The sequence below is a fragment of the Vulpes vulpes genome, chromosome 12 (genome assembly GCF_048418805.1).
Source record: "Vulpes vulpes isolate BD-2025 chromosome 12, VulVul3, whole genome shotgun sequence".
NCBI classification, from domain to species: domain Eukaryota; kingdom Metazoa; phylum Chordata; class Mammalia; order Carnivora; family Canidae; genus Vulpes; species Vulpes vulpes.
Window position 1 is genome coordinate 61,037,943 of NC_132791.1, and position 144,179 is coordinate 61,182,121.

General features: G+C 37.4%; 1 protein-coding gene across 30 annotated transcripts; it reads right to left on the reverse strand.

The window, feature by feature from the left end:
• Nucleotides 1-6,498: 6,498 nt before the first annotated feature.
• On the reverse strand, nt 6,499-115,770 carry CSNK1G3 (casein kinase 1 gamma 3). 30 transcript variants are annotated; one of them, XM_072728678.1, is made up of 14 exons: nt 115,097-115,589; nt 80,147-80,575; nt 72,492-72,532; nt 68,124-68,193; nt 54,615-54,763; nt 52,878-53,112; nt 36,639-36,724; nt 36,436-36,520; nt 34,270-34,418; nt 32,532-32,627; nt 28,692-28,787; nt 19,160-19,266; nt 18,618-18,641; nt 6,499-8,973 (listed from the first exon to the last, which is right to left on the reverse strand). In XM_072728678.1, exons 2-14 carry the CDS (start codon nt 80,322-80,324, stop codon nt 8,919-8,921), a joined length of 1,371 nt encoding a protein of 456 aa, XP_072584779.1. In that variant the 5' UTR covers nt 80,325-80,575; nt 115,097-115,589; the 3' UTR covers nt 6,499-8,918. The 30 variants fall into 30 exon arrangements, with proteins under 30 accessions (XP_072584779.1, XP_072584784.1, XP_072584780.1 ...); XM_072728683.1 differs by having other exon boundaries at nt 34,270-34,415; nt 115,331-115,587; XM_072728679.1 differs by having other exon boundaries at nt 115,331-115,574.
• Between the last annotated feature and the right edge of the window lie 28,409 nt (nt 115,771-144,179).

The window sequence follows — 144,179 nt, forward strand, 5'->3', positions numbered from 1 at the left end:
GGAATCAGAAAAGACCCCAAATAACCAGAGGAATATTGAAAAGAATCCAATGCTGGGAGCATCACAATGCTGGATTCAAGCTGTACTACAAAGCTGTGATCATCAACACACTGTGGTACTGGCACAAAAACAGACACATAGATCAATGGAACAGAATTGAGAACCCAGAAATGGGCCCTCAACTCTGTGGTCAGCTAAAATTTGACAAAGCAGGAAAGACTATCCACTGGAAAAAGGACACTCTCTTCAATAGATGGTGCTGGGAAAATTGGACAGCCATGTGCAGAAGTATGAAACTAGACCCTTCTCTTACACCATACACAAAGATAAACTCCAAATGGATGAAAGATCTAAATGTGAGACAAGAATCCATCAAAATCCTAGAGGAGAACACAGGCAACACCCTTTTTGAACTTGGCCACAGCAACTTCTTGCAAGACACATCTATGAAGGTAAGGGAAACAAAAGCAAAAATGAACTACTGGGATTTTATCAAGATAAACAGCTTCTGCACAGCAAAAGAAACAGTCAACAAAACTAAAAGACAACCTACAGAATGGGAGAAGATATTTGCAAATGACATATCAGATGAAGGGCTAGTATCCAAGATCTATAAAGAACTTATTAAACTCAACACCCAAGAAACAAACAATCCAGTCATGAAATGACAGAAGACATGAATAGAAATTTCTCCAAAGAAGACCCAGACATGGCCAACAAGCACATGAGAAAATGCTCCACATCACCTGCCATTAGGGAAATACAAATCAAAACCACAATGAGACACCACCTCACACCAGTGAGAATGGGGAAGATTAACAAGACAGGAAACAAATGTTGGAGAGGATGTGGAGAAAGGGGAACCCTCTTGCACTGTTGGTGGGAAAGTGAACTGGTACAGCCACTCTGGAAAACTGTGTGGAGGTTCCTCAGAGTTTAAATAGAGCTACCCTATGACCCAGCAATTGCACTACTGAGTATTTACGCCAAAGATACTGAGGTAGTGAAACGCTGGGACACCTGCACCCCAATGTTCAGAGCAGCAATGTTCACAGTAGCCAAACTGTGGAAGGAGCCACGATGTCTATTGACAGATGAATGGATAAAGAAGATGTGGTCTATATATACAATGGAATATTACTCAGCCATCAGAAGACAAATAACCCCCATCTGCTTTGACATGGATGGAACTGGAGAGTATTATGCTGAGTGAAACAAGTCAATTGGAGAAGGACAATCATCATATGGTTTCACTCAACCATGGAATATAAGAAATAGTGAAAGGGATTATAAGGGAAAGGAGGGGAACTGAGTGGGGAATATTAGAAGGGTGACAAAATATGAGAAACTCCTAACTCTGGGAAACAAAGATTGCAGAAGGGGAGGTGGGTGGGGAGATGGGTTAGCTAGGTGATGGTCACTGAGGAGGGCACTTAATGGGATGAGCACTGGGTGTTATCCTAGATGGTAGCAAATCGAATTTAAATAAAATATCTTTTTAAAAGCAGCTAATGGTAGTTATGCGGTGCAGGATTATCATACATTTAGAACACTTAGAGATTGTGTTATTGGTGCAATGAATTGATAATGACCTTAGACTAGGATTACAATGATTTGACCTAGAGTCTGGCCCTGGCTATCTGCAGTTTGACATTTTTATCAATAAAGGTATAGAATTGATGGCTCTGAATTTATCAATGCCATTAAGTGAGGAAAGATAGCTAAATGTGCAATGTGACAGGATTAGCATACAAATATTTCTAAACAGATAGGAATGATGGCTTCCATCCAAGAAAAAGTTCAATAAATACTAGTCCTTACTCTTGTCTCAAAGAGCAGAAGCTGACTCTCTGCATGAGAAGTCAAGGTGTGCTCATTTTTAAACTCTAATGTATTATAAGTTAACGGTAAAAGGTACCTTGAATTAAGAGCCATATAAGTATTTTCACTAATCCTCAGAGCCATGCTGCAAATAAAGAATTATCTGCAATGTGAGGGGAGGACACTGATGCTAAGAAGTCAAATACTTGCCACTGTTCTTACAAGTGAATAAGTGAAAAGCAAATCAAATTTGTCTGATCTCAAAATAAATGTTCTTTTCAGATTCAACATCTAACTTCCTATGGGAGCCAGATATCTCATTGACCTTATTTCCAATTTCCACACACACTGTGCTGTATTTTCTTTACCATTATCATAGTTCTTGACGCTATTTCAAAAAGGCCCTTTCTTTTATAAAGGTAGGATAGGGGATCCCTGGGTGGCGCAGCGGTTTGGTGCCTGCCTTTGGCCCAGGGCGCGATCCTGGAGACCCGGGATTGAATCTCACATCGGGCTCCCAGTGCATGGAGCCTGCTTCTCCCTCTGCCTGTGTCTCTGCCTCTCTCTCTCTCTCTCAGTCTCTCTCTCTCTGTGACTATCATAAATAAAAAAATTAAAAAAAAAAAAAAGTAGGATAGGTTATCTTTTGGTAGGTAGTGGCATTCAATCAGGTACCAAAATAATGTACATCAAATATCAAAATCTGTCCAATGTAGACTAGAAACTGAGGTGGGCCAACTATGGTCTGCAAATCAAACCCAGCCCACCTCCTGCTTTTATTTGATCCAAGAGCTAATGATGGTATTTACCTTAATAAACGGCTGAAAAATGTCAAGAGTATTTCATGACACGTAAGAATTATATGAAATTCATATTCAGTGTCCATCAATAAAGTTTTATTGTAACACAGCCAAGCTCATTCATTTACATAGTGTCTATGGCTGCTCCCATGCTACAAAGGCAGAGGTGAATAATTGTGACAGAGACCATCTGTGGCATTCTCATTGCTACACACTGCCATTCAACACACTCCAAATCTCAATGATGCACTTATAAGTCAACAGCATTTCAAGTGCCACACATTCTGTCACACAGACATTTTACTATTTTATTACTAATGCATATCAATTATGTAAAAAGAATAGTGAACTTTAAGTGTAGCACTTTTAAGGCACAGTGGAGTGGAATGTGGATTATTTGTTATACAATTATATGGCAAAGCATCGTGTTTGTTATGCAATGACACTGTAGCTGTGCGAAAAGAATACAATTTATTATGACATTACCAGACTGAGCTCTCATCACAATATCCCCAGCTCACAGGAAAGCAACAGTCAGAACAGTTAGAAAACTTACAACAGAGTATCTCATCACAGTAGAATTCTTTCACACACACACAAAATGAGAACAAGGGGCAACCAATCAGTTACTTCCCAAGGGTCTCACTGTTAGCCAAGCAGAGCTATTTACTGACGGTGAGTTAAGGTTAATTGTATTTGATCGCAGCAGCCAGAAATTATGTCCAGAGAAAACAAATTTGTTGAAGACTAACTTTTTAGCAAGGACAGGTGCTTGAAGACTCAAGGACACCAATAGTCAACTAAAAAGCAAGGCAAATGATTTCAAGGTACTCTCCTTAGCTTTTGATGAGCCAACAGACATTAGCAATACTGCCTAGTTTTTTGTTTACTAGAGAAGTCAATGCAGAGCTTGAAGTGACTCAGGAATTAACCTTCAGGAAAAGCATCTGTAGAGCAACTATATTAAAGTATATTTTTAAGGAACATGAGAAAACACCAATTCAGTGTGAAATGAAGTGTAATATACTAAGATGTGTTAGATGGTGGTAAGAATGTGTGGAGCAGAAAAAGCAGAAAAAGTTACACTGGACAAATTTACAAAGCTTGTCAAAATGTAGGATGTCTAAAGTCAATGTTTATACTTTATGTGACTCCTCAGCAGGTATTTTTTGGAATATACTGAATCGGTCAGGTTATTGAGTAAGTAGTCAATGGTGCATTCCATTCACCTTGTGGTCTTAGCCATCATCACTTGCATATCAGAAATAGAAAATGAGGATCCTGGCTTGCCCAACCATACAAGTCTGATGGCAGTGGTAAAGTTTGACTGCAATTTTTTCAGCTCAGGACTGAGGCTGCAAATTTGCTGAATGAGAACCACCTCTGCCTATTATAGATGAACACTGAATTTTGCTTGTGCTGCAGATTTGATCGTGTTTCTTAATAAGTTCAACTTAAAATTATAAGCCAGAACAGCACTTATATATGAAACTTACACTGCTGCAAAGTCAATATGGTAACAACTAATATTTAAATACAAGTAATGTCAAGCTGCTTTATACAACTTCCGACACAGTCAAGTTCAAATGGAACAAGAGTTCCACTCCCATACAAATTTGCAGTGGATCTGTTTTCCAGAGTCAACTACAGTTCCAGCTGGACTTTTGGATCTCAATGCAAGTTCAAAGGATATTTCCATATTCAAAATTCATTTAACTGTACAAGCGAGGAGCATTTAATTAGTCTTCAATTGGAAGTGATTATACCTGCAAAGGAATGATATACCAAAAGGCAAATATCAAGAGTAAATCCAATAGAATTCTTTAAGTACCTTCCAAATGATAAATATGTTCAATTAAAACTATGCACGTTGAGGACTGATAACAGTATTCGGTAATACCTATCTGCGGGAGGGCATTTCCAAAGATGAAATATGTAGAGTCACATTACAAATCAGTATAATAGATGAACACTTGCCATTGATTTCAAACCCTGATTAAATGAAATATTATCCCCTCAAAATAATTCATTTGTCATTAGTAGACTTGTATCTCAAAAAAAAATTGTACTAGGTGTTAATATATATTTTGGATTTCATTAATAAAAAATTAGTGATTTGTTTTCTTTCTAGTTACCCAAGTATTTTAGAGCCTCAATTTTGTCTCTTGGCCCACAAAGTTTGCCAACCCTCAGGCTAGATTAGCGCAGGAGTATCTTTACATTTAAATACAATTCCAATACTGTGAACATTCCTGTGAACAAATGCTCTTTCTAGCGAACACATTTTTATATCCCAGCAATACTACCTGGTAATACATAGTCCTTTCCTTGGTTATGATCCCTGTATTCTTTTTAGGTAAATATCCTAAGAAAATAACATGTGGGTCTCTATAAGACTTAGGCAGAGAGGAAACTAGTTATCCTGAATGTCAGCAAAACTTTGTAATTCCACTTACTTGTACTCTTGCAGAAAAATCAGCTTTTTACTCTACTGATCCAGCTCTATCACAAATACTTTAAATGCTAGACAAAAACAAAAGCACACCAAATAAGGTATTTAGGACTTCCATTTTTACCTGAGTCAAATGTACTCACACTTACTATATAGGATTTCTAGTAACATATTCAGATTAATAAAAGTCCAATAATAATATTTTTGAACTTAAAATAATTAGGTTTGCCTTTTGGATCTTTTGTTTTTCTCATCAAGATGGTGGCTGCTTATGGATTTTGCCTCTGCAGGATCCATTCACTCTGTTTTCTGATAATAAGGTCTGTACTTCCTCTTGGTTAACGCCCTTTGCACCTCCTTTCTCAGTCCAATGTGTCCTCTGAAAGTGGGAAAAGAGCATTCCCTTGGCCACAGTAATCGGCTCAGGGATGGGCTTGTGAACCCATGAAGCAATAAATGTCAATCTTAGGATTTTGTTACGATTGCTGAGAGAAATTGCTCTTTGTTTCGGCTGAGATTACGAAGATGGTAGAAGTCTGAAGTTCCTGGGTGGCCACTTCACTATCACACAGGAGGTGTCCCTGGCAATGAAAACAGCACTGTAGAAAGCAAAACAGATATACAGAGAGAGACAGTGTAGAGTCATCTACACTAGGGTCAACCACATCTGAAGCCAGTCCTACCACTGGACTTTCCAGTTAGATGCGATAACGTGCACCCCTGTTTAAGCCACTTGGAATTCAGAGGGTGCTGGCTGATGCAGCTATGTTGTCATTTGGGCTGAATCTCCATGTTAAATCAGACTTTTCTAGATAGGGCCTTTGGACCATGATGTTTCATCTCCAGATCTTTCTACTGACTGACTGCTGGTGCTCAGTGTGTGCTGCTTTGCTTCATCTTACCTGGAGTATCTTTCAGTAGCACAGCACCATTAATACCATTTTGGAAAACTCCTTTGAAAGCACCTAGCACAAGGATAAGTTGTGAGATACTGTCACAGATATATGCCCTCCATCTGCAATAATAAAGTCATTCACTTAAAATTGGATTAATAACATTTCATTTCTGTGAACACCCCAGCATGACTTCATTTTTTTAAAGGAATAAAATGATTCTGTTTCTTTTCCTTGCTTTAACAGTGGCATGAGTTTTAATTAATTGCTCTATTAAATGCTTCAGGGAAGTGTAAGGCTTTTTCTTGAACTTCGATTAAAGAAATCTCAGATACTTCCTGGTGTGTACTCCTTACCATGGGGGCTCCAACAAAGCAAAATCCAAACAGAAACACAAAACATAAAAGCATACTCCTTGGGCTCTGCTTCTCACATAAACAAACCTAAGTGAACCAGATTTTTTAAATTCCTGCCTTACATTATTACAAGTAGCATCACTTTACCCATGATTAGAGGAAGGGGGGAAAGCAAGTTTAAAAAAACTACCTTTATTTTTTATTTCTTTTTCAGTTACATACTTTTAAACAGGGATGTGTTTCATTATTCAGACATTCAGGCAATGTTGATTTCATTAGTGTTGACAGAAAAGAAGCATAAAAATGCAAAACATTGTTGACTTAACCTGAACATACCTGCATTACCTATTATTGACCAGTTTGTGTTGCCAAAAGACTTATTCCTTGGCATTAAAATGGAGCACTTAAAAATATTGCTAAAAAGCAAATGTCTACACACTGGTCTTTGCAGCAAATAAGGGTATTTATACTTTTAAAATATTTTAAGTCCATAATTGGATTAATATACACACCTTCTTATGTATAAGGAGTTCAGATCATATAAACACTGTACAGTCCAAAAACCCTACTGAGAATAAAACTAAATAGGCTTATGATAAGAAATACAGATATCGCATGTATTTACAAATATCATAGACACACAAATTTGGTCAAATACTGTAAAGAAAGAAGTGGTTTCACATTATAATGGCCAAAACATCCATCCACCTTGCTCAAGGCAAACAAAAATAAAAACTCAGTATGTAACTCCTGTCGTTTAAGATCATGACAGTATACAAACAGAATGGGAAACTGTTGACCAAATTATACAACAAATGTCTTCTAGGCTAAGTGTGGGCCTCTAAAATCTAGAACTTGAAAAGATCATTCAGACGATTCAGAGCAACAATGATAAACAATGTCTGATCTGCAGTATTCATATGGGAGCCTAATTTATCAAAAACAACACACTGAACTTTTGGCTAATAAGAAAAATAAATTACAAAGTACAATTAAATTCCTGTAAATGCAAAAATGAAGTCAAAAATGTAATTTCCTTTAAGTACACATTTTAAATGTTACCTTGAGACAATAAAAATAAATAAGCATGCCTGAAGGCATGTACTGAAAGACAAAGAAAGGGCTGTGTGGAAAGAGTAAGTAACCTTATAAATGAAAGGTGAATATGAGATTTGAAAAACATCATTCTCTTCCTAGCCAGTCTTTTTGTTGTAACTCTTCTTGAAAATTCTGACTAGTAGTAGAATGTGACCAAAGTACACCTGTGTCTTTATGGCTTAAAACAAAGCATACTGAAAAAATGGAATGGGTTTCCTTTTTTACAGAACTGTTACTTTGTTCATATGCAGGCACTTCAAAAGACTATGGAGGCAAAGCACCTGACCCATCCTTTCCAAAATAGTTTTCGATCATCAAAATTATACTAAATAGTAGGAAATTCCAGAGAACCAGCAAAGTTGAATACAAGAGACTAATGTGCACGGGGGCAGGGAGGTGGGGGAGGTGGGAGGTGGGCATTACAGTAACCCAGTGTTTATTACTGGGGGGTGGGGGTGAGGGGGTCCTTTATTTTATCAAAAAGTAAATAATTAATAAACAGACACCACTGCATGGCACATCCAAAATTTTCTGCTTAAGGGAGAATGTAATCATTCAGCAGTAGGTTTCAGTGGGATGTCTTCAGACTTCAACCTTATACATTGCAATGAGATTCACATTTATTTCTTCTCCTTAGTGTATTAAAAAAAAAAAACTCCAACATATTTCATTTCTCAAAGTATTCATTTCTTGCTGTCTAACATACATTATCTGGAAGCATAAAGTTACATTATACAAATATTTTGTGGGTATTTTTTTGTTTGTTTGTTTTTAAAGCGCTTTTGCCACTTCAGCAACACTGTACTTCACGTGGTGGTGCAACAAAAGCAGAGCTCCTATTTACCACACTAACTTGTGATTCATTTTACCACCGCCATCTGCCAAACCCATAGAGCTTTTTCCTCAGTACCTCTGGGCAGTGACTGTACCACGATTTCACAGAGAGAATGTTAATATGACTCATGAATAGCAGTACCATCAGTAATGCTGAAGTCAATGCAGATGTCACACAAAAAATCAACTTCTCATAAAATAACTTCTTTTATATATTTGGGCAACTGCGTCTTCTCTGTTGCATTATCCACTGGGGAGAAAAATCCTGCTTGATTCTGCTCTTATAGAAGTTATAAAAAAAAAAAAAACAGATTAGGCATATCTAACTGTTTGACACTGAAGATACTGTACTGCTTTCTACAACAGGAGGAGAGCTTCTGAAAAATGTCCTTAGGACTGCATCCATCAGTACCACCTCCTTGGTCCATTCCATTCATTGATGGGCAAAGCACTCATGTTTTGACAAAACTTTAAAGCTTCCATAAAAGTTAAATTAGAAAAAAATATGAATGTAAGACAACCACAAAATGAAGTATGAAAGTATGACATTTTGTTTCTAAGAGTGAGTCCTTGAAAATATATGTGGTCACTACAGAGATGATTTTAATCACAAGACAGCAGATGAACACGTAAGTAACTCCCCATGATCTGTCTGTGTCCAGAGTCATTTGTGACGCTGTATGGTTTTCCTTTTCCTTCGTTTGAAAAAACAGCAGCACCTGCAGATGGAGGGAAACACTTCTTGTATTATAAAGGTACTAAAGGGTCACAAAGTAAAGGCTGAGTCTAGCATATTAATGTAAATGGTCATAAAAAGCAATAAGCTAATGCAAGATACACAGTGAACATGCCCATGAAGCATATATATTAGTGAACCTATGGCAGAGTTATTACTGTTTCATCAACGTGCCTTTTAGGAATAGAGCCAGACTATGCAATGTTACAAGGAGCCACTAAATTGAAAAGGCTTTGCACAAGACTGAGAAGCTATGGAATTCTGAATGCTCACTGACCCACCATATTTTATTTTGAATACTCATTAACCTCTGGCAATGAGTGGCATGCTTTTATAAAAGTCATCTTATGCATTCTCTCCCTTTATTCCTCATATCTGTATATGATTGTGAAAGCCACTGTTAGAAAAGTAATAATGATCCTAATACTGAGGATTTTATTTTCACCAAGAATCAGATTCCAAAAATCTCTTTTTAGAAAAAGCCCAGATAAACTCTTCAACAAACATTTTCTGCCACATTTACAAACTGGAAGAGAGAAAATACATTAACCAGCATAGTATTCTTTAATTCTCTAAGGGTTAACATGTCAAACTTACCCTAAGTTAATTAAGTAAAAACCATGCTTAACATTTAAAATAGCATAATCAAGGTGATTCAGTTTTGTAGTCTATGAGGGAAGAGCATATTGAGTTTCATTTCCAAGTAAAAAAATCTAGAGATGATCACTCAGAGACCTGGTTTTTTCCATAGTAAGTTTTCCTAGCCATGAGGAGACATAGCACAGGTTAACACGTGAAAAGCAATGCTAAGGCTGATACAAACTCATAGTTAGAAGAGAATCATTGAGTAAAAACTAACAAAAAAAGAAATACACGCATGCACATAAATATTCTAAAAGTCTGACATTCCCTCAAATAAAGATCTGGCTCTTTTCCCCTTCCACACTTAAAGGAAAATCCATCTATTAGAATATCAAGAAGACAGGTGACACACAGAGGTTCTCCCCCCCCCCCCCCCCACTGAAGTCTAGGGTGTGTGCATATGTAAATATCTAAATCCTGTTTTGTAATTAAATTTAAATTGAGTCACACAGTGGTTCAATCAACAAAATACTGCCAATTCAAAGCTCATATAGAATGAGACCTTATAAAGATGTTCCTCTAATTCTTACCAGCCCACCTGCATAAAAGGATAGTAAATGAATAAATTTCAAGCTAAGCAAAATGAAGACCACCTAGCTTGAAGTGTGCTATTCAGCAAAAGACTGTGGAAGATGAAGTATTTGCTAGATATCTTGTATATCTTTCTGTGAAAGAAATGTAAACAGAAACCCATACTGTTCAGCTAAATTATACAATCTCTCCACCCACATTATTGTTAGTCAAAAATAATTTCAGACCATTTACTGTGATTTATGCCCTATGAAATCACTATGGGGCATTTGGCATAAAACCAAAATACATGATTGGATTTTTTTTAACTTCATTCAAATAGCACAGGATTAGACCATGGAGTATGAATAATTTAAACCTGTATATGTCAGCTGGTACAGATTCAACTGGAAATAATGTGCAGTTATGAATCTTTATGAATTTTACTCTTACTGAGGTGACCACCAGAGAAACCAGAAAGAAATTACCCAAAGGCCTCGAAAAGAGCTACCTCGGAAAAAGAGATTTTTCCTGGATTTATAAAAATAAGTGAACTTTATTTGTAACTGTCAGCTATCTAAATATTTTCTCAACTCTGTTATATAAATTTTCTAAGATAACACAATGAAACAAAAGATTATTTAACTCAGATTCTAAGAGATGATAACCATTATTTAAAAAAAACTTTCAGTAAAAGACTTAGGAAAGTTCATATTGTAAAAAAAAAGTTCATATTGTAAAAAAAATTTTTAATTGGTATTTAGAAGAAACAGATCAAATATTTAGAATATCAAGAATATGATCACACAAATACATTTCAATGGAAATGTATTATTCAATAGCATTCTATTAATAATGTTCACTGTTCCCAAATACTGTCATTTGTCTTTTCAAACTACAAGTTTTAAAAATTCTTCTGATGAAAAGTATTTTAGTGTTTATTAAAAAAGATTTCCATAAAAGCGTTTTGGAACAGAGAATTTAATGTAATTCATGTTTTTGATCAACAAGTTCCAGATTTTCCACACTTGTATTAGCAATTCACCTTGTCTGACTTATTCTTCTAGTACCATCAATTTGCCTTCCAACTTAAGACAGCCAAGTCCTTCCTATTTCTAAGGTCCTCTTCCCTTTAACTATGTATTATTTAACACAGAAAACCAGCCCAAGCATTTACTTGAGACTAAATAAAATTTTCAAATAAATCATAACCATATAGACCTTTTAAACTGAAACTCAATCTAAAAAAAAGATCTATTTGTTAGAAATAAATTCCTCCAAATAGAGTAAGTACATACACCCTTGAAATGGATTTGCCCTGGAAGACAACATGCTATTAAACTGACTACCACCAGGGGGCAGCATTACTTTATTCACTAGGAATGTATCTAAATAAAGAGGAGATGCTCTCAAAATAGAAGATAGTTATAAAAGAAGAGAATATTTAACTTGTGGCTAGTTTCTTAAAACATACCAAAACAGCTGATTTACAGTCTTTGTGATTAAGAAATTAGGTCTCATATCAGTTGCCTTCTATCTAAAACTGCTGCTCCCACACGGCCACTCTGACATGGCCATTTTACTCCTCTCCGTCCTCAGCACTAATCTGAATTTATGTTATTTACTTACTGACTATCTGCCTCCACATAGAATGCAAGCCCACAGATACATCCCACAGTTGGTACTCATGTAATATGTACTGAATAAGTGAATGACTTGCCCTATAAATGCCAGTCATGGACTAAGAACCTAGTGAAAATTCTACGGCATGTTCTAAAACTAGAGTCCTTACCCCTGGCCCACAAGCCCTAGTGAAATCTCACAAACTGCAGATTTTAGCACCTGTGGAAGCTTTCCTGGAGAAAAGTTGTTTACACAGGATTCTTAGGAGTCTAAACCCAAGAAGCACTACTCTGCCTACACACCTAGCCAGGCCTCCCCTCCAGCTGCTCCATTTCCAAGGGGTCCTCATCCCAGAAGCTATGAGGTGAGCACTGGAGATACTGAGCGTCCACTGTGCCATCAACTTACATGAATGCAGGTAAATGTGTAAAAAGAAACAATGTAATTTTAACACTAGGGGCAAGTCAAAGGGGAAAAAAGTTATTAGTAACAGTAATTGCAAATGATAGCCAATAGTGCAGAAATTAGCACTGCCGAAGTTCCCGCAGGTGAGGTGAGCAAGTTACTTTGATCACTACATTTCACTAACTGGTCTTAGAAAATTATCCACATCTTTAAAATGTTTAAGCACATTTTTCTCCATGCTGCTCAGTGGCAACATTTTCTCCTACATTAGTCCTCACCTCATTTGAAGCCTCTTCAGATCTAGACTACTGACAGCCCTGGGGAAACAGATTAAGCTTACAGGACATTTAAATCATGTTCTTGTCAATGCTCCTCCTCCTCTTGGCTCTTTTGTGATTATGCCTCTATGGCTCCAGTACACCAATATGCTCTCACAAGGCAGATGCACACTCCTGACGTATTTCCGCAGCTAGCCTAAAAGCCTTGGAGCCACAGCTCTATTCTTATTTAAATTCTTTGGAAATAAATGCTAAATCATGTTTCTGATGAACTTGAGGAGTGGCACCATAAATACTGTTTAGGCAGTCAACAGGAAATCATAACGGATCAAAGTCCTCAAATACGTAGAAAACATACAGGAGAACGGATGAGGCTTTGCTGGTGATACTGCACCATTTCTCCTTCATTTGTCGCCTTTTCCTGCCTTGAGGATCTGACTGTCTTCCTGGATGCATGGCACAGACTTCCTTCTCACACAGCTACCTGAAACTGCCACATGAATCTCTGTCTGCATCTGAAGCTCCTGTCTATCCTTTCTGCAATGACTCACTGGCTCCACCATCAGGTGACAGACTGTTGGGTACCTGCCTGGCCAGACCTATCTATGTAGGACCCCAGAGCCTGGCCTCTCCTTATCTGCAGAGTATACAGAAAACAGCTTTTTAGATATCTGTATTTAATTCTCTGACAAAGGATTTTGCATCCTTCAAATCTATACAAGAAATGTAACTTAAGATTTCTGAATCCCTTGGTGTAAAACATGAAGAGCTGATCAGGTAAGCAAAAAAAGTTTAGATAGAAGCCCAAGAACTTATTAAACTCAAAACCAAAGAAACAAACAATCCAATCATGAAATGGGCAAAAGACATGAAGAGAAATCTCACAGAGGAAGACATGGACATGGCCAACATGCACATGAGAACATGCTCCGCATCACTTGCCATCAGGGAAATACAAATCAAAACCACAATGAGATACCACCTCACACCAGTGAGAATGGGGAACATTAACAAGGCAGGAAACCACAAATGTTGGAGAGGATGCAGAGAAAAGGGAACCCTCTTACACTGTTGGTGGGAATGTGAACTGGTGCAGCCACTCTGGAAAACTGTGTGGAGGTTCCTCAAAGAGTTAAAAATAGACCTGCCCTACGACCCAGCAATTGCACTGTTGGGGATTTACCCCAAAGATTCAGATGCAATGAAACGTCGGGACACCTGCACCCCGATGTTTCTATCAGCAATGGCCACAATAGCCAAACTGTGGAAGGAGCCTCGGTGTCCATCGAAAGATGAATGGATAAAGAAGATGTGGTTTATGTATACAATGGAATATTCCTCAGCCATTAGAAACGACAAATACCCACCATTTGCTTCAACGTGGATGGAACTGGAGGGTATTATGCTGAGTGAAGTAAGTCAATCGGAGAAGGACAAACAGTGTATGTTCTCATTCATTTGGGGAATATAAATAATAGTGAAAGGGAATATAAAGGAAGGGAGAAGAAATGTTGGGAAATATCAGGAAGGGAGACAGAACATAAAGACTCCTAACTCTGGGAAACGAACTAGGGGTGGTGGAAGGGGGGAGGAGGGCGGGTGTTGGAGGGGAATGGGTGACGGGCACTGAGGTGGACACTTGACGGGATGAGCACTGGGTGTTTTTCTGTATGTTGGTAAATTGAACACCAATAAAAATTAATTAAAAAAAAAAAAAGATAGAAGCCCAAGGCCATCGACCTAACTAACTACTCTAACTGGGAACCTGCAGATCCATCCTTATCTTTAATTTCTTCCTCTCCATCCACATGCAATTAGTCTCTCAAGTCCAAATGACTTTCAAAGTTGTCCCATCCTCTCATGCTGGCTTACTTCCGAACTTCTTGTCTCTGCCACTGCTAAGAGCCTCTTAACAGATGTCCAGGCTAAGTGTCCTCCTTCCTCTCTGCAATGTGCCATCCAAACCGGCCCTCGCACAGAGATGGCCTTGCCTTCTGCCTTTTACATTTCACCAATGGTTCTCCTTGGTCTAAGGCATTAGGTCCACACAGTTCTTACAGTTTGGTTCCAATCTATTTCCACTCTTCCCTTAGTCTCATCTTACATCAAGCTGCCTCTCGAGGGAGAGAGGGAGAAGGATGGATTGATTTTATGTAATCTAAGGAACCCCAGGAATAGACATAAGCCTCAAAAGTGCTGCCAAACTAATTTGTGTAAGGCTCAATATGATTATACCATTTCTTGGCTTAAAATCCACAGCATGCTTTCTGTGTTGAGAACGGATCATGCCCCCCCTCCCCCAACCTGGCTAGTAAGGCGCTTTGAGATTAGCCACTCAGATCATCTCAGCTCCTGCTGGGATGCATTTGTGCTTACTATACATGAATGGGTTACTCCTTGGACTTGCCCCATTCTTTCCTTGCTCCACATGCTGCTCAGCGACTTCTGACTCCTGCACTCAACCCTTTGCCAAACCTACTCATCTTCCAGAAAAAAAAGTAAATGTGCCCTTACCCATGAAGATGCCTCTGGTCTTCCAGCTGGAAGAGCACATGCCAGTCTCTTAAATCTGGTAACACTGTATCCTAGAAGCTAATCCTGTAATACCTAGTATTAGACCAGTAATTCTCAGTCGTGGTTGCTCCTTAGAATCAGCTTACAAGCTTTTTAAAAATACTGTCAACCAGGGTCTTTTGGGTGACTCACTCAGTTAAGCATCTGCCTTCAGCTCAGGTCATGATCCCAGGGCCTGGGATCGAGTCCCACATTAGGCTCCCTGCTCAGCTGGGAGTCTGCTTCTTCTCTCCCTCTGCCCTTACTCCCCACTTGTGTTCTGTCTCTCTAATAAATAAAGTCTTTACAAAAAAATACTGTCAACCAGATCCTCATCACAGAAGAATTAATTCAAAAACTCTGATAGTGTAACCTAAGCATTCACATAGTTCTGAAACTCCCCAGATGTTTGTGATTTGAAGCAAGGACTGAGGACGACTAGGTGAAAATTACTGGTGTATTTCCTACCTTTTCTAAGGGAACATAAGGGCCTTGACTTATCTTTGTAATCACCATGTTAGCAAACACACAGTAAATGTTGGAAAAGGGATAGAAATAATAAGAGAAATAATGGTGAAAAAAGATAATTACATACTCCTTAAAAACTCAGTAACTAAACCAAAGGAAGCTTTGGTTTTCCAAAATTCCTGGAAGGAATGATGAGGGTGCTATCACTTTATCACCTGTCTTGAAAAAAAAATTCTCAGCCACAGTGAAGAAGGCAACATCTCATTACTAATGAATAAGCCATTATATGCAGGGCAACAGAATATTTTCCATCATCACTTGGAAATCATATATGGAACCCTATAATGTACTGTTCTAGGAACCCTGAGCCTCTAAAATGCCCAACTTACATTATAATTAATGGGGTGGGGTGAAAGGGGCCTCCGCCAATCACAGTTAAGAAGAGAGGGAGGTGGAAATTTGAAAAGGAATTCTCAGCAGGTTCCTACCAACCTATAAAATGGTGGGAAAACAGAAGCATAAGATGCAATTTAGGAAAAAAACACATTCACAGTCTCTCACCACAGACTAAGAAGGTATGAGGAATGCAAAAACAAACTCACAAGAATGTGAGAGTCACTTGATTAAAGAGAAATCAAATGTGACAGGTTGCAAGTTTTTAACCAGTGAGGAGGCAGGGAAGTTCGGAGGATTTCTGTAATCCATCTGGACTCAAGCTTTATCGAAATTATGGGTTGCTCTCCATTTTTAAAAAATAACAGCTCTATTAAAATGTAATTCCAATTATTATCAAATTAACACTTATAAAGTATACAATTCAGGAGTTTTTAATATATTCAAAGAGTTCTGCATCTATCACCACTATCAAACTTGAAACCATTTCCACTGCCCCCAAAAGAAATGACATAATCTAACCTACTAGCAACCCCTCCCACCCTCCTTTCCCTGCCCTAGGCAATCACTGCATTTTTCTTTCTATATTGGCCTATTCTGGACATTGCACATAATCAAAATCATAGAACATGTGGCCTTTTGTGCCTGGCTTCCTTCACTTAGCATCATCATATTTTCTATTTCATTATTTTACACTGTCAACTAATACTCCACTGTACAGATACACCACATTATTTAGTCCTAATTATTTAGTAATAACTCACTGAGGCATAGTGCGTTGGGCACTGTGGATCTGAAGATAAGAGAGGCCTGGCTTTCAAGAAATTCAAGAAGTTTCACAGAGAGAGAGCTAACAAGAACAACATACCAGCAGCAGACATAAGGAACCCAGGGAATACAGTGTTCAGAAGGGAAAACGAAGCAGGGCAAGATGGGCAGGGGTCGAACTATGAGAGGTATAAAGGGCCGTGGGCCCTGCCAAGGAACGTGGACTCAAGGCTACAGGCCATGGACGACCTTTCCTTCGAGGCCTTTCCCAACACACTTGCTTTTTTCTCATCTTCCAACACGTACGGATAGAAACCCAAACCCACAACATATATACACCCACACTCATCCCAACTAAAGAAGCTTCTATGAAGCTACCTCCACAAGGCATTCCCTGACCACCCTGTCCGTAAGTAACCTTGTTCCCATAAGCTCTCACAGGTTATTTTATACCTTTTAACGGTAGTTATCAGATACAAATTATTAATATGTGCTAAAACACCACAATCTGCCTTGCTAGGTGTCATCTACTTAAGGGCAAGGACAGGTTCAGATTATTTCTAAAATCCAAATGTACAACTGATGACTGAATAAATGGGAAAAGGGAATCGATCTGGCTAAAAAGCAGGTGTCTCAGATGAAGTGGACAGTGAACAGCCAGTCTCAGTGAAGAGTGTGGGCGTACAAGTAAAAACAGGAGACATGGCTGAGGAGAACAACAATGGGAGAGGTCACTGGCAGCTGGAAGCGGAAATATAAAGAGGGTAGGGATAGCTACTGAACACTGCCATGGGCAAGACAAAAAAACAGTGCATTATCATAGTTAATATCCTCAACGATCTATGAAGCAGATAATATGTGCCTCATTTTATAGAGAAAGAAACAAGCATGAGATGAGCAGGTAATTCTAAGTGGCAGGAGCAGGATTCTACGACCCATGTTCAACTGTACAGGATATGCATCTTCCAATCTGCCACACCACTTCTGTAACTCCACTTGGAAGTATATCAGCAAACATCAACTGCTGTTTTTGTTCTTGATGTAAAAATGCATAAGTACGTAGCTGATTAATTATATCTTCAAATCCACTAAGTCACACTGGCAATAAATTCCATAGTCAAAAGTGATAAAAATAGAAACTTGATTACTGATCTTTAAAAAGAAATATCCACAACTAAAATCTCCTTATCTTGCAACCAGCAAATAAGAATTATTTGGGAATTTATGTAAAGTTCCTTTTGGATAGGAGTAGAATGTTCCAAAATTTATTAATCTAAGCAACTTTCTTTATTCACTCCCAGGCTCACTCAAGATTTGTCCTGAAACTGAGAGGAACATATTAAATGTGGCATTAAAGTATAGGCAAATATAGGAGAAGAGTTTAAATTCAACATAACTTGACTTAATAGGAATTTTTTTTCATAACATCTGCAATTAGCAAGAACTATTTAGATGAGGACTTCCATAACACTGTCTCACTATAGTTAATCATAAATTTATTAGTGTATCCCATGTGTATTCAATGGCAATACAATTAGTAAATGAAACACTCTTAGTGATACTATTGGGGTGGAAGTGAAGGATATGCTATGTGTACTTAATAATTACCAAGAGGAAAAAAGCTTGAAACTCAAAATCCTCCCTTTCCATTTAAAATAGCAAATGAAGCCTCTGTGTTACAAAACAAATGCACAAGCACAAGCAGAGTGGATGTTATTGACTGCTCAATTAAAAGTGCCCCCAAATCGATGTCACTTGAAGCAAAAAAAAAAAAAAAAAAAAAATATGTTGCAGCAGGCAAAAGAGCTCCTCAAACAATTATTTCTTGCTTTTTAGACCTAATGTAAATGACACCAAATATTTTTGAACTTTGACCAATTGTAATTTCTATGTTCAAAGATATGTTTTTTAAAAATGCGAAATGATGCTAATCTTTGAAATTACAGTCCAGGGAGCTATTTCTGCCTGCCTACACTTGAAAACTCACCACATGTTCAACACTTTCTGGCAGCTATACACACACACACACAAAAAAAAAACAAAAACAAGGAAAAAGAGAGAGAGGGAGAAAGGTCATCAGAAATAGCCCACATTGAAATTTTCACATTGTTTTTCATGCTTAATTTTTTTCCAAGCAGCATTATCATTTACATTCACAGGAAAACTACTTTAAAACTAATTTGAACACATGCAGCATACTATAAAATTTTTATTCTTATGTTTACAGCATAAGAGCATCTACCCTATAGAAATAATTTCCATGCATCAATACTCCTAAAAATAAAAAGCCAAAAATATGCTATTAATTCTAAGTAAGAAATTGACCATAGTTTTTAAATATTTTATAAAATATTTACTGGAATAGCATTATTTTAAACTCAGTGATTAAAATAAATAAAAATATCACTTGTTTTGCATGCACCTATTCCCTGAAAAAAATTTCATAGAAAAATTGTAGATGACTATAAATTTCTAACATGCACAGTTGAAGCACAGAAAAGTACTAAAAGAAGTAAAGCAAATACATACTTGGTTTCATCCATCACTTCTACTTCTGTAGGGGCTGTAATGGGTGCATTGGAACGTCCTGCAGTGGGGTCATCTGTGTTTAACTCTCCATTTGTAGAGCTTACAACCTGTCGAAAAGAAGAAGGAAATACATATATATATATATATACACATACACACATACACACAAAGTAACAAGTTATATGATAATAAAAACTAAGGCTAAAGTATTTCAATTAGAAAGTTAATAAGAAGAACATAAAACAATTAGTATGTAGTTGAGCTGTTCATAACTGAATATAGTAATAAGTCTAATATTTTATTAAAATTCAAGGCCATCCAGTATTTGCTTTTTGACATACTTCCTTTCCATCTTGAAATTTGTCTTGTCTCTTTCCCTCTGATTTGTAAGACTAACTCCTACACTTGGGTCTGAATCAACAACCCCAGATGTGCCCATGTCCACTGGCATCTTGCTAATCACAAATTACTTCCTTCATAAACTTCAGTATTGCTCCTTCTAATAGATCTTTCATTTCAGTGTGTAATGACACTTGGGTGTCTCTTGCATACTGCCAATTCATCTACCCAGGTGTTCACCCCCCAGATCCAGGAGTCACTGCGAATCCTCTCTTTGACTGAAACCTCGCATCTCATCCATCAGGGAGGCCTGTTAATTTCTCCCCCAAAACACATCCCCAATCTAATCAGTTCTCCCCACCTCTATTACTATCAGGACTTTAGTTCAAGCCACCATGATCTCTTATGTGAAGAAGAGCAACAAGCTATTAACTGGTCTCTTTTTACCTACCCCCACCCTCCATTAATGTACTGTCTATACAACAATCAGAGTGCTCATTTGAAGACAGAAATTAGATCATGTATAATTAACCTGCTTAAATCTCTTCAAGTACCAACTTCCTATTTCACTTAAAGATTCGTATTCTTTACCCTAATTTACAAAGCCTCACAACATCTGAATCCTGCCTACCTCTCTGATCTCATACTACTTTCCCCCTTATTCACTAGCCTCCATCCAGTATGTCAAACTTATTCCCACCTTAAGGCTTTGGCAATTATCTATTTTTGATGCCTTCCTGCTTATTGGCCATATTCTCATCTTTCAGATTCTTAGAGAACATCCCTAAAGCAGCCCTTTTCTATCATACAATCTAAGACTTCCATACAGACACACTATGTCATGTTATACTCTACTATTAACTCTGTATAGCGTTTATCCAGATAGATATTTTTCGGATTATGTTTCTTGACACCCATTCCCACTGCCTCCTGCTCCATGACAGCAAAAACTTTGTCCTGTTGCTCACTATATCTCCCCACTACACCTAGCACAGAACAATCAATAAATATTTGTTGAAATAAATGCATGCATGAATGAAATCCTAAAACAAAATAAAAATCATAGCAAAATTCCCACATTCTCCCAAATCCTCTTGGTCCTATAGTCACCTTTATAGGACTTATTTCTTGCTTTCCCCTCAACTTCTTCAAAACAATAGTCTTAACTTACCACTTCCATTTTTATAAAATTTTCCACTCATTTATTCCTTAACTCCTTGCAATCGATACTCTATAGCTACATCAGATTTCTAGTAAGAGTACTCTCGCAGGTTACCAATGACTCCTAGAAAAATATATTTGGTGGCCTTTGCTCAGTCCTCATTTTCCTATACATTTCTGTATCACTTAGCACTAGCTGATACTCTGGAGTAGATGGGTCCAGAAACAAAGCCTGGCTTTAACATTCACCCACTATGTGACCTGGGAAAGATAGCTCATCATGCTAAACCACAGGGTTCTCAGATATGAAATGGGAAACAACAGTATCCATTTAACAAAATTGATAGGAAGAAATGGAATCAATGCGTAATGGGCAGTGATAGGCATATTTTAAGAGCTCCATGAATGGCGACCCTTGTTCCTCAGCCAGTTTGCCAGCATTCGTGGCTTCAGCAACAACCACAAAGTAAAGGACTCAGTGAGCGCAACTGCTTGCCCACATGTTCACTTACACCACATGTGGTACCTCAAATGCAGTATTTCCAAAATGAAATTTCTCATACTCCTCTTAAATGGGTCACTCCTCCTATCTAGGGTTCCAATTTTTAGTAAACCCTACCTTCTTCTCAGACCTCCAGGTTCAAAATACCAATCACTTCTGCTGCTTCCCCTATCAGAGCTTGTTATAAGGGGGAAAACATGCTAATATATCAAAGGCCTGGACAGCAGACTGACAGCTGACTACCAGATTTAATTAACAGGGTCCATTTACAGAGGCCCATTTTACTGAAACTTAACTAATTCTCGGGTTCTTACCAAGACCACAATGTGCCAGGCACTCTTCCAGGAACTTGGAAAAACACAAGAAAAACACCCTTGCCCTCCTCAACCTGATAGTCCAGGGCATAGCAACAGGCCTCTCGCCCTCACAACTCCCAGAGAAGTCACTAGAAGTCAACCAACAAACCTAGATGAATAGAGGATTATGGAGGCTGAGTTTCCTGTATGGTATATAGACCAAGTACTTAGAAACGAACACTGCATTTGTACCCACAGCTGAAAACACACAAAAATGCCTTGATCATTGTTAGTGACAACCAACTGAAGGAAAGGAATACCCCTGTGTCTCAGTCTGCCACTCTTCTCTGGGGCACCCACTTCTTTCTTTCTGGCATTCTATTGAGCTCCATGTCAATTTTTTCTCTTTATTTCTCCCTCTTTCTGAAAACATTCAACAATCATTATTTGTTCTAATTATCAAACATAATTTGGTTCTTTATTCTTAATTTTTAAGATGTCAGAGCTCCTAGGCTGAACTGGAAAAGAAAGCAGGATTCTTATACTTTTGTATTCGCCACTATCTGTAATTAGCAGAGTGCCTTGCATGCAGAAGATAAACAGTTTACTCAACAATTTCCATTGCTCTTCCCTCAACATCATATTCACAGGTTTCTTTTCCTCCTTTGTGTTCACTGGCCTAAGACAGCTGGAGGGCATGCATCTCAAACTACAGGCAGCTCCTCGAATGTGTCCTCCCTTCCTTTAAACAGTATCATTGAAAACTGATAACTCAGGTAGTCTAAATTTCCAGCAAGAGCAACTGTATGAACATGGTAATTATATAATATGACTTACTTCAGTTCACACAAAGTCATGCCTGACTTTAAAAAGCTTTTAGAGAAATGTTTCAAATCTCATTCCACCTGGTTGAACACAACCAGACAAGAAGGAAATAACATCGTCATTTATATATTTTTTTAATGTAATGTTTTTTTCCTTTCCCCGATTCCTTAACTCTTTGAGTTAAGGCTAATATCTCAGGGTAAGAATAGAATCAATGTGGTAATAGAGTTCTATAAAAGCAGCCTACTTAACACTGGTGACATGAGAGTATATCAGGGCATTAAATTTGTTTTCATTTAAGGAAATTAGTGTCTTTTTGTAAAGGCATTTTACAAAGAAAAAAACAAAGACATAATATTATAAACAGCCTTTATATCCCTATAAACCTAAATCATCCAATATGCACAAATTATTTTTATAAACCAAATTCTGAAGGATTCCATTTAGGTAACATTTCTAAAATTATAACTTGAAGTAGAACATGGGAGTCTCTGCGATATTAGTGTCCATCAGCTGATTTTTGTAATGAAAGTATATCTAAAAGTGACAGCCGCTTTTAGGTTTGACACTTAAAAAAATAAGTCAGTTGTTTTTAGGGTTTTTTCTTCTTGTTGTTCTTAAAGAAGTTTTCTGCGATATTCCTGCTTTAATAAGAAACCTAGTACAGTTATTTTAAGTGGTTACAAAAAAATAAAACAAATAAAAAAGCATCCAGATGTGGCGTTACTACTAGAGTATCCAACTTTAAGAGAAGAGGGTGTGGAAATAGCCTGCAGGTAAGACTAGGAGACAAATGATTGTTCACTTGATGGCTACCTGCCATATCTAATTCCAAAAGAAGTCATTCTCATAGACTTTTGAGTACAAGGATAACACACAGTATCTTTGTAGTCAATGATTTTGTAAGGCAAATTAATTTACTTTCCAAATACAAGGAATTCATATAAATCAGTTGTATTACCACCTTCCTAATTTCTACTGAGTTATTGTAAGGATAATACCACGTGTGCAGTAGAGGTTCACCATCTTCATTAACCAGATCTTCTTCTAACCAATAAATATATTAGACATATTAAATGTTATATACCTTACTGATGCCCTAAGTTTTCTCCAAAAGCCATCATTAAGAAAGCACATTAATAAATGAAATATTGTTAAGAGTAATTTCCCAAGAGTCTTCTGGATCCATATGCTAAGGTTCACACATACTACATGAAACCAACTTTCTTACATATTCTAAAACCTAGAGCTAGAGTGTTAACTTGATATTCCAACAGATGACTCAAAACCACAGTGACATTCTCACGGATTTTCAGCAAAGATAAGCTAAAATGGATTTTCAATTTAACGTTCACATATAGAAGTACCAGGCTGAGCACTATGAGTATTCCAGTTTTTCAAGACGTTACTGTAAAAGAATAAGAAAATAAACCTGTAATGCTCATTTAGCCAAATGAACACCCAGATGAGGCATTTCTTAAGCTAACCTGACAGAGCTGAGCTGGAAATTATTTACCTGCTAATGGCACACAAACCCTCCTCGCACAAACTATCTTGTACATATTACAGCACCCTGGAAACAGGAGGGAAAGACACAACTGTACTCATCACTGAATTCTCCTACTGGTTAGTACCTGTGTATTTTCAAAGATGTGAGAGAGAAAAGTGAAGGCAGTGCCTGGCCGTGTTTTAGAAAAGAGCAGTGCTAATGACAAGCACAACGGAGGACTGGGTGAGGTGTAGCACCTACTACTCCTCTGACTTCTAACCAGGCATGTTTCCTTACCATTTTGAAATACATCTGTCTCATTCTGTTCTGCTATCCTCACCTGTATTTGTATGTCTCAAGTTACAGGGACTCAAACAGCAGAGGGTCCAGCATAAGAATTAATGTTAGTCCTTCATTCCCATGCACAGTATCCAGCTGCACAAGACAGTGGCAACATTTGTGGGTCTGCCCTTTCCCCCCAGATGCTCAGACTCAAGTGTTCCTTTAACTGCAACCAGAGGCTGGACAACTAGAGAAGATGTCCAAACAATCGGGACCCACACCACCTCACGGGAAGCAGTCTTCCAGGGTGCCCTTAACATCTATCTTCCTCCCTCTGCTAAAAAAACTGCCTCTCCGCGTCCCGGGGCAGGGCTTCTGGGTGGCCAAGAACGCAAGGGAACTGTGCTCCAGCGAAAGGCACAGTCCCCCATGGGATTCGAGATGAGCACTACCAGTTGTCAGCTATGCATTTAAAACCTCATTTTGGAGATCCTGGCTTGCCAGGCAGAGACACATCATAGAAGGATAAGTGACATTAACCTTCCCCTTGGTCCTGACACCAAACTAAATTCTTCCTTCTAATTATCAGGCAAATCCTCCCATTTCTCTTCATCTTGGCTACCCATCACTTTCCCTCAGCTAGACTTCTGAGAGCTGTGTTCCTGCCTCAGACTCGTTCTCCCTTTAGTCTGGTCTCCAGCAAAAGTCATCCTTAGGAAAAACACTAACAGAGTTACCTCACTTGTCTAATTCTCTTTACAGCTACCCAATATCCTCAAATCAAGTCCAAATTTAATAACAAGACCTGTTAAGTCCTAGACAATTTGCCTGCTGCCTACCTCTCAGTCTCATTTCTACACACACATACACACACACACACACACACAACAGCTTGACTGGACTGGAGTCCATTGCTCAGGAGGTCTCTCTCTCTCTCCTCTGCCACCTTATGGGTGCTGTCTTCTTGCCTGGGATAGTCCTCTCTAGAACCCTTTCGCCTACTAACTTCTACTGATTCTTCACTTTAAAAACAGGTAAAAAAACAGAATCCAAAAAAAGACACAACTATTTCCAGGAAATCTTAACCCATTAAATGCCGGTTAGGTGCTTCTCTACACATTCTCATAGCATGCTATATTTTCTCCACTGACCACATTGACTGTTTAATTAACCTTCCCCACTAGCTAAAAGTTCCTTGGGGACAGACACCCTATCCTTGTTATTCTTCTTTTATTCAAAGACACCACTACAGTGCCTAGCACTTCCTAGTAGACATGTATATATATTTGCTGAATAATGACTGGCCAAGAAACTGAAAGTGCTAGGTCTAAGTTTCTCAGCCATATTTATTACCAAGGATTCTAAAGGCAGCAGAGAAGAACACACCTGGATGCCTTGGGAGCTTTTCCAAAATACATATAAGCTATGAACAAATTCAAACTTAGGTCTTCATATATCTGAATATAATTTTCAATCTCTTGAGTGGAAAAAGTTTATCAAGCATGTAGCAAGATCCTTCCCCCATCAGTGAATTAACATAATTACACTAAAGATATAGCATAAAATTAGATAAATTCCAATTTGACAATGCTTTCTTTGGGTAGTACCACTAGACTTCACTTCCCAGAGACTAATCAAGTTTCTTAATCTGAAAAAGAATCAATTATTCGAGCATTTAGTACTTCATAAGTCCTACCTTCTATGCTCAATACTTTTTAAATTAAGTTCTCATGACAAAACCATGAGGTAGAGATATTATCAATATTTCCATTTTACTGATGAATAATCTAAGGCATAGAATCTAAATTCAATTCGACTCTAGGGTTTGTGCTCTTAAACACAAGGAAATCAACTTGGCAACCTATGTGTTCGATATGTAATACATATAGTAATTCTAAGGGGGGAAAAAGGAGTTCAAATTTAGACTCTACCAATCAGTTCCTATTAAAAGCACATCTGAAATAATAAATATTTAAGGATCCTTCTGTAAGTCAAAACAACAGGAGATTTCATCTTGCACGTCAACTGGAAGCAGACTGGAATGGCTTTGTGGTGACACAGTGAGAGCAATTCTGAGTTCCAGGAACACAGGGCAGTGACGGATGAGGGACGAATGCCATAGGCCTCAAATGGCTCATTTGAGGTAACTCCTGATTCTGCTCCCAAATACCCTAAATCTGCACCATATCTATTTATCATCAGACAGCTATCAAGTTACTATGGTAATGTCTTTCATGAGAAACTATTCGATAACAGGACCTTAGTATTTGCTGAAAGCAAGTTTTTAAATTGCCAAATACAGTCTTTGTACCTCCTGCAAAGTCAACACTAGAAACTGTAGCATAACAATCATCACAAAGAATCTCAAGACAAACTATTCTTACACTTTTGTATTCATAAAAAGGTTTTCTCTTTATCTCTTCCCTTTATCAGACAACGAGAACAACTGAATACCGTTTCCCTTCCTTTGTTCAGAATGAAATGGAGGATTCATTTATTAGAATAATCACATTAGCTTAGATTTTAGTAACTTTTTGTTTTTTAAGATTTTATTTATTTATTCATGAGAGACACAGAGAGAGGCAGAGACATAGGCAGAGGGAGAAGCAGGCTCCATGCAAGGAGTCTAATGTAGGACTTGATCCTGGGACTCCAGGATCACACCCTGGGTCAAAGGCAGACACTCAATCACTGAGCCACCCAGGCATCCCTAGTAACTTTTCTCTCCTCTTCTTATTACTAGTTTTAAACGACAATTTTATTAGTCCAATTATTAAAGTGCCATATTGTAACTTTTCGAACTTTTTAAGTGGGTAGGCTATAAAGCATAAATGAAGTCAATATTTTAGGACAGAACAAGATTGAGGCATGAGCCTACTTACATTGCCAGTCAATTTTTCACAGAGGTCAAACTTGATTAATGTCCATCGTGTCAGGTTAGTTGATGGTGTAAAATATATTCAGGAAGTCAATGAAAATAATGTAAATTTTTTTTTGCTTGTGTATTACTAGAATGCTACTACGTAAAACTGATCGTGTATTGAATATTAGAATGAAGCCAGATGTAGTCTCCGTAGGCAGAGCAGTTGTTAAAGGGATGGTGAGAAAGAAAGTAAGTGGAAACATCTCTTTGGGAACATACAAAAAAAGAGAACATACAATACTACAGTGATGAGCCAAATCATCAAAGTCATTTACCCTGTGATGGTCTGGAGATCCCATGAACCACCTTTGGGAATCCCACAGGGTAAGAGGAAGCTAAGAAAATACACATTCGTGGTATGACAGAGAAGGGGCCAGAAAGCTTTTAACAGTATCGTAACTGCTGCAGATATCAGTGACCACTGAGCAAGACACCTGCTATTATAACATACGACACTTAGAAACATGTAAACATATATAGACAAACATACCATCCAGTTTGTGTTATGAAACTAAATATAACTTGTTCCATTAGCTATTCCAAGGGTATGAATTGGGGTCATAAAAATTGTTTTAGATCTTAAAATTCAGGCACCCTTGCTTCTGAGTCCTCTTCAAATACTTGCATTACACAGGACTGAAAGGTCCACAGACGACAAAGTTCTATAAAAATATTTGGTTACATAATTTAAATTACCTCTAAAATTTAAAGGGTGAGAAAAACATGAGCACCCATAAGATTTAATCAAGAACGGATTTTTAGAATTCAAATGAAGAAAGAAGAAAATCTATGGGCAGATATCCAATAGACTAAATATATATACACATTCACTAAGAAAAATGCAAACTTGGTAAAACATAATGGAAAATTATTCAAGTGGAATTATGTAGAGGAAAAAAATCAAAACTTTTAAAGAAAGTTCTAAATTAAAATGGATGCAGATAATATTTATTATCTCAATTACTTTAAACTGGCATTTAAATTACCTGAAGTGAGCATTTTAAAAGAAGAGACTTAGTAACCTTCCCCTTTCTATAATTCACATAAAAGATGAAATCAGGGGGGCATGTGAGGGCAAGATAAGTTATTTCTAAGGGTACAGAAAAGGGGAGGGAGGAACACACTTCAAAAAAAAGGACTGCTTTAAATTTTTAGAAATATCCAGGAAATTGAGGAGAGTAACAAATCCTCATTCTTGAAATTATTTTCTCCACCTGATATTTTCTAGAAACAAAATATACCATTGTAACAATAAGGGTCATGTTTATTGGATCAATTAATCTGAAAGTATATTCTGAGTACTAAGGATAAAAAATTTCCTATTTTCAAGCTTAAAGAAGGCAAAAATCAACGAAAGGGAAAAGATATAAAAGTGTTCTATTACAGCATTAAAGAAGACTGAACTTATTATTGGAAAATCAAGCTTAACACATATTTCAATTAATACAGTTTGTTTTTCTAACCTGTTTTGAGTATGAGTTACTTAAATATTTTTGCATATACTTGCAAAAATGAACAAAGACAAAATCGTAGTATCCCTGGTGGTCTTTCTAGACCATGTTAATTTTGCTTTTTGGTTAAATACAAAGGTAGAGAATTATGGAGAGTTCAGTAACAAGTTTTTCATTAGGATATGAAGTCATGCCATGAGTTCCAAAAAAGGGTTAGTTGTATAAATTTGGGAAATAATCACTCATGCAAAAATCAGAAAATACCTGTACCGAGCCACCATGTCTGTCTGCTGCAAGGTGAGCTCTCAAATGGTGGGGATTTGCCTGCTGGGAGTCCCAAGCTGCCCTGTGGTCTGCCGACTGCCATTTATTTAATGCATGTGGCATGCATGGAAGAAGAAAAACCCAATATGTTAAACATCTCATCCTTATAATATAGAAAACAAACGTATAAAAGGAAATTTAAAATACCCTTGCTATTCTGAATCACAGATGCAGTTATCTTTGCATACTGGATGTGGAGAAGTTTTTATTACATGGCTACCATTAGGTAATGATCAACCATAAAAGTAAAACAGAATCATAGAGTTTAGAAGTATAAGGGCTTTAGATATCCTATTCCACCCTCCAATTTTATAAATGAAGTGAACAAAAAACCAGGGAGGTAAAAATCATGTGTCCAAGAAAGCATTCCAAATAAATCACAGAAGTACTAAAATTCCATCCACTATATTTTCTTACAGTAGAGGTCCCCCTTGGTTTTCTAATGAGGACTTACTTCTAACACTGTTAAAAAGATAGTCTTTATAAATAGCTGTATGTAGATCCTAGAAAACTTTTTTCTCTTGCTTAGTACTGTGTTTCTGATTGTGAGGTTAATATGAAAAAAAAAACCAGAAAAGTTCTCTGAAAAGTGGCAAGTGTTATACAGAAGAACACTATGAGGATATGATAGGCATTTTTTTTTTTTTTTATTCAGTGACAGTCCTACTTTATATGAATCCCTTTGTTTCCCTGACCTCTTTTTATCTAGTTCAAATTAAGGAACCCATTCCCATGATAGACTGATATCTAGATGCTTTTACATGACTTGGCAACACTGCACGGCAATAACCACAAACTAATAATAATATACTAACAGAATTAGGAGTAGCTGCTTAAGAGGGGTCAATATGTATGTTCCAGGAAAATGTGGTCAGCACTAATAAAAAGATGGGAAAGGAATACAATAGTTAACATTGTTTTATAATTACATGTTTGGTTCTCCATGAGCTGCTTTCCATGTGTTACCTCATTTTGAGATAGATAGTATCATTCTCATTTCAATGAGGAAGAGACTTAGACTTTAAATACTTGCCTAAGGTCAAAGAAATTGCAAGAAATACAGGAGGGATTGAAACTCAAGAGCCTACTACTCGGCCAGTAGTACTACCTAGCTCCTTAATATAATGATATATGTTTAAAGTCTTCAGTGCTCTTTTCTTTATTTCTTTTTCAAACTAAGTCAAGAAAAACTTGCCATTAAAAAAAAAAAAAAAAAACCTTGTCACAAAGTGCCAAGTATATTGAGCCCTTGGGAGCCTGAACCTATCAGTGGCCAGAGCAAGCCTAGGAGAGAAGAGATGTTAGGTCCAAGTAGGCACAATGAATAAATGTTATGGCACTAAGCTTCCCTAATTAAACTGTACAATGCAAACTTACATAAGAAGTATGAAGGGGCATGAAGTCTACCATCAAAACAATTACCACAGTTCTAGGTCTTTTCATTAAACCTTCTGTGTTCATGACCAGAATTTAGCAGGTATATACCTTAAACTAAGATAAATTAGATGAGATTAAATCTAAAAAAGACAAAAGAATGAAAATGATGCTAAAATGGAGACAAATACCTAAATACTACCTAGAACAACAGGTAACATTTAAGGGTCATGGACCTCGTAAAGAAGATAGGAACAGTTCTCCAGCCTCTCCTCACAATCAATAGTTACATGTACACCTAACACCTTCTCTGAAATGTCAGGAGATCCCGACTTCAACCATCAACTCTAAATTACAAATTGTTTATCTGGGGACATTACATTTCAGTCATTTAACTACATGTTCTTTTATGACTATCAACTTCGAATATCTCATACAACTGAAATGTTTACTGTTTCACAGATGTTTATGAAAAGTTTCTGAGATATATAACTTTTTTTATTATGATAACAGCCTGCATACCCAGGTTTCAAATTTAATACATAAGCTACCCTAAAGGGTTTCCTGGGGAAAAAAACACAAACACAAAAGAAAACAAAAATTGACTCCCTGCATCTACTGCAACAAGGACAACACAAATAAAATATGATTCTCGCCCTCAGTGAACTCACAATCTAGCTAGGAAGACAAGTCTGAAACAGGTATAAAGTTCAACCTGAAGAGATTTGAATTATAATAGAATTCAACATTAAAAGAAGAGTTTCACTTATTATAATACCTAACAGCTACAGAGAACATGAACTATTGATCTTCATCCAATTGAGAAATTATTCTGACATATAAAACACAAACTCCAAGTCTTGTCTTGGAGCCATTTCTTTCTATATGCAGAAAGAGTATTATCAGAGTATTTAAACTGTCAACGAGTAATAATTTATATCTGAAGAAATTTATGTATAAGATCCTTTATTGTCCCAATTTTTCTAAGGCAAAATTCTAAAACTATTCTGTTTTAAATGGCTGTACTTTAAAGCACAATATTGTTAAATATCCCCCAAATGGAGTATTTTATTTTGCTATGATTTTTTAGTGTGTTGTGCTCTTTCCTTTGATTTTCATCTCATTTAACTCACTTGAACTCTGGTGGGATAAATTATACAAGAGTAAAAAAGGACAGCACATTATATATCCCCAGAAAGGGTTGTAAGTGAAAATTTTAAAGACACTATTTAACTCCCAACCAGCAAAACATTTTATGTCAAAGATACATTAAATCAAGCTTATTACAAAACAAAAAAAGTGAGAACATCACTCAAAAATTTCAACAGCTTTCAATTACCCTACCCAGACTCTACTGTCAATTTAGCTGCTATGCTTTGCCTCAAACCTACTCTGCTCAAAGCAAACTGAAATGCTCACTATTCCTCAAACTCTACATTTTTAAACTTCTTCATACTGTTCTCTCTCCCCAAAATGCCCTTATTCCTTCATCTGCCTTTAAAAAATTCAATTCATCAGGCTCATTTCAAAAGCCACCTTCTCCATAAACTCTTCGTAGATCCCCCGTATTTCAATGATCTTCCGTGGCACTTTATTAATATGTTTCATGTGAGACAGCTTACACTGTTCAGTGATGTATTTATTTCTGAGTTTATCATAATGATCACAGTAACAGTAACACGAGCCATGAGACCTGAGATTTAGTGCATACTTATAGGAATTAACAAGGGATATTTCTGTTTCACAGATGAGAGAACTTAGGTTTTGAAAGATAAAGTATTTTGTCCAGGATCGAGTCATATCCAGGTATGTCTGATTTCAGAGACTGAGTGAGCTCATAGCCATTCATTACAAAATAATTTCTTACAGGTGTTTTCCTTATTTGTTGCATTTCTGCGACCTGTAGAATAGTAGCTTTCAAAAAGCAGAAACTCAGCAAAAAATGTATTGAGCTAAATTAAACTACAGTTAGAAAGACTAACTCCTATTATAATTTATTCCAATAGGATATCCAATTACTTCCATTCTAAGAAAGTATCAAATGTTGCTCAAAGTTTATGCTAATTTATACCACTAATGAGAAATTTATTAAACATGTTCTTGTGATTTTTAAACTTCGTAAAGAATGAAAATTAGGGGGAAATGGTTTATTTGTTGCAAATCTATGCATTTTCAATCCTTAATATGCATGTGCATATAATCTGTTTTATGTATTAAAAAATGTATTTTGATCCTTCAATATCTATCTACATGTGTACGTATGTGATCACATAACACACGGGCGCACATGTACACACACCTGTAAAGCTACCATCTGGGCATGGTAAAATACCAGATTTACTTTTAAACTGTCAGAAGGTAATACAGAAGCAAATAAGACATTTCACATCTGAAAGGGCAGCAAACCTGGTTTTTGGATTGTTGCATCTTATCTCTGTGTTGATGTGCTTCTCTGTTTGATGACAGAGCAGGATCTTGCTGAACTGCACCCACTGGAGTAGGCTACAATACAATAATTAGCATCAATACATTCTATTTTAGAAGTCTTATTTAAAATAATTTAGCTGCTTCATGGAATCAAGGAAATAATAAAGGACACTTAAAGTGAAGCCTACAAAAAGATATCACAAAGTATATCATTAAAAATAACAAGTTAAAACAAAAGAAATGTAGCTACTTTTTTACTGTTTTCAAAATATTTAAATATTTTATTAAGTATTCACTTTTACATCAACAAAATACTCTCTAATGTTATCTTTACTTTCAGGTTACTTTCTCATATGAAAGTGTACTTATGTATGTCTCATTTTTAAAGTTAATGTATAAACAGAATAAGTAATTTCAAACAGATAAGGAAATGATTTTTTAAATAAGCTAATAAAATGGCCTATTGGCCATATTTTATTCAGGAGAGACTTCTAAAAATTTTTACTTTTCAAATATGTTTCAAACTCAATATAAATACTTTAAGCACAGTTTATTCAGATATGCATCATAGATACCATATATAGTAAATCACTTTGGATTCAAGAAAAATATAGATCAAACACTTTAATAAGTGAATTGTTCAACAATACCTGAATCTGAGAGTTTGGCAGCTCCAAATACGGATAAAAATTCACTAACAGTGAGCCACAATTAAAGAAATCTTGTAAGACATTCTTATTTAAAAAATAGTGAGACGAAATATTTTAAAAGTTGTCTCTTCAAAGAAGAATTTCATGACGTGTCCCTTTAAGTGATGAGCTCCAATCCTATAGTTACATTCAAGACAATTTCTAAAAATTTTATAAAATTTAAGTTTTATAAAAAATAGTTTTAGAAAGCCAAAACATGCTCCAATTTTTATGTATCAGTCTATTTAAGACAAAACTTAAAACTATTAGTCTAATTAAAACCCACAGCTTTACATTACTAATGTTTTGAGAAATGGCTAAAATAAAACTAAATGATCTTTTTTTTTTTTTCCTAAGATTTTATTTATTTATTCATGAGAGAGACAGAGAGAGAGAGAGGCAGAGACATAGTCAGAGGGAGAAGCAGGCCCCTAGCAGGGAGCCTGATGTGGGACTTGATCCCGGGACTCCAGGATCATGCCCTGGGCTGAAGGCGGCGCCAAACCACTGAGACAACGGGGCTGCCCACTAAATGATCTTTTAAAGTAACAGGATAGGGAGGCCTGTGTGGCTCAGCGGTTTAGCGCCCACCTTTGGCCCAGGGCGTGATCCTGGAGTCCCGGGATGGAGTCCCACATCGGGCTACCTACAAGGAGCCTGCTTCCCCATTCTGACTGTGTCTCTGCTTCTGCCTCTCTCTCTGTTTCTCATGAATAAATAAATAAAATATTTAAAAAAAAATAAAGAGGATATTATATAAAAAAAAATTATATTTGACATTAAGGACTAAATCAGGAATGAAAAGTTCAAAATAACTCATTACTTTAAAAGCAGGAGGTCCAAATATGGGATTTTTATAAAATTCAAAGAATAATTTTAGTACTGTGCTACCTAAAATGCCCATGAAAATGAAATAAAATTAATCCTTTTAAAAAAATTATTTGTACTCACTCTTTTCACTGAAGAAGCTGTACTGCAGGGAAAAGAAAAGACTACAAATTATCTTTCATTATATAGCAAGTACTCACCAACTGTTTACCAATCCAGTCATATTCATAATCAAACAAATATCCTTTTCGATCAAACAAGTCAGTAAAAAGCTTTCTTAGGTAGTCATAGTCTGGTTTTTCAAAAAAATCTAGCCTTCTTACATAACGAAGATATGTTGCCATTTCTTCTAGAAAGGAATAAAAATTGTTCTGATTATACTTTTCTATCTACTCATTACTAATAAAATTATTTAAAGATCTAAAAATGCAATGTTATAAAAACATGAAAAAGTAACAAAATCCTGCTGCAATTTAAAATTTTAGGAATTTAGGGGCACCTGGGTGGCTCAGTCAGTTAAACATCTGCCTTTGGCTCAGGTCATGATCTCAGGGTCCTAGGATGGAGACCCGTGTCAGGCTCCCTGATCAACGGGGAGTCTGCTTCTCCCATTCCCTGGGCTGCTCTCTCATGCTCTTTCTCAAATAAATAAATAAAATCTTAAAATTTTTTAAATTTTAGGAATTTAATCTCAATGAAATTCTAAAGAAGAGAAGGGAAGAAAAAAATAGGGTCAACAGAGAAATGAGAGGTTTTATTAAATAAATACGTTGATTTCATTTCACTAGGAAAGGCTCAAATTTTTATTTACATTGTTGCTTTGAATAGAAACCTTGGATAGTACTAAATATTGAATTAGCAACTTAATAATACATAATTACTTAAACACAAGCATCATACTTAGCTCATCAACTTAAAATTTATTTAAAATACTAGTGTGAATTGATTTATATATTAAATTATATATTAAAGCATCTGCACTCACTTGATGGATGTTTTTTACCATCAGGTACATTCACTAACTGACCTATAGAAGATTCAAATTTCTAACTTGGGCTATGAACATAATTCTAACCAAGCAAAATAAAGCTAAGAGATCTCAGAAATAAAACAGCAGCAGAATTTAATTCTTTTAATTTCTGGTCATATAAAATTATCTGGTAATATACAAATTTCTCTGTGCCACTGTAATTCTCAAAGTATAAGAGATATGCATTTTTCTTATAGGTCCTACTTTCCTAAAGAAAAAGAAAGAAAAAGTCATAAAAGTCAACAAGTAAAATGGTGAGCAATTAGTAAAACAGGGTTTCACCATCAGGGCATAGAAAATCACTATACTAAGAGATGAAAGGTTACTCTCAGGTATTTTTCCGATTCAATTCATTTACAGTGGCCAGTGAAAACAGGATCCTGCACAGTCCAACAGGCAATAAGAATGGTACTCAGTGACCTTCCTCATAGAGTGACTCTCACTATTCCACGTTCTACCTAGCTACCTGGTTAATTTACTTTGACATCCCCATTTTATCCTGCAGAAATTTGTATAGGCTTCATAATAACACATAGCCAGTCTGCCTACACCTACACTAGTAGTGTCAACCAGTATTTTTTTTAATCTTCCACTTTTAGATATTACAGCAAAGAAGAAAATTATGTAATTAGGGTTTGCTGTCAAAGAATAATATAAGCAAATCTGAGGAAGGGCTACCTGAGATCACGCTGCTCGCTGATACTACAGCAATGATGCCAGCATTCTCCAGGAGGACATATGAATACTGAAGTGAGGTATGAATTTAATCTTGGACCTTCAGGTTTGGTTCATGTTTTACTTAATACATTAGCAACAAATTAATATCATCCCTTAATTGATTTAGGAATCTTACGTAAATTTTTGTTGCCAAAACTCTACATGGAAGTAAAACTATTTTCATAAAGCTCCCCAATGTAACATTCACCTAAAAGTAGTAAGGTTTGTAGATCTTAATGTACTTTGAAAACTAAATCATACAACACACACCTCCTTTGAGCTTGACAATGAAACTCAAATGACTAACACTATGCGCCAAAACTTTATAGTTGGCATTTCTCAGCAAATCTTTTAACTTATTAAAAGTATGTCACTGATACTTTAGCTGATACTGGTCAACACTATTAAAAGATGGGATTTTCATCTATTAATACCATCTTAACAAAGAAAATACACAAACTGCCCCCATGGCTTATGCATGAAATGCTGACATCTTTTAAATCATACTTTGAACTCATTTTTTTAAGCATAAAAAAAGGAATTATAAACTTGAGCAATGGAAATTAACAGCTCTGGTTTCCTGTGTAAGCACATGTACCAGTGTGGTATTATTCATTACCTGGAAAATTTTCACATAATACTTCTATAGGTGTGGCTCGTTTCGTATCTCCAATTTTCTGATACCTCTCCTTTAATGTGTCAGCCTAAAAAAGAAAGGAAAAAATCTTGAGAAAGTGGTAAATTTAAAATTAACTACTTGGAAGACAGAAACTTAACATATTAACAATTTATAACTTTCAAAGGAAACATAAAAACCATTACCTTTAAACCTTGCCAAGGAAGACTGCCCCTCAGAAAATACATGAACATATGACCTAAAGCTTCTAAGTCATCTCTTCTACTTTGTTCTGAAATATAAGAGAAACATCAATTTCACTTTCCTAGTTAAGGATACAAGAATGGAGAATTAACTCTTTGGTTACATATAAATTAATCCCCAAAGTTTAGTATATAAATGTAAAATACCTAGCACTTACAAGCAACAAATCATGTCCAGTTAAAGAATGTTTTTAACATTAAAATTACGGTGCATCTTTGGGGATCCCTGGGTGGCTCAGCGGTTTGGCGCCTGCCTTTGGCCCAGGGTGGTGAGATCCTGGAGTCCCGGGATCGAGTCCCACATCGGGCTCCCGGAATGGAGCCTGCTTATCCCTCCTCCTGTGTCTCTGCCTCTCTCTCTCTCTCTCTCTCTCTCTCTCTCTCTTTCTCTCTCTATCATAAATAAATAAATATTTTGAATAAATAAAATAAAATAAAATAAAATAAAATAAAATAAAATAAAATAAAATAAAATAAAATTATGGTGCATCTTTAATATATGCCACTATGGTTTTTCTGGTTTGTTTTTTTGTGTTTTTTTTTTTTTTTTTTAAGATTCTATTGGGTGTTCATTTCTCTCCTTAGATATCTATCCATAGAAGTATACAGCAAGGCAGAAAGGGTTCCATAGTCAAATACAAAGTCAATGTGTTACTATAGCTCCATCTTAAACACCCAGGATATAACATATTTAATATGGTTCAGAAAAACCTCAGAGATAAAAATGTTTAACTTCACTTAACTCTGCATTTCCTGAACTTAATATGAACACAAAATGTCCATTCTATATACTCTCCAATAATGACAAATACATTTAGGATTTTGTGTAATATATTCTTAAAAACACTTGTGTTTGACACATCCCAACATTAATAACCCCTCTGCAACCAACCAAAAATATGCTGCTAGAACAAACTGCCATTTTCAAATTGCTGCTGTTGTTTTAGTAACAAAATGTTATATAGCACATAACTAAGTGACAATTACAGATGAAGGCTTGGAAAGATACTCACATCTGCTGAGTTTTTCAATGTTTTTGTCACTGAAGTTAAATGCCTAAGATTTATTACAATTTTAAGATAATATAAAAACTTCGGGGTTTCGTACATAGCAGAGCAGCTCCTTCGCTGCGATCTATTGAAAGTCAGCCCTCGACACAGGATTTGTAAAAAATAAAATAAAATAAAGTAAAATAACATAAAAACTCTAACAATAAGAGGAAGAAACAATACTTTAATTATAAAAAGATGTTCATGTGTAAGACATTTTATCCAAATGAGTAATCATCATACTACCTAAGCAGTACTGAAAATTTTTGAAAAAGCAAACTTTTCAAAGCATGGCTCTGCACTAGCGCAAACGGGACAGAAAACCTTTTAATTTCTACTATGTAATCTCACTCTACAATTGCTTTCTGTACCACTAGCTACAGTTTGCATATATGTTGTGATATTATCTAGTCAAGACCTATCCTCCAACCAGACAGCAGATTATAGGACAGCAGATGTCTCTTGGCTCATTTTCCTCAGGACTGAGTATAATGGCTGCATAGGGCAGGCACTCAACATGTACTAAATATAAAAATGTACATTTGAAAATATATAATACTAGATATGTGTCCCTTTCCTAGAAGCAAACGAAGATATTCAGAAGAAAACATATCAAATTGTTAGTAATTAGGATTATGAGATTAGAGGATTAAACAAGACATTCCACCTTATTTCATATACTCAAACTGCAGTATAATGCAAATTTTTCCCTTTTGCTTGTATTTTCTATTACAACAATGTAAGCATATGTTATTAGAAACAGAAAACTTTCAAAATAAGTAAAATAGACTTAAGGTCTTTTTAGAGCCATTAATAAAAGTGGGGATGTGAATAACATGAAAAAAATGAGTAATATATTTTATATATACAATTTCACTTTATTAGATCCTGGGAACCTAAAGAATGGAGTTATGCAAAGAAAAAAAATTATTTCTGAAGTCCCACTGAGAATCACAATCATCCCTAAAACTTTTTCTTTTCAAAAGATTTTATTTACTTATTCATGAGAGACACAGAGAGAGAGAGAGGCAGAGACACAGGCAGACTCAATCCCAGGACTCCGAGATCACGCCCTGAGCGGAAGGCAGATGGCTCAACCACTGAGCCACCCAAGCGTCCTACCTCTAAAATTTTTAAAAGCCTCAAATGAGCAGATCTAATGCTGGAGACTGATTCCTTGTATATGTATGACATGAGCTAGAAGAACGTGCATTTTTTAAAACCTAGCAGATGATTCTGAAATACAGCCAGATTTGATAAGCACTAAAAAAAGAAACTATTTTTACTGAAGTATACTTTACACATAATAAAATACACGCATTATAAGGGTAGAGTTTGAAAAACTTTAACAAGGTACATCAAAGTATCACCACAATCAACAAGCATTTCCAACACTCCAAAAAGTTACCTAATGCCCATTGCCTGTTTTTTTCCCTTCCCCTGGCCTCGAAACATCCACTTATCTGCTTTCTGTCAGGCTACACTAAATTTGATTTTTTTTAAATAGTTTCACATGAAAAACATCATATGCTATGGACACTTGGGTCCAAATTCTTTCACTCAACATAATGTCTTTATGTTTGTCCATGCGTTGGTAGTTCATTACTTTTTACTGCTGAGTAGTATACCACAATATATTTATATTTATATGTTCAACAGTTGATGGACCATGAGTAACTTCCAGTTTGGGGCTACTGTGAATAAAGCCTTTATGAACATCCCAATACAAAGCCTTTATGAACATCCTATACAGATACATCCAAATACAAATCCTAATACAAAAAACATACAAATACAAATACACAAATACAGATTGTGTGAACATATGTTTCCATTTCTCTTGTGTAAATATTTAGAAGGAGGATTACTGCTTCATATGAAAAGTATAGACTTTACTTTTTAAGATACTTCTATACTGTATTCCAAAGAAATTGTGCCATTTTATATTTCCACCAGCAAAGTATAAGAATTCCAGTTGCTGTAGTGCCCATCCTACATTTAGCATAGTCACTCTTTTATATTTTAGCCATGCTAATGGCTGTGAGGTGTTAGCTCACTGTGATTTAATTTGAATTTCACCAGTGACTAATATTTTTTGAGCACTGTTTCAGTGTTACTGCTTATTCATACATCTTTTTTGCGAAGTGTCTATTTAAATATTATACTCATTTTTTTTAAATTGTACTATTTGTCTTGTTATAAAGTTGTAAGAGTTGTTTGTGTATTCCAGATACAAGTAGTTGTCAGATATAAGTTCTGCAAGTACATTCTCCCACATTGTAGTTTGCTTTGTTTTCTTAACAGTATATTTCAAAGAACAGAATTTCACATTTTGATGAAGCACAACATATATCAGGTTTTTGTTGTTGTTTGCTTATGCTTTTTTATGTCCTATCTGAAAATCTCCGGTAAGCCTAATGTTAGAAAGATTTTCTATTTTTTCTTCAAGAAATTCTACAGTTTGGGTTCTTAAACTTAAATCTAGGATTCTTTGAAGTAATTTTTCTTCTTTTTGCTCCATGTGGGTAAGGGTTTAAAGTCATTTTCTTCAATACTAAAACCTAGTTATTATCACACAGTTTCTTTACAATACTATCCTCTTCCCCCTTGAATTACTTTTGCACCCTTCTTGAAAACCAATTGAGCATCTGGGTAGGGGTCCATTTCAGGACTCTGTATTGTGACTCATTTATCTATGTCTAGGCCAACATCACCACATAGAAGAAGAAGGGAAAAAAATAATGATAAATGAGGAAACCAATGATGACAAAAAAAGACAATTTAAAAAACCCACAAAATCAAAAGCTGGCTACATGAAAAATTCAATAAAATTAATGCTCTCACTAGGCTAAAAGAATGAAAATACAAATTACTAGCATCAGGAGCAACAAAGGGGCACCAGGAGAGATCCTACATACATAAAAAGAATGGTAAAAAGAGTGGTAAAAGAATATTATGAACTTATGCCAGTAAATTCAACAACTCAGATGAAATGGACAAATGCCTTAAAAGCTACAAGTTACAAAGATAATGTGAATAGTTCTATAATAAATAAAGAGATTTAATTTATAATTTAAAAACTTCCCAAAATATAAGTGAAGGTGAGAGAGCATCACTAGTAAATTCCATTAAACAGTTAAGGAATAATACTAGCTCTACACAAACTCTTTCAGGGAGCAGAGGAGAAGGGAATCTTTCCCAACTCTTTTCATTAACGATATTACCAGTAAAAGACATTAAAAGCAAAGGAAAATACAGGAAATGTCCCTCATCAACACAGTCACAAAATCCTTCAAAGCTAATACACCATGACTAAGTAGAGTTCATCCTATGAATTTAAGATTGGTTTAACTTTCAAAAACCAATGTAATTGATCATATAAAAGATATAAATCATATGATTGCCTAAAAAGATACAGAAAAAGCACTTAATAAAACATAACACGCATTTACAATAAAAAAAAATACTCATTAAACAAGGAATAGACAAAAAACTTCATTCTGACAAAAGACTTCTATGAAAAACCTGTAACTAATATAATTCTTACATGGGAAAGGCACCCCTACAATCAGGAACAAAACAAGGATGTTCACTCTCACATTATCTACTAAGTGTCATAATGGAAACTCTTGTTTCTACAAAAAAAAAAAAAAAATTAAAGGTATTCAGATTGGAAATGAGTAAGCGAAACTAGTTTTCTCTGCAGACTATATGACTATATATGTGAAAAATCCTACGTAATCTACAAAAAAGCTCTGAGAACTAGTATATGAGTCTTTAGCAAGGTTACAGGATACAAGGTCAACTTATAAAAATCAACTGTGGGCAGCCCGGGGTGGCTCAGCGGTTTAGCACTGCCTTCAGCCAGGGCATGACCCTGGAGACCAGGGAACAAGTCCCACATCGGGCTCCCTGCAAGGAGCCTGCTTTTCCCTCTGCCTGTGTCTCGGCCTCTCTTTCTCTGTCTCTAATGAATAAATAAATAAAATCTTTTAAAAAAATAAAAATCAACTGTACTTTTTTGAAAGCAACCAACAACTGGAAAAACAAATTTAAAAGGCAATACCATTTTCAGCAGCATCAAAAAGAAATATTGTAGAGATAAATTTCAAGGACTGAACAATACATAAATACTGACCCCTCCAAGTAGCACTGTTAAAGAGTAGAACACAATATAAAAGTCAATTTTCCTCTAAATTCTATCCAAGGTGTGGGATTCAGTTACTACAGTGCCCTCAAGCCATGATCATTAGTGATCTTGCCTATATGGTTGTCTCAGAGAACAGTATTAGTCTCAAAACCTCCACAGTATTTTAAGGTTCAAGCCATAAATACAAACTAGTAAAATAAACCACTTCTGAAACTCAGTCTGAAATGTTTCTTACCCTCATAACTCTTTTCTTTGTGTTCTTTCATCAACTGACAAATCTGGAAGTAAATTTCATCATGTAGTGAGTAATAGAAGTCATGGGGAAGGCTTTATCTTTGAAACACAGTAATAACTAAAGAATACCTCCTCAGGTCTTTAACAGTTCTGGTTCATGGGGGGAAAAAAAAACTTCCAAAGGCAATCTGGTCCTTATTAAACCCTGTTCACATTTTTTTAAAGCTCTTAACTACAAAGGCCTGTTTGAAAATGGATGCTTCCCTCAAAGCCAAGAATTCTTATTATAAGGACCCTTAGCATGAGCAACTAAGAAATTAGAAAGAGATGATTTACTTTACAATAGGTATCTTTAACGAATCTTTTAAATAGGTTTTCCATTAAGTTTACAAGTTATGTAAACAGTCAATTAAACTTTGCTTTTTAAGGATATATGTATCACATAAAATACATATAACCAACACATATTAAGAGCCTAGTATGGGTCAGTGTGTCATTTTGATGATCTTTTAAAATTCTAGCTATACTCAAAGCAACAACTAATCCCAAATAAGAAAACAAAAGCTCAGAAAGGTTAAGAGACTAGCCCAAAAATATGCACCTGAAAGAGAAAGGCAGAATTCTAAACCACATGTCCACCCTTTTTTCATGTCAGAAAGCAAAAGCAAAACAGAAACCATCAATTATTCAAATGTTTATTGTACACCCTCTGCAATACTTTTCTACTTAAAAGTTCTACTCCTTACCTCAACATTATTTTCCTCTTTATAAACTGATTTTATTCCTCGTATGCCTAGAACTGTTTTCTATTTTGACTGAATTTCAATTCAATTTTCAGCAACAGAAAAATACTCCCTTTTCATTAGCTCAAATTTACTCTTGTCAAAAAAAATATATACAAACACTTAGAAGTGGAAAACTTTGTAATATACACATATATGTTGGCAAAAAAATAAGCTCATTACTGCATTTTCCTGCAAAAACGAAAAATGAGATCAAGACATGTTAGTCAAAACTAAACACAGGCAAGACAAGGGAGCTCAAAAGAAAACAATGAAGAAAACCTTGGTAATGAAGAAAGAGTAATACATTGCAAATATTTGATCTTTAAGATACATGAGTGTTTTTTATAAAAAGATATACATGGCTGTTGAAAACAAAATTTATAACAGTGGAGTTTTCAGTGTATGTTGATATGTATATGACTACAACATAAAGAGGGGAGAGTATCAAAATTCTTTCAGTGATATATTTGAGATCTGTATATTTTAATACATATACATTATGTCTCAAAGATATAAAGTTATCATATCACTAGGTTGTACAACTGAAACTAATGCAATATTGTATGTCAGCTATACTAAAAAAAATTGAAAAATAAAAGGATGAAGAAAGATATAAAAATTTTCTTTCCCTGAAGAAAATTTAAATCATTCTTTATATATAAATAAAAAACTGGGGATCCCTGGGTGGCCCAGCAGTTTAGCGCCTGCCTTCAGCCCATGGTATGATCCTAGAGTCCCAGGATCAAATGCCATATTGGGCTCCCTGTAAGGAGCCTGCTTCTCCCTCTGCCTGTGTCTCTGCCTCTCTATGTGTCTCTCATGAATAAATAAATAAAATATTTTTAAAAATAAATAAATAAACACAAATTTTAAAGCAAAAATTACTACAAGTAAATATTTCACTTTTTTCTTCCTAAAAATGTTAAAAATTACATTTCCCTAACATTGCACAAAAAAAAAACAAAACACTCTTCTTTCTCAAGATTCACTGAGCTCATTAACATCTTTCAAAATTATATAATTAAAATGGTTTTTGTTAAATGAAAACACAAACCTATTTAGGAAAAGAAAAGACACAATTATGCAAGACAATTTGCTGCAACAACTCACCAATCCAGATACCCAGTCTAGCAATAACAAGAATGCATAAAGAGAAAAACTTTTCTGAGCAATGGAACTCAGCACATGCATTCATCTGATTCCTAAAGAAGTCTCTTGAAATCCAGTTCTCTTAATTTAGATAAGACCCAATGAATTTGGCTATCAAGAAAAGCAAATCAAAAGAACAGCATACTGCCAGCAACAGTACTACACAAGATAAATAGTATGCTACAAGACATTTAATATAAAAAAACCCCATTAAAAAATACACTACCCAAAATAACTATAAATCTACAGTAATCAATTCACAGTAGTTTGTGAAAGAACAAAAAGATAATTGAATAGAATATAGAGAGCCAAAAATAGACCAGCATAACAAATATAATCATCTTTGACAAACAAACACAAGCAATACAATGCAGCAAAGTTTTTTCAACCAATGGTACTCAAACAACTGGATGTCATCCATATGTTAAAAAAAATTAATCTAGACATAGATTTTATACTCTTTACAAAAATTAACCAAAATGGGTCAAAAGACCTGTCAATTGCAAAACTATAAAATTCCTGGAATATAACATGGAGAAAATCTAGATGACCATGGGTTTAGAGATGACTTTTTAGATGTAACACCAAAGGTGTGACCATTGAAAGAAATAGTTGATGAGCTAGACTTCGTTAAAATTAAAACTTCAGTTTTCTGCTAAAGACACTGTCAAGAGAATAAAGATAAGCCACAGACTAGGAGAAAATATTTGCAAAAGATACAGCTCATAAAGAGCTATTATCCAAAATATACAAAGAACTCTTAAAATCAACAGTAATAAAACAAATAACCTGATTAAAAATGGGCCAAAGAGGGGCACCTGGGTGGCTCAGTGGTTGAGCACCTGCCTTTGGCTTAGGCTGTGATCCCACAGTACTGGGATCAAGATCCGCATCAGGTTCCCTCTCCCTCTGCCTCTGCCTATGTCTCTGCCTCCCTCTGTGTGTCTCTCATGAATAAATAAAATCCTTTAAAAAGTTTGAAAAAAAATTAAAGTACAAATGCACAAGACCTTAAAAGACACCTCACCAAAAAGATACATAGATGACAAGTAAGCATATGAAAAAATGCTACACATCCTGTGTCATCAAGAAACACAAATTAAAATGAGATAACACTACTGTGACACAGTGATTTATAGGAAATATAATCATCATTCAGATGACATTCACCAGATATATATTTCTTAAGATATATTCAGTCTTTAGCCACAGTTATTTTTTTTTATTTTTTTAAAAGATTTTATGTATTTATTCATGAGAGACACAGAGAGAGAGGCAGAGACACAGGCAGAAGGAGAAGCAGGCTCCGTGCAGAGAGCCCAACGTAAGACTTGATCCTGGGTCTCCAGGATCACACTCTGGGCCAAAGGCAGCACTAAACCGCTGAGCCACCTGGCCTGTCCTAGCCACAGTTCTTGAAAACACTTCCGGACCATAAAGGTGAAATGGGTATCCTGTTATTAATGAAGGTGAATTCTGAACCCTCTCAAGGTCAGGGGCTGGTTGCCAGGAAGACCAACCATATGATTAGAGGGTTGGAAATTTCAGTCCCATCCCCACAACCTTTGGCAGGGAAGAGAGGCTGAAGGTTGAATTAGCCAATGGCCAATGCATTAGTCAATCATGACTATGTAATGAACCCCCCATAAAAACCTAAGAGGTTTTTACCCTTTACAACTCTTTTACCCTTTTAGAAGACTTTACACTTTAGACTTTTCTGGTTCTTGGGGAACCAGAACGTTCGCTGCATGTGTCAGCAAGCCAGGTCCCACAAGCTTCACTAGGACAGAAGTGCCTTTGTTTGAGATCTCATCCTACATTCTTATCCTTTATCATGTCCTATAATAAACTGGTAAACCTAAGTAAGTTCTTTCCTGAGTCTATGAAACCACTCTAGCAAATAAATTGAACTTAAGGAAGGTGGTACTGGAGCCTCTTATCTGCAGATAATCAGAAGCACAGGTAACAACCTAGAGCTTCAAAGTGGTATCTGAAGTAGGATGTGGAGAGCAATCCTGTAGGAAGGAATTCTTAACACCTTGGGATCAGATGCTATCTCCAGGTAGACAATGTCAGAATTTAAGCTGAATTCTACTACAAGTGTCTGAGAATTGCTTGGTGTTGTGGAGGGAAAAAGCTCTTTTCCACACAGGAGTTTGTCCCAGGAACCCTAGAAGAACTACATAGCCATTAATAAAGGTGGAAATCTAAAACACTAACAATACCGAGGGCTGGCCAGAATGTGGAGCAATAGGATCATTTCTTGGCAGTGGGAATGCAAAATGTGCAGGCACTCTGAAAGATAGTTTAGGGGCTTCTTACAACATACTTCTAACATATGATCCAGCATTGTCCTTGGTATTTACCCAAAGGAGTTGAAAACGTAGGTCCCATAAAAACCTGTACATAGGGGGATCCCTGGGTGGCTCAGCGGTTTGAAGCCTGCCTTCGTTTGGCCCAGGGCGTGATCCTGGAGTCCTGGGATCAAGTCCCACATCAGGCACCCTGCATGGAACCTGCTTCTCCCTCTGCCTATCTCTGCCTCTGTGTGTGTGTGTGTGTGTGTGTGTGTGTGTGTGTCTCATGAATAAATAAATAAAATCTTAAAAAAAAACTGTACATGGATGTTTATAGCAGCTTTATTCATAATTGCCAAAATTTGGAGGCAATCAAGATGCCCTTCAGTAGAAGAATGAGTTAAAAAAAAAACTGTGGTACCTCCAGACAATGCAATATTATTCAGCACTAAAAAGAAATGAGCTATCAAGAAACCTTGGAAACCTATGGAAAACATGGAGAAATCTTAAATGCGTATTACCAAGTAAAAGAAGCCAGTTTGAAAAGGCTACATACTGTTTATTTCAAACTACATGTATTTGGAAAAGGCAAAACTATGGAGACAATAAAAAGACCAGTGGTTGCCATGGGTTTGGAGAGAGGGAGGTAAGGGAGAAGGGATGATTAGGTGGAGCATAGAGGATGCCTAGGGAAGTAAAACTCTCCTGTATGATACTATAATGGTGGATACATGTAATTATAAATGTATCTAAAACCCACAGAATGTGCAATACCAAGAGTAAACTATGGACTCTAGATGGATAATGATGTGTCAGTGTAGGTTCATCAAATGTACCAGTCTGGTGGGGAATGTGGATATTGGGGTGGTGCTGCAGGGAGTATAAGGGAAATCTCTGTACCTTCTGCCTAATTTTCTGTAAATCAAAAACTTCTTTTAAAAAACTGTTCTAAAAAATAACATGTATTAAAAAAAAAAGTACTGGTATTTAAATGCATTTTCTCTAAACTTAGATAACCTTCTCCAACTAAACTTGATTACTATATAATAGTAATCATACAAAACTTACAAAGCTGAATCATCCAGAAAATGTAAATCATGCTCATCATATTTTGTCTAAGAAAATGAGGAATTGTCCAATTCATTTTAAACTGTTAAAATGTAATTATAAAATGTAAATACATGTTTTTAAACTGCTAAAAAGCTGTTTGGGAGCCTCAGAGCTGTCCTCAGGAATTTGGGCAATTAAGTGAGAAATTATATGAATCACATCATCAGATGACAGCACAGAAAGAAGGCATTTTTGTAAAACCATTCTGTGATCCCTTTGCTCCTGTACAGAAAGCTTACCACTTAGAGGCTTGAAATGTTATTCTTCTAAGCAACACAGATTTTTATTAACACAAAGCAAATGGCAGTTTATTCCTCAAATCCTAGTCCCTTTCTTCATGAATACTCAATATTAATTTTTTAAAAATTAGACAATTCTAATGTTACTTACTAGAGAGAAATGCATAGTATTTATTCTATCTCAAATGACTTAAACAAGAGTTTTTTCATGAAAGGACAAAGTGATCCAAAAGGAAGATTATGAGGTTCAAAGCAGTTGACAAAACAAAACTCTTTAAAAAGATTAAAAATAAGACACTCAAGCAGACACAATTTAAAAAAACAATTCAACATGATAACAGTAAAGAAGGCTTCCACCAAGGCAGACCACAAAAATCCACATGTCACACATAGCTTTAGTAAGATTTCATCTTGGACAGTGACTTAAGAAGGTTTTAGAAGGTACATAAGTGAAGCACGACATCTGCATTTTGAACATTAATCATCCAGTGAAGATCAACAGATACGTAACACAGGAATAAAGAAGCTAAAATCCACAATGTGATTTTACACTATTCTTCCATCTTTTTCCTTTTCAAATCTGATACAATGCAGTGATCTTCACAAAGGAAAAATAAATCTGCACAAATGTCTATATGGTCAAATTCTCTTTTGAAGTATGTATGTACAAAGTTCTTGAATGCACAAGAATAAATAAATGAATAAGAAGGCTTTAATTCCTCTTAAAAGGAATTAATTCACCTCTTAATTCACCAAAGCCCAGGCAAAGCAGGAAAGAAATCATAGAAAAGAAATAATATATACACAAATTAAAATCACCACTAAAAGATCATATTTTCACTTTTTCTTTTTTATTTGCTCCTGACTCCTCACAAAGCCAAGTGCTCTAGAAACTCAAAACATCATTAATAAGCCCATGTTCGCAGCCATCTCACTTAAAAATGCTTTAACTCTTCAGCACTTAAACTCACATGACTTTAGCTTACTCCTAACTTCTTAAAAAACAGGAAATCATGTAATCTGGGAAACAAATTTTCTCTCTGTTAATATTGCCCACTACTTCCCAAGTACTATGTCAAAACTGAGAAGCAGGGTTTTGATAAATAGGAGAAAGTAAGGGTTAAAGCTTTAGTTCTTTGTAATACTGGCCAAAGAAATATTTTGTTTTCTTTCTGAAAAAGGAGTAAAAAGAGATTACTCTAATAGTTAAATGCCATTTCCCAAGCTCTGAAGGCTTTTCCTAACAAGGACAAACATATCAGATTCACTTTGCCATTTCTACAAATAGAATGCTGTTACATTTACCATTGTTCAGATAAAAAAAAAACACTGGGCCATAAGGAAGTTGTGACTTCATGTCTCACAATAAAATGGTGGTGAACCTTTGTTAGTTGTTATGAAATAGTCTGTTAACAACCACCATGACATGAAAATCTCTCACAGACACTGTTCATATAAGTACAGGTGTATCTGATTTTAATAGAAGACACAATTCCGAAAGTTGTGTATCTACTCAACCTTATTTTAAATCTATCACAAAAGTGTGCTATTGAAAGGCACTCCTCCCGCAAACACTACCTGAAGGCAACTAATTTTAGATATTTGAAACTTTTCTTAAAGTAAGGCAAATTTGCATTTTTCAGGCATTTCAGACAGCTGAAAAGAAAAAGAAATACCATGGCTCTACTATCAGGAGGCTGTCAGGGAAAATCCTATTAGCAAGTGCTATTAGTTCTGATCGAGAGAAGAAACAGGGACATGGCATATATAGCAGGTAAGTCTGGGAAGAAGCCTGGGTCAGATGACTGCTAAGGTCTTTAACAACAAGTGACTATATACTGTAAGGTACACTTGAGCAGTGATGATGGGTAAGTACTGACTGGTTTACATTTCTGTCTATTCTTCCTTTTGAGTGAGATGTCAGGGATGAAATCTAAAAGCAGAAAATTAAGTTTGACTTTCTCTGATATGAAAACTTATCATGGTTTAAAACTTAAAAATAAACTACTATAAATATAACCTAGAACTGATTTTTTTTAGAAAGGCAAAGAAGTAACTCCATGGGAAAGAATATGGCATCATAAAAAGAACCTGAAAGTCTAATAATTCACACCACATAAAAATTAATTCTAGATGGTAAAGGAAAACATAGAATGTCTTCATCTAATGGGGACAACGACTTATTAGGATTCAAAGAGTAATAATCATAAAACAAAAAATTAATAATTGATTTCACAAATATTTACAACTTCTGCACATCCACTGGCACCATTAAGATAATAAGTAGATAAGCCACAGACTAGGAAAATCTACTCACAGTACATATATTTGGGAAAGAATTTATATACAGGACATATAAAGAATTCCTACAAATCAATAATCAAATGACACACATGTCACAAAAGAATGTATACAAATGGTCAATAAGCACAGGAAACTGCTCAGAATCACGAGTTATGGAGAAACAAAATATCATTACATACCCACTACAACAGCTAAAATGAAAAAGAATGACAACTCCAACTGTTGTCAAGACTGTGAAACAAACATAACTCTCATTCACTGCTGGTGGAAACAAAATGGTGTGAATACTTTGGGGTACTGATGGGCAGATTCCTATAAAGTTAAACAATACCTACTATATGACCCAACGATAATTCTAATCTTAGATATTTACCCAAAAGAACTGAAAACATATGCCCACTAAAAGGTTTAAAAATCTCTATTAGTAAAAACCTTTTAATAATCAAAATGTTCATCAACATTAGAATATAAAATCTGTGTAGGATATCTGTGCAATGGAATACTGATTAGCCTTAAAAAGAAACAAATTATCAGGGTGCCTCCATGGCTCAGTCTGTTGAGTGCCCAATTCTTGATCTTGGCCCAGGTCATAATCTCACAGTCAAGAGATCAAGCCTCGAGTCAGGCTCAGTGCTGGGTGTGGAGCCTGCTTAAGAATCTCTTTCCCTCCCTCTCCTAATGCCCCTCCCTCTTCTCTAAAAAAAAAGAAAAGAAAAAAATACTGAAAAATAAACATTAGCCTCATACTAAGCAAAAGAAGCCAGATGATTCCATTTATACGAAGTAATAGAATTAGCAAAACTAATCTATGGTAAAAAGAAATCCCATCAATGGTTACTTTTAGACAAAGTATGGAGAGAACAAGAATAGAGTCTAGAGGATGATGATAATGTAAATTTTGACAGGGCTGTGGACTATCCATACTCAAATGCTGTAAATTTTACTCAATGTAAATTTTATTTCAATTTAAAAATGAACTTTTCAATAAAACAAGAATTATAAATACTGTCAAATCTAGTAAGCTTGCTTTACATACTGCTATTTGCCACCAATTCTGAAACGATATTCTGAGGATCTTAGCCTTCTAACAATGAGTAAATAGAGTAGTGGTAGCCAGATTTCTCACTGTCCACAAAAAGACATAGAGGAAAGAGAAGGGAATTACACACATGGAAAACAAGGATGCTACTTTGTGATATTAGACTAAAATTAAATGTATCAGCATCAACTCGTGATTCTTAATAGATAAGCATTAACACATGTGTAGGCATATTTGCATATGTATATATGTGTGGACGTGTGATTCACATATGCATATGCATTTCTAAGTTCTACTACAGAAAGAGTCTAGAAATAATAACACACCAATAGCAATGAATATATCCAGTGCCCAAATCTTGCTTTCTATCATTATCCAATAAAAGGGAGAAACAAGAAAAATCTAGAACAATTTGTAGCTCCAGAAAGTAAAGGTCTCAATCATGAGAACAAAAGGATAGATCAGCCAGCTTGATGGAGCAACCAATGACCAAATCTGGGACAATGTGAGTAGTATCAAAAGAAAGAATGACAGTAATAAACTATACTGCTTTCAATAAAATTCAAATTCATGAGTCCATACTGACAAAAGTCCTTAAATGGGAAAGGAAGAAAAACCTTTTGCTTACATTAGATCAATAAACACACAAAGAATAATCAATTAGGAAATCATCACTGGATGCTAAATCTAGTAAGTAAAATTTGAGGAGGAACAACATATTTGTATTTACATGAACTCAAAAATCTACTTACAAAATACTTTTGAATTGCAAAGACAAAACTTATAGATGGAGGATCTTAGAAGACACTACACTAAAGCAATGGGCCAAAACTTGAAACCAAATGCCATCACATGCCTTCTGACAACATGTCACTTGTGATTTTGTGCTACAAATGCATACTCAAATAGAATCATGAAGAAATTATGAGACAGACTCAAATTGAAGACATTCCACATAATAGCCAAAGGTACTTAACAAAAATATCCAGGTCATGAACCATAAAGAAAGGTAAAGGAGTGTTCCAAATAAAAAGAGACTAAAGAGATGTGACAAACAAATTATGTGTTCCTGGACAGGGAAAAAAACAAAAAACAAAAAACTGTAAGAAACTCTGTAAGGTTGATATTATTGTATAAGGAACCCTCTTTAAAAAGTTACATAATTTGCCCCAAGTCATATAGTTACTACATAGTAAACAAAACCACTAAGGTAGGCAGCCCCGGTGACCCAGCGGTTTAGCGGCGCCTTCAGCCCAAGACTGATCCTGGAGACCCGGGATCGGGTCCCGCGTTGGGCTCCCTGCATGGAGCCTGCTTCTCCCTCTGCCTGTGTCTCTGCCTCTCTCTCTCTCTGTATCTCTCATGAATAAATAAATAAAATCTTTAAGAAAAAAACAAAACCCTAAGATATATACTCTTAGCATTAAATGTATTGGGTAGGATGCCCTCTCCATGGCTTGCTGTATCAGAGAGCCAGTCTCAATCAAAAATCTTCACACACTAAATGCAGCTAAAATTAAGTATTTGCTCATATTCTTTAATATAAGGATAATCATATGCATCAGCCTCACTGTGTATCAAAGCTGAACATTTCAAGTTGTCACATAAAAAAAGACATGGTGAATGATATGCCATTCATTTACCCTAGAACAACTTAAAGAGTTGTAATAAATATAAATCAAAGTTAACTCTAGCGAGCTGTGATAAATAATAATTACAACAGAAGCAACTGTAATCCCACCAAAACTGAACCGTAATAACAAAAACTTGCACTGTTAGCATAGTTACTAAATTCAAATTTCTGTACTTATGAAAGGTATACGTACCTTTTCCTAAATGTGTGTTTATGCTCATATATCTAGCTGTTCCTGTAAGGCTCTTGTGTTCTCTGTATGGTATGTGTTTCTTCGTCTCTGGATCAATATATTCCTTTGCCAAACCAAAATCTATAATATGAATAACTTGCTGGGTTTTGTTTCCTGGACGTCCTATTAAGAAGTTCTCAGGCTTTACATCTCTGTATATCAAGTTCTTTGAGTGGACATATTCCATGCGAGAGATCTTGATTCACCAAAAAAAAAAAAAAAAAAAAAGGAAAGAAAGAAAAAAGAAAGTTTTATTTTAGGCTATGACTAGCATAAAAAGAGCATGATAGAGATGAGAAAATTCTCACATAGAAAACAACATAAAGAAGAAAAAAGTAAGAAACTGTTTCAACCCTTTAAAAGTAATATAATATCAGTCTATAGTTTCTCAAAAATATATTCAATTATGACTAGAAGTCTTTGGTTTCACTATTACAGTCACTTATAAATGAAAGTATTTGAACTTCATAAATTGCTTTCACGCTGGTAAGCCAGATCTGTCAGCACCTATAGATGAAGCCACCTCAGACACCCAAACAAGTCTACCAATACGAAGTCTTGAACTGAGACATACAGAGACATCTTCATAAAGTTGGAATCTGTTCTTCCTTATCAATTCAATCATGGAGTAACTGCTATATTAAAGAAACTTGGAGTCTAAATTGTTAAATAAAAACAACACAGTATCCTTCAGGAGACCTCTTTTTTCTTTTTATAACTTATGTCTTTCTTTAGGTATTAAACATTTTAAAAGATCTTGAAACCAGAAAATTCTGGAAGACCAATCTAATGATAATATAGTACATTTCCACTAATTCTTTTACACATTCTCAAACAATGTTCATTGTATAAACTGTCACAGTGTCACATGACAAACAAGAAAACAAAATTGCTTCATTTAGCGATAATAATAGTTGACAACACAATGTAAACACACAGCCACTTAGGACATTTTAGTTTGTTAACAAATTCTGGATCATAATATAAAATATTCTATGACCAACACTTTTCATTAATGATATATTTTGAGCATTTTCCAGGTTACAGGACATTTTTTAATACACAGTTTTTAAAGGCTACATATTATTTATGGCTATTAATAATTTATTCAACTAATTCTATTATCTCTACATTTGGGTTTTTTCTCACTTTATGATAAACATCCTTGCACAATATGCTTTTAAGTATATGTGAACACTTCGGCTGGATATATTTGTAGAGACAAAATTAATGAGTCAATGGAGAAAAACAATTTTAAGATTTTGCAACATTCTACTGGCAGTGATTTCAAAACTGCCTTAAATCATTCTCTAAGTTGTTTCCTCATAGGTTCCTTGAAAATTTAAATATTTTATAAGACTCTCCCATTGTTTCTTCTTTTTCTAGGCCATTAGAATTTATCCCTAACATTATAAATCCACATTTCTCTTTTCTAAGCATTCCTCTTCTAATATGAAAGCTAGACACAATTCTCAAGCTGAGCATTCTGATCTTAAGGCACTAAGGTATTAATTCTTTTACCCAAATAAAATGCACTTGGCTCGGTTATTTTGAGTTCTACACATCCTAAGAAGACGAAATGCAGAAACGTCATTAGGTCAAATGTTCTGTGAAGATAACAACACAGACCTTGAAATTTTCTATCTAAACGTGTGACACCAAAGGAACCATGGCTTCAGAACCTCCTGCTTGACTTACCAGCTGGATAGCGATCATGAGAACTGTCTTAAGAGAAAACGTCCTGTCACATAAATCAAACAAATCTTCCAAACTAGGTCCCAGAAGTTCGAGCACCATGGCATTGTATTTACCACAAGGGCCAAAATAGTAAACTTGAGGTATACCATCTGAGGGAAAAGAAAAAGGATTTTAATCATTTCCTTATCTTAAATATCATATTTTTCTTCCTTAGAAAATCAATAGGTGGCATTAATCTTTTTTTTTTTTTTTTTTTTTTCAAGAACTGCAGCAGTATCTGCACTTTTTCCAAACATACAATGAATTTTTCCGGAATCAATCTCCTCCCTGTACCTTTTCCTTCATGTTCACAGGGCAGCCTGGTTCCATCTCTCCTGCAGCTGCATTACTGAACTACATCATAAACAGTGCTTCAGTGTTGGTCTCCAACACCTTACCAGAGAGAGGAAGTGAGAGAATATGTTTCCTTGCCACACAGGAAAGATACGATTTTTTTTTTAAACAAACAAGTCACTGTTCTCTTTAGTAAGTCTGAAGTAGGCATAATGCTAGGATTACCCTCCAAGATTTCCATTCTCTGCACACACATCATACAATTCCCTTCCCACGAGTGCAGGTAAGACCCCAGATTTCATTCTTGTGATTAGGTTATGCTATATAACAAGGTGATGTAATTAAGGCCTCATCAGTGGGCCTGAACAAGTCAGGTAAGCCCTTTAAAAAGGAGGGTCCAAAGTCAAAGATATTCAAAGCAGCAGAGAAACTCTCTTGTTGATTTTTAAAAAGCAAACTGTCATGTTGTAGAAGAGGCCATGTGCCCCGGAATGTTGGGCAGGCTCTAGCAACTGAGGGCCTCGTTCCCATAGCCATGAGGTATTGAACTCTGAAAATAATCAGTGAGCTTGGAAAAAGACTCTGAGCCTCAGGTCAGACTCTAGTCCAGGCTTACACCTAGATTTCAGCCTGGCAATACTCTCCACAAAGGACCCAGTTAAGCCATGCCTGGAGTCCTGGCCCACAGAAATTGAGAGATAAAGAAGTCTCTTCCACTATGCTACTATATACTACGTAATTTATCATACAAAATAATACAAATCCCAAATATGAAGCCTAAATGCACATAAATCACCTGTATTTATTTTTAGAACTAAGAGATTTGCAATAAACATATCATCAGTGATCAATTTATCTTAACAATGCATTTATTTGTGTAAAGTAAACTCCTTCCATCTTCAACGTCTCACTTTTACTTTCAAGTGATTTTTTTTTTTTTGCTTGTTAGTTTGTTTTTAGTAATTTTAGAAGGGAAAAGAGTCTCTAGATAAAACTTTCCTATTCTTTTTTAAACTTTCCTTTTTTAAACTGTCCTGTTCTTTTTCAAATTCATTGTAGTTGCGCTTATCTGTAACATTAGCAATTTGAATAAGACCAGTTTTTCTCAAATGTGAATAGTGAGGCAGCAGAACATCTGGGGAAGAAGGCAAGACAGGTAATAAATTGGTAAGGGGAGTGGACACATTCAAACTGCATACATGACCCACCCCCGAAACAGATTCATATACACCTTCTCCATATATGTATGTCAGCACACCCTGCCACACACTCACACACACAAACACTTCCCTTCACCATGGGCATCACTGTTTTAGCATAAGCCACTCTTACCATAGCCAGTCTTGCAAGCATGTGTCAGATCTACCCCTCATATGTGTAAAAACAGGGAAAAAGTTCAGAAATAGTGAAATGAAAGCTCACTAAAGTTTATTCCAACTCTGAAATACTACTTTTATTGTGCTATACACTGCTTTTATTATACTATTAAGAGCCTGGAGCTGCAATTAAGACATTAATACTTCTGAGCTACTGAGTTTTTAAAATTATTTCCACAAGGCCATATTTTTCCCCTCTCTGCCACTGGAAGTTAATTTTCATGCTCTTCATTTAGCAATCTCTAATAACTCACTTCTACCCTAGTTTGTTGCTTCTGATCTGTAAGATGCAAGCAAAGCAGATCATCAAGTTTGTTAGAACTATATATGGAATGGAAAACTAAACAGGTTCTGAGGTTCTTCCATGAAAGGACTGTCAAAGAGCTTTTCAACTTCCTTCAGAGGCACCATCTGTATTCTTAATATTCATTTAAGTTGTTGTGAGATGACCTCTCAATAAGGTAGCAATATATCTTGGTTTATTAAATGACTGATTTATTCAAATGTTTTCAAAGCTTTCCAGAAACAGAAAATCATTTAAGTAATCTCACGGTCTTAATTCAATGAATGCTTACAGGACAGGCACTACATCTTTATGCACAGGGTGAGACATGATGGGTTAAAAGGGTGGACAAGACACCTTGATCAAAAATAATTTAACCAGGGAATGCAAATTTAGGTTAACATTCAAATATCCACCAATGCAGCTCACCAGAGTAACAGAATAAATATGAAAAAACATGACATCATCTTAAGAGATATTGAAAAAGCATGTGACATCAACTCTCAGCAAATCTGGGAAAGAGGGTAACTTCCTCAGTCTGGTAAAGGGCCTCTATGAGAAACTCACAGCTAACATCATACTTAATGGTAAAAGAATTAATGCTTTCCACTTATGACTGGAAACAAGACAAGGATGTCCACTTTCACCTCTTCTATTCAACAGTATAGAATTCTACATTGTTGAATTCTATTCAACAATGCAGGAAAAAAAAGCCATTTTAAAAAATGAACAAAGAGAGTCCGTTACTTTAAGAAAAAGTGAAATAATTTACTTGTTCCTATTTGTTACCAATAATAAAATTCAAGCTTTCACAGAAAAATTAGATTTTTGCCAGGATGACTTTTGAAAGCTTCCCAATACTAAAGACAGAAAAGCACAATACCTTTTCCGATAAAACTGTGGTAACATTTACTACAACTTAATTTTAGGTAATAAATATGGCAATAATTGAAAATCTCATTCAGTAAATCAGTTTTTTCCAAGTGACCAATGCATGTTTTTATAAAACCATGAACAGGTAAATGATCTAAAATATAATGGATTTTAATGTAAGAGAGACTAGGAAAATGCTTTTCCATGTGGCTTCTAGCTCTACACTACAACTTTAAGAAACTACCACTGGTCAAGTTTTAGTGTAGTACCAAAGAGATATTTATAATCTAAAAGCTACTTAATTAGCCCAGACTAACAAAGCTGTGAGTTAAAATCTTGTTGGTGAAATACGAATTGGAACATTTTTAGAAGAAAACTGTCCTAACCTTTTCAAAAAACCCAAAAACATGCATAAGACCATACTGAAGTTGTGGTGCTGGTAACAGTTTAAAAAAAAAAAAAAAGGAAGGAAGGAAGGAGGGAAGGAAGGAAGGAACTAAATGGGAACCACCTAAACATTCATCAACTACAGACTAATTTAACAAATTATGTTCATCAATTATGTCATACCCATATTGTAGAACACAACACAGCCTTTAACTACCTGTGGGGATACACTGTGAAGGACAACTTCTGTTATTTACTTCCTATAATTCTGAAGTGATCATTTAATTATGTTGTTTACAACAATCATACATTACTTTTAAAATAAAATGTTTTTAATGAGTTATTAAACACACATACGAAAAGACACTAGAAGGAAAAAACAGAAAGCTAACAACAGATTAGTGGAAGCACAGGTGACTTCCACTTCCATTTTTATACTTTTTAAACTTTCCCAAATTGTTATGAAAAAATGCTATTTTTACAATCAGGAATAAAATGTCTCTGTGTGTCTCTCATGAATAAATAAAAAATCTTTTTAAAAAAGGAATAAAATGCTCATTTTTTTATATTCTTCTGGAACCACAAAGAAAATCTTGATTGGAAAATGATTTAGACTACATTATTTATCCCATGTATTAACTTACTGAGCAAGTGTTTCTTAAACATCCTCCCAAATGTTGAAAATTATACAGGTGTACTTCTACTCATATTAACTATCAGCTTCATTCTGGAGCTCCTAGAAACAAAGCAAAGTATACCTTTCGGACTCTGTCACCTTATAATGTGTGTAGCCTCCCTTGCCTTCCCACCACACCTCACTAACACAAGGAACAGACCTATTCGAAGGCTCAGATTTATTTACTCTGTCTCATTTGAGCTCTTCTAAAGCTGCATTCCAGAAATTTCTACTCTAGCTCCGCCATCCAAGCAGCCAACTTCTCATTTTACTCAACCTTCAAATCTCTTATCAAACTATCTCTATTAAACGTGACACAAAACTATAATTATTCACACACAATTTCTCACAGATGAGGAAAAGCATGCATAAGGAAATCTGCTCTGCTCTACTTCATATAAGCCAACTTGTTGCTAGAGGAGAATTACTGCATCTCTAACATGTACATTCAATCAAGCTATTTACATAACATACCTTTGAGTTCCTAAGTTTCTCAAAAACTTCTTTTTAATGGTTTCAAAGTATCTCAAAATTACATATCTCTACCTTATTCATGATGGCTAAATTTCATAAAAAGCATTACATTTCATCGGGTAAATTTAACAGATATCAGGTAAATTTCATCGGGTAAATTTAACAAATGCTAGACTAAGTCTAGCATTTGAATGAGAATACTTCAGTTTCATCATGCAATATAATTTTACCTTAATATATGACTCAGCATTAAATCTTTGGGGAATGAAAAAGGATAAGCAATTCTAAATGACTATGAATCAATGTGTTTACAAACTTCTTAGGTAAGTATTAATAATGTATTTCAACACCAATTTCTTTTTTTTTTTTTAATATTTTATTTATTTATTTGAGAGAGCCGGGGCGGGGGGTGGGGGGAGAGAGAGAGAGAGAGAGAGAGAGAGAGAGAGAGAGACTATGCACATCAGCAGTGACGAGGGGCAAAGGGACAGGGAGAAGCAGACTCCTCACTGAGCAGGAATTTGATCCCAAGACTCTGAGATCATGACCTCAGCCAAAGGCAGCCACCCAACCAACTGAGCCACCCAGGTGCTCTCAACACCAATTTCATCTCACTGATGTACAAAATCAAGAGTTACAATTTTTCTTTAAAACCCTAGGATGTAAAGCAAACTGTGCAAAGGTCAAACTAGAATTTCATTTCCCAGGACAAGTCTGGACAGTTTTCTAACACTGAGCAAGTTAAATTGTTAGGAGTTAGGAAACATTGCAACTAACAAAGGAGTGCTGGGGAGTACCCCAGGCAAAAACAAAATAAAACCACAGCTAATATGAACATGGGAGGCAAAACTACCAGGAAGAGGATTTATGGAAGGAGGAGAGATGAAGGAAAAGAGGGTGAGAGAGAAGAGGAAGGCAGAAAGAAGCCTTAAAAAGAAGAGTAATGAGGTGTTAAATTACTACCCATACCTCTTGACCAAAGTACTTGGCTACTGAATTGTATGAATGCAATAACTCAGAGGCTGGATCAAGCTTTATGTTTGGTCTTGTATCTAGTGAATTTTCAACTATAAACTTATACTACACCCAATTCCAATTGTTCTAAGATTCTTTGTAAGACTACTATAAAGAGCCATCCATTGTGAATTTATGAAAATTAGTTCTGGTAATTTCCAGTATCCCTAACTTTCAAGGCAAGTATATTTTTTCTCCCAAGAATGGGCAAAAATACAAAATTCATATATTATTTGAAAATACAATCTCACCCTTTGTCTCCTAACATTAATTTTATCAAACGCTTCTTTTTATATTTCAGCATTCCATTTAAGTGACAAAACATTAATTAATTAAAGTCACAGAACAACATTAGGAGGTGTAACAAATACTCTTAAGACTGCTTACTATATTTTGTGCCAGGTATTGAAGTATTTCAGCTCCTTATAGTTGGGCAATAGTTAAATGCATCATTAAAAGAAATAATATCATGACGTTTCTTTTCATTTTCATAACTGGTAGTATTCACATGGGAAGGATTAGAACAAAAGCCTTAAAATTCTGACTAGGAAATTTGAAATCTACAGATGTGCTTAAGAAATCCTAAAATCTGATTAGAAATACTATACAGAATTATCACATTTGCTATATTCTTTTTCAAGGAAGTTTCACTTTAAGGTGTTCTTAACCTTTAACATAAAAGCTTATACTCTTAACTCAGCAGTTCTCCACATGTGGTCTGGAGACACATCAAGGGAATGGGAAGGGTGGGAACCAAGGGAAGGGAATGGGTGGTCCATGAGACCCTTTCAGGAGGTCAATGACATCAAAATTGTTTTTACAACAACACTAAGATGTCATTTACCCTTTTCACTCTCCTTCTCTCACAAGCAAACGGTCATATTTTCCAGGGGCTACACAACATGTGATATGTCAGTGGACTGAAAGAAGAAGATAAGGAAAATCCAGCTGTTTTCTGGTAAGCCAGACATTAAAGAAATGTGCAAATTCGTAAAATAAAAGCACTCTTTTCAGATTATTTTGATTTGGAAAATGTGGTTAGTTGTGATTTTAAAATGTTAGTGTTAATTCAAAATGAATTAATGTAGGAACAGTTTTATATTTGTTTTAATTTCTCATATGGTAAATATATATAACTCACAACAACAAAAGTTCTCTGGGATCTTCAAAAAGTTTGAAGGGTAAAAAAGGATCCTGAGACCCAGAAGTATGAAAATTGCTGACCTAGCTGAACAGCAAGCTCTGATGTGAACAAGCAGATGCAGTGGGTTCCAGACGTGGCCAACAGTGGTTCCATTAAATATCATAACACCCACATTTAGAAATAAAATTCTACCAATGAACCCCAAATGAAATAAGGTCACCCCACAGTAAAAAGAAAATAAAAGTCCTTTCTGTGATAATACTCTTTACACATTTTGAGATCATTCTAAATTTCAAAGAATGTTAAAAAAAATAACACCTACAAACAAGTATTGTCCATTATATTGAATATTACATGAATAAAGAATATTGCATGAATATTGAATAAAATTATATTCATATTATGTTACATTATTCATTATTCAGTTATTATTCTCTGGGCCTAATTAACGAAGGAAAAAATAAATTCTCTGTATCATTTTACCCAAGCTTCTAGTTTACGTATCTTTCTCTCACAATGTGTTACTTAATATTTAAATCAAAAATAAAAATGAAATATGAAACCATCAACAGTATTTAATGGTTTTATACTTTCAATCTTTTTAATATTACATAGGGAAACTTAAAAATTATGCTGCATTTTAGAAAATTAAATCCGTCACCATTTAGTCCTACCCTAGTCAAAGGTATTTTTTTTTTAATTTAAGATTCTTATGTGATTAATTTCTCACTAAAAATACTATAATTACCACACCACATAGAACTACTCTAATACCTGTACCATATAAACCAAACTAAAAGCACTATTAGTTAACCTTTCCTTATTATGTTGATAATGCATAGCTTTCTTTAAGTGTATACATTCTCCATCAACTATGACTAACACAAAACCTTTGTACTGCTTCTATCAAAAGTAGCAACATACACGGGTAGTCACATATAAATTCCTAAAAGTTGAGCAATGCACAACTGAAAGAAATTCCCATAAAGAGAGGCCTCTGTAAGGAATGAGAAATATTACGCATATTTACGATGTCTTCTCAAAGCAATTAAGCTATGACAGAAAAGGGAACTCTCAGAAGCTGCTACATCAACTGCTGTTGATCTGAGCTTACATTAAGTCTACACTAGTCACTGGCTCACCCAATACAGGATTCTTTATTATGTTTGTTAATACCAAACTGCAATGGGATATATCCTAATTAGTTTATTCACTTCACTTCCATGGTTTTTACAGCATTTTCTTTTAGTTCTCTCAGACATTTATACACAGAAAGAACAGAATTTCTCATTTCTTCAATATAGAAAACTTTTAATCAGGCTTCTCAATTAAAGGAACTTTAGATATTAATAAATGTAGATATCCAGCTTTAAAAGTTTTGGATTACAACCTTTCTTAAAAGTAAACGGTATGATCAGATTTCCATACATTATGGAATCACCAACACACATTTAACTAGCAAACAGCCCTAAATTATCTTGAAAAGGAAGTGAAAATGGAGGTGTCTGTAAACCAGAGCAAAACACAGAGGAAATACCTAAATCGTGATTTTTTTAACAAGGCACAAGCCAAGAAGGCAGAGGGGTCAGTACAAGGCAGGAAGAAGAGCTCTTTTAACAACTCTCAGAAGGCAATACTATGGAGAAGTATAATTTTAGAAAGAGCCACTGCTGCTATTATCAAATTATTGTTTAGAACTACATAGTTCAAGGCACATCAAAAAGCCAAGGCACTCACTTAGAAACAATGATTTACATATGCATGGTCTCAAACAGTGTGTTTAACACTACTTCTATAGTTACAGATCTAGTTACAGATCGCTGACAACAGTAATTTATAACAGAAAAAGACTATTCTACTTCCTCTCGTAAGTAATAATTTATGACAAAGAAAAGTTATTTTGCTTTCTGTCAGGAAGATTATCAGCTAATAAAGAAATTCTGGGGCAGCCCCGGTGGCTCAATCGTTTAGCACCACGCCTTCAGCCCGGGATGTGATCCTGGAGACCCAGGATGGAGTCCCACATTGGGCTCCCTACGTGGAGCCTGCTTGTCCCTCTGCCTATGTCTCTGCCTCTCCCTCTCTCTCTCTGTCTCTCTCTCTCTGTCTCTGTCTCTCTCTCTCTCTGTATCTCTCTCTCTGCCCCTCATGAATAAATAAATAAAATATAAAAAAAATAATTATATATTTCAGGAGAGAAACAAAACAATGTCAGGAAATGTACTGCAAAAGAGGTGACATTTAGCTAGGGCCCAAAGAAAGAAGGAATTCATTGAGAAAGAAAGACATTCCACATAGGAGAATACAGAGGAAAATAATATGATCTATTCAAGGAACAGTAAATTGAGTGTAACCAAAAAGTGGATTAGTAGAAAGAGAAATTTGGATTTTATGCTAAATGATATGACAGAACTTTGTGATCATCCCAATTGGCCAAAATCCGAGGCAATTACCCTTTTCATCTTGAATGGGTGTGCCACTAATAGCACAAAATAATCCAGAAGAGCAAACAGGTCTTTGGGAAGAGAGCAAAATCACTGGAAAAGTAAAAAGAAGAGAGGGAATGCAATTCTAGGTACACAGAATTTCTGATCCCACTAAGGTCATGCATGTATAACTAGATTTTAAGAATGGAGGCAAGGGATAGAGAACTGGAAGTATTTGGACAGCAATTTCATCTGTTTTCTTCCTTCCGTTTCAAGAAATTCAGGACCATATGATGAAAGCCACATACTAAAAACAGGAGCACAATTCCTTACTTGTGAGCAGCTATATGAACCCTACAATTGTCTACCTGAGAACTGCTTGTTCATTTTTTCTCACAAAACATCCCTTCCCTGTGTAAACTACTGCTATTGTGATTTTTATGACTGAAAAAGTCATTTGTACCCAGTGCAGTGGTCAGTGTGGTTTTGTCTCTGGTTCCTCTTCTTATGTCATGCTCTATACTCTCCCCTGTGGGATCTCAGTCATTCCCTTAGTTTTAGAAACCACCTATATGCTGATGATTCCCAAATCTAGATCTTCCTTTGACTCAATAAATGCTGACTGGATGTGACAAAACAAGACTATTCGATACATTACATTTTTTGCAATCTATTACAGAAAGCAGTAATGGTATGAAACAATACTCTAATCCTGGGGAAAGCTAAGTAGTGAGAGAGAGGCAGCCCCTCATGTACACACTGCAGTAATGTTATATAGAATAGTTTCAGTGTCTGTATAGAATGGATTCAGGAAACAAATACAAAAGAAAACAGAGATATTCTCAGGAAATATTCTATTTCAGAGAAACAGAGACATATGGACTTACAGGAGGTTAAAAATACAGAAATTATAGATTTTTTTTCACAGATAGCCCAATAAATAATCCTAAATAAATCCATCTTTTAATTTTTGCTTTGACTGTGGTCAGGCACACATGACATAAAATCTGTTATTTTAGCCATTTTTAAGTGTTTAGCTCAGTGGCATGAGGGAAATACACCGTTGTACAACCATCACCACTATCCATGTCCAGAACTCTTCCTTCCATCACTTCATCCTGAAACTCCATACCTATGAAATAATATTTTCCTATTTCCCTATCCCCTTACAGCCCCCTGGCAACCACCATTCTGTCTCTATGAATCTGACTACTCTAGGGACCTCAAATAAGAGATCACAGAGTATTTGTCTGTGACAGGCTTATTTTAGTTAGCATAATGTCCTCAAGGCTCATCTATATTGTAGCATATGTCCAAATTTCCCTTCTTTTTAAAGACTGAATAACATTTCATCATAGGTATAGATCACACTTTGTTTATCCATTCATCTGTTGATGGACACTTAGGTTGTTTCCATCTTTTGGCTACTGCAAATCATGCTGCTATGAATGCAGGGGTATGATATCCATTAGCATGCAATCTTTTGTACAGATAAACAAGAAATAGAATTGCTGGATCAAATGGTAATTCTATGTTTAATTTTCTTTGAGGAACAGTCATACTGTTTTCCATAACATCTGCAGCTGTACCATTTTACATTCCCACCAGCAATGCATGAAGACTTTGATTTTTCCACATTCATACTAACATTTGTTTACTGGTTATTGGTTTGATAACAGCCATTCTATGGATATGAAGTAGTATATCTTTACAGTTTTCATTTATATTTCTCTAATGATTGCGGATATTGAGCATTTTTTCAGGTGCTTATTGGCCATCTCTACATAGTTGGAGAAATGTCTACTCAAGCCTTTTGCCCACTTTTGAAACACCCTGTCTGTATTCTTGTGGTCAAGTTTTAGGAGTTCACTGAGTCTCAGTATTAATTAATTATACTTATTTTTAAAGAGAATACTAACAATCACACTGCTACTTAAATAAAACTTAAAATATTTTAAGAGAGTTATAAGTAAAATTACCTTGGATGACTCATTTATGATTAAGACCAGTCTGAAAATATAACCCCTTCAAGTATCAATTCCAAAATCAAACTTTTTGTTTATTAGGCTCCATGCCCACTGTGGGGCTTGAACTCGGGACTGTGAGATCAAGAGTCACATCCTCTACTGACTGAGACAGCCAGCACCCCCCAAATCCAACTATTTTAAAAAATCATCAGTCCCTCCCCAAACAACTAAACTCTTGTTTTCTCTACAAAGCTCACATGGGCATTAAAAAATGTTTTTAAAATTCATGATTGATATAAAAATTCTGTAGTAACCTAAATTCACGATTCACATAAAATACTCAAAAATATTCACACTTTCGTCAGCTTCATGCAATACCATTCATATTTCAATCTATGTAAATGCTATGCCATGGAGCACAGAGAAGCGTCCTAATATATACTGATTGTCCTCTATATGGTGGACTCTGTCACTGTGGAATACTGTAGCCCTATGGCATTCAAGTGGTCAAGACGTAGGCCTCATTTTTACTACCCTGACATAATTTTTAAAGTTAAAGAAGGCAAAGATATAATAATAAAAGTAAGTGTACATTTGGTACTCAATTCAATGACTCCCTAAACTCTAAATTGACTTATTCATTCTTCTCTAATTAAAGTGTTCGATCGTATTTTTCCAAATGATAGCCTTACTGTATAAGTAATGATCGATCTACTGTCTTTATTTCCCCAGCATCCAATCTTCCTCTGATTAACACCTCAGTTTCCCAATAGGCAACCATGTAGCCCCATTCTTAGTCCCAGAGTCATCAGTAGCTCCTGAGATGAGCAAAAGATCTAAACCTGGGCAATGAAATTCAGCAATTAAAACAAGGAAAGGCATGAGATCCAAAGTAAGACAGTAAGATTCGGTCCTAGAACTTTCGCTAGAATTTTTAGGGAAAAAAATGACATCGTAATTGCTAAGCTAGGCTACTGGTAACCACCTCCGCCATCTCATAAAAAGGGCCAACCAGAAAATGAAACTTACACACATACACAAAGACAGAGCACAGAAACAAATTCAAGAATGTTCCTGATGGCAGTATTTGAAGTCCTGGATACAATAATGTCTTAAAAATAGGTCCTTTCCCTGAATTTCCAGTAGATGAGCCAATAAACTCTTTTTTTTTTTTTTTTTTTTTTTTTTCACTTAGCTTCTTAGGGCTTTCTATCACTTGCTAGTACTAACTAATATGTATGGTTTCATACATAATTAGTTTTATCCCCCTATCCCTTAAATCTCAGTTGTCAATGATAATTTTGATAACTCCTAGAGGGCTGCTATCAGACTTAAAAATGCATTATGAGAAGACTTCAGTGATAAAAACATTAATACAAAATGTCAACTTATTGTCCCTATAGTGACTACTCATTTGGAAAGTATGCTGTTAGGAAAAAAAAAGAAGGAAAAAAAAGAAAAAAGAAAGAAAAGAATGTGCAAAATTAATAACGTATTAAGAAGTGCTCAGCTATATCAACTAGAATAAAAACATGTGCTTACAAAAAGACACAAGAAAATAAATCCATTTTATTAAATCCGGGGAAACAAAATATCCCTAGCTGATAAGGAACTACACATACAGAGCCATTACAGTCAGCAGAACAGAAGTGAACAGAAAATGTACAGCTGTGAGAGGCATTTACATAAAGGCAATGCAACATATATAGGAAATCTTCTTATTAGCTTTTTTTCCAATGGCAAAAAATATCCCTGCTCATTAATTTTATAGTTCATATAAAAATACCTGTACTAAAAAAAAAAATTCACCTTTATTAACTTCATACAATGTAATTACTGCATACTTGTGGCTAAAACAGCAATTTATTTTGTCACAGATCTGGAAGCCAGAAACCTGGAATCATTCTCATTAGGTTGAATCAAGGTATTGGTAGGAGCATATTCTATCTGGAGATTCTAAGGAAGAATCCTAGAAACCTCTTCCAGGTTTCTGTGACTGCCAGCATTCACTGTTATGGCTACATAAGCAATCTGCATTTTAAAACCACTTTGCCTTCTTCTTGGTGTATATAAAATATCTTTCTTTTACAAGGACATTTGTGACTGTATTGAGGTGCTATCCAATAATCCAGAATAATCTACCCATCACAAAATCCTTAATTTCATCATTCCTGCAAAGGTAAATTTACAGGTTCCAAGGATTATGATATGGGTATCTTTTATGGGCCACTTTTCAGCCTACCACTGTCCTAAGTCATTTCAGTAACTATAATATCACCAAAAAGGCTAAGACTTTAGAAGTCATATGCATCTTGTATTTTCAAGTTAAATTTTTTTCACAATGTTCCCTATTCATATTAGCACCAACCAAGTAAGCTCCAAAAAAAGTCATAATTAAAACAAAAAGAGAACATTAAGACTCTAGTAAGGAAATGTCTTGTAAGCATAGCCTTAAAGAAGTGATTCATTTTAACCAAATTTAAAATACTATTCTTTTAAACCAAAGAGTTATTATAACAATTTGTTGCAAATTTAAAAATTAATACAAGACTTTACCTCCAGATCCTAACTGCTTGTAGAATCTGTATTCCAAATGTAGCTGTGGTGCTCTGGATTTCATGGGCTCCTAATTAAAAAATAAACAAAAATAACAAAAAACATTTAAATTATTAAAACATCACTAAGCCTCAATTCCAAATGTTCTAAATCTTAATGTCAACTAATATAATTTAATATTCTACTAGGCATCTTTCTCTAAGGTTGTTAGATCCACATAAAAATCAACTTTACATTCAATTAAAATCAATTGATGCCATAAATGTACATAAGGTTAAGTGGCTATTAGATGAAGCAGTAAAGAACTCTATATGTCTGACTTTTTGACCCTGAAGAAAATTATACTCTGAACATTCATGGCTAGGGAAATGATAGCCCTTACTCTTTCTCCTCTTTCCAAGAATTCATCTCTGAACTGTGTACTTCTCATGTAAAGGTTCTAGATTAAAAGAAGGCATAGACAAGTGAGAAAGAACAAAGATGAAAGTATGAAAATTTTGACAGGAGCAACAAGAGATTTTTTAATTTTTTTAACTAGGGTATAGCTTACAATAAAACACACAGTTTGTGAGCATTAGGTCCATGAGTTTAGTTAACTACATATATTCCCACAACCACCACCTCAAAAAACCTTTAGAACATTTCCATCATCCTTCCCTCAGAAGCAGTCTGCTATCACCTTTGGATGAGTTTCATCTGTTGTTGGATTTCATATAACTGACATTATACAGTATGTTTTATATGTGTGTGTCTAGCTTTTTTTCATTCAACATGTTTGTGAGATTTATACACTCAGAGAAACAACATAAAAGCAAGAAAGACTCTAGATAGAAGAAATAAATAATAAATGTGTGAAAATATCTGCAGAAAACAGGAAACTATATAATAAAGTAACAGGAAATCTGTACAAGATCCAGTAGGAAAGTAAAACAAAATAACAATATTTAAACAAAACCAACAGAACTTCAAAAAATTTTCTATGACTTCAATAACTGAATTTGCAAACTCAGTCTGCCAGCAAAGTAACACAACAGAAGAAAGACTTTGGAAGATGCATGGGAAAATGTCTACAGAACTAGAAAATGTACAATGCCTCTACAGAAATTATATGGAATGCATTATGAAGAAAGAAAAACAGAAAATACAGGGGAAAAAATGAGAGACCTAGACAACACAATGAGAAAGTCTAACAGACATTTCATAAGAGTCTCAGGAGGACAACAGGGAGAGAAGTGACCAGGAGCAACAAGTGAAGAAGTAACTGCTATGAATCTTCAAGAACTGATGAAAGACAGCAAACCACAAACTCAGGAGGAATACAGATCCCAAACAAAAGAACTAAAAACAAATCTATGGCCAAGGCATATCCTAATGAAAACTATAACCCATGAAAAAGACTTCAGAAAAAGAATGTGTAAAATCCCAGGGGAACAATTATAGTCATAAGTATTATTTTAAGAGAAAACAATGAGCTCAGCTCTTGAGAGGCAGGAGAGTAAAACAGTTAAAAGCACAGACACTAAAACTACACTGTTGTAAGTTTGAATCCTAAATCCACTACATACTAGCTGAGCGGCTTTGGCAAATTACTTAACTTTTTTGTACTTCTCAGCGTCCTCTTCTATTAGAGGGATAACACTTTATACTTCTCATTATACATATATGCATATGATTATTTTATTTGATACATATATACATTTATACAACTTAAAACAGTTCCTTCCACATAGTGAGTGGCTATAATATCTATAAATTCTTCACTTAACTATACAGAAGTACATAACCATAAAATGTAATGAAAGAAGCCCCTTATACAACCACCAGTGAAATTAAATACATAACTTATTCACTCACTAAAACTCCCAGATAAAAACAGAAACTCAGATCTAATTTAGGTGAGTCAGTTCAGCTTGATTCCAGTACTTTACTAGCAATAAAATTTTATTACACCACCATATAACAAAAATCTAACAGGCTGACATTTTCATTATTCATGAACAGCAGGTTATTAGGTAAGTGCAAACAACAACATATGAGGGTACAAGCTAAGGTCAGATTAACAAATTACCCAGAAACAAACTATCAATCTGAACTAGGATAAGATTAAATAAATGTGAAACTCTTTCTAAGAGATAGCAGAATGGAAAGTAGTCACTGAAATATGCTCTCTGAACACGACTGTTATCAAAATGCTCCTACTTGTACCAAAATACAGAAATCAGATGGCACTGAAGGTAGAGAGACATATAGCATTTTCAACTGATAACTTTTAAGGCAGGTTCTGAACAAAATTATGTTATACATTAAAAACAAACACAATATATACAAACAATAAAATATATAAGGAAATTTTATAAATTTTATATACATAAATATTTAATAAACTAAGTACCAAAATATGTGCCAATAGTTTATATGAAATGTCTTCTATCTCACCAATATAGTTCTGGATGAATTCAAGGCAAAGGTGATTCTATAAACTTCAAAATACCAGACATAGATCAAAAGAAATTGCCATTAAAAAAAAAAAAAAAACACTATTATTTATGTAGTGTTGATCACTGTGCCTTATAAAAAAGGGGCAAATCAGAGCAGAGGGAGACTGTCCAAGAAAAAAAAAGAAAAAATAACTAAGGGGATAGTGACATGGCACAAAGATAAACTAAAAAGAGTTGTAAGTACATGTGTGTATATATATAAGACTACATGATGGGATGCCTGGGTGGCTCGGCAGTTTAGCACCTGCCTTTGGCCCAACGCATGATCCTGGAGTCCTGGGATCGAGTCCCACGTCAGGTTCCCTGCATGGAGCCTGCTTGTCCCTCTGCCTGAGTCTCTGCCTCTCTCTCTCTGTGTGTCTCTCATGAATAAATAAAATCTTTAAAAACAAAAAGACTAAAATGATGACATACTAAATGTTTACTAAGGCATCAGAGGCCAGGAGGGTAAATAAGTCCCAAATCTGAGAATAAAAAGATCTAAGGGTCACCAAATTAATTCCTGGAACACACAAAGACAGGTGAGCCTAAAGCAGTGGCTCCTGCTTTGAAACAGTGGTTGATATGTCTTAGCATATCAGTTCAACAACATTCACAAGCTTCTGTGAGTAGAGCTGCTCACTATAGGCTGCTGTGGCAGTACACAGAATTATGGGTGTTGCCACATTCCTGTCCTTGTGTGCCACTCCCACTCCCAACATCACACAATGTCTAGATCCTAGACTGCTGGCCTTGAACATGGAAAAAGGAAGAATTCCAAAGAAGTGAAAGTCAGCAATGCCCTTTCAAACACTGTCCAATGCCTACATCCTGGGCCTCCCTATTGTGATTCATACAAACCAACCCTTGTTCTGATTTCATGCTCAGAAGGGAACCTTGTCATTTTAACTAGCTTTCTATGCAGATCGGCCTATAGAGACCAAACATGTCTATACTGATTTGGGCATTCTGAACATGTCATAGTAAAATACCTCATTTTAAATTAGAAAGTTAACTCTTCTAAATATTTATATCTCTGATAGCTTGACTGATTGTATGAACTGAATGATTACTATAAATCCACCTTTAATTGTCAGGGTCAATCTTAAGAGATGACCTACTAGATTTCCTATCCTAAAGCTAAAGAGCAAATCTTAAAACTAAGGTGAACTCATCTAGATAAAAGCCAGCCCCAAACTACACGCCAGTCAGCCAGTTTCTTCTGGTGGAGTCACAACCCTCTTGGGCATCTTTACTTCTCAGTGAAAGAAACAGCATTTGTTACAGTGAAGCTTGGTCTACAATCACAAAGACACTTCAAATTAAGTAGTACAGTTTTCTATCTCATCCCAAAAGTTTTTCTATTTCTCTCCACTGCCTCTTATTTTAATAGTCTCTCCTTATATATTAATGTCACATTACCCGAATAACAGTGGTTATTTTGGCAGAAGCAAGATTGACAATGGCTAGCAGACTGGAAAAACCAAACCATGATTAACCTCAGGGAAACCTGGCTGGCAAACCAGAGAGAAAAACTGTGCCTGAAGTAAGTTCAGTCTTATAAAAATTCCCAGATCCCAATTCCTCCAGATAAGAGCTGCCTTACAGATGTCATAGTTGGCACATTTAGGACTACAGAAATGTCCCATGGGAGTTTGCTTTCCCCGTTATCCTCCACTCACATCAATAATTTCTGAATCTCTGAAGGTCAAACCATATAAAAAAATATCAATAGAAGCAGAGATTTTTTGGAAGCTACCTGGAAATATATTTTCAAAGAATGCAATCCTGAAGACTAAGGACATTTATGTCCAAATGCTTGAATCATTAAGCTAACCATCAAAGACAAAACAGGAAATCAATTAAGGAAAAATAAGAAACACGAACTTACCAGTTTAATTGCCACATATTCATTTGTATATAAATTTTTCCCTTGAAAAAGAAAGAAAATATGTCAGAGTCTACCGAGAATTAATTTTTAAAGATATATTATGTAAAACTCTACTCTGGTTGGAAAAAAGAGCACAAAATACATTTAAATAAAGCAAAAGGGGGGGCACCTGGGTGGCTCAGTCCATTAGGGGTCATCCACTCTTGAGGGTCATGTAATCTAGCCCTGCCTCGGGCTCCTCTCTCAGCAAGCAGTGTCCTTGAGATTCTCCCTGGCCCTTACCCTCTGCCCACCTTCCCACGCATGTGCTCGTGCTTTCTCGCTCTGTCTCAAATAAACAAATCTTTAAATAAAGCAAAATTGTTTGCTTCCAACTATGCAGCAAAAACTTCAATGACAAAGAAATCTCAAATCTTCAACTCAATGACGTATTTAGCATTTCACCTGGATTCAGAGTAGAAAATAATACTAATAAATATGTTAGCCCACTTACAAAAATGGAAAGATTCTTACTTTGCTGGAATATTGCACACAATACACAAAGTAAAACTACAGTCAAAGACTGATTAAAATAAATTTCAAAATCAGAACCCCTACATTAAAAACTGGAATACAATGTGAAAATAAAAAACAAAACAAAAAAAAGTGAAAATAAAAAAAATGTGAAAATTTTAAAAAAAAACTGGAATACAAATTCTTTTCCCAATCACCACCTCATTTTAAATTCTTCATTATTATGGGATGTATTCTCATTTGAGCTCATATGTAATCTAATAAGTATACTAAACACATAGAAAATATCTGGACTATATTAAAAATGAAATAAACTAAGAAACATATTATTCTATAACTGGCTCTAACTAGAGGGGGAAAATGGTTATTAGCAACTTACCTTATAACCAAATTAAATTCTGAATATTTTTAAATGTAGATATAAACCAAAAAACAAGAAAAAATATCACCCAATTTATAGACTTTTCTGAGCATTTAAAACCAGTGTAAAGGGACACCTGCGTGGCTCAGAGGTTGAGCATCTGCTTTTGGCTCAGGGCATGATCCCAGGTCTGGGGATCAAGTCCCACATCAGGCTCCCTATGAGGAACCTGCTTTTCCCTCTATGTCTCTGCCTCTCTGTGTGTGTCTCTCATGAATAAATAAATAAAATCTTAAAAAAAAAAAAAAGGTGGAAAAAGATTTTACATAGAGTAGACAGCACAAAATGTGTTAAACCTCTGTATGCTGAAAAAGTTTACCATATACAAAGAACAGGTGAATAACAAATCAAAATAAAGATTTAACAGCTTTACTATGTAAAGAAGTCAAATGAACTACAGTAATCTTTGGCATTGAAAACTGAAAATAACGTAGAAAAATCCAAAGGGGCAGCATCAGTATCCCAAATTACACAGTATAGAAAATTTTGGAAGTAATAAGTATATGAAGACAATTTGATATATAAATTAATGTATTTCTTCACAAGTACAGTAAAAAGAATAAAACACAGAATGTGATTTCTGAATTTCCAGCATTTTTTCAATAAGCATGTATAATTTTTATGAGAAAAATAGAAAAATGATAGCATATTTTTTAAATTGTGATAGTAACTGGCCCCACTCACATCGGCTGAACACAGAATAGGCAATCATCTACTTTCACACATGTAATTTTCTACCATATACCCCTAACTTCCTTTTCTAAAGCAGCTAAAGGAATGGCAGTAAACCTTTTAAGTAAAATTTCAGTCTCACATATGCACACCGTATTTGTTCATACAGATACTGTAACACTCTTCTGAATTTTGTCCTTATTTTATAAAAATGAATAGGAAAAAAACAAGCATTCATACTAATGCTAAATAGCATAGGGCTCATTACCCATGATATGAGCACAGGGATGGAAATCAATAGGAGTGCCCAATATTTCTTATTGTGAAGAAATACATTAATTTATATATCATGAACATTAATCATGAACATTAAGCTATATTCAGGTACTCACTGATCCCATAAATATATAAAAAGAAAAAATCATACCAGGAAACATATCATATTCTTAGTCAATTAGTTCAACATTTAGATGTGCCTTCATGTATACTTTTGAGAATACATTATATATGAAATTGTAGGCTTCCTCGAGCAGGCACAGAGTGAATCAACGTTACAGTGAGGAACTTCATCTTGAGGAACTAGTATCTCACAAAGGAATAATTCTGTTTTGAGTTCAAAGACAGAATTTTTATTTCCTCAGGACGCCTGGGTGGCTCAGTGGTTGAGCATCTGCCTTCGGCTCAGGGTATGATCCTGGAGTCCTGTGATCGAGTCCCACATCAGGCTCCCAGCATGGAGCCTGCTTCTACCCTCTGCCTGTGTCTCTGCCTCTCTCTCTCTCTGTGTCGCTCATGAATAAATAAGTAAAATCTTTCAAAAAAAAAAAAAAAAGACTTTGTATTTCCTCAAGACATTATTATCCTTTCACAACTACTATGCATATGATGTTTAGTCACAGGTATCCAAGGAAAAATATCCACAGGACAAGAGATGAAGTTAAATACAGAGTCCACAGAACCAAAATATACCAAATTCTTCTATAAGTACTATTTTTACTGGCATTTATAGGATCAAATGTCTACTTTTAGGTCAGAGAAGAAAGCACTAAATCCTTAAAGCATCCTCTTTTTTTTTTTGAACATTAAATATTTTGCTGAACTCAGGATTATATTTTTAAACATGAACAATGATGAAACAATATTACCAATGCATTTACGTCACCTAGCATACCTAACACACTTGGCTTTTAATCAAAGTTTGTTTTATGTATGAACAAACAAACAATGTGTAAAGCAGGTCTTTGTGCGTATAATGTGAATGAGAAGGAGGGAGTGTATGTGTAAAGTGAATCCAGTTATGACAAGGCTCCAAGTAGAATGGTTCCAATTAACCGACGTTTTAATCCAATTTCAAAGGATATTTCTGGCAGAGCTTTGTGCTACACTGAACTTGAAAAGATGGTGTTACCAATTTGGGGAATTGGGGTGGTAATTATTATAGAAAACTATGTTCTACAGAAACTATATATGTGTTTACAGCAGGAACTACTGGTTACCCACCAATAACCAAGCCCTCCATTCTACAATAAAAGAATGACTCAGTATTAAAATGGCTGTCCAACTGCAGACTACATTTCCAGCCTCTCTTTCAGCTTGGTGTGGCCATGTGATTAAGTTTCAGGTAGGAGTGGACATAAGGTTTGCCACTCCTCACTTCCAAATGAATGTGTGCTGTCCTGGCCCTTTTTCTTCTTGCTAGCTGGCTGGCTAGCTAGGAGATAACAGCCAGACCAGCAGTCACCTTACACACAAAGACTGAGGATGCAGAGGTACCTCGACAGCCCTGAGTATGCCCCCTCTGGTTTGTATTATGTGGGAAAAAAAAAAAAAAAACACAAAAATTATTTTGCTTAATACCACCATATTCTAGGATCTCTTTTTTAGAACATCACAATCCGTTCCTTATTATTACATTTTTCAGTTAAGTTCCATAACATGCTTCAGTTAGTAGCAGTAGAAAATCAATAAGCATAAAAATGATGAATGCACTCAAATCTGTATATTTGATATATATCATAAGGCCTGCAGAATTGTCAAACAATTCTTAAATAAAACCAATCAAACAAGGATTATGAACTACATAGAAGAAAAGAAACAAAAATATGAGCAGATACTGAAATTCCTGTGGTATACGTAATTATATCAAAAGTTACAATAACTTTTTTCAGGTACAGTGTCTCATAAAGCTATATATAACACCCTTGTTTTATGTTCTTTTAAGAGAGAGTCACTCAGGTGTAGCCCCAAGAGGGGACACAGAAGAAGCTCAGGAAAACAAAGTTTATTATGCTCACAGGTCCTAGACAAGGGAGTCACAGGAGAAGTATGATTGGTTCAAGTGGTGGGAGACAGAAACAAAGGAAAGGGAGCTTAGGCCAGCCTTTATTGGCATTTCTACAGAAAGCCAAGGCAAGGCAGGACAAACAGTTCAGGATTAACTAGTTGGATTAATTCTCATGGCAAATAATTCCAGGGTCTTTGGACTATATGGTCTCTCTTGTCTTGTACCTACCCATGGGATGATTAACAAAGAAGATTGTCTCTTAGAATACACAGGCCAGACAGAGGAGATAAGGCTCGGGACTGGATACTCTGCAGATCAAAGGCATGCTCCCAACTGAGTCCTTTGCTATGTCTAAGATTAGCTAGCCCCAGCAGGAGTAGTCTCTCCCCAGTCAGAAAGATTTTTTTTAAGATGTCAAAACATAATAGAAGAAAAACAAAAAATACATATATAATAAAACACTATATTTTAGCTAGCTATGTTCTCATTCAGTACCTATTAATATTTCTAGGAGTTTAGGTTAACTGTCTAAGCTAGAAAGAGATCTACAAATATGAAGAAGGCAAGCCTCACCACCAATACGTATAAAGATAAAATAAAACCGAAAATACATTAAATTGATCATTTTATAATAAAAAACAAGTAAAAATTTACTATCAATTATTTAAATGTAATTTAGATTATTTACAATGTTTATTTTCTTTTACTCTCAAGGCAATTGGACAGTTTTATGTCCAACCTTTTTTTTCTTAATAATTACCTGTAAGAGCAATTTCAACAGTGCATAATACTGTCTCCTCCTGGGGCATTTGAAAATTGCAGGGGAAAGAATTTGGGGCTGCATGCAGAGGTGTAACTTTCATTTAGTGCCCAAGAAGACAGAAGTTCTAAACATGAAGTATTTGGAACAGTCCTCTGCAAAAAAACTGTCCAGCCCAAAATGCCGATAGCATCTTTGTTGAAAGTTACTTACCTATAACATGTATAGCTTGTATTTTTTCTCACCTAATACTAATCACCAAAATTTTAGGGCCAGAAATCAAATATTCAAGAGGAGTAAAATGTTTTAAAGCAAGCACTTTTAGAATCCAAACCAGCTTTTAACATTAGTATGTTTATCCAGGTACATAAAGAATGATGCTCTGAACAACTTTTTTATATAGAGAAATTATCTGGGGCCTTTTAAAAAAGGAGTAAAATGCTACTTTCTTTAGTATCCTATCAATAAAAAGGAATAAAATGATTAAATTATCTATATAAGTATAGATGTTATTATATTATACATATAAAACACAAATACACAGAGTATAGATCATACATTTAAATAAATAAATATATACAAGTATATAATAACCATAGATGGATTAGATACAGATACACAACCAGGTAGATGACAGATAGATGGATGAATGGGCTAATAAAATCATCTTGTTCCTATTCCTGATTATTCACAGACTGGAAAAGAAAGGGACATTTTACTGCTTTTTCACTATATATAGCATATACAGTTTGAGTATATGGTACACATAGTTTCTCATATTGCCCCAGTAAAAGGGTCAGCTAGATTTGTTTTGTGTGTATACACACACACACACAGTGAGACATACATACACACACATAAGTGTGTGTATAAATATATATGTGTGTACTTATTTTGAAATAAATTATATGAAACTTTTAAATAAAATTGGCCAATGTACTGTATAGTACTGTAGTCATATCCACAAAGATAGGAAGAATACAAATACATATATATGAAATGTTATATACTTGTGAGTTCACTTACATATATAAATTTAAATAAATATACATACAACATGCCATTGTTTTCATTCTAAAATACAACAAATATCTTGATACCATCTTTTAAGGGAGGAGAACAATCATTGTCTTCCTAAAACATGCAGGTACAGTGCCGGTCCTTTTACATTATCATCTAAATTTCATCTTCACAGTAAACTACGAAGCAGAAAAAATTCCATTTTAAAGTTGAGGAATGTGAGGCCTCAAGTGGTTACATGACTTATATTTTCCATAATAGCAGGGACAAGTTTTATATTTTTCCAGTATTTTCAGTGCCTAATCAAGCCTCCCACATGGCAGATATGCAATGCATTTTGACTGGATGGTTGAAGTGTGCTCAGAGTTATACAAGTAAATAATCTTGTTTTTTCTAATTCCTATATCTGAAACAGTTTAAGAATTTCAAAATATCTAACTCAATATCCTTCAGAAAATAAACTATAAAAAACATTCACCCTTTCAAATATGTGAGTCCCTACTGAAATGCAAGAGTTGCTGGAAACATCAATCATAGCTCTTTACAAAGTATGTCATTGCCTTTTATTGGCTTGCTTCATGCAAAGATTTAATGCACGTTAACAAAACAAATAGTATTAAAATGAAGGATTAACTACAAATTAGAGTGTTTTACAAGATGAAAAGAAGTAATTGAGTAGATAAACATACAAATGGATTTTTCCTACTAAATAGTAGTAGTGCAGTTGTATCTAAGGAAAATTGTAAAGCTAGTTTTTCCTTTTTAGTTCACAAGTTTCCATTCTTGGTAGTCCATTGACCAGCCCTCAAGGAACCTCAGTACTGATGCTCATATAACCATGCTATCCTCTTCTTATCTCTTCACTCAGAAAGCCACATCTGTACAGTACTAACATTAGTTAAAAGTCTAGATGCTAGAGGCTCCTCTCAGAGTCTTGTCATTAAACTGCTGTGTGACATCTGGCAGGTAACTGTCCCTCACTGAGGTTCAATTGCCTTAAATGTAGAGTTAGACTTAATTGAATCAGTTTACCAAAACTGCCTGATTTAAAACAAACTGAATCAGTTTGTTTTAGGACACTAAAACACTTTGTGTCCTTTCTTAAGAATATAGATTTCTTGGGGCACCTGAAAGCTCAGTGAATTAAGTATCCAATTCTGATTTCAGCTTAGGTCATGATTTCATGATCATGTGACAGAAACCTGCCTAGGGCTCCATGCTGGACATGGAGCCTGCTTAAGATTCTCTCTCACGCCCTCTCCCCCCTCTGCCCCTACCCTCCACCCCTACTACCTGCTCTCTAAAAAAAGAAACAAAACAAAAAATAATAATATATATCAGCCTCACCCCAAATGTACTTGGGGGGGTGATGGTATTACAATGTAAATTTCACTGAATTTTTTTTTTTGTATTGAGAAAAAAGCGGGGAGGGGCAGTTGGAAAGGGAGAGGGAATCTTAGCTTAAGCAGAGCACTGAGTTCAATGCTGGGGCTCAATCTCACAACTCTGAGATCAGGACCTGAATAGAAACCAAGAGTTGGATGCTTAACTGACTGCACCATCCAGGTGCCCCAATTCTTCTGATTTTTATGCAGTTTCAGTATATTACCTTAACTTTAAGCCATACATACCCTCCTAAAGTGATCAGTTACTACATGTTTTCAAATTGGAAAAAAGTAGCATAAATATCATTCTTAAATAGCACCCTGAAAATGGCTCCTTAAAGGTGCTTTTTTTTTCAGCTTTTTAGAGACTTTTTATTTTACTTTCTTTTTCCTCATATTACATATGGGTGATCTCAAGTAAACAGACACTCATTTCCTTACAAATGAAAATACAAATACGAAAGAAAGTTCCAACATTTATATTCTTTAAAATTACCACAATTAAATAACTAAACAATAACAATATCATTTTCATTAGAAAGTACTTTCAGTTTAAAAAGAAATGCTTCCAACATAATGGAATAAACAAAATAGTCTTACCTAATCGTAATTCTCCAAAATTGCCACATCCAATTTTTTTTCCAACTCTAAAGTTAGGTCCAACCATTAAAACTCCAGAAGATGAAGATCCAGTTCCTCGAGTGTTATGTCCCGACCGACCACTAGGTCGTGCCATTCTATCATCTGATTTGTCCTTGTCTTTCTTTTTATTATCCATATCAAGTTTGCGGTACTCCACTTTGAATTCTTTAATCAAGACAAGCACAATGAAATAGGGTATTGTGAGAATAGGTACATCACTATGTTAACTGTACCAGGTGGGTAATTGTTAACATTCAAATTGCAGTAGGTAGTCAGTTAACTGGTGCCTGTTCATCCCATTCGTAAAATTTTTTCTCAGTTGTCTTTTCAGCAAAACATGTCTTCGAAGTTATCTTTTCAATGATGTAAGCTGATATGGATAGAGAGCTAGAACATTAAGAAAAAAAAATAGTCAATTTAAAGAATTAAAAAAACATTTTTGGGAAATTAATAACATAAATGCAAGCAACGAATTACTGCTATTTGTTAATTCCCACTGAAATCAAACCACAGTAGACTTAAGCTAACCATTACTCTCTTTCCTATACTTTAATACCAAAGAGATCACAAAAACAAAGTAAATTTATTAAAAATTAAAAATATAATAGAAATGTACTATTTTATAAGCCAAAATACATTCACTAACCCAGACCTTACAATTTAAAATCTTTTCAGTTTACCAGTAAGTCAATATATGATTTTTCACTTAAAAGCAGAAAAGAGAATACATTTTGCAAATTAATAAAATATTTGAATAAAAATGTCTTCCACATGTCTACACACGCATACATACAAATTTTCAAAGTCTTTTCAAATATACAATCTCATTTGAACTTCATTCATTCAAATATTTATTGCCAAATAATTCAAACATTATTATTTTTAACTATAGATGGGAATGGACTTCAGAAGTGGTAATACAAAGAACTTTCTTGTCACCCAACATGGGAAACAGTTAATTCTTATATAACTCTGAACTAGACCTTAAAAAAATAAAATAAAAATAACTTCACAAGATTAAGAAATAATGGTAGGCATCAACCTAATAAGGTGGAGAAGGCTGGTTTTCAAATTTTCTAATATATACATGAAAACACTAAAGCTCAAAAAAAGGCTTTTGGAGGAGTCTTCCCCATTCATGTTCTCGTAGGAATTTCACCCAACTCATATACCTCAATTCTGCAAGCTTAAGCAATCCTCCTACTTTTGTTTGAACAATTTGAATGGATTCCTATTCTTTGCAATTAAAGCAGTGACTTCAAAACATAATCACTAGTAAGGAAACCAGGATCAGTTTCAAGGACTTCTTTTCCTATTTCTGAAACTGATCATATAATGCAATCATAACAAGGGTTGAAAGAAATAGTATTTTCTGATTAATTTCCGGCAATCCCCCAAATAGGCAATTAGTTCTAACACCCAATGTGTTCACAAGGTTTCTTATTATATCTGCCATATTCATATTTTGCAGATAAAACTGTAAGCCTCTGTTTGGTATTTGTAAAACTGAATGAGTTCTACATATACTGTTTATTCTGTTTCCAAATATAATACAGTAACTGATAGTAAACTTCCCATCCTGCTATAAGTAACTATAAAAATGGATAAAGCTTATAAAGCATCTGTTTTCAGGTATTGAGTAACAGGCACTGCAGTCTGTGATCTTTGAGAAAAAGCAAACACAAAAGGTAAATCCCACTTTTACCCAAGCTCTTAAGGGAGTGATAATTTTCTGACTACAGTACAGGGAGGTGAAAAAAAAGGTAGTACACAGTGATCACAAATCAGTCACTATTGAAACAAGTGAAATTTCAGGATGTGGTACACAAGGTGAAGCAGTGGGTCAGTGCTGGGGGTAGGTGGTGGTAGGCAGAAAGCTAGACTACATGCATGGGTAGCAATATTCTGAAATATCTAGTAGACAACGGCTACTATGGGGTTAAATGAATAATAAACATTACAAACACTTCACAGTGCTGGGAGAGGTTTAAGTTCATATGTAGTCGTGGTGGAGGAACCTCATTAATATCCCAGGAATTCAGCTGAGACATCACAAAGACCAGGTCAAAAGAGTAAGGACCATAATCTGGTGTAAATACCCTACACTGGCTCAACTAAAGCCTAAAACCAAGCCTAGATAGGATTAAGAATATCATCAATTAAATTAACCCCATTCCATAACAAAACTCAACATACTTAAAAAGACAAAAGACCGAAGCACTTAACAATGTTGAATTTAGGGGATCCCTGGGTGGCGCAGTGGTTTGGCACCTGCCTTTGGCCCAGGGCACGATCCTGGAGACCCGGGATCGAATCCCACGTTGGGCTCCCGGTGCAGGGAGCCTGCTTCTCCATCTGCCTGTGTCCCTGTCTCTGTCTCTGTCTCTCTCTCTCTCTCTCTCTCTCTGTGACTATCATAAATAAATAAAAATTAAAAAAAGAACAATGTTGAATTTATAATGTCTAGCATACAATTAAAAATTATCAGACATACAAAATAAGCAGAAATGAGACCCACAGCCAGGAAACCATGCTGTCAAAGGAAACAGACTCCAAGAAAGAAACAGGACTTTAAAACTACTAAATACCTGTTAAAAATCTATTAAAATGAAAAAATAGAACAGGGCAGAAAAAAATGTTTTGAATAAATAATGGTTCAAACTATCCCAAAGTCAGTGGAAAATATTAACCTACAAATTGAGGAAATGTGAAATTTAAAAAAAAAAAAAAAGGATACTGAAAATTAGAGATGTACGGATATTAATTTCCTTAAAAGATAAATTACTGTTTAAAGCACAAATAAGGGGATCCCTGGTGGCTTAGTGGTTTAGCGCCTGCCTTCAGCCCAGGGTGTGATCCTGGAGTCCCGGGATCGAGTCCCACATCGGGCTCCCTGCATGGAGCCTGCTTCTCCCTCTACCTGTGTCTCTGCCTCTCTCTCTCTGTCTCTTTGTCTCTCTCTCTCATTGATAAATATATAAAATCTTAAAAAAAAAATTAAAGCACAAATAATTGTTTAGTGTCATTTATAATTAAAATGGAAGTAAAATATATGACAACACAAATGGGGGTTAGTATATGGAATTACAGTATTTTAAGATTGTTGTATTTGTGAGCAATGATGTGATTCAATATGAAATGGCCAATAACAAGCAAAGATATATAGATTAACACTTAAGCCAAATACAAAAAAAATTAACTGCAATAGGAATAACTAAACAGTGAAGACAAAATATAAAAATAATAAACATTTGATTTGAACAAAAGAGAAAGAAGACATGAGACAAAAAAAAAAAAAAAACACACACAGCAAGACACTATACTCCAAAATACATACAGGACTTTGAAAATGGACCATAATCTCAAAAGGGAAAAACTGTCAGACTATATTAAAAAGCAACATCCAGCTATATTAATCTGTAAAAACTATTTCAAATACAAAGACACAAAGAGACTAAAAGACACAAAGATGTACTATGCAAACTGATGTGTAAGAAAGCATGAGAAGCTATAATACTATCATACAAAGTAAACAGCAAAACAAAAGAAAGCTCCAAAGATATAGAGGTCCATTTCATAATGCCAGAAATATCAATTAAGCTGAAAGATATAAAAATCATAAATATGAACGAGCAAAATAAGAAACTGAAAAAAAAAAAAAAACAAAAATTAACAAAACTAAGAAAACCAAAGAGAAAAAAAGACCATCAAAGTTGAAAATGTTAACAATGGGTGGCTCAGTCAGTTGAGCAATCAACTCTGGATTTTGGCTCAGGTCATGATCTCAAGACATGAAAACAAGACCCACAACTGCAGGCTCCACACACAGCAGGAAGTCTGCTTGAGATTCTCTCACTCTCCCTCTTTTCCTTTTCTCCTCCCCACACTTACATACATACTCTCTCTAAAATAAATAAATAGGGAAGCCTGGGTGGCTCAGTGATTGAGCGTCTGCCTTCAGCTCAGGGCATGATCTGGTCTGAAGACTGAATCCGGCATTGGGTTCCCTGTGAAAAGCCTGCTTTTCCCTCTGTCTATATTCTCTGCCTCTCTCTGTGTCTCCATGAATAAAAAAAATAAAATATAAAATAATTCTTTAAGAAAATTAAAAAGGAGGCAAAAATATCAGGATGTATATTGATGCAGTAGATCTAAATCAGCTACTCTGCACCTAACTGACATTTATAAAATACAACATCCAAAAACTACAGAATAATAATATTTCCTTTAAATGTTCACCAAGAAAGATCATCATATGATGTATCATTATTTAAGTCTTATATAACTGAAATTTACAGAGCACATTATCTGATCACAAGCAAATTAATAAAGGATCAAAAACCATATGATATCCAGAAAATCCCCAAACATCTGAAAATTAAATAAACTTTTAAATAATTCATGAGTTGAAAATAAGTCACATGAGAAATTGGGAAAAAACTCTAACAATATAATAATGAAACATTTGTAAGATGATTCTAGGTCAACACTTAGAACAAAATCAGTTTTAAATGTCTAGATTAGAAAACGTTTTAAGGCAATAACCTAGGTTTTCTTCTTAAAAAGCTAGAAAAGAACGAATTAGACATAACTTGAAGAAGTACTTTAATAGAGCTATTGTTAATATCCCATGGACTTATATGAAAATATAGTCTTAAGGGGGATTCCTGGGTGGCTCAGCGCTTTAGCACCTGCCTCCGGCCCAGGGCGTGATCCTGGAGTCCCGGGATCGAGTCCCACATCGGGCTCCCTGCATGGAGCCTGCTTCTCCCTCTGCCTGTGTCTCTTGCCTTTCTCTCCCTGTGTCTCTCATGAATGAATAAATAAAATCTTTAAATATATATATATATATATATATATAGTCTTAATGAATGAAAACAGGAGTTCTCAGCAGATAAATGCCAAAATATCATTTTAAAAAATGAAAACTCTAGAATAAAAAGACTCATATCTGAAATGAAAAGCTTCACTAGATACACTTAAAAACAGACTAAATAAAGCAGAATACAGTGTCAATGAACCTGAAAGGAGATCCAAAGAAATATCCCGGAAGCAAAATCAATGAAGTAGAAAATTTACAATAAAGAAAGAAAATAAAGCCAAAATATTCATTCTCTGAAAGTGGTCAATAGAACAGACAACTCCTAGCAAAAATGGCCAAAAATAAAAGAAAAAATATGCAAAGAGATAATAACAATATTGAAAGGGACATCACTGAAGATCTTACAAATTTTAAAAAGATTAAGGACAATTATGAGTAACTTTATGCCAATAATTTGTGAACCCAGATGAAATGGACAAATTTCTTGGGGCACCTGGGTGGCTTGTCAGTTAAGCAACCAACTCTTGATTTCAGTTCAGGTCATGATCTTGGGGTCATGAGATCCAGTCCCCCCACTGGGTTCCACACTCAGCATGGAGTCTGCTTGTCCTTCTACCTGCCCCCACAACTTATGTTCTCTTTCTAAAATAATTAATTAAATCTGTTTTTTTTTAATGGACAAATTTCTTGAAAAATCCAACATAGGGTTATAAAATGAAACAGAAAATAGCAATTTAAAAAAAAATCTCTCAGATACTTGTATGAAAGAAGTCAAAGTACATATTACGTGGTTCTAGTTTCATGAAGTTCTACAATCAGAAATAACAAGCTGTGGCGATAGAAATCACATCAGCATTACCTAAGGTGTTGGGAAATTTGAGTGAAAAGTAGCATGAGGAAACTTTATAGGGGGAAGGAAATGTTCTACATCTTAACCAGGAAAGGATTACACAGATGCATAAATTTGTCCAAACTCATAAAATAATACTTAAAACCTGTGCATTGTATTAAAAACACCACGGACACTTCAAAAAGGGACTTTTAGAAATAACCCACATCCAAAAAAATGAATGTCCTTTCTGAAAGACCATGTTTTTTTTCCCTCCTGTAACATTATCATAAAAGTCACCTGAAAAATGCTACTTTTCTTCAAGTTAATGAGTATATCTGTACTCTACTTTAGAAGCTTTCTTTAAAGGGTCTTTCCACATTTCGATTACTTCTATTCTGGAAGTAACTTTCCTTGTGCAATTTTTCATGTTACGTTCAATATGTAGATTTTTCTTCATATTTAATGAAATGCCCAAAACACACTCTACACGTAATAAGAAATCAAATAATAAAGCAAAAACACTCCCTTGGGATACCCACACCCCTTCCTCCATCCCATCTGCTCATGCAGAAGTAATAACCATTACTTTCAGTTTGGTGTGTATGCTCTAGACCTTTTTTGTAATGTATGCACATACTTATACACAGCAATATTTATAGGTTTGCTTGCTTGCTTTACAGAAGTCCTGATAAAGCCTCTGAAAAACCAACAGCATCTCGCAAAAGAAACACCTTTTGAAAGCGTTTCATATATTAAAGGACTTCTGCCCGTTCATCTTCATACCCGTCTACCCAACGTGAACTGTAAAGGAGCAAGGGCTAGCATAAGGAAAGGGGGGAGCAAAAGTGTGAGACAACACCAAATCCCTTTCCGAAAGTTCCAGAGGCAAGAGCCCAGCCTGAAAGTGGGAGGTAGGGAGACAGTGGTTAAAAGCAGCAATGAATTAGCTTAAAACTGAACCTCAAAACAGGAATAGATATTTTTAACACGTGAAAATAAGTCCATTACTAAAAGTGAACTTATCCTAATCAATATGTGACAAGAAATCAATGGAAACTGACTAAGATATCATCTACGAGCGGGCAAGGGAGAATTAATCAAAGTAGATATCTGATAATATTGGTTAATGAGAAATGAAGCTGTTTCCTGTTCAACTCTATCCAGTTTACCACATTCAAGAAACTCTTCATAAATGTGTAGTAATAGATTTTCTTAGTCCTTAAAGGATTTTTACAAACTAGAGTTTTAATTAAAATATTTTATTAAGAATGGATAATAATGCAAATACTATCTAACAGTACTAGAATCAACCACAAGTTTGGCTATTAGCTATAGCCATAAATTCCAGTGTATAAGCTAAATCCAGCCTGTGGCTTATTTTGTACACTGCGAACTGAAAATGGTCTTTACATTTTTTAATGGATAGGGAAAAAAATTGAAAGAATAGTAACATTTTATGAAACATGAAGATTACATCAAATTTTATTCTCAATAAACAAATTTATATTTAGGAATGTTATAATTCATTTGCATGTTTTATGGCTGCTTCATGCTTCATAAGTTGAGTAGTTGTGAGACCCTATGTGGCGTGCTTGTCATTTCCCACTACTGCATAGCACGCCACAAATTGCTATGACTGTCCTGCTTTTAAATCACAGTGGAGTATAGACTACGTATTTCAAATCAGATGGTAAAGCACTGGTGTTCATTATAACAATATATTAAGAATGCAATATACCTAGACGTGTTCAAGGTGTCAGCTAGGCTGCATTCTCATATGGAGGCTTAAGTAGGAAAGAATTCTCTTGCAGGTCCTTTCAGATTATGGGCAGAATTCACATTTTTCAATATAAACAGCCACTGCTTTTATCTGTCTCTGGGAAAGAGTAGACCCTCAGGTCCTACCCGGTGCCTGTACTTCCTAGAAGCTGTCTACATATTGCCATGTGGGCTAATCCCACATAGCCAATTACTTCCTTCAGTCCCCAAAAAGAATCTCTAACTCTAATTTTCAATGAGTTTTATACAAGGTAATATAACTTTCTCCAATACCTAAGTTCCCATCTTTGTACCCTGCTGCAATACAACAGTTCTCCCAGGTCTTGGAATCCTCACTATCTGCTTCCAGACCGCTCTGATGCTACCTGTCTATGAAGAATTAGAAAAAAGAAGTCTTTGAACATCAACTAATAGTGAAGACGTGGGCAAGGTTTACTCTATCTGTGCTTCTTTTGATATTTATAAAATAAGATCAGACGACATTCCTAAGGATACCCTTACATTATCCACAGTATTAAAACCGCCTGTCGAATCTGATGACAACGACTCTTATTACATATAATTTTGTGACCTCTGAAACTAGTACACTGCTGAACATGTACGTAGTCTGATTAAATGAATTCCTTCCATCTCTAAACATTTCCAGGTTTTAGTTGTATGCTTCTGACTTATCACAAGATGGCCTAAACATCAGGCTCTTCATTCCCCTGAAATACCTCGGTGAGCATCATTCATATATGCCAACCACGGTGATACCAGTGCACCCAAGAATTTCCTGGATGACAAGGCATTCCCTTGCCTGAATTACTCTGTTAACACTGTCTGCATTTCTGCTTTCTGTAGTGATTCATCCTAGCACCAAAGAAATATCAGGTCTGAAACTGAAGATATTCTTTCAAATATACTTAACAGCAATATATCATGAGTCACAAATACAAGTGCCCAAACAAGTAAGGCAGGTAACATTCATGAGTAAATTAAGCAGAGAAGACAAGACTGGGGACTACAGCAAACTGAAAAGCAAATACTTGATTTAAAAGGGGCAGCTATTACTCAGCTGTAAACAATATCATAGCCATTCAGGAATCTACACATGCAAAATTCTCAAGAAAATCCAGAAGCCTGTATTTCTTTTTTTTTTTTTTAAGATTTTATTTATTTATTCATGATAGACATAGAGAGAGAGAGAGGCAGAGAAACAGGCAGAGGGAGAAGCAGGCTCCATGCAGGGAGCCCGATGTGGGACTAGATCCTGGGTCTCTAGGATCAGGCCCTGGGCTGAAGGTGGTGCTAAACTGCTGAGCCACCAGGGCTGCCCGAAGCCTGTATTTCTATGTGAAATTTCTATAATTGCTGTTTGCTGAGCACTTTAGATTCTCAAAACCATATGGTACTATTACAACGAATTCCTATTTTTTACCAACAAGGAAACTAAAATTGAAAGAAATTACACTGCATGACCAGCATTATGAAGTTAGGAAGTGGTACACTGAGAATATGATTAACGAAAAATAGAATTCCTCAGTTCATATTCTTACCCACTTTACCTCCCACTGTTGTTCCTGCTAACTGTCTAACCTCTCAAAATACAGACTATCCTTTCTAGCTACATCTGCAGGCTGGGACTGCTCCCTTTGGCCAGCCAATATTCTCAATATGTATAACATCTCAATGTTGTCAGACCCTAATCTGAACCAATCTGGGGTAAGGGGGGAACCCACCATTCAACAAGCTCCATTCACGTACATAGGGCTCCAAGACATTTATGAACAAAAAGACCGATCACCCTCCCCCTTCCCCCTCCACACACACACTGAACAAAAGAAACAAATCATTATCCTACAAAATTGCAGAGTGCTATCTTACTATGATACATATACCTTTCTATTGCAATATTTTATTTTTTAAGAGTTAATCATTGTAACAATGTATATCCCTATCAATAAAAACACTTGGAGACGTGAAATAGTCATAAACTTTTGGAAACTGGGAAGAAAAGCACATACTGACACATGAAACCATGAAGGAAGCAAAGTCCCAAACTAAGTGTCAGAAAAAACAACAGGTAAATCAGGAACCAGTCTGCTACACAGAAGTTCACCAAGACTTCCTAAAGGAAGCTAGGTGAAAGAGTAAAACAAGAATGAAAAACAGAAGGAAGACAGGCAAATTACAAGAATGAGAAAACTGTAACTATTTTTTTTAAACTGTAACTATTATTTCCTGTGTAAAGGAACAAAACAAAACAAAAACAAATCTCTAAGGAAACCAAAGGAGGTTCCAAAGGAGAACATAAGGGAGGGAAAATTATATTCTGGCATCACAAAATAAAAACTATCCCCATTTGGCATTCTGAAGAATTATTTGCCCAAAGACTGGTTCCCTGAGTTGGCACTCTAATGTGGAATCTAATAAGTCAATAAGCACCATAATGTATACGTGATTCCAAGAGACTGATGACAATCCAGAATCACTAGATTTGTGAAGAAAGCTAATTATACAAAAGAAAAATACAAACAAAAAAGCAAAGAAAAAACATCAAAAACCTACATCACTCACACAAAACAAGAGAAAAACAACAAAAAATAAAAACAATTAGATCCTCAGAGGGTTTTGAGAAAAACAGTAACATAGAGAAAGATAAAATAATGCTACATTAAATGGAATAAACAAAGACCAAGGATGGAAATCATCTGAAAATGTAAAACAAAAATAAGAAAACAAATATAGGAAAAGAGAATGAAGCAATCCAACACCTCCAATTTCCAAATGATTGTAATTAATGCAGAGGACAGGGAAAATTAAGAAAAAAATTTTTTTCAAAGAAAACTTTTAGCTACAACAAAAAGGGCCCATAGAATGCTAATCATGTAATATATCCCCTATTTTTTCCACCATTATTTATTTAAAACAACCAAGTATGGAAGCACCCCAAGTGTCTATTGATAGATGAATAAAGAAGATACAATATAAATAAAAATGGAATATTATTCACCCATAAAAAAGAATATAATCTTGCCATTTGCAATAACACGAATGAAGTGAGAAAATATATGGTTAGGCAAAATTAGTCTGAGAAATAGAAATACCACATGATCTCACTCATGTGGCATTAAGAAACAAACCAAATAAAGGAATAAAGGAGAGAGGAGGCAGACAAACCAAGAAACAAGATTCTTAACTACAGAGAACTGATACTTACCTGACAAGAGGTGGGGCGGGGGGGGGGGAGATGAATGAAATAGATGAAATATGTGATGGGAATGAAAGAATACACTTACCACAAAGAATACTAAGCAAGATATAGAATTGCTGAATCACTATATTGTATACCTGAAACTAATAGGTAACTGTATATAAACTATACTGAAATTAAAATAAAAAAAATAAAAAATTTTAAAAGATAATTAACCCTAGCATACTACTCGGTTCTCTTGTATGTCCTAACAGTGCAAGCATGGATAATTCATTTTCAGCTTTTAGAATCAATCTTACCCAAAAAAATGCAAGATACATGTAATAGAAGAGAATATAAATTTTTCCAACCTTGATACAACTGACAAATGCTCAGCTCTTAAGAGGCAATAGAAGAGGTCAAAGAAACAACAGAAATAAGAATATCTGCACCTTACAAGAATATAGACTAAAGATATAATGTAAAATTGTCTGAAACATAACAGACCTAACAATGGAATTAAAGTGTCAAAAGAAAGCAAGAGAGGAAGTAAACATAAAAACTACTTAACATTTAAAGACAGAAGGGTTACTGGGAATGTAATGTGTGACTGAAAATTTTATCACTCTTGGAAAATTTTAAGATAATGAATCCACGAAAAAAGACAATTTTACTTCTTCCCTTCCAAGTTAAATATCTTTTATTTATTTTTCTTGTCTGACTGCTATGGCTAGGACTTCCAATACTATGTGGAATACAGGTGGTGAGGCGGGTATTTTTGTCTTGGTTTTCATCTTGGAAAAGCTTTCAGCCTTTCACCATTAAATATGATGTCAGCTGCAGGCTTGTCACACGTGGTCTTTATTAAGTTGAGGTACCATTCTTTCTATACATAATTTCTTAACATTTTTAACATCAACGAAATTTGATTTTTGTCAACAATTTCTTCTGAACCTATTAAGGAGTTCATACTTTCATCTTTTTTCTGTTACTGTGGTGTATTACACTTATTGATTAGCAAATGTTGAAACGTCCTTCCATTCCAGATTCAAATTCCACTTGATTATGGTGTATGATCCTTTAAATATTCTGGTAAATTTAGTTTCCTACTATTTTGGGAAAGATTTTTGCATTTATACTTATGAGGGATATTGGTATGCAATATTCTTTTCTTGTAGTGCCCTTATCGCTTTGGCAGCAGGGCAATGTTGGCCTCGAGAAATTACTTTAGGAGTATTACCTCCTCTTCAATTTTTGAAAGAGTTTCAGGAGAACTAGGGTTAATTTTCCTTTATATGTTCAGTAAAATTCACGAACAAAGCCATCTGTTCCTGGTTTTTTGTTTTTGTTGTTGGGAGATTTTTTATCTCTAGTTCAATCTCCTTAGTTAGACGTCTATTCCAATTTTCTCTTTCTTCCTGAGTCTTAGTAGGTTGTTTATTTCTAGGACTTTATTTTTTCAGATAACACAATTTGTTGGCATATAATTACCTACAACAGTCTCTTATGAGACTTTGTATTTCTGCAGTATCAGTTGAAGTATCTCCTCTTTTATTTCTAATTTTGAGTCTTCTCTTTTTTTCTTAGTCTAGCTAAGCCTTTCATCAATTTTCTCCTGAAAATACAGGTCTTTCTGTGATCTTCTCTGTTATTTTTCCAGCTTCTATTTCACTTTGTTTGGCTCTGATCTCAATATTTCCTTCCTTCAGCTAACTTTAAACTGTTTGTTCTTTTTCTAGTTCTTTTTTCTCCACCTTGAGGTATAAACTTAGGTTCCTTTATTTAAGTTCTTTCTTTATTAACATAGGCACTTATCACAATAAATTTCCCTCTAACAATTGCTTTTGCTGTATCTGGTAAGTTCTGGTATAACGTGTATCTGAAAACTCTACCAAAAACTGTTTGCTATAATGAACACATTTAGTAATGTTACAGGATATAAAATCAACATACAAAAATCTGTTGAAATTCCATACACTAACAACAATGCTCTGACAGAAAAATTATGAAAGCAATTCCTTTTACAGTAGGATCAAAAAGAATTAACTATTTAGAAATAAATATAACCAAGGAGGTGAAAAGACCTATACACTGAAAACTGTAAGACAGTAATGAAAGATTCTTAAGAGGCAGAAATACATCAAAACGCAGTATATATTCTTTTTTTTTTAATATTGTATTTATTTATTCACAAGAGACACAGAGAGAGAGGGAAGCAGAAACACAGGCAGAGGGAGAAGCAGGCTCCATGCAGGGAGCCCAACGTGGGGCTTGATCCTGGGTCTCCAAGATCACACTGTGGGCCAAAGGCGGTGCTAAACCACTGAGCCACCCGGGCTGCCCCAGTATATATTCTTAAGTTGGTACAAGGACTATCGTTACAATGATTAAACAACCCAAAGTGATCTACATAGTCATACAATCCTTACCAAAAGTCCAAAGGCTTTCTTCACAGAACAGAAAGAGCAATCCTAAAATTCATAGAGAACCACAAGATTCCAAATACCAAAGCAATCCTGAGGAAGAACAAAAGCAAAGGCATCACACTTCCTGACTTTAATCTGTAGAACACAACTAAAACAGTATGATATTGGCATTAAAAAAAAAAAAAAAAAGACACATATACTAATAGAACAGAATAGAGAGACCAGAAATCAATCCACAAACATCTGGTCAACCAATCTTTGACAAGGGCACCAAAAACACACAGTGGGGAAAGGTCTCTTCAATAAATGGTGTTGGGAAAACTAGATAGCCACATGCAGAAGAATGAAACTGGACCTCTATTTTACATCATTCACAAAAATAAACTCGTAACAGACCAAACACTTAAATACAATGCCTGAAACAAGAACTCCTTAGAGAAAACAGAAAAAGCTTCTTGACACTGGTCTCGGCACTGATTCTTTTGGATATGATACCAAAAGCAAAGATAACAAAAGGAAAATGAACAGGTATAACTACATTGAACTAAATGTCTTCTGTAGCAAAAAGAAACTACCACTGAAATAAAATGAAAATCTATAGAATGGGAATCTATAGAATGGGATATTTGCAAACCATATGTCTGAAAAGGGGTTAATGTGTAAAGTACATAAGGAACATATACAACTCAATTTTAAATAATGCGATTAAAAAATAGGCAAAGGATCTGATTAGCCATTTTTCCAAAGAAGATATACAAATAGCTAAGAGGTATACTAAAAAGGTGCTCTACATCAGTAGTTATCATGCAAATGCAAATCGAAACTACAATCAGAAAGGATTTTATACCTGTTAGGACTGATGGCTATTATCAAAAAGATAAGAATTAACAAATGTGGCAAGGAGACAAAGAAAAGCAAACCCTGTGCACTGTTAATAAGAATATAAATTAGTACAGTCATTATGGAAAATAGTAGGGAGGTTCTCAAAAGAATCAAAAATAGAACTACCATATGATCCAGTAATCTCACTTCTGGGTATATATCCAAAGGAAACTAAAATAAGGATCTCAGAGAGATTTCTGCACCACCATGTTCACTGAAGCACTATTTCCCAATAGCCAAGTATGGCAACAACCTAGGTGTCTGTGTCACAGATGAATGCAAAAAGAAAACGGGCTATATTCAAGGGAACATTATTCAGCCATACAAAAGAAAGTTCTCCGACTGGCATACCACAGATGAACTTCCAGGGCATTATACTAAGTGAAATGTACCAGACAGAAAGACAAATGAATATGGAATCACTAATTTGTAGAATCTAAAAAAAAAAAAAAAAGTCAAACTCAGAAAAAGGGAGAATAGATGGTGGATGCCAGCGACTACGAGAAAAGGAGAAATACATATCAAAAGGCAAACATTCAGTTACAAGATCAGTAAGTTCTGAAGATCTAATGTACAACAGGGTGATTATATTTTCATAATACTTTATTGCATATTTAAAATTTGCTGGGCATAGTAAACTTTCCTCGCTACGCACACACAAAAGGTAACTGAGTAATGGATTTCTTAATTAAAAGCATACAGCCTGGGATCCCTGGGTGGCGCAGTGGTTTGGCGCTTGCCTTTGGCCCAGGGCGCGATCCTGGAGACCCGGGATCGAATCCCACATCAGGCTCCCGGTGCATGGAGCCTGCTTCTCCCTCTGCCTATGTCTCTGCCTCTCTCTCTCTCTCTCTGTGACTATCATAAATAAATAAAAATTAAAAAAAAAAATTAAAAAAAAAAGCATACAGCCTTTAATTTAATAAAAATGTTAATTCTACCATGAATAAATAGGTAGCAGTCATCCTAAAATAACTAAAAACACTGTCAGAACTTGATAAGAGTATCTCAAATTATTGAAAAGGAAAGTAGTATGTGCCTCTACAAATCATAGCTTCTGTTTTGGTTGAGTTTACTTTACTTTGAATAAAACTGGGCCCATTAATACTGGAAATAGTTGTGGAATTCTTTACCTGAAATCCATGGACCTTCTGGGTATTTTCTTAAGACACAAACCACAGCTCTCAGCAGATTCTTAGATTAGAATACTGTTAAAAAGTTAAGAACCACTGAATAGTGTATTATACGCTCCCTAAATCATAGATCCATTTGTAACAACCTATCCTAAAAACTAATATATGTACTTTATTTAAAAGCCAACCTTGTTATAGAAAAGTATGTAGGGCAGTTTACTATATACACACACTACAAAACAATTGAGAAAAGTTGCAAGTAAGGAAATCAGGCAAGAAGTTAGGTCATGATAGAAATGTAACTAGGTAATTCTAAATACAAAGTGGATACCATGCAGTGCAGTACTCATACATCACAAATTTGTTTTTCTGATTTCTAATTGTCAAGCAGAAACAGAAATATAAGCAGATGCAAGACTCAGAATGTTCACTAAAGTTACCCAGTTGCTAAAAGCCCACAGATAATCCTCGTATTGCATTATACCCACAGATGAAGTCAATTGTAGTAACAGAAAATTTCCCTTAGAAGTTTTAATTTCAAAAACTACAGGAAGAGAATGGAAAAACACAGCTTGAAAACTTAAAAATGGGGCATCCAGAGGGAAAAAAAACTACTGAGGAAAGAAAAGTATCATACAAATGTGCCTAGCATACATTTTCTTGTAACACAAATAATGATCTATAAGCCTTAAGGATATTTTAACTTTTATTTAGGGAGATATTACCCTCTTAACTAAAACCTTAAAACGTCTGTAACGAAAAAGAATGGACATGGTTCGGTTGATGTGCATCAAGCTACATGAATGTGCACAAGTAGTAACAACATATTTACAAATTACGTTGATTCTATCACTCCTCAGCATATTGACTTAAATACCTATATTTAAAAGACAAAATTTAGTCAAGGAATGTATTTTTATTTATTGTTTCCTAAAAGATTTTATTTTTTTTATTCATGAGAGACACAGAGAAAGAGGCAGAGAAACAGGCAGAGGGAAAAAGCAGGCTCCATGCAGGGAGCCCAATGTGGGACTCAATCTCCGGACTCCGGAATCACGCCTTGAGCCAAAGGCTGAGCTCAACCACTGAGCCACCCAAGCATCCCAAAGGGATGTATTTTTCAATTGTCCTCAAGAATTGACTAAAAAAATACAAATGATCAATTGCTTTGCTTTCATAAACAATTACAATTTTGATGTAGTAACATCCACTAATAAAGATTTCAAGAGAGCTGCTAAAATACAGAAAACAGTAGATATAATCTGATTAGATGAACAGAAATGTAGGCCACTGGCATATTTCTAATTTGATGATCACTGAGGAATCTTCAAAACATAAAATATTAAATGCCATTCTCTAATCTTCGTGGCCCAACAATTTAATACATTACAGAGCCAACTGACACTCTTTACATGGCAACTACTTAAACCAGAGTAAGTTGCCTGAGAACATATCAGTATGTTATGTTCTACCCAAAACCCACCAGAACTAGCTAAAGCTTTCAAATATTAAAGAGTAGTTCTAAATTCTTTTAAATGCTTATTAATACTCCACCTAGCTTCCAAAATGTACAGCAATACATACACAGTTGTTCCATGGATCTGTAATATTAAGTATGAACATGTCCTGTGGTCATCTTTTCATGTTCAGCATGTTAGTCAACGATTCTTGCAAAACAAAATTAAAGGTAATGGAAATCTTAAAATTGCTTTTCACATGTCCCTTGCCACAGCATGGATTTCTCGCTGCTTTGTAACTTAAATGACAAAAGCCACATTTAGTATATGAAATGACCTATTCAGTGTTTTAAATGCCTTATTCAGTCTCTAATAATTACATTATAATCCATGACTCCAGGCTTCTCTGAAATTTACATGAGTAAGGATATTTGTGATGTGATGGCTAGCCGGTACATCACATGCTTCTATTAGCTGCAAGTGTCCCAGTTACTGGTTTCTGGCATGAGCTCAACTGTGGTTGTCTAAGAAAAGACTAAACACTTATTTTTAAAAGCTCAACCATTAACTGTAATGTCAAAAATGGAGATTAATTTCTCTAATTACATACTACAGAAACTTCTTCTGTCTCAGAAACATTTAGTAACTGTCCTCAACGACACTTTACATTTTGGAAACCTGACTTCAGTGATGCCCCCTGTATACTGCTCTTCAAGAGCCATGAAATTCCATCTTTAAAAAATGCCACCACTTCTAGTAGAGCTTATTCTCCAAGGTGCAGGTCATGACCCTAAATTAGTGGGTCATTAAAACAAAGTAAGAGGTCTCCAGAAGCACTTTTTTACATGAAATAGTATTAAACGGAGAAGAAAATGGAGTACACCTATGTCATAAGGAATAGTTTTGTTCAATGCGATTTTGTTTTTATAGGTATCAATGGGTCACAATGGGTCATGATGTAAAATACCTTTTTAGAGGTTGTGATACATACATTTCTATGAGTTATAGTCAAAAAGTATTTCTAAGACTGAAAGATGTAATAAATATGTAACAGCACAGGAGTATCAAAACATACTAAATTGGGCAGCCCAGGTGGCTCAGCGGTTTAGCACCGTCTTCAACCCAGGGCCTGATCCTGGAGACCCGGGATCAAGTGCTGCATCAGGCTCCCTGCGTGGAGCCTGCTTCTCCCTCCGCCTGTGTCTCTGCCTCTCTCTCTTTCTCTCTCACGAATAAATAAAATCTTAAAATATAAAGTAAAATATTTTTAAAAACATACTAAATTATAATCAGTTACAACTGAGTCCATTTTTAAAGAGAAATTTTATTAAAGTCTACATTTTCTTAACATACATAAATATTACTGAATATCTATCTAGGTAAGTAAATTTTCTAACTATCCAGGTCCGTTTTCTAGTAACTAGGATACAACTATATCATAAGGCTTCAAAATATCTTGTATACCTCCTGTTTTCATTTTCACAGGTGAAGGAATTTTATACTCTCATTCGTAATATCACTTATCACAGTCTCAAAGGTTGGACCAGGAGGGAATGTTTAATTTGAAAATGTTCAGCCCCCTAAACATTTATGACATGCACAGCCAGAAAAATATACATCACCCTTATCTCCTGCCCCTTTGAGCATGATGGGAATGAAAAATCAAACAGAGGTCACAGAAAGTTTCTATTAATGAAAAATTCACAGTATCAATCTCTATGAGCAGGTCATCTTACTACCTAAAACCACCTAGATAGCTGCAAATCCCAATCACAGGAACGGCGTTAAATTTAAGCTCCAAGCTGTCCAGCAAAGTCACGTTCCGTTCTGGAGTGCTCACTTGCATTCAACAAATACTTACTAAATATCTGCCCTGAACCAGGCAGAGTCCAACCGTATAGGGATATTTCAATGAACTTGTCTCAGAACAGGTCTCACCATGCCTTTTCAAGACTGTGGACTTTCTGACTCCCACAACCCTGTAATGTACTTTATATATTGATTACAAAGGATATCCTTCCCTATTTGAGCAAAACTAAAAACACATGGTTCCCAGAGTTACGTTCTACAAAGTTGCAGCAAACTCTGAAACAGGGAACAATGCACAGTGGTGGCTCCTAGAGAAGATAAAGGGTTCAGCTCCTGGAAGCCTCTGGTCACAACATCGTCATCAAACGATTAATATACAACCTTGTTCACAGATGTTTCTATTTAAAAACGCCCTACTTAATACGTATTGTTGAGTCATTAACATTGAACTCAGAGCCAAAAGCACTAAAACTCATGCCTGAACTAATCCCATGTAACACACATTTTCTCAAAAAAAGTATATCACATGAGCTTTTTGAGTTAAAGTACCTAGACAGCACTTTGGTACTATTTTGGGTATTAGTACCATTATTTTATTTTTTTTAAGATTTTATTTATTTATTTGTGAGAGAACACAGAGAGAGAGAGAGAGAGAGAGAAAGGCAGAGACACAGGCAGAGGGAGAAGCAGGCTCCATGCAGGGAGCATGACCTGTGACTCGATCCCAGGTCTCCAGGATCACGCCCTGGGCCAAAGGCGGCACTAAACCCATGAGCCCCCCGGGCTGCCCAGATCATGTCTTTCTCAAGGAAAGAAGGAAAGAAAAAGGTATGGACAAGCAGGCAATTTATAGATCTAAGAGATATTACAAGTAGAATAATACCTCATGAATCAAAGGTCATTTATACTGTAGTTTCTACTCTACAAAACACAGCTATGAACAGGAAGGAAAAAATGTACTAAAAGAGGTCACACTGGGTGAGGGGCACCTGACGGGATGAGCACTGGGTGTTATGCTATATGGTGGCAAATTGAACTCCAATAAAAAAAAGTTAAAATCAATAAAAAAAAAAGTAAATCTCAAATCAAAAAAAATAAAAAAATAAAAAATAAAAATAAAAGAGGTCACAAAAGGCATATTCTGCTCATTAAACAAAAGAGCTCCTAAACTATCTTTTACTTTAATCTCAAATAATTTATTAAGCTTATTAGGAAATCAAACACAGAGGGAACAATAGAAGTGACAAGTAAAAATATGACAGAGAACAAAGAAGACAATCTTATACACGTGGATAAATTCAGATAGTCTATGCAGCACAGCACACTTTATAAATGTTGTGCTGAAGGGGAACACTGACTCAGCAAGATCTGAATATGCTTCAAAAATACTGAAGAATAAAAAGTAGAACATTTTAAAAAATAGTAAAGTAAGATATTGTAGGATAAATTCAGTCTTCAAATTTATCTAACAGATCATTGACTGATAATGCCAGATAAATGAGAAAGGACTTCAGAAAAGTCAGTAGCTGCTTCATACATAGTGCTCATAATGAACTTCTATTTTTTCTTCCTCACTATAGTGCTAACTTTCTAATTTGTAAAAATATATGTTTACAAATAACCATCTAGTGTAGGCAAAGGTCACATAATTAAAGGTTCGTTCAAGAGTATCACATTTGAGAATTTTATTTAGGAAGCTAATATTGTCCATTTTCATCACAGAAAGAACTTATTAATATTGTAAATGACATAATCATCAATAACCAAGTTGAAATCTATAAAAATCTAGCATGAAAGATGCAACAAGTGGGATCCCTGGGTGGCACAGCGGTTTGGCGCCTGCCTTTGGCCCAGGGCGCGATCCTGGAGACCCAGGATCGAATCCCACATCGGGCTCCCGGTGCATGGAGCCTGCTTCTCCCTCTGCCTGTGTCTCTGCCTCTCTCTCTCTGTGACTATCATAAGTAAATAAAAATTAAAAAAAAAAAAAGATGCGACAAGTGATAGAAAAGATTAAACTACCACTTCTCCAGACTAAGGATTTCTTCCTGCCCAGATCAAAGAGAATCCTTCTCCAATGCAAGTGCTCTAGCCTGAAGACAGAAAAACAAAACTGAAAGACACTTTACTTCCCAATAAGCACCAGGGTTAAAGCTTTTTTCTTTCTTTCTTTCTTTCTTTCTTTTTTTTTTTTTTTATTAAGACTTATTTGAGGAGGGCGCAGAGGGAGAGGGAGAGTCTTAAACAGATTCCAAACTGAGTGCTGAACCCAACCGAGATGGGGCTCGATCTCACAGCCCTGTGATCATGACCTGAGCCAAAATCAAGAGTCAGAAGCTTAAGCAACTCAACACCCAAGCACCCAGGGCCTAGTTTTTCCAACAGATCTTACTCATCTGAGCAAGAAAGAGCTCCAAAACATAACGAACACTGCATTCCCTAAAAACTGAGGCTCTCCTGAATCACACTCTGACAGGTCTCTACAACAATGAAAATATTATATTCAGAATTCATATTACTGTCATGTTTTTTGGTGTGCAACCAAATTGACGAACTAGTTATTAAAAGTAATTCAATACAGCAAATTTAAATATCAGGAATTGCTTTTCTTTTTCTTTTTTTTTTTTTTCCAGGAATTGCTTATTAGCAGAACGCTTCTACATTGCTGGTGGGAATGAAAAATGGCATACAGCTGCTTAGGAAAAGTTTGGCACTTTCTCATAAAATTAAACATTTACCGGGCAGCCCCAGTGGCTCAGCGGTTTAGTGCCGCCTTCAGCCCAGGGTGTGATCCTGGAGACCCAGAATCGAGTACCACATCCAGCTCCCTGCATGGAGCCTGCTTCTCCCTCTGCCTGTGTCTGTGACTCTCTCTCTCTCTCTCTCTGTGTGTCTCTTTCATGAATAAAGAAAGAAAATCTTTTAAAAAAAAATTACTTAAACATTTACCATATGACCCAACAATTCCAATCCTAGGAACTTAGCAACTGAAATGAAACCTTAAATTCACCAGAAAGAAAAAACAACTGCACACAAACGTTTGGGGTAGCTTTATTCCTGATTGCCAAAAACTGGAAACAAATGCTTCAAGTGGTGAATGGATAAACATGCTGAGGTACATCCAAATAATGGAACACCGCTCAGTATCAAAAAGAAACAACCAACACATCCTTCAGCAGGGATGAATCTCAAACACCCTACACAACAGGGAAGAAGCTAGATTCAAAAAGGCTACATACCACGGGGTTCAACCTATCTGCTATTCTGAAAAAGGAAAAATTACAGAAACTGAGAACAACAAATCAGGGACTGATAGGGGCTCGGAGTGGAAGAAGGGGATGAGTTCCAAGAGGCAGCAGGAGGGACATTTTTGGAGCTAATGGAATTGTTCCATGCACCGATAGTAAGGGGAGCAAATTTTAGTGTGCGAAAATTTAAAAACAGGAAAAAGAAAAAACTTGTATCGAATACAAAAAAAAAAAAAAACTTACAACAAACTCATAATTGAAATGACAAAAAAATTGAATACTTCCTATAAATTTTATGGGTAACTCATAAAAGCATTTAATTTCAACTTCTGCCATTTAAAAAAAGAAAACCTTTCTATAAAGTATCTCTCTACTTTTAACCCTGAGTAACTAAGTCAGATGCTTGTGTTTATGACATTATTTAAAGTAGGACCAATTGGGACAGCCCCAGTGGCGCCGTCGTTTGGCGCTGCCTGCAGCCTGGGGTGTGATCCTGGGGACCTGGGATCGAGTCCCACATCGGGCTCCCTGCATGAAGCCTGCTTCTCCCTCTGCCTGTCTCTGCCTCTCTCTCTCTCTCTCTCTTTCTGTGTGTGTGTCTATGAATAAATAAATAAAATTTAAAAAATAAATAAAGTAGGACCAATTTATTTGTTTGAGATATCTCATACAACTGTGATGATACACACTAAATTGGTTTGGAGTGAGCACAGCGCCTCAGGAGGCACTTAATCAAGGTTCTTCCATGTTAATTCTCCCTAATAAAAAAGATGAAATGATTAATCCATTCATCCAACACACAAGTAATCAGGAGAGGCCGATCATGTGCCAAACACAGGAAATGAAATGGCACACAAGACAATCACAATCTCTGACATCACACAGCTTAAACAATAATATAAAATACGATATATACAAGAGAATTACACTACTTTCAGAGCACACAGCAAGTGCACATACCCTAACTATGTAAGCTCTAAATCTACCATTAGTATCTACATTGTGAAATGCCTACTATCTTGGTAAATTAAAAAATACACCCAAGGGTGCCTGGTGTCTCAACCGGTTAACCGTTTGCCTTTGGCTCAGGTCATGATCCCAAGGCTCCTGGGATCGAGTCTGAGCTCCCTGCTCTGCGAGGAGCCTGCTTCTCCCTCTCCCTCTGCCCGCTGCTCCCTTGCTTGTGCTCTGTCAAATAAATAAGTAAAATCTAAAAACGCAACTGAAAAATATGCACCACAGTGCTCACCACCTCATGACCCCTCAGTGTTTAGGGAGGCAAAGGAAGCAAAGACCACGTACACAGAACACCACCAAGCAGTACAATCAATAATCACTCCTCTATAGTAAGGCCCTCTTCAGGGAAATAACAGAATATGCAGATTAATCTGTCACCTTTTCCACCAGCAGGGCATTTTTTTCTGACTCAGAATACCAAATCATGAACTTCCCTTGTTTAGAAATAGTATTTTAAAGGGTTTTCTTTTTTTGGTGGGGGGGGGCGTGTAATAAAAGGAGAGAAGAAAAGCAACCAGAAAAGATGGGCGGGGGGGAGGGGGAGTCAGTTAGGTATATAGATTCTTTGCAGTGAAGTCTTAAAAACAAATTAAGCAAGTTTAAGGAAACTAAAACAGAGACATACAACCACACCCTTGCTTCTTTCTGTTATGAAAAAGGAAGCCAAGATATGTAAAAAGAGGACTGCCTGCAGGTGCTTTGGGATGAAGTTCCCATGTGCAGAGGTAAAATTATATAACCCAAGGACTAAACAGAGTGTGTGATGAATACTCACCTACACCAGTTACCCGAAACATTTTCCATCCCAAGCATCCTAATTACACAATGCTCCTGGGACCACACTGGGGCCCACAGGACCAGGGTTAATAATGCCAAAAAAACAGAACAGCTTTCAACAACTGTTAAACAAACACACATTAAAATAAACTGCCTCTCCTGGTATGTATGTATTTACAAGAGAAAACAAGCTCAAGAAATTTACTAGCATCTTCCTGAAACTCCATTTCAGAGGCATAAGATGTGAGTAGTTTCTATGAAGACACAAGTAGAACAAATCAATGCAGTTCCACAGGCCCTTTTCCAAAGGTCTTGCAGTCAAATATGTTTTGGAATCCTGAACTGTAGAGGATTTTTGACAGGTGATACAGTGTGTACGCAACACATATCGTATGTATAAAAAGGCTGGGATGACACACAGAAGTCTAGAACCGTACATTATAATCAAACGTTTACTATTTTCTGCACTGAAACCTACAAATCCATGAAATACACAACAGTTCAGGACAAGTTTTATGAAAAACAAAAACAAAAACAAAAACAATCTGCGCCAAACATACAAGAAAATATTTTTGGTTTTCAGAGCATTCTGGATGTTAGAATTGCTGATAAGGAATTACAGTCCTATAGAATAGTACCTAGTATTCAATGACTGTGTGTGCAAAGTGTTACTGGAAGCCTCATTATCAAGGATCTTTTTCCTCCTCCTTAAAAAAAAAAAAAAATCATTATCATGTGCTGATTTTCTTGGGGCATTTTCAGTGAACACAAAATAATTCTACAAGTCTTCTCAAAGTTCACACAGAACATGTCATCTACATTCTACCCACTCTTAAATTTCTTTACCCCAAATTGTCCCGCCAGGGCAGATTATAAAAGTCTAATCCTGGAAATTTACAAAGGAAGTGCCAAACCCGATTTTGTCACCATGTAAACATTTTTTGAGTGGAATTGAACATACTGAACGCATTCTAAAACGGCTTGTTCTCCTCATATCATAGAAGGCTGTAACGGGTAATGGTGTCTGTGACCTACGAAGCTACACCAAATGTGACACAAAAAGGGCCTTGGTTTGTCATAAATGACCAGCTACAATAACCACAAAACCCTATTGTCATAGTGCATTTATATGTATACAATTACTGACTACACACGATACATACAATGTGCCATATGCACAATGGCCATAAGTGAAGTAAACTATTCACTTGGGGGAAAACATATTCCTCATCAACAAAGGTGTAAGAGAGTAAAGCAGTACAATCACACTTATACTAAACGATGAAGTTTAGTACAAGTTCTAGGAACCTTATGTTCTAGGAAAAATACAACTCAATGATATTATAAATATGATAAGTACAATACATTGAAGACTAATAAATTTTTGAATAGCAACAATTCTTGCACTCTTACAGTTTATGTAACTTGAAAGATACAACTCTTTTTATCACTTAGGCTTCTTAAGGTTTTCAGAGGCATCTGAGAGGATGCTTAATTGATTCTTGATAAATGTGCCTTTAACGAATATTCCAAACCTCAAAAATCCTCTCATTTTGGTGCTATATGTAGCAAAAACTGCTAATAAGCAATGAATATAGTGGCATTAACTAAGGATTCTGGGTACGAAACTATAAAGAGAAGTCACTTCATTAAACCGGTCTTCTTGCAAATGCTTCCTGCGCATTTCTGGTCTCACTTTTACACTCCTATCCCAATTAATAAAGAGAACTTGAAAGTTAAAAGCTAAGAGATGTGTAGAAAGAGAAGAAGCAATCATTTTCAACCCTGCCACACACTGGAATCACCAGTCGAAAACCCTAAATTATACCAATGCCCCAGCCTCATCCCCAGATTCATATATCAATTAGCAAGGGGTAGAGTCCCAGTATCCATCATGTTTGTTAAGGTCCCCAGAAAATGTTAATGTGAAGTCAGGGCTAAGAACCACTGGTACCTACTGCCTTCTCCACAAACACTTTTCTCTTATTTTTAGTCAGTGGTAGCACTTCCAGCCCTACACCAAGTACTGTGAGGATTATCTTTAAAATTATCCCTTTCTGTCCTCATTTACTCTACCACAGAAAAAAATTTACTAATTTTGAATTGGAAGATTTTAAACAAGTGCATATAGTAAAATACATTTTGACTTTTCTCACATTCTCATTCCCAATTCTCACAATTTTATTTTTCGAGCCGTCTTCAAAAGCAACTTCATCAGTGGTTGGTAACTAGAATGTGGATAAACAGCAGAACACACAACAAGCATATATAATATACACTCAGTTACCAACGTTTTTTTTCTTTTTAAGATTTTATTTTATTTATTCATGAGAGACAGAGAAAGAGAGAGGCAGAGGGACAAGCAGGCTCCTTGCAGGGAGCCCGACCTGGGACTCGATCCCGGGTCTCGATCCCAGGTCTCCAGGATCACACCCTGGGCTGAAGGCGGTGCTAAACCGCTGAGCCACCAGGGCTGCCCTCAGTTACCAACTTTTAACAGATCATCAGAAAGTACTCAAAGGGGCATCCCAGGTGGCTCGAAGGTTTAGCGCCGCCTTCAACCCAGGGTGTGATCCTGGAGACCCGGGATCGAGTCTCGCACTGGCTCCCTGCATGGACCCTCTTCTCCCTCTGCCTGTGTCTCTGCCTCTCTCTGTGTCTGTCATGAATAAATACACAGAATCTTAAATAAATTAATTAATTAAATAAATAAAGGAATATGACCTATAATATGTCTGGACATTCATATGACAGAAAAAGACTCAGTAAAACATCTACTATATTTTTAAATAAAAATTGACATTCTAGGACCACATCTTTAAGACGTACACTTTTTTTGACTCATCGTTTTGAGGTCTCTAGAACAAAAGAATATAAAATAATGTCTTATGAAAATATGCATCTACAAATACCAATTTTTTAAATGTTACCAACAACTGACATCTACTAGTTTCACCTCCAAAACAATATTGGGTTATGTCTGCAATTCAAATAAGGATTTCATTAAAAAGCCTTGTAGGGCAGCCCAGGTGGCTCAGCGGTTTAGTGCCGCCATTAGCACAGGGCATGATCCTGGAGACCTGGGATCAAGTCCCATATCGGGCTCCCTGCATGGAGCCTGCTTCTCCCTCTGTCCCTGTCTCTGCCTCTCTCTCTTTCTATCTCTCACAAATAAATAAATAAAATCTTAAAAAAAAAAAAAACAAAGCCTTGTAGCCATATATTTGCACATCATAAAACGAGAAATATCAGGAATATTCTCTCTTCCCTACCTTTCACACTACCTACTATATTTGCCCGCCATTTCAAAGTATTCATTGCTAGAATATAAAATAAATATTTCACAAAAAAAGAAAATAAACATGACACAGACTGGCTGTAAGGGAAAAAAAATTTTTGCTTCCCTTTTTACGAAAGGAAACTCTGACTACAACTTTGACTCTAATACAGCGTCCCCTAATACACTGCCAAGTATGCCACCTGAAGTCAAAACCAAATAAGTTTTAAAAACAGGTAACACAATGAGTAACTACAAAACATTCAAAAGTCTACTACTTTTATACAGAACACTTGTATCAAAAGGTACCATATGGCTAATATTAACTTAAAATTTCAAGGTAAATAATTTTAATAAGTGCAATTCTAAAAGTAAACACAATTACAAAGTAGCACTGCATTCCAGGCATAAAGGTATGTCTTAAGAAACAAAAGAATTGTATGTTCAAATCGAAATTGGCAGAAAACACCCTCGCCTAGGGTTGTTTCTTTCCTCCTGCTTTAAAAAAAAAAAAATTACTATGTTTCCTGACAGTAAAAATAATAGAGAAGCATAAAAAGTGTAAAAACAAAAATCATCCCGAATCTTACCATTTATAAAAAACTATCATTAACAAAACATCCTTGCAGAAGACAGATGAATTCATTCTGTATACGCTGAACTACAACAATTACAATTGAAAGAATTAAAACAGCTAAAATCCTGTGTGTATTATACATATATATTGAGATATGTGTGTACACGCACACACACGCATTCTTTACATATAGTACAGTCAGAGAAATCTTTAAGATAACAACTTCCTTGAACTGAAACATACATAAACTGTTCCAAGCACTTATTCTGCTTCGGCATTTTCATTTCAGCAGGCCACGTTGGAGGTTACTTGTCTGTGTGTGTGTGTGTGTGTGTGTGTGTGTTGCTGTGCTTGAGGGAAGATTAAAAAAATCTGTCCATTTGTCTGCTTAACTTAAAACAAAAAACTCTAGCTAAAATCTTCCAGAGCCTGGAAATATATATCTGTACTAATGACAGTTGGCTGACTATTTTATAGAAATTAGCTCAGGATCCTAAGCAAAACTGCAAAGCAGACAAATCTCTTCATGGCCTCCCACCTCTTTGGGTCAGAAAGAGCATCAGACTAGCAATTAGAAGAGGAGAGTCTACCCACCAGGTGTGTGACATGAGCCTTTCACTCAACCTTCCCATGATTCATTTCATTTCAATTCCAAAATTCTATGATTCTCCCCTGTCTGCCCATTCCTCCACCAATTTTTTTGCTTCTCTCAGAATAAGTAAAAACTCTCCTTTCCTCCTATCTCACTAGGATTCCATGGTTCAAAATAAACTCCCTCTGACCGACAAATTCCCATTTCCTAAACTCGCTCACTGTCCTCTAGGGTAAAGAAGAAAGAAGTCTGATGACAGCAAAGGCGTGGGTAATTTTTGGAAAGGAGGGAGGGCAGCAGCTCAGAAAAAAATTACATCAAGTTCACAGGTACAAATTTTTACTTTAAAGTTACAATACCTTTATGAGTTTCATGGGAAAAAAGATAGAATCTCACAACTTGGATAACTGATTTTATGACCCAAACTCAGTCAATATGAAAACTAACAGTGTTTCAGATCCAAAAAGATTCACACCTGAGCATTTTTAAGAGATAGCAATATAGAGACAGCTTTCTAATCTTTCATCTGCTACGTCTGTACAAACCTTTAAAGTTCAAAGTGCATTTATATGCATTATTTATTTTCATTCTCAAAACAAGTAGATGTAGTGGTCACTATTGATTGCCTTTCTCATAACATCCATTTCCCCCAAATTCTTCCATCCCACAATTTTTAACATATCCACCCTCCACAATGTGACTGGGGAAAACGTGACCCCCTCCTCAACTGCAGGGGACATATCCTGATTAACAGAAATCAACCATGATAACCCTATTCCCCTTGTCATGACTGGTTAGGAAGTACACATGACCTAATTCTGGTCAATAAAACATGAGAGGAAAAGTATGCTGGTAAGCTTGTGCAAAACATTTCCTGGCCAATGCATGTCTAGATGTGATCCTGCTACCAGTCTGAGGATGAATCCAACACAAAGAGGAGAGCACAGCCAAAAAAAAAAAAAAAAAAAAAGAAAAAAATATCGCAGAAAGGCAGAGCAAAGCTCTGAAAAACTAGTCCTACGTAAATAGTTCACTGTTCCATACCAGAAACTACTGCCATTTCAGGCATTAAAATACAGTGACACCTAGATAAATAGTACACCCTACCTAGCTTTCCTTCGCCAACCTGGACCTCCTTTCCTAGAACTAAAAGTCCTAAAAGTTTTCCTTTTTGCTCTAGCTGAGCTAGGCAAGACATTAGGGCAGCTCCTCTAAGCTGTTGGACCAGCATGCCTTGCACCAAGCCCAAATGCTCCTGGTACACATCAAGAGTATGGCATTTCCTCCTCCAAGGGACAATTTCCTCTGCCAATGCACTCCAGCAGCCCCTACTCAGGTTGAGGAGATGCTGGCAGTCTAAGAAGGTTCCCCTCTATGTAAAAACTGAAAGGTAAAATACAAAATCGTATCAGGGGCCATACAGGAAAATTTGTGAGAACCAGAGGTTACTCATCCGACAAGATAGTGGAACAATTCACCCTAAGGTAGCAATGAATACAGTCAGGAATACCAGGATTTATTTCCTTTTTATAAGAAGACACTAGTAAATCAATCCCTAAGACAGAATATAAAATAGGTGGTATTTTAGAAACAGATACTCTCTTTTAATATATAATTAACCAAGAGTTCCCAAGGCGGTTTAAAAGGGGAATCATGGGGGCACCAGGGTGGCTCAGTCAGGTAAGCCTCTGGCTCTGGGATTCAGCTCAGGTCATGATCTCAGTTGTGAGATCCAGCCCCACACCCGGCTCTGCACTCAGCATTGAGTCCACTTGAGATTCTCTTTCCCCCTCTCCCTTCACCCCTCCCCCTGCTCCCTCCTTCTCCCTCTGTTTCAAATAAATTTTAAAATTCTTAAAAGAAGAAAACTCAAAAAGAACATATGACAAATCTACATATCTTAAACATTTTATCGCAACTGAAACATAAAAAAATGTACAATCCCAAAACAATCGTTTAATGCAAGACCAAGTCCTTTTATTAACGAATGGGTCTACAGATCACAAATCTGTCCTTCTTGCAAAAACCACACCTATCGTACATCGCCTATGACTTTTCATTTCAGTTAAACAGGGAAAGACATCCGTAAACCTGAAAAGCATCTTACTGCAGAATGTTTTTTGATATTTTGGATTCAATGAGGGTTCCCCTCATTATTTCAAATTACCTCACCCACACTTATTTTAACTATAATTTACTGGATGGACTCACCTGTTTTCAAAAGAGCCCGAGGTTCTTAGACAAATAACTTTTTGCATCCATAGTGCACTGAACGTTTCGTCAAACTGTGTAATTACAACACCAAGTACAAGTGCCACCAACAACTTGTTGGGGGCAAACACAAATAACTTTTGTAAGCATACTATAACAAGAGGGAATAAAAATTCAAACACAAACTAGAGAGTGGTCTACTACAATTTAATAAAGCATGCGCATAAACCAGCAAATGAAGGAAGAGTATCAATCTTTTCAGTGGGTTGAACAGGTGAGTTAAACAGAATCACCTAAGGTACTTTGTTCTCAAGAGTCACTCTTTATTCTACCCACCGATCAACCCTCCAACAACTCATAGGTATCCTAGGAAAAAGAGTATCATAAGATTTTACTAAATTGCACTGAAAGCTATAAAATATGTGGATGTAGATTTAGGCATATGCGGATCTAACTCAACTATAGACTTGCGTCGAATTAAATTATAACTCTATGATCTATTATTAGTCAGGAAAATGTCCAAAGGGGCTGTCTTCCCTACCAAATACATAAACACTTCAAGATCAGTAAGAATCCTTTCTCATTACAAAGATGAAGGGCAGGGAGCAGCAGGACAGAGTATAATGTAACCAAGCACCTACTATAGTTTAAGAACAGATCACCATACACCTCAATAATAGTAGGAAAACCTACAATTGAGGATACACTTATGATTTCTAAACCCCAGCTTTAAGAAGGCAGCGAGAAAAGAAAAAAGTGTCTATTAGCAGCCTCTAATGTGTGTGTAGACCTTATCTGTCTTCATACCTCTCTCACTTCGTATTTTCTCAGTAATGCAATACCTCTCCAAAGTCACTTCACATTCATGGATAATACACACTTGATTTCTACACAACGTGAAACCCAAACATGGTTCTGACCTGTTGATCAACACAAAAGGATACGCTGAGGTGTCTTTAGTCACTTAGAACCATACTGTCGTTCCTATGGAATCTCTACAATTAAAGAGCTACAGATATCCACCAAATGGTCATTTCCAAAAAAGTTCCATCTTGAAGAACCAACGCCCAAACACATACTAACAATGCGAATCAATATCACAAAGTGCCAACCTCGGGAAACCGCGAAAGAGGAAGAGAATGGAAGATCAGGGGAAAAAAAAAAAAACAGATAACTTCAGAGTCTTAAACTCTGAAGTCGGGGGCAAAAAAAAAAAAAAAAAAAAGATTTAAAAATATACACCGCTACGGGACGCCTGGGTGGCTCAGTACTTGAATGTCTGCCTTTCCCTCAAGGCCTGATCCCAAGGCCTTGGGATCAAGTCCCGCACTGGGCTCCCCACACAGAGCCAGCTTCTCCTTGTGCCTATGATTCGGCCTCTCTCTCTGTTCTCTCATGAATAAATAAAACCTCTTAAAAAACAAGAAAGTAGGCACTTAATAAATTTTAACAGGTATTAGTGCTGTCATTAGAAGGTTCACCATAATACAAAATCAGTTACAGAAATCCCTTTTGAACAGCTACAGGGGAACAGTTGGCAAAATCCATCATGCAATCTTCCTTGTAATGTGAGTCCACACGGACATAACCACCGTTACCGTGAGGGCGGTATTTCTCGGAGTACTTCTTTGGTAGCGATAAAGTTCAGGATTAAATGATTTTAGGATCATTTAACATTTAAGATAACTAAAGACCTTACACGTATTATCCAGAACTGTGGACATTTCCCATTTTATGATCCCACTGTGATGGTCAATTCTCCCCTCCCTGTAGGTAGATTCCTTACATTTCACTTTATCCGTAGTGAATCTCACATTAACAATAATATAATTATCCAATGACCCGTGTTTTTTTTGTTTTGTTGTTTAGTATTTCAGCATTCCCTTTATTTAGTTTGAAGTATCTTTTGCCGGGATCCCTGGGTGGCTCAGAGGCTTAGATCCTGGAGACCAGGGATCCAGTCCCACATCGGGATCCCTGCATGGAGCCTGCTTCTCCCTCCGCCTGTGTCTCCGCCTCTCTCTCTCTCTGTGTCGCTCGTGAATAAATTTTTAAAATATATCCTTTGGGGAAACCCTCTGACACTTGAACCACCACTTGTTCCCTTCGGAGAAACTCTGAATCAATCAACTACACCAGAAAACTACCCTACTGCCGGTATGGAGGGGATTACAGAGAAATAGAGAGCTTCTCATTTCTTCTGGAGGATCATCTTTACAACCCGGATTCATTTCATATACAACCAATGACCAGATTACCGGACACACACCCATATTCAAATTCAAGTACGGAAATAGGACAAAGCCAGGTATGGATTGTTGCTGATTAGGAACTTCTCCACATTCCTCCATTAGCATAAATGATAACAGGTGGATCATTCGGTTATACTTTGTTTCCTTGAACCTACTATCCTTACTTGCCTACCTACTTCCTAGAAGCATAACATCTGGACATTTGGAACTTTATACCTCAAAATGACTCATTTTTAAATACAAGGCATTCTGGACTTCCACGGCCTGATCTCCACCTATTTTCTCAGCTTCCTCTCTCACAAAGACCTCCTGGCACAGCCTCATATCCAGCTAACACGCCCCGGTAAGACCCAACCAACATGCCTGTGCTCCAGCTGTTTTCTTTGCCTACAACGCTAACTCCCTACACACGTACATACACATACATACATACACACACACACACACACACACACACGCCAAATCCCATTAGGCACACTATAATATTTTAATGCCCAAATGGAGTGTTGCCAACTCCAAAGTAATTCAGAATTCCCCAGTCAAAAAAGATCTCTGTCTCTAGCCCTCCCCCCTCTCTCTCTCTCACACACACACACACACACACACACACACACACAGGCATACAAACACACACACCGGGCTTCCATGCACCTGTAATAAATCCCACAGGTGTCTTGTGCTGCAACTATTTCAGTGCATGTCTGCTTCTCCATTTAAGGTGACGGCTGGGTCTGATTCATCTTCATATTTTAACCACTCTTCCGTCCTCACAACAGAGTAAACATCCCTTGCACATGCTAAAGCTACTACACTACACCTAGACCAGAATTCCTGTCTTTTTAGTTGAAGGAATAAATGAATACTGTCGTGGAGAATTTGTTAACAGGCAATGCTCTGCGAACCTAACAACGAAACTATCAATAATGACATAATGTATTGATTCTTGATGAGCTGATGAGTGGCCTGGCGGGAGACATCACTGAGCACACTAAAGCAGCACTGAAGAGTATCATTTTCTAAGTCCCGCCCACAAAGTCTCAGACCTGTCAACATGAAAATGAACCTTTCCGTCCCCCATCCTAACAAGAACTACGAATACCTGATGCATATCCAGAGATGCAAGCTCCCCTGGAAGCCGCGGTGTCTGTACATTCCAGGGCAGCCATGCCAAAGCCACACAGTGTGTCTGATGGTAGGTTTCTTCCAGTGCCTATCAATACAATTCCCACCTGATGGGCCACTAGGAAGGCTAATCTAGACAAAATGTACTTTATCTGAGCTCAAAACACAGCTGAAGCCAAGTCTGGAAATAGTCACGAGATGACGCTACCCAGAACTCCCCACCCCACCCCCAAGAAAGGTAAGAACAATGTCCCGAACTACATCTGATTTTCGGTGGAAAATGTTCTCTAAAACCGGCCTTACATCTTTCCAACCCTAACGCATCCTTATAACCTGCGCTTAGTTTTCTTCCGCTTTTCCCTGCAGGGAAAGCATGTATTCCCCAGAGTATGGATGCACGGACTGGAAAACTAAAGACTTCTAATTTCAAAAAGCGTTCCAAGTTCGATGTACTTCAACATCGTTTACTGTCAGCAAATGTCATGTCACTGGGAGCTGCTCAAGGAACGAATGTCAACTTCTTTTCTCGACCTCTTCGAAATCCGTAGGTCTTTAATTTTCCAACTAGAGTCGACGTGCTAAAGCGAAAGGTTAAAAGGGGGTCACTGGCTGGCTGGCCAGCCTCCACGCTCGTTACCGCCGAGTCACAACGAATTCGCACGGTGTAGCAACAGTAGCCGTCTCCCACGCGGACTCTCGGTCTCCGTCCGCCTCCCCCGGCCCGGAGGCCTGGAATGATCCCACTACAGGCCCGACTACCCACGCCCCGGAGCACACGCGCACATCTCCATCACCGCCCCCCGGAAAAGAGAGGTAGGAGCCGCGCTCCAGGAGTACCGACGCCCCGGCGTGTCACGGCCCCTGCATGTGCCATAAACAACACGCCGGCACCTTCCGGCAGGCAGCGGAGGCTGGCGGAGCCCCTCACCCGACTCGCGCCGCGCTCAAGTTTGGCGCTAAGGCCACTGCCCTGCCCCCCACCCCACACGCAGCCCAGCGGGAAGCCGGGCCCCCGGCGCGCCGGCCCCGACCCTCCTCCGCGCCGCCCTCCGGCCCCAGCCCCCCTCCCTCCCTCCCTCCCGGGGCTAATTGTCTGGACGCGGTCGCGCCCGCCCGCCCTCAGCACCCCTCCCCGCCGCAGCCGCCGCCTCCCCCCGGCTCGCCCGCCGCCCCGCCGCCCGCTCGCGCAGCGCCGCTCCGCAACTTCGGCGCCCGCCCGGCCCGCCGCCCGCGGCCCCCTCCCCGGCCGCCCGGCCCTCCGCGCCCCCGCGCCCCGCGGCCGCTGCCCCTCCCGCCCGCCCCAACCCGGCCCGGCCCGGCCCGGCGCGCGCCCGCCCGCCCCGCCCCGCCCCTCCCCGCCGCGGCCCCCCTGCGGCGCCGCCCCCGCCGCCCCCGGCCCGCCCCGGCCCGCGACCCCGGCCCACCCAGCCCCGCCCGGGAAGGACCGAGCCGCCGCCGCGCCGACGCTGCCGCCGGGCCGGGGCCGCCGGCCGCGCGCCACCGCGGGAGGGGGGCTTTACCTCGGAGGCGCGGCCGCGAGCTGCGGGGTCGGTCCCGGGCGCGGGCGGCGCCCCTGCTCCGTCCGTCAGCGGCGGCGGCGGCGGCACATCACAGCCGCCGGCGACCGGAGGAGGAAAGCGAGCCACGCAGGGAGGGAGCGGGCGGGCGAGCGAGGCAGGGGGGAAGCAGCGAGCGAGGGAGGGGACGCAGCTCGGCGCCGACGCGCTCCCCGCACGCCTGCCGGGGCCTCCTACCGCCGCCTCTGGCCGGAGAGTCGCCGCCCGGGTCGCTGCTGCCGCCACCGATGCGGCCGGGAATGAATGCACAGCGGCGCCTCGCTTATCCGGAGGTCAAACATCCTTCTGCCTCGGGCATCCGGATCGGCGCCGGACCCGGAAGTGAACACATGGAAAAAAAATGAAAAAGGAAAGCGTCTCCCGAGCGGCCGCGGCCCCCAGGCTCCCGCAGCAGCGAAAAGAGCCGAGCGGAGCCGAAGACGACAGCGCCCAGCGCGGATTGGCCGGCTCGCCGACCGGAAGGGGCGCGGCACGCTCATTGGCTGGCGAGGCCTAGAAAAGCCAAGCCACGCCCCCTCCCCGCCTCCGCGCGAGCGCTGCGTGAGGCCGAGCGCCGAGTGGCAGTGGCCGCGGGGATGCTCCTGTGCGCCGGGCGAGGCCAGGCCGGGCGAGGGTCGGCCGGGTCTCGGGGGACGACCGGAAGCAAGCGCTCCCGTGCCGAGGGAGGGCGACTAACAACTCCGCGGCGTGGGTGAGCGAAGAGCCCCAGGGCGCCATTGTGCCAAGTCTGGGTCCGAGGCTTGGCCCGGCACAGCCCTCCAGCTGCGGAATTTTAGGGCCCCCCGGACGCACGCTCACACACTCCCGTTTTTGTGTGACCCCAGTGCTACGGCAGGGATGCAGCTGCGTGGAGCTGGGGCTTGTGGCTGCCCTGCGCATCCCATGGATTGTCGGCGGAGAACCCCGTTTGTGGGTTCAGGTAATGCCCGGAACTGTAGGACCCGATGCTTACTGTCTCGGTGTTTCCAGTGAACCTCCTGAAGTTTCCAGAGGCCAAGCATCGCTCAGCTGCTCAAGCTGTAGGACCCAGGGCAGAACCGGTGCTTCCTAACTCCACCTGCCAGTCCCGTCTGCCCACACGGCGAAGGCAGAGGAGCCCCCCCCCCCCCTCTCGGGGCAGTTGCTTCAGGGGGATGAACGTATGTCACCTTGGAAAACCGCTGTAGGAATCCGTCCACCATGAAGCTGTTTGTAGAGCACTCTGCACGTCCGGCTTCTTAACTGTTCACTATTACCCAGTGTTACTTTTGTCTAAAGTTCTTTGAAAAGTCAAACATGAAGGTGTGCATGAAGGAAAATCACAGCCTGGCCCTGATTAAGTATGCATTTATCTGTTATGATACGCTTTATCCAGAAACTTGAGTCTCTCCGTCTGTTTTTTTTCTCCCACTCTCAGGAACAACGCAAAAGTCTCCAATGAACCAAATGCCCTTGAAAGTAATGGAGGATGTATCTTTTTCTCCCTCCCTCCCTCCTGGACTGATGATAAGGTTGATGTGTAAACCTCAGAGGTGTACTTACATGCAAAGACGCTGGTTTTGTTTCTCTATTACAGTAGGGTTTTTTACATTTTTTTTTTTTCAACCTCTCTTTTCACACTCTCTCCTGAACTGGAGCTGAAGAAGTGACGGCAGATAATAAGAGTACTGTCTCACTGTCTCTGTGATTGCCGCACCACCATCATTTCTTAGAGACTCGGAAGCAACGAAGTTTTGGCGTGCTCGGACGAGAGAATAATTTGCCTAATCAAAGTACATACACGAAAGTTTGTGATCTCTCGCAGGGTCCGATACCAGACGGGAAACGAAGCTAATCGATCTCCACAAGTGAAAGAAATGTCTGACGTACAAGGAAATCTAAATATTGTCTTCCACAAACAACAAACCATTTTGTACTCTCCGCCTCAAAAAAACACAGTTTAGATGAAGAACGCCTCCTACCCACCCTTCAAACTTCCCATAGATGTTTAAGAGATATAACATATATAGATATATGATCAAAGCACATGTTTAGATATGAATAGGAATAAGGGTTTACAATGTTACACAGTTAGGTAAAGACTCTTGTTAAAATTAGGCCTAGAGATTGCTATGGATTAAAACGGGCAAGTAACCCAGGTAGGCAGCCAATGAGATTTTCATATCATCCGATTGTAAGAAAAATTTGGCAATATGAAAAAAGATCACACTAATGAAGAAAAAAACCACAGGCATCTCAACCAAACTCGTCCTTTTGTATCCTAATGTCTCAACATAAGCAGAAAAATCACACTTCTTCATCTGCTATATTATACACCAAGTACAGTTAATTTTTAGGTTTCCCATCACTGCCACATTTCAGATGTTTATATTTGATTAATATTTTTCAAGTTTCCAAAGCAGTGTGACATCCCCCCCCCCCACCAGAACATTATTCTGTTCAGTATATATCTCTGTTGATACAAGTAAATATTTGTTCCACCATTTAGGCTTGCGGCAACTGTAATGATGCCTTTGAGAAAAAGAATGTATATTTCTATGAAAAAAAAAAGGATCATATATTTCCATTAAAATGAGAGGGCATGTGATTTCAAAACGACGGCAGTCTGAGGCTAACGTACATTTCATAGGGAAAAAAAAAACAGGATTTATCCAGTGGGAGTTTGAGGACAGAAGAAAAAGAAAATAAAATTTCTGGGGACCTTTAATTTCACATCTGAGATAGAGTAAATATCCCAGTGTCTCCCTTACATGTGTTAATTCTTCTCTTTCTCTGCCTCTCACTCTGCGTGTTCACCTTGCTTACCTAGCCCCACTTACACCCATGCGTGCGCATGCCAACACACACACCCCATGGAGAAAGTGTAGACTTGAGGCCTTCAATTAGAGTTTTAAGCAGGAAAAGTATTCCCTTTCCTTCTTTCCCCACTTGAAGTCTCACTGCTTATAAAAAAAAAAAAAAAAAGGAAAAACAGCCAGCTTTTCTCTCCACAAAATACACCTACATTCTCTCAAGCAAAGTACTCGTAAGACATGAAAAGAAACCATTTTGTTGGGGCGCCTGGGGGGCTCAGTCAGTTCAGCATCCGGCTCTTGATTTCAGCCCTGCTCAGGACCTCAGGGTCCTTAGATCAAGCCCTGCTTGGGGAGTCTACCTGAGATTCTCTCTCCCACATCTGTGCACTCTTTCTCTCTCACTCTCTCTATCTGAAATTAAAAACAGAACAAAACAACAACAACAACAAAAAAAAAAACCTTTTTTTTTTTTTAAAAAAAAGGAAGCACTTTGTCAAAAGAAATTTGAAACTTCCAAGTTCCTAGCGTACCCTTAGAGATTATGGGAGCACTATCCCGTAGATTTGTGCTACACTCATTTACTCCCGACATACATCATTCATACTATTAAAATAAGCCAATCTTCTTTTGTACAAAGTGATCAAGAAATAATCCCCAAATGCAAACAGGCATGGAAGATGGACCCTAGGCCTCTACTTTGGTGCCATGTGTCAACTACGTGGCCAATCTGGCTAAGTTAATCCGAGCAGGTATTTCCCATCTAACAAGATAACAACCAACACTTGTACAAATTCCAGTTTTATTATTCCATCTGAGTCTGACAGTCCTGTGAAGTAATGCAGCAGCTGCTGTTATTTTTTCCTGCTAGGAATACGGAATGATGGGCTCTAGGAGGTTAATTAACTGGCTCCAGATGATGTGACCATTAATAATCCGTTAGATATAAAATGCAAACTTATGAGATTAAGATGTTTACAAAAGCTTTTCAAAATAAGAACAGGAAACGTGCATTCTCTTCTTCCAAATATTTTATTGAACTGTAATGGTAAACCTAGCTTGGTGATTTACCTATTGACAGAGGGTAGAGCCTGAGGCAATGGCACACCATTTGTTTCTTTTTCCAGGTTATCCTTAAGGTGAACTACCTGGAAGAAAGATAGAGTGAAGAAAAAGGAAATGCTCCAGGAGGAATAGGAAGGATACAAAATGAGACATTGTAACAGTAGCCAGAGCCTGGGAACACAGCAAAGTCTTTTTGCTCAGATAACTTGAACTTCCCCAGTCAAGCCTGGAGTCAAGGGGAGGAAGAAGAAGGATGCCAGGAGAAAAAGACAACCGCCAGGTACAAGAATCACAAAACTTCTCTAAAAGGCGTTGCTGTCTTTTATAACAATAATCTTAAGTAATGTTTGGGGCGCCTGGGTGGCTCAGCGAGCTAAGGTCTGCCCTTGGCTCACGTCGTGATCTCAAGGTCCTGGGATCCTACCCCAACCGGGGTTCCCTGCTCAGTGGGGAGTCGAGTCTGCTTCTCCCTCTCCCCCTGCCCCCGCCCCCTGCTCACGCACACTGTCTCCCTCTCTCTCAACTAAATAAATAAAATCTTTAAAAGAAAATCTTCAGTGAAGTGTCATAACAATAACATTGTTAGGACTCCCTTGTTTCAGCTCCGGCTGACAAAACAAAAATACCATAGGCTGGGTGGCTTACCAAACAGAAATGTATTTTCTCGTGGTTCTGAAGGCCAGAAGTCTGACAGGAGGGGCTAACATGGTCAGGTTCTGTGGAGAGCTCTCTTCAGAGCTTGCAGATGGCCGGCTGCCTTCTCACTGTGTCTTCGTAGGACTTTCCTCAATGCAGGAGATCTCGTTCTCTAGCTCTTCTTAAAAGGACACTCATCCCATCATAAGGATCCTCCCGTCGTGACTTCATCTAAACCTACATGTTAAAAATATTTTTTTTAATAAATAAAATAAAAAATAAAAACAAAAATAAAATAAACCTAGATGTTTCCAAAAAACCTCTTCTTCAAATACCATGGTTCTAGGGGTTAGGGCGTCAACATATGAATTGGGTTGGTGGAAGGGGGCACACAGTTCAGTCTATACCGCTCCTCAAAGGAATACTTCCTCTGTAGAGTATGCCATCTGTCAGTAAAAGAGAAGTTAAAGACACGATATTTCTTATAGAAGACAACTTGTGGACAAATTATTTTATTTATTTTTTTAAGATTTTATTTATTTATTCATGAGAGAGACAGAGAGAGGCAGAGACACAGGCACAGGGGAGAAGCAAGCTCCATGCACGGAGCCTGACATGGGACTCGAACCCAGGACTCGATCCCGGGACTCCAGGATCAGGCCCTGGGCTGAAGGCGGCGCTAAACCGCTGAGCCACCGGGACTGCCCCGGACAAAGAATTTTAAGACTTCATATGGGAAAAGATTATATTCTTAAGAGAAAGAACTTCAAAAAAGAAACCTGCCTGTAGAGGCAAGCTGTAAACACCATGGAAAGTGTCAAAGAGTCTTGCCAAACAGAATGGTGAAATCTCTAGCTAGGCAATTTTTTTTCTGGTTTTTTCCATTAGGAAGCCTGAATTTTGGCAGCTTTTAAGGAAATTTGGCTATCTGAAGATTGTTTTGTGATAAATGGAAGAGTTAGCTAAAACTGTGATGTTTATTTCTCCCCCTAACCCCCCTACCAGCAACCCCACCCCGCCCTTTTCTTTTTTGGTACTGATTTTAAGCACAGCTTGAGTTCTGGGTATTATGTGAAGCTAAGGTTTAGAGATGGTTGTAATGATTCGCCCCTGCTCCATTTTCCATCCCTTGGTATTCTTTAGCTCCGCAGAGTTACCGTTTCTCCGTAACTACCTCAGGAGCCCATCCCAGTACATGAGCCAAATCGGACCAAGACTGAGCGTCTCATCAGCCCTCATCCGTGGGAATCATGCAATCCTCTGGCTGAGGATGCAGAGCGCCACTCTGTATAAGAGTGTATAGACTTCCAAGTGTGCCACCTCCCTGTCTTTTGGCCCCCTGTAATGTTGTCCCGGTCTATAGCACCAAACTCCTCCTCGGATGTCCTTTTCTGATTGAAACTATAGGCTTTCCCAGAACCCCATCCAATGTGGAAAATTGTTCTGACTACACCAGTTCTGACTACACCCTAGGTCCCTCTGGCCCGGGACCTGCTACGATGAATTACCCTCACACTAACGAACTGCTCCAGGGTCCACACACTGACTAGGCCCACTGGATAACTGTATCCCTCTTCTGGACAAGACCACATTGGTACCACAACTTAGTCTAAGTCGTGTCTGACCTTCACATGCCCTTTGCACAGGGAACAGAGGAGTAGCTTGTGGGGGTCAGCATCTGTGTCTAATTATGTTTCTTACTCTCTGTCATGTTTGCTCTTAAATTCATCCCTCTCTTCACCAGGCAGTACTGCGAAATTCCTGACACGTCTTCATCCTCCCACCTGTTACTATTACCCTATTGCTGTCGTCTCCAACCGAACAAGATCCCTGGGTCAACAGAACTCAAAACTCCCGTGGGAGGATACATCACTTAGAGCCTCGCTTCCTGTCCTTCCCATCCTCCTTCTCCTATGAGTAGGATTATATGGTTTTTCTGTTTCCTCCTATCTTCCTGCCATATGCCATCTGAACCATCTAAACCTCAATGGGCTCATCTGTAAAATGAGTCAGTATTTCCTACATCACAGTGGTAGCAGGAAGATTAAAGGCTATGATACATCAGTAATGCACTTAGTGCAGTGTCTGGCACAGAGGAAGCAGTAGGTAAATACATGTGTGTTGTTACCCACCACGTGACCCTGAGAAACCTACATTCTCTAATCCAACGTGAGCGGTAATACACAACAGATGTCAGGTCGCAAGCTGTTCCCTAGCTTTATCATTTTCTTAAGATCTTCTTTATTTGCTTGAGACAGGGAGAGGAGCAGAGGGAGAGAGACAGAGGTAGAGAATCCCAAGAAAGCTCCCCTCCCCACCTGCTGAGCAGGGAGCCCGACCTGAGGATTGACCCCACGACTCTGAGACCATGACCTGAGCTGAAATCAAGAGTCAGAGGGCTTACCTGACTGAGCCACCCAGGTGCCCATGTTCCCGGGCTTTGAAAGTCTAAGGTATATGGAATGAGATTTGTGTCTGGAGGCAATACATGATTTAAATTTGCCTCAGGCCCCCATGTCTCTTGATTCTCCCATGTCTGGTTAGACATGTATGGTAGAGTGGCTGCCCAGCACCTGTTTACCCCCCACAGTTACTTTTGATGAATTTTCTCCCTCTCCCTGTCGCCCCTGCCCCGGGGCTCTGCCTTCCTGTGAGTTGAGTCTTAGTTGAGAGGGGACTGATGGGGAACACCTCACCTAAATGCTGCCAAATGGATACTCTCTCCCTGGACCAGAATAATCTTGAGCAGAGGGATGCGGAAACTGAAAACATTTGGAATGACATTCCATTCCCGGAGCAGCACCTTAACCACACAGCGCCTGCCCTACGATGCTGGCTGTGACCCCACATCCCAGTCTTTGGGGCTTTCTGGATCCTGCCCTGCCCCCCAGGACCTCCGGCTTCCTGTCACTTCTGCAACCCCCCCCCCCCCCCCCCCGCAAATGCCTTTTACCCAACTCTGTTTCGCTTGCATTCTCCACAGCACATTTCTCTTCTTTGCAGTGGAAGAATCTGGATCGCCATGCTTCCATCCCGGCTTTTGGCTCAGCTCAGCGCTGTCCCCTGCTTGTATCCTTTCTTATGTGGCTTGGTTCTGTGCCCACATGGACACTGGAATTCCAAACTCTGGCTCAGTTCTGCTTCCCTTCTTTGGCTCCCCCCTAATTTGGTTGTGCCCGCGACGGGACCTGACGTAACTGACAAGAAACTTCCACCAAATGCCACAACTTGCTGCTTTCTAGAACTGCTGCTCTCATTCGAATTAGTGCATGTTTGTCAATTCATATTCATGATCCTAAAAGCCAGTCTCGTCCTGCATCTCATTTCCTTTCCATATATTAGCTGCGTTCCTTGGATCTTGTTGCAAATGAGCCCAGACGAATCCGATTGGTCTCTTTGCAATGGAACATGTCGTATATACTGAAGTCACTATCGCTGTTTCGGTACTTAGTGATGGGGTGGCCCCTCTTTCTGCAAGCTGCCTTACCGACTTAGTTCTGATCTTGGGATATTGAAGAGAATCCGCGTGTGCACTGTGTGAGCTACAGTCCTCGGTTTCCTCCTTCACGCCTGTCAACCAGACATTAATATCTTGCGAGCAATCTGTCAGTGGTGTTGAACCCATGATCAGGGGTGCCGAAAAGAAAGTAGAAGCTGGCTTTAGAACTCGTATCCAGGTAAGGACAACCCACTTGTATGTGATCTAGGAACTGTTCATAAAAATGACCTTTGTCAGCAGGAAACTCAATACACGGAAACGTTGTGCACAGCAACAGAAATCGTTATCTGGCACATACGGGAGATGATGAGTGCTCAGTAGAGAGAAAGAAGTGTGCCTATTTTTTACCTGTGCACGTTCAAGGATATTTTAAAAGACTGTAATTCCAAGTGGCTTTAAAATATGGTGACTTGCCTATATATCCTTCAAGGGATGTATCCTAAGCACAGAAACTAACCAAAATAAAGGGGGTGGGTTTTTGTTTGTTTGTTTGTTTGTTTGTTTGTATTTCTCAGCAGTCACACTGCAGTGTCAATGTTCTGGGAGTGGTATCTATATAAAGTGGCATAGAGCAAAACAAGCAATTATGGCATAGTTCAATCCTGCCATCTCTGATGTTGATATGGGGGTGGGGGACGCCAACTAAACAGCTTGGTGTCCTACATTTGAATTGGAAATTCGCATAGACTTGCCCGAGGTCACACCCCAAAAAATCATCATGAACTCCAGGTATTTTCTCTAGGTACCTTTTAGCTCAGTGCACTTGAATAGGCTCCAAAACAAGCTCAACTCAGCTGCAAAGAACACGGTGGGCCCCCACACTTTACAAATAGGAGAACCTTAACAGAAAACGGCACGCTGTTAGTTTCCAAGTGATGCTGTAACGGATTACCCGAAATTTGGAGGCTTAAAACAACACAGATGTTCACGTTACACGTCTGGAGGTCAGAAGACCAAAATGGTTGTCAACAAGCTAAACCCTCGGTGTTGGCAGGGCTGTGTTCCTTTTCTTTTTTTTTTTTTTTTAATTTTTATTTATGAAAGTCACAGAGAGAGAGAGAGAGGCAGAGACATAGGCAGAGGGAGAAGCAGGCTCCGTGCACCGGGAGCCCGACATGGGATTCGATCCCGTGTCTCCAGGATCGCGACCTGGGCCAAAGGCAGACGCCAAACCGCTGCGCCACCCAGGGATCCCAGGGCTGTGTTCCTCCAGAAAGCTTTCAGGGAGGATTCAGTCTCTTTGTGTCTTCCAGATTCTGGAGGCTTTCCTGCATTCCTGGGTAAGGAGCATTTTCATTTTTAAGGCCAGCACCACATCACTTCGAATTCTGCTTCTCCCCTTACACCTCTCACTCTCCTGTCTTCTTCTTCTCTAATTCTGCTTCTCCCCTCACTGCCTCTCACTCTCCTGTCTTCTTCTTTCACTCATAAGAACTCCCGTAATTGCATTGCGTCCACCGGGGATAATCCAGGATAATCTCCCTGTCTCAAAATTCTTGACTTAATCTCAATGCAAAGCCCCTTTTGCCATGTGGGATAATATAGTCACAGGTTCTTGGTATTAAGGTATGAACATCTTTGGGGGCCATTATTCTGCCTTCCATAGAGACCAAGTGACACAGAAGGGTTTGAGCATCTTATATATTTTTAATTTGTTTATTTGAGTATAGGCGACACACAATGTGACATTAGTTCACCGTGTTGGAGTTCAGCTTCTCCATACGTCATGCTATGTATGCCCATCACAAGTATAGCTACCATCTGGCACCACTTAGTACTATCACCATATTAGTGACCGTGCTCCCTATGCTGTCCCTTGCATTCCTGTGACTTATTCCTTCCATAACTGGAAGCTCACATACCTCCCGCTCCCTCTCACCCATTTGCCCAACCCTCTACCTTCTTCCCTCTGACAACCATCAGTTTGTTCTCTCTGTATTTCTTAGGCCTGGTTCTGTTTTTTGTTTATTTGTTCCCTTTGTTGAGTTGGAGGGGTTTTCTGTTTTTGTTTTTTCTTAAAGGTAGATCCTAACTAACCCCAGTCCCTGCAGGTAAGAACCCAATACTTAGAAACATCACTCTGGGAATAATTCTGTTACTCTCCCCTGGAAGCCTGATGCAGCCGGGATAGAGTGAAATCAGCCACTCCTGAGTGCGTAAAGAAAGCCAAGTACCTGCTAGAAAACACCTCTTTGATTCATCATCAATCATTTTGTTCTTTTCATAGGTGAGAAAATGGAGACTCAGACAAAGTTTAAGACAAGTGTTCCAGTCACTCAGCTAGTAAGCGGCAGAGCTGGGATTTGAAGGCAGGTAGGTCTGACTCCAAAGTCCACGTATTTATGCTGCTCTTCCTGATGTAACAGGAGAGGTGAACAAGGAAACCTGGCGCACGCTGTCAGACTGAGGAACCACTAGAACGCTACTCCTCCACATCCAAAGTGGCAGAGGAATGAAGAGGGAGGGAAGGACATGGACAGGAAGGGAAGGGGGGGGGGGTCCTAAATTCGTCATTCATACCTCGCTGCTTTAGAGCAACTATAAGGACTTTGGGGGAGAGGGTGGAGAGGGATGGGCAGAGGGAAAGCTTAGATCTTTCTCTAGGCACAGCTTTGAGAATTGTAGCAGGTAGCCCTCCCAAGAAACGGCCCCGGTCAGAGAATTCTTACGGTTTGTAGTCACACTTCTCATTCCACCCTTCTTCCAAATGTCACGTCCCAAAGAATGAGAGGTTCTTTAAACCGAAGGATCAATATTTACTTGTGCACAATAGGCTTCGTGGTATATATTGCTCTTTTCAGCCACGTATGTACACAATAGCCAATATTGATTAATTTCTGCAAACATCCTCCAACTTTTAACGGCTTGAAGTTCTCTCTATCAGGTACTCCTTTCGACTGACTAGTTTCTCCTCAAAGGCTCAATAGGAAGTTACATAATCTGACATCAGTGTTGGTGCAAACGTGGCCTGGTTAGACTTGACTCTGATAAGAGGATGTCAGTGTATTAAAGGGTCTACCGTCAAGTAGCAAGAGAGGTGTTTGTTTGGGAGTTTCCCTTTAAACTGCCTCGTTACATAATACTTAGTGAAAATGAATCTGAAAAATATCTTGGGGGGATTTTCTAAGATATATTCAGTGCCGTTTCTAGAGATACTCTCAAATTTAGCATCGTATGTGGTCAGAGCTATCTGGCCCACGATATCGTGTATCTCCTCCGCTGCCTCCTAAAACGTCCCTTCATAGACCAACCCTACCAAACCGTTCCTTTCTGTGTGGGCGTTGCTTACAAATCGAGGGACATTATAAGGAACAGCCCTATGCAACTCATTGTAGTCAGCACTCTAAGAGTAGTTTTAGGGATGACCTTCGCTATATCGCATCATGTCTTCTGCATGAGGGCCCAAGGAACAAACTTCTCATTTTCGATACCAGGAAGAGCTAAGCTTCTTTTAAACAGCTGGTGGGCTTTCATCTTACCGATGTCATAAATCACTGACCTCTCCCACTGACTTCCGGTGTTGATTTCTAGGAATCCTAGAAATAGGCTTCGTAGCCTATTTCTGAATGGTCCACGTGCCTTATGACATGCATGTTGGTCAAACAACTCTGGAAGAATCTTGTTTCATATACTCTTACCCCGCCTCCCCTTACTTTTATCTTGTTATACTGTAAGTACTCGTAGAAACTGCCTTGGTCCTTTGGATAATGAAGCAGGGTATCGAATCTATGTGAACTAATTTTCTATTTGTCTCTTTGGCACCTCCCATGAAAATTACTCGTCTTAGCCCTTTCCAAATTTGGAGAGTGTATTTGGGCTACACTGACCAAATATGACACTCCTAAATTTCACACTGGGAGTTCCAGAGAGTACCTCAAGGAGAAATGCGTTTGTCATCGGAAGCAGCCAAAACTGAGGTACAGGGAAGCCTGTATGACTGTCACTTACAACAATTGTGCCGTTAAGATATTTTTCTAAGATAGAACAGTATTTTCAAATATAGTCCCAAACAAAGAAGCAAGGGCAGGCGATGATTTGCATAAGAAGGTACTTTTCACATGGGCATTCTTTATGTTATTGCCTCAAAATGTGTAATGGCTGGAACTTATTTATTTGGCAGTGGCTCATGATTCTCCCAAGCAACTATCAATTGAACCATCCCTCGTGATTGAGAAAATATATAACTGGTGTAACTCATATAACTCTCACCTCGTTACACACTGAATATAATGCCAACACTACCAATAGCAAAGAGAGCACGAACATTTAGTGAGTACCTACCACATACCAAGTACTCACTGGTACTTGCTGGTCATGTTGGAGGTGCAGAGATGTGTTGGATTCAGAACATAATGATGTGTGTGTGTGTGTGTGTGTGTGTGTGTGTGTGTGATGACACACCATATTTCTCTCTCAAAGCCGATGTAGCCTTTCTTTAGGCTAAATAAAGGTTATCTCGTGTCAGATGTTTTGAATTTCAAGGGCCCCTGTCATTCCAGTCCCTGCAGAGGGTGAAGCCAGGGCCTTCTTTTCCTGATGGTTTGATGCTACCCATGTGGGCTGCCTTCCAACGAAGGGTTGTGATTTGGCTGTGGGGAGAGGAAGGGATAACTAACTGCCTCCTTCCTCCCTCTGTCCTTTTGGGGGAGGCCACGTCAGTTGTCTGTTAACAAACCATTGTAACCACTATGTTGAGGAGCACAGTGTTAGGAAGACCAAAACTCAGAAATAGCTCAAGATCCCAAAACCTCTCAGTTATTTCTTCACTCTTCCTTTCTCCGTGCTTCCCCTGCCCCCACCCCTCAATAGAGTTTTCCTACTTGATGTAAACCACGCAGCAGTGACTCCTACAGCCTGGAAAGCCTGAGGTGAAAAATGTGACCATCAGCTTCCATGTTTGTCACGGCTCAGCTGAAGAACTAGACTCCAATGAATTTGTCATGGGTTACCAAATCTATGCTGCTGAAGAGCAAGACCTGTCTCAAGATGATCTAGCAGGATGCTGTATGTGTTCCAGTTCCACCAAAGTTCTAATTCTTACCCTCTTCTTGCTTCAAACATATTTTCTCCCTTTATGATCTCCCCTTTGCGGTCTCACTAATAGGAGTTTCCCATATTATATGTTTTACAGGTTCTCTAATGTGGCGTTAGACTGCCACCATATCCTGGGCAGGCCCGAACAAGATCCACGATGGGGTGGGCAGTCACAAAGGGTGTCACCCTAAGTCTGTAGCTGTCCATGTTCTATTTGTATGTCTGTGGACTATTTACAATACATACATATAATATTTGTTATATTGCATATATAGTGTATAATATATCAATGTGCTTATGTATATAGCATACAATAGTAAAATAGGTAGGTGCTTTGCTGTGGAGTGTAGTTGTTTTTATATTACTCTTCAACCACCACCAGCCCAGCCCATATATACTTTTGGTAACATTGACTCCATATTGCCTTATGAGAGCAAACAATTTGAACCACGCTGATCTCCAAAAATGTCCTCGATCTGTGCCCTTTTCATAGTAAAGTTTTGTTGATCTCTGGTGAAGTGAATTTTTTACTCTACCTTTAATTCCATCTCTTTTTACCAACCGTAGACTCCAGGGTCACTTTAAAGCAGATCTCAGATTGGATTATGAAGACTGGCTTCTATATAAAATGACTGGAAGTAAAGAACCAGAAGTAAAGGGTACCACTGTCTTTTGAAGCCAAGTCAGGTTGAAGTGTTATGAAATGAATTCCACCTTAATCCCACCTCTAGAAACTGAGCTAATCCCAAAATCATTCTTCATCTGGGGCCTCTCTACATAAAGTCCCTACAATCATTTCTCTCCTTTAGTTACCTTTCCTGTTCCCCACACCAACCCACTTCAATACATACATGAACCACCCCATTAACTAGATTCATGTGGGTTGCTAAAGCGACCCTTGACCAACGGTAGGTGTTTAAATATCTTCAAGGTTAGGAGTAGGAGCAGCTTCCTGCAATTACCAATTTCGAGACATCACCTTCCCTATCTTAACCGGCAAATCTGTTGGTACTTTAATTTTTTTTTAATGCCTTCAGTGAATCACCTGTGTTTGAAGACAGCTTTGCCTTTGGCACAATTCCTAGCCTTCTTTTGATATAGTTTTTCCTGAGCTATTCACTACTCAAGTATCTGGTACTATTTTATTGTTCCCTGGTTGCTTGGGAACACTTTACCCATTACTGGAGTGGCAGTTCATGCTCTACACCCTCCTCCAACCCAGATTTTCCAACCCAATCCAAATTAGCCTGTATGTCCAACTCCATGCACTTTTACTTCTGGAACATGACAAAGTAGACATTTCCTGAAGTTACCAACAGAAGATCTAAGTTTACCCATTCCATCATTAGTGTATAACCTTGAGCAAGACACTAAATCCATTGGAGCTTCAGTTACCACACCTGTAAAATGAGACTAATGCTAAAACCTGCTTTCCAGGACTGTTGTAAAGATCAAATGACACCAACCATGTTGAGAGCTCTGTAAACTATCAAGACTATACACACAAGCAATTTACTGTGCTTTTCTTTTCTTCTTCTTCTTCTTCTTCTTCTTCTTCTTCTTCTTCTTCTTCTTCTTCTTCAAAAATAATAAATGGGATAGGGCCTTCTGCATTTCGTCCTCTCAAAACCACAAATGTAAGTGACCACTTACTGCACCACTGTGAGTGAAATCCAGTGGTATGGTGGCCAATGTTTAATTACTGGCTCTCTGAGCGGGAGAAGGGAGCTGTCATTTGTAGAATTTGCTAATTTCCATGGTGTAAATATTCCCACCCTGGCCCATTTCAAGCTACGAATGCATTATTAACCGTCTTACAAAATTCCTTGTTATTTAGCAAGTGGTCGTCGAGCACATCACCATTTCACTCTGCCTTATTACCATTCTAAGAATGCCTCTTGGTATCAATATAGGTCCTACAGAAGAATTCTGGATGTTATTGCTCACCAAGAGTAGCTTTTTTTCCTTTATTTTTTTTTTATCATTTAGAAATCACAAAATACTCTTCTCTATAATATATCCTTTTAGATAGGAAAATTCTTTTTTTTAAATCCTCACTTTATTGGAGTTCAATTTGCCAACATATAGCATATCACCCAGTGCTCATCCCATCAGTGCCCCCTCAGTGCCCGTCACCCCGTCACCCCTTCCCCCCACCCACCTCCCCTTCCACTACCCCTTGTTCGTTTCCCAGAGTTAGGAGTCTCTCATGTCCTGTCACCCTCACTGATATTTCCCACTTACCTTCTCTCCTTTCCCCTTTATTCCCTTTCACTATTTTTTATATTCTCCAAATTAATGAGACCATGCAACGTTTGTCCTTCTCTGATTGACTGACTTCACTCAGCATGATACCCACCAGGTCCATCCACGCTGAAGCAAATGGTGGGTATTCGTCATTTCTAATGGCTGAGTAATATTCCATTGTATACATAGACCACATCTTCTTTATCCATTCTTCTTTCGATGGACACTGAGGCTCCTTCCACAGTTTGGCTATTGTGGACATTTGGTAGCAAAATTCTTGAAAATAAAGACCTCCTTTTATTTTCCTCATTAGCAGAATTGTTCTTTGATGTTTAGGATACCATTTCATTTTAATCTAATTAACTATCAAGGATTTAAAGACCATGGCATACATTTTGAAAGATTAACAGATAATGCAATGACTGTTAAAAGTGGAAATTGTAATCACACTTACCATGCCTATAAAATTCGTACCAACTCCAAAATATCTAATATTAACATGTATTTTAAAAATATCAACTAAGGTTTCTGTATTGTAAATATTGATATTGAAGTATCCCTTTGCATTTGCTTTGTCTTTCACAGGCTGATGGTTCTGTGATGGTTGGTGTTATAACAAGATGATCACCATGGAGAGATTGCATTGGCAACATGCCCACCACTCCAAATGCACATGCTTCTGAGAACTGATGTGGTTTCCACTGACTCTTGGAGGTGGGAGTGCCAGGGGAATTCTGGCTGACTCAGACCATTTCCAAATTGAAGGGCTTTTAGGCATGTAGTTTCTGGTCTGCTTACAGGTTTGAATTAACTTCACTGCATTCTCATACATTAATTTATTATTGTTGTTATTGTTTTGGGATCCTTACTGCTATCTTAGACCTACCCCCTTGATTGGACTTAAACCCTTCAGGAATTTTCTGTAGAGGATGAATGAACTTGGGAAGATCAAAACCTCAGAACTAGGTTCAAATGGAAATCATTTTACCACATTTCAGTGAAAACCATTTTTACATACCATGGTTTTTGGCACACTGTCAGGTATAGGTTTATCTATTTGTGGGTCTGAACCATCCTACATACTCATCTTATACAGAAAAAAAAAAGAAAATGAGCACAAATTGATATTTTCATCTATTTCCTTTTGGCTCTCTTCCAATCTACACCAAGGGGGATAAGAGAAGATAAGGTATCTTATAAATCATCATACCAAAATTCATGTTTGAAGGTTACTTATAGGAAGACTTTTGAGACTGTGTTGAAGGGAGCATTGGACAGGTGATATTTTATATATCTTGGTATGATTTATATTTTACCTTCCTCACAATGACCTTACTTATTGTAAAAAGGATACAGTCGGTGATGCAGAAAACTTCACATCTCAGTAGATTGTATCACAAATTGGTTCAACACAAACATGGAAAATAGCTGTAGTATATGGCTAAGATATCCTTATAATTTATGCTTTTATTTAAAATTATATTTTCTTGAGGTGCTTGGGTGGCTTAGTTAGTTAAGCATCTGACTCTTGATTGGGCTCAGGTCGTGATCTCAGGGTCCCAGGATTGAGCCCCACTTCAGGCTCCCCACTCATCTGAGAGTCTCCTTGAGATCCCTCTCCCTCTGCCCCTTCCCCTGCTCATTTGTGCTCTTGCTCGCTCTCTCTCTCTCAAATAAATAAATAAATCTTTTAAAAATTATGTTTTCTTGAGAACATAAAAGTTGAGCATAAGGGAAGATTCTTCCTTGTAAATTAAAAATATTTGGAAGAATTTGAATTTATACAGGAGTTTTTCCCCTCAAAAACACCTAAAAATATTGCCAGTCACTGATATTAGAATGGATACCACCCAGTTTCCAAATACTGTATTCTCTGTCAGAGGCACCAAGGAACATTTTTGAAAGGGCATGAATTCCCCTAAAGCTTAGGATGGGTCATTTTTTTAAAAAAGATTTTATTAAAAAAAAAAAAGATTTTATTTAGGGATGCCTGGGTGGCTCAGAAGTTTAGCACCTGCCTTTGGTCCAGGATGTGGTCTTGGAGTCCCAGGATCAAGTCCCACATCGGGCTCCCTGCATGGAGCCTGCTTCTTCCTCTGCCTGTGTCTCTGCCTCTTCATGAATAAAGAAATAAAATCTTAAAAAAAAAAGTGAACAGGAGCAAGGGGGATGGGCAGTGGGAGAGGAAGAAGCAGACTTCCAGCTGAGCAGGGAGCCCAATCCCCTGGCTTAATCCCAGGACACTGGGATCATGACCGGAGCCGAAATCAAGTATCAAAAGACTTTGAGGAGAAGTGATATCTTTACTCAATTGCGATGTCCATTCTATAAATACAATATGTCTCTCCAGTTGGTTTTATCTTCTTTAATTTTCTTTGTGAGCATTTTAGAATTTTTAGCATTTTAGAATTTTCAGCAGATTCTGTACATGATTTCTTATGTGCATCTTATGTGCAAAGTATTTCATTTTCTTTGAAGCAATTGTAAATGGCAATTGCATCATTAATTGTGTTTTCTGCATATACTTTGTTAGTATATAGAAATGTGTTTGGGGATCCCTGGGTGGCGCAGTGGTTTAGCGCCTGCCTTTGGCCCAGGGCGCGATCCTGGAGACCCGGGATCGAATCCCATGTCGGGCTCCCAGTGCATGGAGCCTGCTTCTCCCTCTGCCTATGTCTCTGCCTCTCTCTCTCCCTCTCTCTGTGACTATCATAAATAAATAAAAATAAAAAAAATTTAAAAAAAAGAAATGTGTTTGATTTTTGTGTGTTGATCTTGTACTCTTCGATCTTGCCGAACTCCCTTAATAGTTTGTGGGGTTTTATTTTATTTATTTCTTTTAAATTCTGTGTAGGCAATCATATCATCTGCCAAGAGAGATTCTTTTATTTCTTCTTTTCCAGAATGTATGCTTTTTATTTCTTTTTCTTGCCTTATCACAGTGGTTAGAACTTCAGTGCTATGTTGATTAAGATGGTAAAAGTAGATGTCCCTACCTTGACATTAGTTTTCCAGCATTAAGGTTTGATATTAGTTGCTGGTTTTCTGTAGTTGCTGCTTTATCAGATTGTGTTAATTACATGCTATTCCTAATTTGCTGGCAGTTTGTTTGTTTGTTTGTTTTTATCACGGACAGGTATTTGATTTGCAGCCAAATGCTTTTTCTGTATCAACTGATATGATGTTATGATTTTTCTTCTTTAGCCTATTGATATGGTAGATTATATTGATTCATTTTTGTAATATTTAACCAGCCCCATAAAAGGGGAATAAATCCCTCTTGATGGTGGTATATAATTTTTTAACACATTGTTAATATTTTGGTTGAATATTTTTGCATCTATGTTCATAGGAAATATTTTGCTGTTTGCTTGATTTTTGGTTGATTTTATCTGGTTCTGGCAGGGTAATAGTAGCTTCATAAAATAAGTGGGTAAGCAGGGCACTTGGGTGACTCAGTGGTTGAGCAGCTGCCTTTGGCTCCAGGCATGATCCTGGGGTCCTGGGATCAAGTCCCGCATCAGGCTACCCATGGGGAGCCTGCTTCTTCCTCTGCCTGTGTCTCTGCCTCTCTGTGTGTCTCATAAACAAATAAAATCTTTTAAAAAATAAGCAGGGAAGCATTGTTTCCTCTTCTTTTACCTGGAAGATATTGTGTAAAATTGGTATTAATTCATCTTTAACACGTACTGCTCACTCCCCACCCCACCTCCCCCTGCTGCCCTGGGTGTTTCTGAATGAAGGAGTTGAGTTTCAGGCCTGTAGGGGACAAAGAGGTCTCCCAGATCAGGCTACTGGGTCTCTTCTGCTACCTCTGCTTATTTACTTCATTATCTCTCCCTGGAAAAGAATGGAAAATGAGATTCTCAGATCCAGTGAGAAAGACCTCTCTGGTCTCTTACTTCTGGGAATGTTCCCAATTCATTCCCCTTTATGGGTGGTGTCACACTCATTTGGTGTCAAAGAGGGACTCCAGGGTAATCTGGGGGAAGGAGTAAGCCCACTTGAAGGACCTTCAACTGCTAGGTTGAAAGCCAAGAAACTCTGGGCCTCTGTGGCCTTCTGTTGGATAGAAGTACATGCCACACCCTGAAATTATGTTTTTCCTACAGTCTTGGGATCCCAAACCACCTTTTCCTAAACACATTGTTACATTCCTCCTTTAGTTGTCTTTTGTTTGCACCATTTCCAAGGTTTACAGTTATACTGAGCAGGAAGGATCAGGGAAAAAGAGGTCTACACCACCTTGTCTTGTTTGGAAGTGACCTTCACTTTTAATCATAGATGAGCAAGGACTGACTCAGTTCCAAAAGGTCTTGAATTACTTGAATTCTGCATAATCGGATAAGGATTTACTATGAAGATGAAGAAGACGAGGAGACAGAACCATTCATCATTGGAATTGACCTCAAGCTGATACAGCACAAATGAACAAAGAGGAAAACACAAACCAACAACATGAAACAGGGAACAAAGGTCTTTTCTTTGTAATAGCTACTGGCCAGCTTGTCTTTTCTTGGTATTTACCTCTCTGCTTCATGTTTTCAATGTAAAGCAAAGTTGTTTATGTCTGACATTGTGTGATATGGACTGTGAAAATTTGTGAAAGTTGTAGGGCAGCTGTAGTGTTCAATCAAACAGGCAATTCAAAAAGTTTAGCTCAAACTCTTGGGCAAGCATAGAACATTTTATCATCCACCAGCCATAAATTAATAAGACATCAGGATGGTGATTAGCAATGACATGTATTTATTCCTTCGTTATTATCTTCTTTCTTTTCTTTTTCAAAAATCATTTGTTGAAAACCTATCTTACTTCCTTAAGAAGCATTACATGGATATTATTTCCTACCTAGGAGAGATGCTATTTTAGTTTCACACACTCGTTATTGATTAACTTCTGCTGTGAAAATGAAACCAGATACTATTTATTGAAACTCCTTATTGAAATTTCATTTAAATAGGCCAACATTTGAGCTCCTAAAAAAGAGTCACACATCCTATTGCTCAAGTGGCTTGTCTTGAAATAACAGAGAAAATTATTTTAGGTACTGCTTGTGTTCTCGTGCTTGTTGTTTTTGAAACAAGCCTAACTACCACATTGGTGATGTTTTCTAAATTCTTTGTTGATGCATTCTAACTTTTTTTTTTTTAAGATCTATTGATTGATTTAAGAAAGAGAGAGAGCCACACTTGTGGGGCAGGGCAAAGGGAGAGAAAGAGAGAATCTCAAGCAGATGCCATACTAAGTGCAGAGCCCGATTCAGGGCTCAATCAAATGACCTTGAGGTCATAACCCAAGATGTAACCAAGAGCCAACCATTTGAGCCACCCTCGGGCCCTGCATTCTAACTGACTTTTAAGGATGACCCACCCACTTCAGGGTTGGTGCGCCCATATGCAAAGAATGACATAGCAGAAGAAAATTACTATGATCAACTTTGCAAAGTTACACTATGCACATAGTTACAATACCCAATTCAGTGTGCTACTAGAAGAAGTACTTTAGATAGAATCATAACAATATGCAAGGTAGTATTTCCCAAACTTCAAGGAACAAATCTAACTCACTACAAAGCCAGCTGACTTTTAAATAATATTTGCTGATAAGTATTACTACTCTTAAGAAAATGCTTATAATAGAAACCGTGTTTGAGCTCTAAAAATAGTATTCTCTCACTCCAAAAACACTAGCAGCAGCAGAGTTTCAACTGGAAATCTTGAAAAGAATGCTTCTGTGTTATGAAATATCTATAGAGTCTTTAGAACTGTGTGAAATTTGCTTAAATAGAACATATTTGAAATTGTGCTGTACTGACTTCAGAATCCTTCTGAATCACAAAAGAGAAGAATGTTTGTATTTTTAAATGATACCAAGAGAAGCTGTAGCAGTTGCAGGAATTTGTGAAGAATTAAAGATCACAGTTAAAACCTGATATTGATTCTATGCTATTTGTAAGTTTCTTTCTTACTTTCTTTTTTTATTTTTAAAATCTTTTATTTTTAAAGATTTTATTTATTCATGAGAGACAGAGAAAGAGAGAGAGAGGGAGAGGCAGAGACACAGGCAGAGGGAGAAGCAGGCTCCATGCAGGGAGCCCAACATGGGACTCGATCCCAGGACCCCAGGATCACCACCTGAGCTGAAGGCAGATGCTTAACCGCTTAACCACTGAGCTACCCAGGCACCCTTTCTTCCTTTCTAAGATTTATTTATTAGAGAGAGGTGGGGAGAGAGGCAGAGGGAGAGGAAAGGGAAGAGTATCTCAAGCAGATTTCTCACTTGATGCAGGGCTTGATTTTACCACCCTGAGATCATGACCTGAGCCAAAACCAAGAGTCAGATGCTCAGCTGACTGAGCCACCCAGGCATCTCTATTTGTAAGTTTCTAAAGAAATTATTAGACTGTCTTATTTATTATAGTTAATATATTCATCTATCAGCATTCTAGTCAATATTTCTATATTCATGAATGAACTTTTTAAATTCTGGGTAACCTACATCCTACATCCTATTCTAGATGAAAGAACCTGGTCTCTGTCTGCTTACATTTTTTTAGTGATAGCCAGTCACTTAATGAAAGACTAATATATATCAGTTAGTAGTTTCTGAATTCCTGAGAACAGGGATCCAGTTTTATTTATATGCCTAAACCTAAAACTTGGTGCCATGTCTTACATATAATGGCATAATGGGTGTTCATCATATATTTGTTAAATTAATTTTTGTAAAGGAACTACCATTGCTTGAAGTTTATATATATATATATATATATATATATATATATATATATAGAGAGAGAGAGAGAGAGAGAGAGAGAGGGCATTGTGCCAGGCCATAATCTTCTGAAAACCCACAAGAAATTCATATATTGGTCAGCAATCTTTTGGTGCCAAGTAAGAGAACATAAACCAAACCCAGCTTTGGTCACAAAAGGAATTAGTCAGGGACACCTGAGTGGCTCAGCGGTTGAGCATCTGCCTTCAGCTCAGGTGGTGATCCCAGAGTCCTGGGATGGAGTCCCACATTGGGCTCCCTGTAGGGATCCTGCTTTTCACTCTGCCTATGTCTCTGCCTCTCTCTCTGTGGCTCTCATGAATAAATAAATAAATAAATCTTTTTAAAAAAACATTAACCTAAAAAAAAAAAAGGAATTAATCAGCTTCTATAACTAAAGAGTCCAGAGGTAGATGCGGTTTCAGGTTTAGTGCTCTGGCTAAATTTCTCTATAGTTTTCTCAGCTCTGCCCCCTTTCATGCATCAAATTCAACTGACTTCCTTCTGGCAATATAACAGCTGCAGTCATTCCAAGACTCACATCAACACATGGCACCATATATCAGGATAGAGTGTCTCTTGTAAAACAAGAGTTTGCCCATATTACAGGAAGCCTCCCCCCCAAATGTCTTTCTATACAGCTTTAACCTAAATTAGATGAAATTATCGACTTGCACTCATCAAAGTCAACTCTTAGAGTTAGGATTGGGTTTACTCCTTGCCAAAGTTCCACTGGCTGGGAAATATAGGATTTTCCTAAGACAGCAGACAAGAGAACTGAATGTTGGGTAGGTAATCAACATATGTCCACTAGGCATATTGGTAGCTCCAGTAGGTCTTAGAGAATTTAAGTCTTACCTGAGGTGAAGAGTGGTTTAGAATTGGATGCTAATTCTGAAGCTTGTGTTCTTTTTTTTTTTTAAGATTGATTGATTGATTGATTCATGATAGACATAGAGAGAGAGAGAGAGAGAGGCAGAGACACAGGAGGAGGGAGAAGCAGGCTCCATGCCCGGAGCCCAACGCAGGACTCGATCCCAGGACTCCAGGAGGATTGTGCCCTGGGCCAAAAGCAGGTGCCAAACCACTGAGCCACCCAGGGATCCCCAGAAGCTTATGTTCTTTTCAAATTTCATCAAGTGTTTGGAGAAACTACCAGATAGCATGAAATATCATCCTTGCCCTAACTTTGGACAACTAAAACTAAAATAGTTCCTTTTTTAAAAGATTGATTTATTGGGATTCCTGGGTAACTTAGTGGTTGAGTGTCTGCCTTTGGCTCAGGGTGTGATCCTGGGGTCCAGGGATCAAGTACTGCATCAGGCTCCCTGAAAAGAGCCTGCTCCTTCCTTTGCCTATGTCTCTGCCTTTCTCTCTCTCATGAATAAATAAAATCTTTAAAAATAAAAATAAGGATTGATTTATTTATCTGAGAGAAAGAGAGTAGAGGAGGCGAGCTTGACATGGGACTTGATCTCATGACCCTGAGATCATGACCTGAGCCAAATCAAGAGTTAACCATTTGTGCCCCCAAAACTAAAATAGTTCTAAAATCCTAAGAAGAAATATGATTTAAATACAATGTCCTCCCCACTCCATCCCCTAATTCCCCCCATCCTACTTCTACCTTCCCCGATACATTGGAATCTTTCCCGTCTTTCCAATCCTAACCAACTGCTCTTGTACTTTCAGGGCAGTGATCCATGCTCCAAAATGATCTCCCTCTCTTAATTTTCATTGAACGTCCATGTCTTTAGGCATTAGATGAAACAATGCAACACTGATTATAATAATGCATTACCACTTCTGGGGATATTTGCAATGTCTATCATGATACTTGGTGGACACAATCCCTCACACTCCTTGCTCCCAATAATCTCTCCAGCAACAATCTCAAGGGGAAGGGATACCAAACAGTGGGGGAGGATTTTGTTGCAGACAAACCTTCCCAGAATCCCTTCACTTAAACTCTGAAAGTGATTGTTTCCCTCATCTCCATGAATGAGTTTCCTGGCAGGCCAAATTGTCTTTTCCCCAAAAGCATAGACTTTTTCCCAATAATCTTGTCTTCTTCCTAGAGAACTCCCACTAGAGCTTCTTCTTGTCCCACTCCCATACATTTTCGAGCACTTTTGTATGTTTAAAAATTGTTACTTGATTGTTTCATGTGTGTATGTGTGTGTGTGTGTGTGTGTGTGTGTAATAGCGGTTTCCTTTTCAGATGGTTCTTTCCTCTACTGCACTTAACTTAATAATAATGATCCTCACTTAAAAACGACTTCCAGATTCAAATTGCCTTTGAATATGATGTTATCCTCCCCACCCCTCCAAAACAAATAGGTTTCACCTTCTTAAGGCCTTTAAAGCACAACAAGAACTGATCAGAGAAGACTGGCTAAGAGCACAATATGCCAAAAAAGCCTGGAAATTCATCTTTTAAGAATGATACATTTTGGAATTTACCTCTTAAAATGTCATCTAGTTCTCCCATAGTCATGTAAAGCCAACCACAGTTGAATTTTAAATTCAGGAACTGGGAATGGAGTTGATTGTTACAATTTTATTTAGGTCCCAATGGCTTTAGGGGAAAGGGGAAGTTATAGTATCTCAAACCGGCAGTGTGTGTCTGGCCAGATCTAGTCTGGGCTGGTGAGAGCTGGACCAACAATTCTTGAGGACTCTCTTAAGCAAGCCAGAATTAGACTAAGGGTTTTAGGTTACTGACCCTGGCTTTAAGGCATGTGGGCTGACAAGAAGTCTATGTTTAATTGTTTCACCCTCATAAGCTTTACCAATGTTTTCCCCTGCACTACAATCACAAGCATGTTTGCCGCTTGGCTGCCTGCATAGAGGACATCCCTTCCCGCCCACTACCCACGCATAGAAATACTGCTCTTTGAATATTCTGAGCTGTTCAGCCACTGCAGAATCAACCCACACACAGTAACAGTTAAAGTACTTATTATGTCCTCCTTAGAATCTGATCTGTTAAATTCTGCTGTTTTTCCCAATTGAATGCAACATCTTACATATTTACAGACTTTTGCCTAAGTTGGATTTTAAAAGACCCTTAATGATCTTTGCAAGACAAAGTTACAATTGTTAGGATTGTGAGTAATTCTGATTACTAGCAGAATGGCGTTTCTTTTAAGAAAATAGAACAAAACAAGTGGTATTATATAAATCAGGGAATTTCAGATATGGGTGGCAATTCACTTAGACATAGCCATTTAAACTGAAATTAACTAACTTACGAGTGTGGTTCTGGCTGCCAACATTGTAGAGCATTCCCTCCACTCCTAATGTGACAGCACACTGAGGGTGGGGACAGAGGGGTGTAGGTGGCAGCTGCTGGGGAGATGTGGTGTTCCCATTAAGAGCTCTTGCTCACTGTTACTGGCCAAATGAATATAAAGTATTTTGCCTGCCCACTCACGAACAGACAAGGCCAGCCTGAAACAGAGAATCAGAACTAGGTTGTAGTTAATGTTGGAATAACAAGATACAACTTTGGAATACAGGTTTTAAAATTTATACAAAAAGGCAATTTGACACCATTGTTTACTTCCATGACTTATGTGTGAGATTGGATTATTGGTTCTTTTTAGCGTCAAAGCAGCAATCCTAGAGCTAGTTGTTGGCACACGTAATACTTAATTGCTATTTTAAGGTCAAAGTTATGTTAAGAAAGCCTGGGTGGGCTGGATCCTGTCTCTCCATCTTTCATGAAACAAACATTTATTGAGCACCTCCTACGAGTCAGTCACAGTGCTGAATACAGGGAGGTAACAAGATAAGAAAAGCAAGAAAGATCCCTACATTTGAGGAGCTCTATCTAGCATGAAGGAAGACATTTAAGCAAAGAGGAAATAGCTAGCATAATAAATCTTATAATTGAGACGTGTGCTCCAGCACCCACAACAAAGATGATTTAGTAGACTGGCATGAACACTGGTGTTAAGATGGGAGAGATGTTGAATGGGGATCAGTGTTTAAGTCATCAGGTTAAGGATGGATAATTTCCTGTTATGATACTTTGGGTTCTTTGTGTAACCTTGTACTTTAGGGGTGGGGATAATGAATCCTCAAATAATGTGGCCCTCTGTGTATCCTTCTTTCTCATATCATCACCCCCCCCCGCCCCACCCCCTCAGTGGTCCCCACTGGGCTCTGCTCTAAGGCCAATTTTGTATTCATTCAAAAAGGATTTAAGGATTTCCAATCCAACTATCAGTGAACATCCTACTTCAGGGCAAAGTAGGCTCAAGCAGTTGGTTACAGCTATGGAAAGCAAGCATAAGAGGAGGGGCAGAGTGCTAAACATTCCCTGAGAGCATTCAGATAAAAGTACATTTCTATCTATGGAGTGCTACTTTGTTGTCATCTAATTTAAACTTCTGAGGTTTAAGTCAAGGCTCAGAAAGGTGCAGTAACCTAAGATCACACTGGCAATATCAGAGCTGAGGTTCTAACAGTTTCTATGACCTCAAAGGTGGGATGGGCCCATTCTAACCAGTCAGGCAGAGTGTAACTTTAAGAGAGAATGACATTTTTGTTGATTGTGTCCTTCACCATGCAGAGGCTTTTTATTTTGATGTAGTCACAATGGTTTATTTTTGCTTTTGTTTCCCTTGCCTGGGGAGACATCTAGAAAGAAGATGTTACAGCCAATGTCAAAGTGGTTACTTCCTGTGTCCTTTTCTAGGATTTGTATGGTTTCAGGTCTCACATTTAGGTCTTTCATCCATTTTGAATTTATCTTCATGTATGGTGTAAGAAAGTAGTCCATTCTCATTCTTTGGCATGTTGCAGTCCAGTTATCCCAACACCATTTGTCGAAGAGATGTTCTTTTTCCTATTGGATATTTCTTCCTGCTTTGATGAATGGACAAAGAAGATGTGATTGTTATATATGTATCAATGTGATATATATATAATGGAATATTAGCCATAAAACAGAATGATATCCTGCCATTTGCAAGGGCAAGGATGGAGCTACAGAATATTGTGCCAAGCAAAATAAGTCAGTCAAAAGCAAATACCATATGATTTCACTCATATGTGGAATTTAAGGAACAAGCAAATGAGCGAAAGGGAAAAAAAGAGAGAAAAGCAAACCAAGAAAAACACTTTTAACTATAGAGAATAAACTGATGATTACCAGAGGGAAGAGGTTGGGGAGAAATAGATGATGGGGATTAAGGAGTACACTTGTGATGAGCCCTGGGTATTGTATGGAAGTGTGGAATTACCATATGGTACACCTGAAACTAATATGTCACAGTACGTTAACTAACTGGAATTTAAATAAAAACTTTAAAAAAGTAAAATAACATATCATCAGGATTTTAAATCTATTCAATATTTACTAAAACAAATTGAAAAGGTAGAATTAAATGGGAATATTAGATGAGCCAGAACTGTATAAGAAGGTGTTTCTGGATTTTAAAAAGAGAGAAATTTTGGTAGACAGCTAGTTGGCATCAGCAGGATCACACCAGGAATATCAAAAGTGTTCTGATGGAAGAAGCACAAGAAGCTCGGTGCTGGAAAATGTAGAAGCAACCAGATAGAGAGCTCCTGGGAGTTCTGTGGTAGAGAACAGGGCATCAGGCACCCATTGGAAGTGAAGGAAAGCCCCAAGCCCAGCAAAAATCAAATCACAATTTTGGTCCTGCTCAGTTCCAAGAAATAAGGTGAGGTCATAGTCACTAGAACTGGAATCTCAGAGACAAGACTATGGGACCTCAAGAGTAAGGCAGAGCGTGTGCTAGAACTAGGCCACAAGGCATAGCCTAACCAAAGTAAGAACTCAATGCACAAGCCTTTCAGAGCTGAACTAGAGTTTTAAAACTCTTTTTGAGGGGTGACTGAGTCTATAGTAGAAAGGATGGGGAAGAGTTGAGGACAGCATCAAGAGTATAGGGCTATGAAGGTATGGGGACAATGATATGACAAGTCCTAAAAATGTGAGAGGGAGAAAATTACTGCCCATAGGGGATCTGTTGGTTTTTCATGCCCTTCTGGTAATAGTTTCCTGTTTTCTTTTGAGACCCTTCCCCATCCCCCATGAATAAAGTCATAGCAGTATGTCTATCAATGGTTTTGCCCACTCTATGTCCCGCTAAGCAAATTGTACTCTTGTACTCTCTCTGTCTCTCTCTCTCTTTGTCTCTCTCTGTCTCTCTCTCTCTCAGGATTTGAATCTCAAAGAAAAGACAGAAGGTATGACAAATAATTGATACTGCTTCAGTCCTGAGTCTGGACTTCTGTGGATACCTAGATTACCAACAGTGTTCTGATTCCAGTCCTTATGGAGGTCTGTGTCTCCAGCATTTCCTGGATTTTGGAAATATCTATATCCCTCTAGTGAATTACTTCTCATTTATACTAGCTAAGGTCATTTCGGTTGCCTGCAACCAAGTAGCATAAATGATTCAGCACTGAAGATGACAGCAAGATTCTGGTTCCTTTCCGAATCAGCTTTCCCAAAGGTAGAGTCCAGATCAATGTTCCCGCTGTTTAAAAGCCCCCCAAATCTACCCTCTATCTACAGAATGATATTTCTCCAGGAGCCTACCAAGGCCAGCAGATGCTTCCATCTTAACCTCCCCCCTCACCACGTTCTGACAGCTGAAGAATACATTCTCCTAAGTCCAAATATGCTTAAGGCTTGACCTAGTTCTCTCTGATTTCTTTAAAATTTAAAACATTTCTAAGTTTATAGGTGTGCCAAATATTTTTTCATGCTCAAAGTTTGAAAGGAACACCAGGTCTAAAATAAATGCATTATCATACAATATATTTTTTTATGTACTGAAATGGAATGAAAATTATTGTGAACAGGTAAGTATTTTTACCATAAATTATATCAGGCTATACATGGCCATTTGATTAGAAATGTGGCCAGGAAAATAACACTATTCTTATGAAAAAACTGAAGAGGAAAATAATCCTTTTTATGTCCATGATGGAAGATTTTTTTTAAGGCAAACCA

Bases quoted from the DNA above. Each gene is read 5' to 3' on its own strand.
- CSNK1G3 (XM_072728678.1), bottom strand. From the start codon at position 80,324: ATGGATAATAAAAAGAAAGACAAGGACAAATCAGATGATAGAATGGCA. The intron at 54,764-68,123 runs GTAAAGTCTTGT...CTTTTCCCTCAG, and splicing joins CAAGCAGTTAGGATCTGGAG to ATGGTATACCTCAAGTTTAC. The intron at 36,521-36,638 runs GTAATGGTTTTT...TTTCTTTTTTAG, and splicing joins TTCCTTGGCAAGGTTTAAAG to GCTGACACATTAAAGGAGAG.